The sequence below is a fragment of the Corylus avellana genome, chromosome 4 (genome assembly GCF_965113065.1).
Source record: "Corylus avellana chromosome 4, dhCorAvel1.hap1.2, whole genome shotgun sequence".
NCBI lineage: Eukaryota > Viridiplantae > Streptophyta > Magnoliopsida > Fagales > Betulaceae > Corylus > Corylus avellana.
The window spans coordinates 26402752-26544652 of record NC_142493.1 but is presented as its reverse complement, the minus strand read 5'-3'; the positions used below and the strand labels follow the sequence as shown (position 1 = coordinate 26544652).

Below are 141901 nucleotides of genomic sequence, written 5' to 3'. Positions count from 1 at the left end.
TAGATGGATGTGAATCAATTAACGAATGTTGGTTTAGGCCCATTGTTGAGGTGCAACAGTGTCGCTCTGCTCACGTGGATGACTCTTAAAACATATCATGCAGGATACGATTTTGAATGTCATAAAAGGCTTTGGCTTCTCTCATTGGGCATCAATTGGTTTTTAGATGAGATGGTTAAATGCATGATCCAACAAATGGTATTAGAGCCATGGTCATGAGTTTGAGTCGCAGGAGCCTCACTATAATTGAGGGATTGTTACAATGCAACAATACCGCTCTGCCACTAATTGATTTTCTGGTGAGATAGTCAAAGGGGGCCCAATCTAACCCCCTTTAATATGATCAGGTAATTAACCTTGAAGTATTATAGTTAAGCCCACAGGCATGAAAAACCAATTTCAGATTTGGGGGGTTTGAGTTTACATGGAATTAATGTTTGTCAAACCAATTAAATCATCTTGTATGGACCTAAACTTTACACATTCTAGAACCCTATGCTCAATTTTCTTTGTCCTTTATTTTTCATCCTTTATTAATGATTTGACATCTTGATGCGTTATTCATACATAGGTTATGAACTTTAAATCATGATATATATCTTGATGCATTATTATTGATACAAAAGTTAAGAATTGTAAATCATGATGTATGAACCCCTAAACTTGATTTTATTATTTAATGCAGCCACAAGCCCGACCATTTGTGGAAAAACTAAGGGTAAGTTTCTTTGTCTTCCCTTCTTTTTTGTTCTTTAGTTTTCTTGCTTTATTAATAGGATGATGTATCTGATAAGCGCCGAATGTTGCACATTCAAGCTCTTTAATTTGCATATATTAATTCCTTAGCGTTGTTATTTGTTTGATTTTATTTTGTTTTTATTGTTTTCATGTTATAAATAAAGATGCAATTAATTCCATTGATTTTGGGCTTAAAAGTACACTTTGAGAAGACCTAGAAGATATGGTTAAACTTAACCAATCATGGTTAAGTTTAATCAAATAAAGAAAATGATTAATTCGGAATTTCTCAAATTGGAGTCAAAATCGGATTTGATTCAAATTTGGATTCTGCATATGTCTCGGTATTTTGGCCATAACTTTCAGCTCAAATATCTGATTGAGGTGATTCAAGTGGAATTGGAAAGCTAACTCAAATTTTTACAAATAATTGTGAAATATCATTTCCCTAATTCAGAGCACCGCAATGCCAAAATCACCTCGCAAGATAGGAACGCAATTCTGGGCGAATCCTATTTCGATTTGGTCTTAGGTTTTCTTTATCCTAATTGAACTTGGACTTAAATCTCCGAAATTTCTAGGATTACTAGGGCTTCTAGGACTCTCCTAAACCCTATAAATAGGCCTCTAAGCACTGAGAAAAATGACACACCGCTTCCTAGAGCTAAAAATCAAAAATTTATTTTTGGAGCTTAGAAGATTATGAGTGGCTAAACCCCTTCGTGGGGTGTTGATGTAACCCTATCCACGCACAATGGTTTGATTGTATTTAATTTCTAGATTTTCAATTTATGCTTGTTGATTGAATAAATATGAGAATTGCTACATTTTGATTCTGTTCTTAATTATTAAATGCAATTGTTCTTAAATTCCAAAATCAATATTTGTGAAATTCTTCTCTTGTCTTAGAAAGTATTTTACTTTTATTGATCTCAAATCATTCTTGTTTTCTGTGATTATGAGGATGATGGTTATACAATGGGTTTAATTGACATATGATTACTAGGATTTGATAGGTCATGCCTAGGGAAGACGGATTGCACTACACCCTAATTTAGTGTAATTTAGGTAGACAATCCATGCCAACCGAAGATGGGTTACACTTATTCATTGATTGTATGTATCCTGTTAAAGAATTTAATAATTTATACTTAGGGAAAACGGGTCGTACTGCATCTTAGTGGTTAGGTGGACGATCCGTGCCAACCGAAGATAGATTATGCTTATTCTTTAATAATGTAGTTTCTTGTTTATTTATAACATGCATAGAATGAATTTCTTGGATTAAGTATGATTAGCCATTGTTGTGCGGATAGAGGTGAAGTCAAATACCCTACACTCTCTCTCTTATTTTAAATCTCTTTTATTTTTATGTACTTTAGTTCTAAAGAAAATCAAATCAATTCTCTTTTTAATTAAGTTAATTTTAATCTTTCAAATTTTGATAATAAAACCCTTGCAGTCCTTGAGGTTCGACACCCTCAATATAGCCCTATCCTACGGGATTCGTCCTATTGCAAGTAGTAATTTTATAATTGATATTTTTTGTTACAAAAATACCACATCAGTATGACGCCTTTTTGTCCTCCAAACTAGGTTGGATGAGTTTCCTTCAACTTAGAGCCTATTTAAAATTGTTTTAAGGAGTTTAAAAAATAGGAAAAATTACACTTTACCCCCCCCCCCCAAAAAAGTTTGGGGCCATTTTCAATTCGACCTCCAATGTTTCAATTTTTGCAATCCACCCCCTCAAACTTGCCAAACATTTGCAATTCGGTCATTCCATCAGTCAAAGCCACTTTGACTGATGGAACAGTGATCACGCGACGCACGTGATCACTTTTGTTTTTTTTTTTCCCTAAAATGCCCTCCTCCCTGTTTTTTCCTCATTTGCCGCCGGAGCTAAGGGGTTCATGAAGAAGAGCTTCTCAAGACCCTCCCTTCTAATCTCCGGCAAGAAATCAAATGCCATCTCTGCCTTTCTTTAGTCCGATGAGTAAGTTTGAATTATAAATTAATTGAATTAATATAGAAGCTCAGAAGCTCATTCAAAAGTCGGAATATTGGTTGTTCACGGCGGCAGAATATTGGCCCCAACTCACTGCGGAATATTGGTTGTTAAGATGTCGAAGTTTTTCAACCAAAAGTCGTCGGTGCCGGGGAAAATCCCGTCGGCCGAGACCCGCCGTGGGTCTGGCCAGACCCAGGCGAGTTGTGGCCAGACCCACGCCTGGACCAGGCTGCCCGTGACTGTGAGAGACCAAGCTCGCTCTCTCTCCTGCGTCTAGCAGAAATTGTTTTTTGAGCTCTAATGGCCCCAACTCAAAAGCTCATCCAGTAATGATCATCAGCATAAGTATTGAAAAGAAAATCAAGAATTAAAGTTAAGGGGGTGAAAGAAGATTACACAGAGGTTGAAATGAAGAAGAAAAGGGAGTTGGAGAAGGTGTCAGAAATAAGGTCTGGCATATATTGAAGAGCTCTCTATGATGGCCAAACTTAAACCTGGTGACAATCATGATGCTGCTCACATCCCCACAAAGCCATTTCTTCATGTCTGCAACTTGGTTATTCAAATTCTTCGTTGGTTTAGGAAAAAAACAGGGATAGAGGCATTTTAGGGAAAAAAAAAAAAAAAACAAAAGTGATCACATCCATCGCCCGTGATCACTGTTCCGTCAGTCAAAGCAGCTTTGACTGACGGAATGGCCGAATTGCAAATGTTTGGCAAGTTTGGGAGGGTGGATTGCAAAAATTAAAACATTAGAGATCGAATTGAAAATGGCCCCAAACTTTAGGAGGGTAAAGTATAATTTTTCCTAAAAAATATTTGTAGTACCTAAAAGGCTACGCCAAACAAAAAGCTGATATATTTGGTAAAAAATTTCAAAGCACTTCTTAAAAAAAATTTCACTTTAAAAAAGGGCCCAAACACACTCTTGAGAAAAGCTTAAAATTTAAGTTTTTTTCTTCTTTTTTTTTAATAAAAAACTATTTTTGACTTTAAAATCTATATTTCCCAACGTAATCACAAACATACTCTGAGTCTATAAAAATGACACATGCCCCTTGAGCATGTAAAAATTAAAGCATATATTTTTTTTAATAGCAGAGATAAAATTGAAATAAATTTAATTAAAAAATTATGTGTATTTTTCACACCCCGTTAAAAAAAAAAGACACATATCATTTTGTTAGATTGGTTGGATTAAGGAAGTTCCTCTGACCGAATTTGGAGGAAAAGTCTGTCCCTTTGGTGAAACATTCTTCTCAATGTTCTCATTTCTCTAAAAAAAAGTTAACATTCTTTATTCACATCAACAAACAACTTTTTTCAAAACTTATTTCTACTTTATATCATATCAATCAATTCTTTCTTTCTCCTCTCAAAACTTTTTTGCCAAACATACACATCTTCATGCACTATATATTGATATATAGGTTAAGAACTGTAAATCATGATGAATAATATGTACCCTGAACTTGATTTTATTATTTAATACAGGCAAACGTTCAGCAACCCAATGCTCAAAATGAACGTGTAATGGTAAGTGTCTTTGTCTTTCCTTCTTCTTTGTACTCTAATCTTTTTCATTTTATTGATAATTCATGCACTTTCGATCCAGATTAAAAATTGTAATCTTTCGTCCTTATATGCACCCACTAGAATCAAGTTAATTTTGGAGAAAAATAACATGCAGTAAACTAACGATGATAGAAAAGTTCCAAAAATTGAGAAGTATGCCTTTAAATTTCTAATTAGAAGCGTTTGATTTCGCTTTCAGAGACTAGCTAAAACATTACTAGAATTTGTGGCGGCGGGGATTGAAATTGGGGCTACGGTCTATGGTTGCACCATGTAATGTGATCTATTTCAAGGGAATTCATGAACTGATGAAGAAGGACAAGAATTTCCTTTTCTTAGCTTTCTTATCTTCGATCTGTTTAACAACTCAAGAGGATACTATTTGTTTATAGCTTGGTTTTCATGCGACTGTTAAACAAGAAAATGACATCTCAAGGTACAATAGTACCAAACTTATAGCTTGTGATCATCATGATCGACTTTCTTGTTGGTAGCTTTTTATTCGGTGTTGTGCAACTTATGGGCTTTTATTTTTCTATCTCTATGGTCGTAAGATTTTTGTGATCCGAAAACTTTTGGGCTCTTGACAATAAGATTTATTTACGGTCTTCTTCGTTTGTGGACGTAGACATGCTAAGCCGAACCATGTAAATTCTGGTATTATATGTGATTGGCTTATTTTTACTCTCTCTCTCTCTCTTGCTTTTTTTGTGATCCTAAATCCCCTACTCTTTTATTTTATGGTTCATGGATTGAAATTGATGGACTTACTAGCTAAGTCTAATTTGACTGAAGAACAGTACCACTCATAGAAACATATATAAATTAAAGTCATGAATTCAAAGATGAATGCTAAACACACTCTCACTTTCTCATTTTTTGATGTGACTTTTAAAGTGATAATCGAATTCAAAATCTAATAGTGATTTAATGTTAATTTTAAAAGTTACGTCAAAGAATGTAAAAAAATTTCTCTCTCTCTCTTTGCGTGTTTTTTTTTTTTTTTTTTTTTTTACTTTCTCTTCATTTAATTGGCTATAAGACTATATAGGTCAAAAATAACCCTAACCCTAACTCTGCCCATTTAATTAAATGGGTTAGACTTCTCAACTCCAACCCTTTAATTTCGTATCAACTACTCATGTTGGATTCGCACGTCGTATTAAAAATTGTCAACCCCAAACTTTTCACTCCTATTTCTTACATATCCTGACTCGGCAACGACCACGCCCGTTAGATTTGTACTATCATATTTTTTCATCTATCACGTTAGATTAGTGAGAGAAAAGTAAAAGTAAAAGTAAAAGTCAAAAAAAAAAAAAAAGGACGTTTATTTTTATTGGGAGAAGTGAAAAATAAGGAAAGGAAACCGGAACAAGGTTGCCAATTAACTGGCGAGTAACAAGGGGATGGGGCTTTTAAAATTACTATTAAATTTGAGATGATTATTATTAAATTTTGATCTATTAGTGATTTTAAAAATCACATCACATTTAAAAAGACTTTAAGGAGATTCTAGTCTTCCTTTATATTATTACTTTTAACTAGCTCAATCGAAACTTTTTGTTTTTTTTTTGGGGGGGGGGGGGGGGGGGGTACGTGGCTAAATTATTATGTAAGTTAAATTTGCCTCATCCATTGTTTTCTTTTTCTCGTGGCTATATATATTTATATATATGATCCATTATCCATGATCCATGATCCATCCATTGCTAGTAGCCTAAATTAAAGAACAGGACGCACTGAGAGGTTCATACCAATATTGTTGAGAATGATGCAGATTGCAGTGAAATGATTGTTTCATTTGTGTTAAAGTCAACATTTCACATTATATTAATCAAAAACTAGGGAAATGGTCTAAAACCCGCTTGCATGTCTTTTGACACTCTCTGCGTGTTGGCCAATCAGAGATAGAGAAAGAGAGAGAGAAATCGCAATGCCACGGCCCACCACTACAAAAAAAAAACAATTTTTTTCTTACCGGAGTTTTCTGACGTGTCAGGGTGTCTGACACGTTAGAAAATTTTTCTGACGTGGCGTTTCTGACGCGGGTCGATTGTCAGAAACATAGATGTCAGGAAAAAAAATTTCCTGACGTGTGAGTAGGTAAAACGTCAGAAAATTCTGACGTGTGAAGTTTTGCAACGTCAAAAAATTTCCTAACGTTGCAGTTCTCCCACGTCAAAAAATTTTCTGACGTGGGAGAACTACCACGTCAGAAATTTTCTGACGTGGGAGAACTACCACGTCAGGAAATTTTCTGACGTGGTAGTTCTGACACGTCAGAAAATTAAAAAATTAAAAATAATTAAATAATTTTTTTTTTTATAAATTTTTTTTGGAATTTTTAATTATTAATTTTTTTTCTGAATTCCTCTGCACGCACGGCAGCTCCCTCACGCTGCCGTACGTGCAGATCTGTGTTTCTCAAGAAACACAGATCGATCTGCATGATCTGCAGATCAGAAAATTTTTATAAAATTTTCTGAAATTTTGTTTTTGAATTAAAAATTCATTAATTTAAATTTTTTTTTTTTTTTTTGAGAATTCCTGCCGTGCAGGTGATGCACACCATAAACACCTACATGTGTTTATGGTGTGCAGAGATCACCATCTCTGCACCATGGGGTGCAGAGATGGTGATCTCTGCCATCTCTGCAGAGATGGTGCACTTCTTCTTCCTTGAGCTTCTTCTTCCTCGATCTTCCTCTTCTTCTCTACTCTTTTTTTTTTCTTTTTTTTTTCTCTTCTTCTTCTCTTCGATCTCCCTTTCTTTTTCTTCTGCACCTGCTCTTCTTCTTCTTTTCTCCCTTTCTTTTTCTTCTTCTCCTCTCCTTTTTTTGGTTCTCCTTCTTCTTCCTAATTTCTTGCATCTGCCGTGGAGAGAAGGGAGAGGAGACAGACTGACTGGGGAAAAAATAAATGAGAAGGAAAGAATAAAAAGAGAAAAAAAGTGGAGGGAAAATAAGTAGAGGGAAAAATTTCAAAATTTTGGCCTTTTTAAAAAAATTTTTCTTTTCCTGACGTGCAATATTTAGCACGTCAGAAAATTTCTGACGCGCCACACTTGGGGCGTCAGAAATTTTCTGACGACCCAAACTCACACGTCAAAAATTTTCTCCATATATATATTAGTTTTTTTTTTTTTAAGTAGTTTTCTGAGTGCCACGTGTCACACGTCAGAAATTTTTCTGACGTGTGACACGTGGCACGTCAGAAAAATAATATATATATATATATATATATATATATATATATTAGTTTATATTTATAATATATATTAGTTTATTTTTATAAATATACATATCTGATTTTATATATATATATATATATATTAGTTTATATTTATAAATATACATATCTGATTATATATATATATATATATATATATATATATATATACATATATATAGCATTCTGACGTGGTGGTCTGCCACGTCAGAAATTTTCTGACGTGGCAAATTTTGCAACGTCAGAAATTATATTATTTTTAAATTTTTCAAATTTGTAATATTTTTCTGACGCTCCAACATCTAAAACGTCAGAATTTTCTGACGTGTCTGAACAGACACGTCAGAATTTGTCACTATTTACACGTCAGAAAAAAAATTTCTGACGTTTTAAAATTTGCACGTCAGAAATTTTCTGACGTGGCAACAAAGTAGGTACTGTAACCACGTCAGAAAATGTCCTTTTTTTTGTAGTGCACGCGCGTATACACGTTGCCCAATCCTAATTTTCCTTTTCTTTCACAAAATCAACATTTTATTTCTTATTTATATCACATCAATTATTTTTTATAAATATTCATGTTAGATAATATTATTTTATTGTTATTTACTTTCTTATCCTATGTCACCTTATTTGCAGCTGACTTTGAGACAATAGTCAACTAGGTCGTCCTATCTCGTTCTAGTAATGCATCTTCCCATGTCCTCTTAGTTTTGCCAGGTACCACTTCCCCTTGGCTCTTTAACTCTGCTTATTGCAATCACATGATACATCACTCTACTTCCTCTACCACATCTATACCTTCACCTCATTCCTCATTGATTCGCACAGCTAATGGCTTCATTATGACTATTAAAAATATAGGCACTATCAATACACATTCTCTTTCTGTTCCTGAAGTTTTTCATGTGTATGAATTGTCCTTCAATCTTATTTCTGTTGGCCAACTGTGTGAACTTGGATATAGACTTGTTTTTGACTTTTTTGGTGTGCATGTACAGGATCCTCGTACGAGTTAGACCATTGGGATCGAGTGTAGAATTGGGCGTATGTTCGAACTCTCATCCTTACATCTCCCCGCCACAGGCGCCTTTGCTGCTGCCTCTTCATCATCACCATCTCTTGCACTTTGGCATTCGCGTCTTAGTCATGCATCTGCCTCTCGCGTTCAATTTTTAGCTTCAAAGGGTTTGTTAGGTTCAGTTTCCAATAATTCTTTTGATTGTAGTTCATGTCAACTTGGTAAACAACCGGCTTTGCCATTTAATAACAGTGAGTCTCATGCTACTGTTTCTTTTGATTTAATTCATTCTAATGTTTGAGGACCTTCTCCTGTTGCTAGTATGAGTGGCTCATGTTATTTTGTTATTTTTGTTGATGATTTCTCTCGTTACACTTGGGTGTTTTTAATGAAATCTCGTTCTAAATTATTGGACATTTATCGTATTTTTGCCAAAATGGTTGAAACCCAATTTTCAAAACCTATCAAAACTTTTCGTTATGATAATGCTTTAGAATATACTCGACATGATTTTCAAGCTATTCTCAAACATTATAGCACTGTTCCTCACTTGCCGTGTCCAGGCACCTCACAACAAAATGGTTGAGCTGAACGTAAACTTAGGCACATTTTAGACACTGTCCGTGCTCTTCTCATTTCCACATCTGTTCCTACCCCGTTTTGGGGTGAAGCCACTCTCACGGCTGTCTACACGATCAATAGGTTGCCTACCCCTATCCTTGATAATTGCACTCCTCATGAGCGGTTGTTTGGCTCTATCCCTTCATATTACCATCTCCGTGTCTTTGGTTCTGTCTGTTTTGTTTTACTCCAGCCTCATGAGCGCACCAAACTCGAGCTTCGTTCTCGGTTGTGTTGTTTTCTTGGATATGGAGTGGAAGAAAATGGCTACCGGTGTTATGATCCTGTGTCTCGTCGTCTTCGCATTTCTCGTCATGTAGTTTTTTGGGAGCATCGACTATTTCACGAAGTCGGAAAATTCAGCATGCCATCATTCCCTCCCTTTACTACCCTTTTTGAATTTCCTCTTTCTCCTACTCCCACCACCAATGTCTTGCCAGAGTCTCTCTCGCTCAAACTGCAGTCATCTGATGCCCTCGACGCTGCTTCGCCTGCGTCACCAGGTTCTGATGCCCTCGACGCCGCTTCGACTGCGTCCCCAAGTTCTTCGCCTGCCTCCCCAGGTTCTGTTCCATTTGAGGATCCAGTCTGCACTCCACCACCTGACCTTCATCGATCTACCCGAGTAAGATCTCTCCCATCCCATTTACAGGATTTTCATTGCTTTCATGTCTTAGCTACCTTGCATGAGCCTCATTCCTTTCGTGAGGCCTCCACTAACCCTCTTTGGCAGGCTGCGATGAAAGATGAACTTGATGCTTTACACAAGAACAATACATGGGATCTGGTTGACTTACCTCTTGAAAAATCTGTGGTTGGGTGTAAATGGGTTTACAAAATCAAGACTTGTTTCGATGGTACTGTTGACAGATACAAGGCTCGACTTGTGGCTAGAGGTTTTACTTAGGAATATGGTGTGGACTATGAGGAGACTTTTGCTCCAGTTGCTTGCCTCTCTTCTATGTGTGCTCTGTTGGCTGTTGCAGCCTTTCGACATTGGTCACTTTGTCAAATGGATGTCAAAAATGCATTTCTTAATGGTGATTTAAGAGAAGAAGTCTATATGCAGCCACCTCCTATATTATCTCATCCTACAAACAAGGTTTGTCGTCTTCGTCGAGCTCTATATGGACTTAAGTAAGCACCTCGAGCATGGTTTGCTAAGTTTAGCACCACTATCCCTTGCCTTGGCTACTCCATCAGTTCTTATGATTCAGCCTTGTTTATTTGCCGCACAAACCGGGGTACCATACTTCTTCTACTATATGTTGATGACATGATTATCACTGGTATTCAGGAACTTAAACAGTTTTTTAGTCAGCACTTTGAGATGAAAGATCTTGGCCCTCTCAGCTATTTTCTTGGTCTTGAGATCTCATCTTCTTCTGATGGCTATTATTTAACACAAGCCAAGTATATATTTGATCTACTTTTTCGGGCCAATCTCACAGACAGTAAGATTGTCGACACACCGACTGAGCTTAATACTCGTCTTACTCCTCATGATGGCAAGCTTCTTCACGATTTTACCTTATATCGGCATTTAGTTGGCAATCTTGTCTATCTTATTGTCATTCGACCTAATATCTTGTATGTTGTCCATCAGGTGAGTCAATTTATGACTGCTTCTCGCTCCACTCATTGCTCAACTGTTCTACGCATTTTTTGGTACCTGAATGGGACATTATTTCAACAATTCAAAAATAATTACTTCATATATTTATATCACATAGAAAAATAGTTACTTGTCACTCTTTGTTTTTGTTTTTTTTTTTTTTAGAAAAAAAAAAAAAGAAAAAAAGAATTTATGAATGTTACTAAATTCTATATATTGTTTTACAGCACTAGTAATTGATCAGTGTCGGCAGACGAGCATGCACGCTCAGCATTCAAACTCGCTGACAACTTTAAAAGCCTCCGACAGTACTGTCTGACTAGTACAGGAGCCTCCGACGACTTCAGGTTAAAAAAACAGCCTGCATCATTTGCATCCACAAGAATCAAATGAATTTTGTGTCTGGCTTTTTCCTTCATGGATCTCATCCGCATCGCCAAGGTGGTAACCCTGCGTAGCCAACGCGGTAAGACGGGTAAGTACCTGGTGGCCAATGATAACAAGAAGTCAGTGAGTAGAGCCGGAAACGGATCCTCCGGGAACGAGCGGTGGAGCGTGGAGTTGGTGCCAAACTCGCAGTCGCTCATCCGCCTCAAGAGCTGCTACAATAATTACCTCACCGCCTCCAACAAGAAGCGTAAGCTCGGCGGTTTCAAGGTGCGCCAGACGCAGCCCCAGGGGCTTGACAACTCGATCGAGTGGGAGCCCATCAGAGAAGGGACCCACTCCAACGAGATCAAGCTCAAGACCCATGACGGGACCTACCTGAGAGCCTGTGAAAAACGGTGGAACACGGTGACCCATGAAAACAACGCCAATATTCAAGATGGGATTCTCTGGGATGTTGAGATCCTTGAGGTTTGAGATTTTTCACAATATATAAAAGCCTGCAACTTTTTCTTTCGGAGTTGACTTTGCTTAATTACAAAGGAAATATTTACTAATCTGAGTTTTAGTATAGTGGCCTTTTTTTTTTTTTTTTTTTTTTTCAAAAAAGTATAGTGGCTTTTGATTTGGTACAATTGTTCCATCTTTTCAATTTTAATTATATATATATATATATATATATATATATGTGTGTGTGTGTTTGTTTGTTTTGATAGAAATTAAAATGATAGATTTACAAGTAATAATCTTCTCTCTACAATTGTTAGGTTGAGAGAGGTAAAACAAAGTTAATAAAATAAAAACTAAAATATCACATATGTAATTAGAAGAGATATTGCCGATAAAACTGATTTAAATAGACTACAAACGAAACACTCACTTCTAAAAACAGTGACACACTGTAGGAGCATATCTTAGCACCCTTTTGGAAGCACCATAATGAAGGACTCTACATGAATCTTGACAAGAGACTTGTAGCTTTCATTATATATGGCTTGCTATTTGTTATTATATACAACAAACTTCCAACCAAATTTCGATAAATCCCAACATCAACCTTTACTTCTCCATCATCCAAACTGAATCATGCATTCCAAGCCTTTTAAAAAGATCACTTGCAGACTTCCTTTGAGACGAATAAATTCGTTCATCACATTGCTGAATTGAAAGCAAATTATCCACCAAATTATTTTCACCCAAAAAGTTTCAAGTTTCTAAAATTCAAATGTTCATATCTATGATGTCACAACCAATTATCATCGGTGAAAAGAAACCTTAAGTGCTTGCTTTTCCTAAGCAAGATTGAGATGAAATATTTTGCTTTTAGTCATAGGGACATTGACTAATAAATGATGCTTGGTTTTGTCTTTATACACATAACACACGATAAATTTTTCAAAAACAAGATAATAACATTCTTCTAAAAATTGCCCCACACTTAACAAATTTATATCCAAATTAGAAACATATAAAACATTGTATATGTTGTCCATTCCACATAAGTTCGATCAGCTTTACATTACCTTTGCCATGTGCTTTACGTATGGTTCCATCACACATCTTTACTTTGCTTGTCACATATTTATCCAAGCTTGTAAAGGCTTCCAAATTGGTTGTGATGTGATTACTGCACCCACTATCAATATACCAAACATCTAGAGCACATTCTTTAGTAGAATAACGCGCAAGAAAGAAATTTTCTATTTCGTCTTTCTCTTTCTTTCTTTTTTTTTTTTTTTCAGCAAATTAAAGTTTGCTAGTCTTTCTCTTTTTTTTTTTTTTTTATTTATTTTTTATTTCGGCAAAGTTTGCTAGTCTTTCTTTGAGTCTACAATACTACAACGCTATATGACCATACTTCTTACAATAATAACACTGGAGCTTTTAGTAAGAATTTCCACCTTTATCATCAGCTTCAACTTCTCTTCCATTATGATATTGGTAGTTGTTACTTGAATGTCTACCACCTCAACCACCACTTTTTCCACACAAAAATGGCATCCACGCCCTCTTGTAGTTGAACCCTCATTGGTAGACTCACTAGTCCCACCACTTCTTTTGCCTTTAGAAAAAGAACCAAATAATTCATCAACTCTTAGCACACTTAAATCCTTAGAGTCTTCTATGGTAGCCACTACATGGTTATACTTCATAGGCATACTTCTCATAATTTTTTCAACAACTTTCTAATTGGATAAATTTTCTCCAAATTTTCTGATTTTATTTACAACTTCAAGCATATTAAAGAAATAATCACGCATAGACTCACCTCTTTCATCATCAAACTTTCAAAATTTATACAAAGAATTTGAAGCTTGATTGTCAATACCTTGGCATTACCTTGATACCATTTTTGTAATGCATCCCAAGCATCCTACAACTTCGTTGCAGCAGCAATTTGGGGAAAGATAGAGTCATCCACAGCTTATTGAATGAAAAAAAAAAAAAAAAAAAAAAAAAAAAAGGCCTTGGCATCTTTCTTTCAAAGATCTTGGAGAGTGTCTACAGAAACACCAATTTCAGAATAGTCTTTCTCTACTAAATCTCATAGGTTTGAGAAATAAAGAAAGTCTTCATCTTTATGCTCCAAATGTCATACACAGCTCCTTGAAAGAGTGAGAGTGATGGTTGTGAGGGGTTAACACGGTTGCTTGCCATGAACCGGGTTCTGATACCCAATGTTAGAAATTAAAATGATAAACGCACAAGCAATAGTATTCTCTCTACAACTATTAGGTTGAAAGAGGTAAAACAAAATGAATAAAATATAAACTAAAATATCTCATATGTAATCAGAAAAGGTATTGTTATAAAACTGAATAATTCATTGAGTAAAACATTTAAATAGATTACAACTGAAACACTCATTCCTAAAAACAAGGATCCACTTAACCACTATTAAAATAACATGGACCATTAAGTAACTAAAAGACTCAACGTGCAGTAGGATAAACTAACAAATAGATAATGCTTAACATATGGACTCACGTTACAAGCTAAGAAATAGGAACTCATTTTGCATTATTTCTAACATGTTTTATAGTAATTGATAGAATATCATCTATATATAGTTTGTTTATCTTCTCTCTTTGTTCTATAGTTTTTCCTCCTTTATAAATAACTAGTCTATCAATGGTGGAATAGATCACACTGGAAGCTGCTTCAACTTGCTATAACCGGGCCACCCCGACTGAGAAAGAGCTAGCACGTGACTATTTCAAGTCAATGGATACGGATGGGGATGGCAAAGTAAGCATTGATGAGTTCGTCAACTTCTTCAAGGAAATCGACAGCAGTATGGACCGCAGCTTTTTCGCTGCATTGGATGAGAACGGGGATGGCAGTTTGGAATTCCTGGAAGTCTTCAGGTTGCACTACATGCTAAACCGGGTAACGATCGGAAGTGGTGCATGTTGTTCTTATTTTTGTTTTTTCATAAGTACAATTTCATTGAAAGCTTTCACTCGGTATTTATGGATGCTTGCTGAGGATATTTTACTGAGTTGCAGTGACTTTGGTTTAATCCAATTCCCTCTTTTCAATTTAATTGAATTAAAAAATGTATATGAAAACTGCATCTTCAATACGTTATATATACCAGATCGACCTTCGATATATATATATATATATATATATATATATATATATATATATATATATATAGGACGGCTGACAGAAGAGAAAGAAAAGGAGAAGGATCTCGTTAAGTTGGTTAAGAAATTAGTTTTGATTCCTTCGACTTTTGTAAGAGTACTGGGACATCAAATGACCTTAGAAGTTCTAAAAGTCTACCTCTCTTGTCCTTGTTGAATAATAAACTTAACTTTAATAATATTTATTTGAGTTTATTTATATTCTTGTATTGCTATTAAGTAACTTGAAAATGTTGTGTCTTTAAAGCTAGTTATAATGTAAATAAGTTAGAAGGGTCTTTGTATCCTATAAATACCCATATAAGCAAGTTATTTTATCAAGTTGAATAAAAAAACACAAATCCTCTATTAATTAAGTGATTCTATTCTTTTTTTCGTGTCCTCTATTAATTCAGTGTGTAGTTTCCAATTTTCAAACACTCTTACCATTCTGCACATTCCCAATCACTAGCATGCACCAGCCAAGCACATCTCTAACACATATTTCATCAAACATAGCCGGTGGCATGCACCAAGTTCCAAGAGCTCCCACTTGTGATCTCACGTACACAAATATTCATCAATTTTTACTGATCTTGTCTAGATTTAAAGGGCAAATAAATTGTGCACCTGTTTTTTTTTTTTTTTTTTAATCTTCACATCTTGTGATGGAATAAAAGTTTTCCAACCTCTCTCTCCAAATGACTAGAATCTTCCACATTGGTTCTTGTACGAACATCAATTTCAGTGGGGATCCAGTAAATATATGTACATTCTGCATCCACTCAATCCCTATCGCCTGCCATCCTTAATTTATGTGTTTACTCTTTACAGTACTTTGGATTATTTACTGTTAAATCTTAGGACATTACATAAAAACTTCAACATAAACAGTTAATTAATTTTGCGGTAGTACAGTACTACTGTCGAAACTCTTATTTAAGCCCATGAATATGATCAAGTAATTAAGCTTAGCTTAAAGTATTATAGTTAAGCACACGGGCATGAAGAACCAATTTCTGATTTGTGGGGCCTGAGTTTACTTGGAATAATTAACCATAATATTGTAACCATACTCTTTTGTAAATGTTGCTGATTATTATTATTATTATTTATTTATTTGAATAAAAAAAAGAGTTACATGGGATAAATATAGCTGATTTATTTGTCAAACCAATTAAATCATCTTATATGGACCTAAACTTTACACATATTCCAGAACCCGATGCTCAAGTTTCTTTGTCCTTTAGTTTTCCTCATTTATTAATAATTTGACATCTTGATGCATTATTCATACAATGGTTAAGAATTGTAAATCATGATATATATCTTGATGCACTGTTGATACACATTTTAGGAATTGTAAATCATGATCTATGGACCTCCTAAATTAATTGTCATTGTCTTTTAATACTGCAGCCACAAGCCCAACCATTTATGAAAAGTCTTGAGGTAAGTTTCTTTGTCGTTTTTTTTCTTCTTTGTCCTTTAATTAGCTTTCTTCGTTTATTAATAAGATGACGTGTCAAGCTTGTTTGTCATCCAAATTGGGTTTCCATTTGGTAAATTAAGCATTCTTCTCATTTTCTCCAAAAAAAAAAAAAAAAAAGAGTCGATCGGATAATTTTCTTCACTTCGCCCTCACAAAAAATTCAATACGTTTTTCTACTTTATATCACATCTTCATGCACTATTGATCATATATAGGTTAAGAACTGTAAATCATGATGTATATATATATATATATATATATATAGGGAAAACTGAAATTTTCCCCCTCAAACTTTCGCGCTTTTTGCGAACACCTTCTCATTGTTCAAAAGTTCTCACTTTGATGTATTCAACTTTTGTTTCTTTCCACTTTGCCCATTCCGTTAGGATTTTCTGTGAAATCCTAACTGGGGGATGTGAAATTCCAATCTTGCCCTTATTTTTTATTAAAAAATATTATTATTATTATTTTTTAAATCTTGACCCGTGGGTTTACCGGTGGATCTAACCCACCCGTATTGTGACCCACGGGTCATATTATTATTATTATTATTATATATTAAAAAAATAAATAAATTAAAAAAAAATAAATAAATAAATAAATAGTGACTGTGTTTTTTATCCTTTTTTTTTTAATATAATAATTTTTTATTTATAAATAAGGATAAATTTGGAATTTAAAAAAAAATTTAGGGGTATAAAGGACTTTTACTCATTTGACCATTTGATTTAATTACAAAATCCTAACAGAAGGGGCAAAGTGAAAGAAAATAAAAATTTGATACATCAAAGTGAGAGTTTTTGAACAATTGGAGGTGCCTGCAAAAACCGCAAAAGTTTAGGATGGGTCAGTAAAGTTTCCCCATATATATATATATATATATATATATATATATCCCTGAACTTGATTTTATTATTTAATGCATGCAGAAATGCGTTGATCAACCTGGTGCTCAAAATGAACGTGGAAAGGTCAGTTTATATGTCTGTCCTTCTTTGTACTCTAATCTTTTTCATTTTATTGATAATTCATGCACTTTCTATCCAGATTAAAAATTGTAGTCTTTCGTCCTTATATGCATCCACTAACTAATCAATTAAGTTGATTTTGAAGAAATAACATGTAGTAAACGATGGTAGAAAAGTTCAAAAAATTGAGAGGTTTGCCTTTAAATTTCTAATTAAAAGCTTTTGATTTCAGTTTCAGAGCCGAGCTAAAACATTACTAGCGTTTCTGACGATGGGGATTCAAATTGTGGCTTTGGCTATTGGTGGTTGTGCCTTTTGAACCTATGGATATATAATATATATATTGCTAAACAGAACCACTCAAATATATATATCCTCCATAATCTGACCAACATCATTAATAGTTCTATTAATGATGTTGAGAGTGAAATTTACGGGTATTGAGACTTTGAATTTTAAGTAGTATTTTGTGTGAGAGTAAAATTATGGCTTGTTGCAGATCCTATATATATATCACGGACTGTGCCGCAGTCCTTGGAAATTGTCTGAGGGTGAAATTTACTGGTATTGAGACTTTGAATTTTAAGTAGTTTTTTTCTTTACCACTATTTTTTACTTCATGTTTTGATGGTGAGATTTCTTTACTGTCTTCTTAATTTGTATGTGGATGTAGGTAAAAATTGTGTGATGGTAAAAATTGTTTCGGTTTATGACGTATCGATATGTGTGCTTTGTTGCAACAACAAGACTTGAATAGTTCTAGATAATTATTTCACTACTTATATTTTTTATATTTTTTTATTCAATTTTTATTTTTAATCTTGACCCATGAACTAAAATTTTGTCTGCGCCACTGAATGCGACGAATGTGAGCCATTTTTCGTTAAAAAATAAAAAATAAAAAAAATAAACAAACAAACAAACAAAGTGACTAATGGAGTTGCTAGAATATTGAAAATTCTAGAAATTTAATTGAGGTACAATATTGCTAATTTTTAAACATTATAGACAAGATTAAAATGAATGTGAAACTTCATGATGGCAAAATGTATTTTTTTCCTATAAAATATATAATTTATTAGGGGCGTTACAACCACTATATTTGTCATTACTGTTTCCAGCAAATCGTTTCGAAGATTGGGCATGTAGCCATACTATGATCTCTATGCAATCGTTTTGAGGACGCCATCGTGCAGCCTCCTTCCCATGTTTGATAACTCCACATTGAAAGCAATACTTTGGTAGCTTTTTGTACTCTCGTACACTGGCTTTCCATTGATGTTTACCACCCTCACCCTGGATTTCCTTTGATGTTTCCTTTGATCTATTATATCACAATCTTGGTGCTTATAAGGTATTTGCCTCAACCCACCTCTTCTGTATTTACATCAACTCCCACCACTTCCCCCACTGTAAAACCTATGCTATGATCCGAACTTCTCTACTCATAAAGATTAAGGGCATATTTTGAAACTGAACCCAAAAAGCAAATTTGACAAATTACATGCTGGTTGGTGCAGTAGTGTGACAACTGACAAGGCATGTCTATCAAACAGTCTCTATATCTCCGTTTGAGAGTTTATATTCATAATATATTAATACACATATTTGAACACCACTCTAACTTAAAAGTTTAAGTTGATGGACTTGTGTCCATTTAGATATATTAAGCACTCATTTTCTTTATAATGACATGTCTAACAAATGCACTAACAACAAAAACAACTTTCCCATTTGGTCTCCGAATCTTCAACATTGTTACCCTAAGCGCTTCATTTTTCTTTTCCTATTTTTATAAATAAAGATCAGTTTCATTAAACTCAAAATCTGAAAACAAAATTTTTTTAAAAAAATCTAAAAACAAACTCACTCTAGCTTCTAAAAAATCTGGATACTATAGCTACAAAAGCTAGAACTACACACCCTCATATCAACATGACTTAATTTACTGCATAAATGAACTGCGCGCAGAAGTCACAATTAACAATTAAGCGAGGAACAAAAGACTAAACAACTTACAACAATCCTTTTCTTTTCTCTTTTCTCCCTCAACAGTACTCTTCAATCCAAAGAGTATAGGAGACTATCTTGCCCTAATTAAGGCAAGACCCAACCTTCACCTAGAGTTTCTCCCAAGAGTCGTGTCTCTATATATTCACATTACAGCACCAGCTGATAATTGGGGGAGGTTCAGTCAAAAAAGTCAGCTGAAGTTTCAAAAAAAATTCTACTTAGTTCCCAACCGATAATTCCAACTTTTTCTTTTATTTTTTTAAATTTTAAAAGAAAATGAAAAATATTATTAAAAAAAAAAATCGGAGAACCATCGGGGTGGCTCCTTGGCCAAAATGGGGTGGCCGAACCACCCCATTTTTGGCCAACGGGGTGGCTAGAGCCACCCCCATGGCCAAGGGGGTGGTCAAAAAAAAAAAAAAAAAAAGGGGACCGGGTGCATTTGGAGGTGGCCGGACCACCCCCAAGGGGCTGTGGTGGTCCGGCCACCCCCAAGGGCACCCGGTCCCCTTTTTTTTTGGGCCAAGGGGGTGGTCCGACCACCCCCTTGGCATGGGGGTGGTTCGACCACCCCCAGATCGGCCAAGGGGTGGCTCCAGCCACCCCCTTGGCCAAAAATGGGGTGGTCCGGCCACCCCATTTTGGCCAAGGGGTGGCTGGAACCACCCCGATGTTTCTCATCTTAATTTTTATTTTTTATTTTTTATTTTTTATATTTTGCTTTAAAAAAAATAAAAATAAAAAAATAATAATTTTAATGTGCAGCGTGCAGCAAAAAGTCTAACCAATGTGCAGAGTGTAGTGCCTCACTAACTCTATTGTCTTTCAACAAAAAAGGAAAAAAAATTAAAATTATCCTACAAACAATATGCGTGATATCAAACGTCGTATACAAATCCACTACATTTCAAATGTAATAAATGAAAGTGTCACTTTCACACATACTACCAGTTATCCAAAATACGGATTACCAAAATGCACCATCGGTTACGTTACAAAACAATTACCAAATCTAACAAGTTAAAAATAGCCTAAATAACCGTTATAGCAGAAAATACGGCCCCATACAAACCACCAAAATGGCATCAATTTCATTGTCCATGCCCACTACTATTCGAAAGTGCCATGTTCCCACATATGACGGGCCAGTACATCTCGGATTTTTCCCATATATCTCGTGCTGTCGCTTGATTGATTTGACCGTAACCCACTTGATATATATGGGACTACTGCCCCTGGCTGCAGCACGGTAACATCAACCCATGGGTTCAAACCCTTTAGAGCTTCCTTAAATAATTTGTCTTCCACTCCAGAATACTTTCGAATAAAGTTGTGGATTGTACAACAAGCGATTACAAACAATCGCTGATACCGGATTGGGTATAGAGGCATTTTCCTCATGATAGGAAAACGGTTCTTCCACACTCTGAATGCGCGTTCCACAACTGACCTCAGCGACGCGTGTCTACGATTAAATCCCTCCCTTTGATTAATTGGTAAACCCCCGTCTTGCCACTCTTGAAGATGGTAGCGTTCCCTTCTAAAAGGTGTTAGGTCTCGGTATAAACCGTAACCCGAGTCCATCAAGTAGTAGGCATCTACAAATGAAGTATAATATGTAATTAATCATTAGTTAATTTATTCAAATTGTTGCCCATGAGAACAAATTTCTTTGTAATTTTTGGGAAGCTAGTATGGTACGATACCTCCTACTGGAGTCGAAAATTTTAACCTCGAATCGTTAACGCACATTGTGAAAATACGTGCGTCATGCGTGCTCCCTTCCCATCCAGCATAAACATATGTGAAGCAAAGATCCAGATCCACAACACACATGACATTTTTGAGTTGTGGTGCACTTCCTACCTCGGTAGTGAATATGCTTTTTACTTGATACACACGCATCTATTTGTGTTCCATCAATTGCTCCAATACAATCCTGCTAGTAAGAGTGGTGTTAACAGTAATAACATAGTTGAAACATACAAAACATAATTTCGCCTTTAAACAGTAATATCATGAAAGCATCTATTTATCATTTTGGTAAAATGTAAAATACAGTATTTTGATATCTTACTGCAAACCATAGGTAGTACATAGCGTTATTGGCGACATTGGGATGTGGTAGCGGAACAGGATTGGGTTGTAAAATTGATTTCCCCAATTGACAAAGTGCTCTTGCCGATTTTCTAACATAAACGCTTACGAAGTATGTTGATCGTTGTAACCTGTCAGCCACGGATCGGCAAGACCAACCTTGTGACATGACCAAACAAAATGCAGTCAGTTGCTCTGTTACCTGAACAGCTCGGGTGTGGCGTAAAAGCCCATTTTGTTTTAATGTGTTACAAAGAGCAATGTAAGTGGCTGGCCACATTCTAAATCGCTCATAGCATGTATTCTGGTTTGGATTGTGCAACACCCAATGTACCCACATCGCTCCTGTGAGACCAGAAGTCCTTTGAGGTACACCTCTCCTTCGCTTACCTTTTAACCTAGATTTCAATTCATGCAGTTCTAGTTGCAATCCCATGATTTTTAGCTCCATCTCATAAAGGGCCAAATCATTCATTACATAATCCATGCCATCATCATCGCTTACGTCACCCACATCGGCATCTGGATTGATGGTTGGAACATAAGACTGTTCCAGTGTATCGTACCAATGTTGATAAATGTAATCTGAATTGTCAGGTCCCCACTCACCCATGTCTATGTCATCCTCGTCTATGTCATACATGTCTATGTCATTCATGGAATCCTCACTCATGTCTACGTTTCCTACGACATTCAAATCAAGTGAATTAGTTTTATTTGGTCATATTACAAATTGGTTTCCGTTCAAATCACACATTAAGTGAAGTATCATGAAGAGAATATACAAATAATTAAGGTTAATTTGAATAACATCTAAAAGACGAGCTAATAAAGAGTAGACTTAATTGCATGTATACATAACATAGGAGTGCATATAGGTCAAATTAAACATAAGAGTACATACATGTCAAATTAAACATAGGTGTGCATACATGTCAAATTAAAAGCACACGTCAACTTACACATAGATGTGCATACATGTCAAATTAAAAGCTAACAAATTGTCTCAAATATAGTTAAAAGCTAACTAGTCCTACACCCCCTACCAAACTATCCAATACTTAACTATCAAATATGGTTAAGTAGCCACTTCTTCCTAAATGCATCATTCATTTTAATAACTGCCTTTGCTTTGTTTGGGTCAGTTATATAGTCTGTAGCACGGAAATATTTTTCATCAGATACGTCAATCTCTGTGCACATCCTGTTAAGTATGTCCATTGCAGCCTTAATAGGGTCCTCCTCCTTTGCGTTAGATGCACATGACCTTCTCGATACGCCTTCCCTGATACTATGAACCTCGTCCAACATATCATCCAGCCGGAGTTTGAAACCCTCAACTTGTTTGTCCTCTATGGACGCACGCTTACTAGCACGTGAGTCACGTGACCCACTATGTGATACTTTTCGCTTTCCTTTGGACTTAGACGGACCCTTTGGTGCCGATGCACCGCCACCATCTGACAGGTCAATGACTGGCGCTGGGGTATTAAGGTCGAACCCGGTATCCTCCTCTTCTGAACCAGGTGGGGTGACTGTACTTGCATGACCATACTCCCCAGTAGCAGTTGTTTTAACAAATATACTGCAAAGGAGATCATAGTATGGTGGTCCACCACCTCTGAAATGCCAGTACTTTTCATGGTGTTCCTGCAAAATAATAATTCGATGGTCAGCTGCAAATAAGTTGTTGAGATTTTTAAAATTTGTAATGGAATGTGAGAAAGGAGATGATAGGCATACATATTTCAGCCGTTCCCACTGTGCATCCGATGCAGATACCACGTTGGTCACTGGATCCCAGCCAAAACCCGTGATAAAATCCCCTTTCAATAGTGTTGAGAAATCCGTGTAATTAGCTTTAAACTTTTTAATTTTATTCTTCACCTGCTCGGATGTGAATTCGTGTGGATGAATAAGGCCATTCAGCATGTTTGTGATCTCATTGACCAATGTTGAGGGGTATGGGGATTTTACGCCCATGTTTGTCTTGTCCAGCAGAATATATAGCAATTGATGTTCGTGGGCAGGAAACCATTTGGCAACCTCTTTTGGTGCGTGCTTATTGCATGGGGCTGGGTGCTTACAGGGTGATTTGCGAGGCGTCCCATGCATGGACATCTATGAGATAGTGTGATAGGTGTAAATATATTGTAGACAGTACATGAAATGACACTATACGTTACTGTAGTGATACTAATTATTCATAACAGAATACGGTAACATGTACCTCAGCAAATGCAAGAAGTGTCATGATAATGCAATGTATAAGTAATGTATCTAATGGACTATTAAAAATCATACCTTTGATATTGCTTTTTGTTGTCGTAACACAGTCAATTCAGTTGGTATAGAGGTAGCCGATTTGTCCTTCACCAATGATCGAAGGAAATACCCTACATGCTACAACATAACAAAAACCAAGACGATACCGTACATTAACAAACAAAAAACTTCAAAATACCAATTCACATTAACGAACAATAAACTAAAAAAATGCCAATTAACATTAATGTATGAGAAACTAAGAATACCAATGCTAATCAATGGAGCTCCACCCCTTAACATATAGATGCATATATATTACAGGACTTCCATGAGAATCAAGACCAAAGTGTTTTTATGGATGTAATTCAATTCAATTAAGCTCTAACCTTGGTTGATAATCTGATCCGCGGGGGTGGTCTGCCCGGTTCTGTCGAGCCCCCTAGTCGCATACTACAAAAAATGAGGTAGTGCTATTGAGATGGTATGTGAGGAAGAATAAATTTTAATCGTGGATGGACTTACTGTAAGCAGGAAGAATACACACAATGTTTTGTAAGATGAAAACTCACCGACGGTACAAAGGTTCTTAAATGAAACCCAGGGACCACGACGATGCAGGAGGGCGTTGCAGATAATTGGATCTTGACATTGATGACAAAAAATATATAATATGAAGTTACGGTAAATCTTAGATTTAATTCATTCAATCAAATAATAGACGTATAGAGATTCAAGGGCTTAAGTAGCACTAATATGATTTTTTTTTTTAATAAAAAAAAAATATTCGGAGTAGTATAATTTATACCACAATATGTATATAATAATGAACTATATATATATATATATTTCATTATTAATAAAACAATTAACAATATATAATTAATAAGTCAGTTACTAATTAATTAAAATTTTTACTTAATTGTTTTATTAATTATACTTCAGTAGTTATAGTTGTAAAAAGAGCTTTCTTTTGTAGAAATGATAGCACGCCAAACAATACTAATTACACTATTATGAATAAGGCTTAAATAAGATTGTTTCAGAATTGTTTAAATTGGCAAATTCAAGAACAAAAATAGCCAAATACAGTATAATGAATGAACAATAACAGAGTTTGATGAGAGAAATGGGCATTGACTGACCTTGAAAACGGTGGATGGGAAAATTTGCACTGCACTGCACTGCACTGATACCCACTCGCAGAGGAGAATAGAGAAATGTTTTGTGGGTGTGTGACAAACTGGAAAATGGAAGAGGTTTGGGAAAGAAAATATGATTTGAGATGGACTGTCGGCGTATAGAGGAGATGAAGAAGAAATTTTGGTGAAGAATGTGGGAGAAGAGTGCTTTGTAGCAGAAAAGTTAATTTTTTTCCTTTTTTGTTGAAAGACAATAGAGCCAGTGAGGCACTGCACTCTGCACATTGGTTAGACTTTTTGCTGCACGCTGCACATTAAAATTATTATTTTTTTAAAGCAAAAAATAAAAAAAATAAAATAAAATAAAATTAAGATGAGAAACATTGGGGTGGTTCCAGCCACCCCTTGGCCAAAATGGGGTGGCCGGACCACCCCATTTTTGGCCAAGGGGGTGGCTGGAGCCACCCCCTGGCCGATTTGGGGGTGGTCGAACCACCCCCATGGCCAAGGGGGTGGGCCACCCCCTTGGCCAAAAAAAGAAAAAAAGAAAAAAGGGGACCGGGTGCATTTGGGGGTGGCTGGACCACCCCCAAGGGGCTGGGGTGGTTTCGGCTATCCCACACCGGCCGTATGGGGTGGCCGAAACCACCCCAAGCGGGCCACCCCCAAATGCACCTGGTCCCCTTTTTTTTTTTTTTTTTTTTTGGCCGTGGGGGTGGTCGAACCACCCCCATACCGGCCATGAGCCACCCCCTTGGCCAAAAATGGGGTGGTTCGGCCACCCCATTTTGGCCAAGGAGCCACCCCGATGGTTCTCTGAATTTTAACTTTTTTTTAAATAATATTTTTCATTTTCTTTTTTTTAAAAAAAAATTGGAATTATCTGTTGGGAACTGAGTAAAAAAAGATTTTTTTTGGAAACTTCAGCTGACTGAACCTCCCCCGATTATCAGCTGGCACTGTTGGGGGCAAACACAGCCTAGGTAAATGGTCCAAAAGCCGCTGGCATGTCTTTTGTCTTTCTCTGCGTGTTGGCCAATCAGAGAGAGAGAGAGAGAGAGAGAGAAATCGCAATGCCACGGCCCACGTGCGTATACACGTTTCACATCCTAATTTTCCTTTTCTTTCACAAAATCAACATTTTATTTCATATTTATACCATATCAATTATTTTTTATAAGTATTCAAAAATAATTACTTCATATATATATATATATATAACATGGAAGAATAGTTACTTGTCACTCTTTATTTTTGTTTTTGTTTTTTTTTTTTTAAAAAAAAAGAATTTATGAATGTCACGAAATTCTATATATTGTTTTAAAGCACTGGTGTTTGATCAGTGTCGGAAGAAGGGCAAACGAGCATGCACGCTCAGCGTCCAAACTCGCTGACTACTATAAAAGCCTCCGACGACTTCAGATTAAAAAAACAGCCTGCATCATTTGCATCCACAAGATTCAAGTAAATTTTGTGTCTGGCTTTTTTCTTCATGGATCTCTTCAGCATAGCCAAGGTGGTGACCTTGCATAGCCAACGCGGTAAGTGCCTGGTGGCCAAAGATAACAACAAGTCGGTGAGTAGAGGTCTAAACGGACGGAACGCGCGGTGGAGCGTGGAGTTGGTGCCAGACTCGCAGTCCCTCATCCGCCTCAAGAGCTGCGACGAGAATTACCTCACCGCCTCCAACCAGATCCGTAAGTTTGGCGGTTTCAAGGTGCGCCAGACGCAGCCCCAGAGGCTTGACAACTCGATCGAGTGGGAGCCCATCAGAGAAGAAGGGACCCACTCCAACCAGGTGATCAAGCTTATGACCCATGAAGGGACCTACCTGAGAGCTTGTGGAATACGGTGGAACAGGGTGACCCATGAAAGGAACGCCAATATTAAAGATGGGATTCTCTGGGATGTTGAGATCCTTGAGGTTTGAGATTTTTCACAATATATAAAAACCTGCATCTTTTTCTTTAAAGGAAATATTTACTAATCTGAGTTATAGAATAGTCGCTTTTGATTTGGTACAATTGCTCCCTCTTTTAAATTTTATATATATATATATAATCTTCGATCTCTCTACAATTGTTAGGTTGAGAGAGGTAAAACGAAGTTAATAAAATAAAAACTAAAATATCACATATGTAATTAGAAGAGATATTGTGGATAAAACTGATTTAAATAGACTACAACCGAAACACTTACTTCTAAAAACCATGACGCACTGTAGGAGCATATCTTAGCACCCTTTTAGGAGCACCATAATGAAGTACTCTACATGAATCTTGACAAGATCGAGACTTGTAGCTTTCATTATATATGGCTTGCTATTTGTTATTAAATACAACAAACTTCCAACCAAATTTCGATAAATCCCAACATCAACCTTTACTTCTCCATCATCCAAACTGAATCATGCATTCTAAGCCTTGTAAAAAGATCACTTGCAGACTTCCTTTGAGACGAATAAATTCCTTCATCACATTGCTGAATTGAAAGCAAATCATCCACCAAATTATTTTCACCCAAAAAGTTTCAAGTTTCTAAAATTTAAATGTTCTTATCTATGATGTCACAATCAATTATCATCTTGAAAAGAACCCTGAAGTGCTTGCTTTTCCCAAGCAAGATTGAGAGGAAATATTTTGCTTTTAGCCATAGGGATATTGACTAACAAATGATGCTTGGTTTTGTCTTTATACACATAACACACGATAAATTTTTCAAAAATAAGACAATAACATTCTTCTAAAAATTGCCCCACACCTAACAAATTTATACCCAAATTAGGAACATATAAAACATTGTATATGTTGTTCATTTCACATAAGTTCGATAAGCTTTACATTACCTTCGCCATGTGCTTTACGTATGGTTCGATCACCCATCTTCACTTTGCTTGTCACATATTTATCCAAGCTTGTAAAGGCTTCCAAATTGGTTGTGATGTGATTACTGCACCCACTATCAATGTACCAAACATCTGGAGCACATTCTTTAGTAGAATAACGTGCAAGAAAGAAATTTTCTATTTCGTCTTTCTATTTTATTTTTTTTTTCAGCAAAGTTTGCTAGTCTTTCTTTGAGTCTACAATACTACGACCCTGTACGGCCATACTTCTTACAATAATAACACTGGAGCTTTTAGTAAGAATTTTCACCTTTATCATCAGCTTCAACTTCTCTTCCATTATGATACTGGTAGTTGTTAATTGAATGTCCACCACCTCAACCGCCTCTTTTTCCACACAAAAATGGCATCCACGCCCTCTTGTAGTTGAACCCTCATTGGTAGACTCACTAGTCCCACCACTTCTTTTGCCTTTAGAAAAAGAACCAAATAATTCATCAACTGTTAGCACACTTAAATCCTTAGATTCTTCTATGGTTGCCACTACATGGTTATACTTCATAGGCATATTTCTCATAATTTTTTCAACAACTTTCTTATCCGATAAATTTTCACCAAATTTTATGATTTTATTCACAACTTCAAGCATATTAAAGAAATAATCATGCATAGACTCACCTCTTTCATCATCAAACTTTCAAAATTTATGCAAAGAGTTTGAAATTTGATTGTCAATACCTTGGCATTACCTTGATACCCTTTCTGTAATGCATCCCAAGCATCCTACAACTTCGTTGCAGCAGCAATTTGGGGAAAGATAGATTCATCCCCAACTTATTGAATGAAAATGAAAAAAAAAAAAAAAAAAAAAAAAAAAGGCCTTGGCATCTTTCTTTCAAAGATCTTGGAGAGTGTCTACAGAAACACCAATTTCAGAATAGTCTTTCTCCACTAAATCTCATAGGTTTTGGGAAATAAAGAGAGTCATCATCTTTATGCTCCAAATGTCATACACAGCTCCTTGAAAGAGTGAGAGTGATGGTTGTGAGGGGTTAACACGGTTGCTTGCCATGAACCGGGCTCTGATACCCAATGTTAGAAATTAAAATGATAAACACACAAGTAATAGTATTCTCTCTACAACTGTTAGGTTGAAAGAGGTAAAACAAAATGAATAAAATATAAACTAAAATATCACATATGTAATCAGAAAATATATTGGTATAAAACTGAATAATTCATTGAGTAAAACATTTAAATAGATTACAACTGAAACACTCATTCCTAAAAAGGACCCACTTAACCACCATTAAAAGAACATAGACCATTAAGTAACTAAAAGACTCAGCGTGCAGTAGGATAAACTAACAAATAGATAATGCTTAACATATGGACTCACGTAACTGGCTAAGAAATAGTAACACATTTTGCATTATTTCTAACATGTTTTATAGTAATTGATAGAATATCATCTATAGTTTGTTTATCTTCTCTCTTTGTTCAATAGTTTTTCCTCCTTTATAAATAACTAGTCAATAAATGGTGGAATAGATCACACTGGAAGCTGCTTCAACTTGCTATAACCTGGCCCCCCCGGCTGTGAAGAAGCTAGCACGTGACTATTTCGAGTCAATGGATGAGGATGGGGATGGCAAAGTAAGCATTCATGAGTTCGACAAGTTCTTCAAAAAAATCGACAGCAGTATGGACACCAGCATTTTCGCTGCATTGGATGAGAACGGGGACGGCAGTTTGGAATTCCTGGAAGTCTTCAAGTTGCACTACATGCTAAACCGGGTAAGGATCGGAAGTGGTGCATGTTGTTCTTATTTTTGTTTTTTCATAAGTACAATTTCATTGAAAGGTTTCACTTAGTATTTATGGATGCTTGCTGAGGATATTTTACTGAGTTGTAGTGACTTTGGTTTAATCCAATTCCCTCTTTTCAATTTTAATTGAATTAAAAAATGTATATGAAAACTGCATCTACAATACGTTATATATACCATCGACCTTCGATCTCCCTAGGCTAGCTCCCTGTCCCTGGATATGTGAATATGGTCTTTGGATTCTCTTTAAATCATATATATATATATAGGACGGTTGACAGAAGAGAAAGAAAAGGAGAAGGATCTCGTTAAGTTGGTTAAGAAATTAGTTTTGATTCCTTAGATTTTTGTAAGAGTACTGGAACATCAAATGACCCTAGAAGTTCTAAAAGTCTACCTCTCTTGTTGAATAATAAACTTAATTTTCATAATATTTATATGAATTTTTTTTATATTCTCGTATGTTATTAAGTGACTTGAAAATGTTGTGTCTTTAAAGCTAATTATAATGTAAATAAGTTAGAAGGGTCTTTATATTTTATAAATACTTTTGTAAGCAAGTTATTTTATCAAGTTGAATAAAAAAACACAAAGTCCTCTATTAATTAGGTGTTTCTATTCTTTTTTTCGTGTCCTCTATTAATTCAGTGTGTAGTTTCCAATTTTCAAACACTCTTACCATTCTGCACATTCCCAATCACTAGCATGCACCAGCCAAGCACATCTCTAACACATATTTCATCAAACATAGCCGGTGGCATGCACCAAGTTCCAAGAGCTCCCACTTGTGATCTCACGTACACAAATATTCATCAATTTTTACTGATCTTGTCTAGATTTAAAGGGCAAATAAATTGTGCACCTGTTTTTTTTTTTTTTTTTAATCTTCACATCTTGTGATGGAATAAAAGTTTTCCAACCTCTCTCTCCAAATGACTAGAATCTTCCACATTGGTTCTTGTACGAACATCAATTTCAGTGGGGATCCAGTATATATATGTACATTCTGCATCCACTCAATCCCTATCGCCTGCCATCCTTAATTTATGTGTTTACTCTTTACAGTACTTTGGATTATTTACTGTTAAATAATCTTAGGACATTACATAAAAACTTCAACATAAACAGTTAATTAATTTTGCGGTAGTACAGTACTACTGTCGAAACTCTTATTTAAGCCCATGAATATGATCAAGTAATTAAGCTTAAAGTATTATAGTTAAGCACACGAGCATGAAGAACCAATTTCTGATTTGTGGGGCCTGAGTTTACTTGGAATAATTAACCATAATATTGTAACCATACTCTTTTGTAAATGTTGCTGATTATTTTTATTATTATTTATTTATTTGAATAAAAAAAAGAGTTACATGGGATAAATATAGCTGATTTATTTGTCAAACCAATTAAATCATCTTATATGAACCTAAACTTTACACATATTCCAGAACCCGATGCTCAAGTTTCTTTGTCCTTTAGTTTTCCTCCTTTATTAATAATTTGACATCTTGATGCATTATTCATACAATGGTTAAGAATTGTAAATCATGATATATATCTTGATGCACTGTTGATACACGTTTTAGGAATTGTAAATCATGATCTATGGACCTCCTTGTCATTGTATTTTAATATTGCAGCCACAAGCCCGACCATTTGTGGAAAGTCTTCAGGTAAGTTTCTTTGTCTTTTTTTTTCTTCTTTGTCCTTTAGCTTTCTTCGTTTATTAATAAGATGACGTGTCAAGCTTGTTTGTCATCCAAATTGGGTTTCCATTTGGTAAATTAAGGATTCTTTTCATTTTCTCTAAAAAAAAAGTCAAAATTCTTTCTTCACATCAACAGATAATTTTCTTCACTTTGCTCTCACAAAAAATTCAAAACTATTTTCTACTTTATATCACATCTTCATGCACTATTGATATACAACAGGTTAAGAACTGTAAATCAGGGATATATATATATATATATATATATATATATATATATATATATATATATATATATATATATATCCCTGAACTTGATTTTATTATTTAATGCATGCAGGCAAACGTTCAGCAACCTGGTGCTCAAGATGAACGTGTAAAGGTCAGTTTATTTGTCTGTCCTTCATTTTTGTATTCTAATCTTCTTCCTTTTATTTATAATTTTACATCTTCATGCACTTTCAATCCAGATTAAAAATTGTAGTCTTTCGTCCTTATATGCATCCACTAGCTAATCAAGTTGATTTTGAAGAAATAACATGCAGTAAACGATGGTAGAAAAGTTCAAAAAATTGAGAGGTTTGCCTTTAAATTTCTAATTAAAAGATTTTGATTTCGGTTTCAGAGACGAGCTAAAACATTACTAGCGTTTCTGACAGTGGGGATTCAAATTGCGGCTTTGGCCGCTGGTTGCGCCTGTTGAACCTATGGATATGTGGCGGCGGGGATTCAAATTGGGGCTACGGTCTATGGTTGCACCATGTAATGTGGTCTATTTCAAGGGAACTGATGAAGAAGAAGGAAAAGAGTTGCCTTTTCTTAGTTTTCTTATCTTCTGTTAACAACTCATGAGGATATTTGTTTATTGCTTGGTTTTCATGCGACTGTTAAACAAGAAAATGACATCTCAAGGTACAATAGTACCAAACTTATAGCTTGTGATCATCGTGATCGACTTTCTTGTTGGTAGCTTTTTATTCGGTGTTGTTCAACTTTTGGGCTCTTATTTTTCTATCTCTATATATGTTTTGATAGTAAGATTTATTTGTGGTCTAGGTCTTCTTAATTTGTCTATGGACGTTAAGGCGAACCATGTAAATTTAGGTGTTATATGTGATTGGCTTATTTTTACTCTCTCTCTCTTCTTTGTGATCCGGAAACTAAACTTGTTACAACAAATTGGTATTTGGTCTCCAGAACTTCAACATTGTTACCCTTTTGCTAACAGGTTTTTCCGCAATAATACCACCCACTAAACATTTTTCTCCTTTTATCTCTAAATCTACACACACACACACACACATATATATATATATATATATATGAACCTTGATATATAATGGCCTTTAATTTCTCTTAGAGATATACAGCTTCCCCCACATTATAGACTAGTCAAGTCCTCTTCCACTGCTTCCTATACCTTTTCTTTTTTCTCTCTCAACAGTACTCTTCAATCCAAAGACTAGGAGACTATCTTGCCCTAAGGCAAGACCCAACCTGCACCTAGAGTTTCTCTCGAGATCGAGGAACTAAAACTTTGGTGAAGTTATTCGAGGCAAGCGTCGTAAGTGTCTCTACGTATTCTAATTAACAATTGGAATTAGTAGGTTGTCTTTGTAAATCTGAAACAATTTGTAATGATGTAACTCAGTGATCGATGTTATATTAATTAGCTAGGGTTAAATACCTAATACTCCTAGGGTTTCATTTTTATCATAAGAGGTACCTGTAATTTTGATAAAGACCAAATTGGTCATTCTGTCCATTGACTGTTAGTTAACTTAACGGAAGTCCACGTCACTGACACGTGGACTAATTAAAATTCAACACGTGGTATAAGTGACCACATCATCAGTGATGACATGGCCTCCTAATTAAATGTTTTATTTAAAAAAATTAAAAATATTTATATTTTTTCAAAAATAAAAAAAAAATTGGGTGGCTACAGTCACCTCCATCTGTCCGGATGGGGGTGGCCAAGGAGCCAAGGGGGTGGCTGAAACCACCCCCAAGACCCACTGGGGGTGGTTTCGGCCACCCCCTTGGCACCAAGGAGGTGGCTCGGCCATCCCCATGAAGCAAGGGAGCCACCCCCATGGAGCCAAGGGGATGGCCGAAACTACCACCAAGAAGTGGCCGAGCCACACCCAGTATCCACTGGGGTTGGTTTCAGCCACCCCCTTGGTACCTTAGGATGACTCGGCAGCCTCCATCCGGCCAGATGGGGGTGGCCTTGGCACCCTACCCCCATTAGGCCACCCCTAATTGGCCAAGGGGCCACCCCAATTTTTTTTTTTTTTTTGGTGAAAAAATATTTTTTATTATTTTTTTAAATAAAAAATTTAATTAGGTGGCCACGTCATCACTAATGACATGGCCACTTATGCCAAATGTCTAATTTTAATTGATCCGCGTGTCAGTGACGTAGACTTCTGTTAAGTCAATTAACGGTCAATGGACGGAATGACCAATTTAGTCTTTATCAAAACCACATGTACCTTCTATTATAAAAATCAAACCCTAAGGGGAAAAAAATAAAGAAATGAAACCTTAGGGGTATTAGGTATTTAACCCTATTAATTATTATCTTTAAAGATTTTGGTTTTTATTTGTATAAGAGATGTTATTAATTAAGATATTAGCTAGTTATATGTCGGATCATATTTTTCTGCAATCTACTATTCTATTCACTCTAATCATGATTATAGGGTTAGAATTCTTAATTAGTTATCTTAATTAATTGATTATGGGGGCATTACATAAGTTGTTGCTAATTAATTAGTAACGAGATAATTAATTGGGACGACCCTCACAATGACAAAAACAATCTCTGATACTCATTAGCAAAAATGTAAAGACCTTTAGCGATAGAGGTTTAATTTGCTACAATTCATTCCCCTACCCATCTCCCCACCATCTTCTCTCTTTAACATCTTGATTTAAAATAAATAAAAAAATTAAAAAAAAAAATCAAAGAGAGAAGAGATGGTGGGGAGATGGGCGGGAGAATGCAAAAAAAGCATTTGCCTTAGCGATAACTAAAGGCTGAAATTCTTGTAGCAGGTTGGTATGGTTAGACCCCTACGTACCATGATAACTTGATTTGATGGTAAGTTATTTTAATCCTATTATCATTTAGCAGTAAGGAAACTACTGTGAAAAGTAGGCGTGCATGGCCTATGAGTGAATAGAATTTGGGAGTGTTTGTCATGATTATGTCTATACTTTTTTTTTTTTTAGCGCGGTTCAAAGTATTTATTTATTTCTCCAGCAAAATATTTATTTCTTTTTCCAATTTGATGCTGATAATTTTTTATTTCCTATTCTTTTAATTTGTTAATCTCTTATTGAAGGGCATAAAATGATGAGTTTGTACCTCAATTCTATAAAAGTCATTCTCTTCATGATTAAAAACGTATATAAAGGCCGATAAAGCTATCAAACATATAAATGATCGATATTGAAAACTTCAAATCTCACCAAGTTACATTCTATAATACAAGCTTATTGTAATTCAAAGCTGGCCGAGAAATTACAACATAATTTGTCAATATATATGTGGTCGATGTACGCAAATGACTATAGACTCAAAAAGTAGGTCAAGGTCTTCTGCCGTTAACTCTTGCTTGCCAAATTTGCCCTCAACTAATAACCACAGGTTACATGGGAAAACATTGAATTATCTTCAACTAATCTATTCTTATTTTGGACAATTCAATCATTATCTCAAGTCATTAATTATATCCTCAAAAGGTATTTCTAGCTAGTCGCATAGCAAGAGAAATTGTTTACATGGAAAAACCATTATACATACAATATATACAATATATGCAGAATTGAAAATAGAGAAACACACACACACATAGGGCTGTTAAGTGAGCGAAGCGTCTCGCGAGCAAGCTCGGGCTCGGCTCGCATAAGCTCGGCTCGTGCTCGACTCGAATATTAAATGAAGCACTTCATGAACACAAATCCTAACTCGAATATTAAACGAAGCAAGCTCGGCTCGACTCGGCTAAGCTCGTGAACAGCTCGTATAAGCTCGAGTGTGTGTGTATATATATATATATATAAACTAAGTAATACATAATTAATTATAAATCTCATAATTATTAAAACCTTAAAATTACATTTATATTTAACCATTAGAGAATAAAAAATTCTAGACCCTTCGTGATCAAAGAGAGAGAGAGAGAGAGAGAGAGCAATCATTAAAAAGACCTCGATTTAATTAGAGCATATCCAAACGAAAGGAAGAAGAATCAAGCAGAAACTATTGAGGAAGATTGCGAAAGGCATAAATTATTGAAGAATCAAACAGACCCAAACACTATCACTACCTGTCTGGTGAGTGAGAGTGAGAGAGTGGGAAACGAGAGTTTAGGTGGAAGATCCGTTGTGACTGGTGAGGGGAATTGAGAGAGAAACGTTAAAAAAATATTTTTTTGTAGGGGGCGTTGTCCCAATGCAGTTTGAATGCAACATGTTAACTTGTCCCACATTGTTAAGAAAACATCAATCTCCAAGTTTGCTTATCTATAAAATAATGCATATCCTCTCTCTTTGAAGCCAAATGTCTTGCTGTATTGACTCAGGCTCCATACTCGACTAGTCAGGCTAAACAAATGCTCATATGCAAACTAACTTCTTAAGCCGTTTAAGAGTACTTGAAGTTAAAAAAAAATTTTAAAACAAAAATATTAAATATAAGAGCCAGCTCGCGAGCTGGCTCGGCTCGACTTATTATTAGCTCGAGCTCAATTTTTTTGGCTCGCCCTTAAGCTCGAGCTCGAATAAAATTTAAACGAGCCAAGCTTGAACAAGGGAAGCTCGCTCAAGCTCGGCTCGTTTACACCCCTACACACACATATATATATATATATATATATATATATACACGAAAAATGCACATACAACTAAAGGGAGAAAAAAAAAAAAGGGTTTAAGAACAAAGCTTAATTAATTAAGTAAAAAGCCACAGTGCTACTTGAGGAAAATCTAAAGATGCGTACGTACGTATATATATATATATATACACGTTAATTATAGAATATAGTGCATCGATCGATCAGAGAGAGATTCCCATAAGTCCAAGTCAACTATGATTTATGATACAGGAAGGTGATGAGAAGATTCAAAAAGAAATATACGTACATTAATTTGTTTCTTCTCTTTCCCACTTGGCCAGTTGCAGACCCAGTCAATTATCATTTATGATATATATATAGGAGATTGAAAGGGATGCATGGACGGACACGTACGCCAATATTTGTAATTTCCCTGAAGAACACCAATTAATTTTCCAACTAATAAATAAATAAAATGTAAGGCCAGCTGGAAGATTCAACAAGTTTTATTTATAATTCAACTAATAAATAAATAAATAAAACGAAAGGTTCCTTAATTTCCATTGGAAATAGTTTTACGTACACTTGTGAGACGAATTCCAACAAGTTGGGGTCGGGCATGGATCTCTTCCTCTACGCCCAGGTGGTGAAACTTCGTAGCCACCACGGTAAGTACCTTGTGGCCAAGGAGGACAAGGAGACAGTGACTCAAGACGGAAACGGATCCTCCCGGAACGCGCAGTGGACCGTGGAGTTGGTGCCGGACTCCAACTCCACCATCCGCCTCAAGAGCTGCTACAATAACTACCTCACCGCTTCCGACCAGCCCTTCTTGCGGTGGATCAGGAACGGTCTAAAGGTGCTCCAGTCGTTGCCCCAGAGCCTTGACTCCTCACTCGAGTGGCACCCCATTAAAGCAGGGACCAAGCTCAAGCTCAAGACCCACAACGGCAACTTCCTGAGAGCCCATCGTGTATTGAACTCGGTGACCCATGATAGTACCACCCCTCGAGATGTGATTCTCTGGGATCTTGAGATTGTTGAGGTTTGAGATTTTTCACTATATATAAAAGTTATAAAACCCTGCAGCTTTTTCTTTGGAGTTAATTTGTTGTTTTTTTTTTTTGGAAAATTCACTTTTTCACATTTTTCAATTGGAATTCCAATGTTTAAAAATTTGTAATATACTTTCCTAATGTTTATAAAAAATTTCAATTTAGACCTTTCGTTACTAATTTTCATCTAATTTGACGGAAATCATATGTCTCACATGCGTCTCGCGTGAAATTTCAATGCATTTTATTCTAATTTTGTCATCATTAAAACCTATGAAATTACGTAATTACCCTCATTAAAATCCAATAAATTGAAGGTAATTACGTGATTTCATGTGGGATGATTTCCGTCTAATTAGACGAGAATTAATAACAGAAGGTCTTAATTGAAATTTTTTGAAACATTATGGGGTACATTGCTAATTTTTAAACATTGAGATTCGAATTGAAAAACTCTTGAAACTTTAAAGAGTAAAGTGAATTTAGCCCTTGGTTTTTTTGCAAATAATAACCAGTATATATATATATATATATGGTGGAATATTTAATATTAGATGACAATACCGGAAAGTTTACACGAGGCTGCTTCAACTTTCTACTATGAACGTGCCTCCGCGGCAGTTAGGAAGAATGCACAGGGTTTTCTCAACTTAATGGATACGAATGAGAATGGCGAAGTGAGCATTAATGAGTTCCTCGACTTCTTCAACCAATTCGACAACAAAATGGGCACGGACCGCAAGTTCTTCGATTTATTTGACAGGAACGGGGACGGCAGCTTGCAGTTGGATGAAATCATCACGATGCACTACGTCATGTTTACCCGGGTAAGGCCTAAGGACTAATTAAGGAGGTGGTGGGGTTCTTCTTATTTTTGTTTTTCATTAGTATAATTAATGTTATTGATAAAAAGAAAAAGAAAGCACAGTAAGAATTAGAGTAAGAATTCTTTTATTTTTTTTTATTTTTTATTATTGAAAGGTTTCACTTAGCGAAAGAATTGGACCTTGTTTGGTTTGTGAAATACTTATTCTATTAGGAAATGAAATAGTACTTATTACTGGGAATACAGATAATAGAATGGAATAGCTATTCATATTCTTTGATTTGATAACAACAAAGTTAGTCTAATTGAAATTTAATCAAAATAAGTAAAACTCCCCACATTATTATTTTCAATTCATATTAGAAAATAAAAAATAGTGAAACGGTTAATTAATTTTGCGGTGGTATGGGACTAGTGTTGATCTTAGATGGATGCGAATCAAATAATGAATGTTCGTTGAGGCCCATGAATATAATCAAGTAATTAAGCTTGAATTCTTATAGTTAAGTCCACGATCATGAAGAACCAATTTCAGATTTGGGAGTGTGAGTTTACATGGAGTTAAGCATCATAACCTTACTCTTATGTAAATGTAGCTGATTTATTGTCAAACAAATTAAATCATCTTGTATGGACCTAAACTTGCACATATTCCACAACCTTATGCTCAAAATCAACGTCCAAGGGTAAGTTTCTTTGTTCTTTAGTTTTCCTCCTTTATTAATAATTTGACATATTGATGCATTATTGATACATAGGTTAAGAATTGAATTGTAAATCAAGATATATGGACCACCTTAAACTTGATTTTATCATTTACTACAGGCACAATTCGCACAAATTCAACAATTTGAGGAAAGTCTAAAGGTAAGTTACTTTGTCTTCACTTCTTCTTTGTTCTTTACTTTTTCTCCTTTATTAATAAGTTGCATCTTCATGCACTACTGATATACACGTTAAGAATTGTAAATCATGATGTATATATGGACCCTAAACTTGATTTTATTATTTAATGCAGGCACGAATTCAACCTGTTGTACAACATGATGCTCAAAATGAAAGTAGAAAGGTAAGTTTATTTGTCTTTCCTTCTTTGTCCTATAACCTTCCTCCTTTTATTGATAATATTACATCTTCGTGGACTTTTGATCCAAATTAAAAATTGTAGTATTTCGTCCTTATATGCATCCACTAGAATTGCTGGTGCAATTTTTGGTATGCGGTTATAACGCCCCAATGAAATCAATTAACTGGTAATTGACTTCATGCTTCGTCGTTTAGTCTTATTCCACGATAAACAAATCTCAAGAATCTCATCCGATCCTCTCCGAATAGAGTCCGTAGAAGAAGACTTTTCACTTATAAACAGAAGCGAAAAATATAAAAAAGCCCCATAAACTACCAGCCGTTTTCGATTTAGCCCCATAATATTCCAAAAGTGATAAAGTAGCCCCCCAAACTACCAAACTATTGCATTTTGGCCACTCCGTTAGTCAAAACCGTCAGTTTGGACGGAAATTGCAAAATGACGTCGTTTTGTTACTGGTAAGTTACTACAATGCCCTTTTATGAAAAAAAAAAAATTTTGGAAAAAATATAAAACAGCCCCCCAAACTACCAGCAGTTTTCATTTTAGCCCCCTAATGTTCAGAAAATGATAAAGTAGCCTCTAAACTACCAAACAGTTGCAATTTGGCCACTCCGTTAGTCATTTTCGTTAAATATGATGAAAATTTTAAAATTACGTCGTTTTGGCAAGGGTAAGCTACCAAAATGCCCTTTTTGGAAAAAAAAAAATCATATTAAAACAAGCAAGCAAAACTGCGCCGTTTTGCTTGAAATTAGGGTTTCCTTACACTTACCAAAATGGCGCCACTTTGGTAAGTCTTAGGAATTAGAAGAAAAAACCCTAGACTCCACGCAGGTGACCCACAAAAAACCCCTAACCCCAGTTTATCTCTCACCCCAAAACCGTCGGCCACCAAGTCGTTCTATCTCCGGCAGCCTATAAATCTTACCCATAACTCAATCTTTTTATTGTATTTCATGGTATAGCTGTCGGATCAGTGTTGTTTATTTACGAACGTGGTTTTTTGTTTGATTTCTACAATGGGTAAGAATTTTTTTGTGGCGCTTTGTAGCCACTAGATGGTGTGGCTGGCGGTGATGGATGGTGGTGGTAGGGGCAACCGGTTTTGAGAGAGAGAGAGAGAGAGGGGCGTTGCGCTTTTTTCACTTGAGGGAAAAGGTTGTCGGAGATAGAACGACGTGGTAGCCGGCGGTTTGGGGAAGATAGATAAACAGGGGTTGGGGGTTTTTTCTGCATGGAGTCTAAGGTTTTTTCTTTTAATTCATAACACTTACCAAAACAGCGCCGTTTTGGTAAGTGTAAGGAAACCCTAATTTCAAGCAAAACGGCGCCGTTTTGCGTGCTTGTTTTAATATGATTTTTTTTTTCTAAAAGGACATTTTAGTAACTTACCATTGTCAAAACGATGTAGTTTTGAATTTTCTATCATATTTGACAGTACTGACTAATGGAGTAGCTAAATTGCAACTGTTTGGTAGTTGGGGGGTTACTTTATTACTTTCTGAACATTAGGGGGCTAAAATGAAAATGGTTGGTAGTTTGGGGGGCTTTTTTTTATATTTTTCCCAAATTTTTTTTTTCATAAAAGGGCATTGTAGTAACTTACTCGTAACAAAACGACGTCGTTTTGCAGTTTCCGTCCAAACTGACGGTTTTGACTAATAGAGTGGCCAAAATGCAATAGTTTGGTAGTTTGGGAGGCTACTTTATCACTTTTGGAACATTATGGGGCTAAATCGAAAACAACTGGTAGTTTGGAGGGCTTTTTTATATTTTGCCCTAAACAGAAATATCTATAATTTAAACCCACAATTAACAAATAACAGAGTGAATCTAAAGCATCATAACATAGATAAACCTCCAAATGTCGTAGTCAACTATCATTCATCAAATAGGTTACATACAAAATCTAAATGTTCTGAAAACATAATCAAAGCCTACACTTAATTACAAAATAAAGCATAAAGATAATCTAAATCATGTCCTGGCGGGTGGCTTCATCGACATCCCACATAAACTTGAGCCACACGGGGTCTAAGTCTTCAAAAATGATATGGATCAAGTCCTTCACAATAACCAGATGCTTCATAGGATTCATTTTCAACTAAATTATCTATAACAACACAGTTACATTTATATGTGGAAAAAATAGAAGAGTAAGTCCAATAACTTAGTGAGTATAAATGCATATGACATACACATCATTATATGGTGAATTCAGTTGTTTATAAATCACACGCAATAGTATGGGATCACTGTTTATCATATGATCATAAATGCAATATAGATATGGTACATGTTGGAATATGGAAATCATGTCATAATTCAATTTCATATGGTCTACCCAAGATATTAACCCCTTCCTAGTAGGGTTGGTGTTATTCCGAATGACCTATAATACAATACCAATGCCCTGGATATTGTACACTACAGTCCAACACTAGCAATCCGACCAAGTCCGGTCACGAACAACCATTGGATCCACGACCCATTATAAACATTAACATCTTTTGACCATGGGACTAACATGTATAATTTGTAAGCTCCATGGTCGTTATCCCACATGTATCTGTGTACTGCGTCATACGATGCAGTTTCATTCTTTCCATCTTTTACATGCATATATTTACAAATCTCATCATTTTCATTATCTTGCTTAGTCATCACACATTTTCACAGTATAGAGTTTACAATAGTCCAAAATATATTTCATGAGAGTTCTAAAAATGCATGTTTGATAAATAAAAAATAATCATGTTATGTGGAAAAAATAACAAGTATGCATGTGAGTTTTTACTCACTTAAGTCGTATGGCTCCTTTACACAATCCTCCAAAAGTTCCACACCCTCGAAATCTAAGAAAATACCTATTATTAATTATAAACTCGAGCTAAAGCAAGTCCTAGACCTAAACATTCTAAAAACAGACTTTCTGTTTGACCATCAAACGTTTGAACAGGGGGGTTCAAATGTTCGTCCACGACATTGAATGTTTGGACATAGAGGGTCGAACATTTGGTACTGAGCATAAAACTTATTTCGAACCAAAAAGCCACCAAATCACTTCTACGTAAGTCCTAAAGTCTTAACATGATCCATAACAGAGTCATAACCCAAATAACCCATTCATGCAAAAGAAATCACGTCTATCATCATGAAAACGCTAACCCATCATCAAACTAAGATTTAGGCCAACAATACAATTACAAGCTTAAAAACCTACAAACTAAGTAATGAAAACACCTAAACAACATAACAACAACATAAGAGACGACTTAGGCTAAGAATAATGCTTCATTGAGTGCAAAACAACCAAGAACACATCATTCTCCTTCAAAACACTTTCACACACTCATACAAGAGTTTCATTGAGCAAGAGGGGTGAAATATGCATTGAAGAACGAAGGGGGTAGAGTATTTATAAGTGGGAAAAAGATGAGGATAAGATTGTGCTACTTTTTCAGGTTTGCAAGCAGTCGAACGTTCGATGTACTATGCTTTGAACATTCGGTGTACTATTACTAACGGTTTTAGGGTTGTAGGTCGAACGTTCAGGTGGTCCATGGTCGAATGTTCGGGAATAGGGTTAAGGTCTAACATTCTTCACTACAGTTTTGTTCGAGCGTTCGGTGTACTAGGCTTCATTATATACATCCCCGTTTTAACGTGCCATCCAATGGGGCAGGCAATAGCTTCCTGTTACATCCCCGTCTTAACGTGCCATCCAACGGAACTTCTAGAAAAAGCGTAAACCATCATCGTTACTTGCTCGTCTTAACATAACATTTAACAGGACTTTCAGAGAGCACCAAAGTCAACCTCGTCACTCACTCGTCTCAATGACACATCCAATGTGCGCGCTTCTAGAGAGCACTTAAAACAACCCTATCACTTGCCCGTCTTAACGTCTTATCTAACGATACTGCTTTTTGCACTTAACACTTGCAATCAAGTACTAAGGCTTTAATAGGATTACAACCCAAAACATTTTCAAGATATTTTGCATTGAATAAGGCCAAACTAAAACTTAACAAATTTTATTTTCTTTAAAATTTAGTGTAGAACCTGCATAATCATTTTCAAGTAGGATTAATTGATGTTTACCAACAATATTGCATTACTTTGCCAAAAAATTGCGAGGCATGCCATTAAATTTCTGATTAATAGCGTGCCAATTCCTTGTTTGATTTTGCTTTCAGAAACAAAATGCAGCATTTCTAGATTTGATGGTGGTGCTTCAAGCTGCGGGTTCAGTCGGTTTGCTCACGACGCTCGGTGGTTGCTGCATCATGTGATCGATCTATTTCAAGGGAAAAAAAAGAAGGACAAGGACAAGGACACACTTGCCTGCAATTTTATTTTGTTGATGCAAGTTGCTGCCGGTTCTGGTGCTTCTGGACCTTGCCTGCAATTTACTTTGTTGGTGCAAGTTGCCGGCATTCTTACTTTTTCTGGTCTTGTTGTTTTTGCTTCTGTTTTGAGGCCTTTGTTTAGTCCTCTGAAAGGGCTTGGTTTTAGTCTGGTTCTGGGTTGCTGTTGAGGTTTATGCAGCTTGTGTTTTTTGTTTAGTGTGTTTGGTTCTTTGGCCTCTGTGTAGGCTGTTTTCAGCCTGTTTAGACAGGCTTGTTTTAGGTGTTGATGTGTGATTGGTTTTGTTGGTTCAATGAAGTTGCTTATTCATAAAATAAAAAAAAAAAAAAAAAGGAGGACAAGGATTGCCATTGGCTGCCCATTAATTTCATGCATTCTCTGTTTCTTTTCTTGGCTTTGTTAATTTTTTTTTTTTTTTTTTTTAACAACTCATGAGGATATTTGTTCATGGTTTGGTTTTCATGCAACTGTTAAACAAGAAAATGGCGTATCACGATGATTATCATGTCATCGTGAAATTAAGCTTCCTTTAATTCTTGCCTAATTGCTAATCCCTGGCAGGATTAGGCTAACTTCCACATAAAGATTGCATAGATGGACGCTTCACAGAGATAGTTCATTTGACTAAGGGTCTGTTTGAGATTGTTTTTGAGAGGCCTAAAAATTTGTTTAACACTCAAAAGTCAATTTGAAGAAAAAAATACTCATTTGGTAAAAAAATTAAAAAGTCTAACAATAGCCAAAACTCACTTTTAGCAAAAGCTTAAAAATAAAATTTTTGTCAAAAAATACTTTTTAACTTAAAAACTCTATTTTTCAAACACAATCCAAACAGACTCTAAGTCACACCTTCCAAAATTGACACTCTCATGGCTGACCATGAATTTACGGAGGAGGGAAAACTCTTACATATAAATCTTATTCCTTTTCTTAAATATAGTGAAAACTTCTAAACCGTCACATGCAATAGACTTTTTTGGTGTTCCTTAAACCAAGAAAAACCCAAAGAGTAAATCTAAAAATAGTTATTGCTAGTTGTCTTATAACTTGGCACGTTTAGTCTATCCGTGGGGATATTCTAATTTCTAATGCTTGAATAATGAATATAGTTATAAGATAAATCCCTTCAATAATAGAATTGTTCGTATTTCTTTTTTCTTTTTCTTTGTTTTTTGAGCTCATTTTTGGGTAGCCCAGGCCCCAGATCAGATGTGCGTGTACAATTCTCACCCTTCAACAAACAGAAACTCAAGCCCAAAATCCCCTGCTCACCCATAATCCAAGTCTTCGGCCGCCGCATCCATCACTCTCAGGAAAGTAACTGCACTCGACATTTTCATAAGAAAATAGAGAAAACAGCACCACAATCCACCCATGGCTTCCTCTACCATTGCTCCAACCCCCACATCTTTCATCCTCAACAAGGTCAATACGTCACCCCAGCTCCCACTTTCCCAAATTTTTTACTGTAACTTTTATTTCCCATTCTCTCTCTCTCTGACAAAAATTTCAATTGTCGATGTCCTTCCATTTTTTTGCAGAAAGATTTGGGGTTCTCTGCTTTCTCGGCACCGTCACTATTTTCCATTCCGAAATGCAGGAGAACGGTTTCCAAGAAAATTTGTTCCGTCATGGCACCGCAGCAATCGGAACGCAGGCCTTCCACCACTGGCTCAGTTCGGTCCCTATCATTTTTTTTTTCTCTCGTCGATTTTTGTGTTTTTGGTTAATAGGTTTGATAGATTTGTGGATTTTAATGGTGGGATTGTGGCTAATTTCAGGTCAAGACTGCGATGACGATGACCGAGAAGATATTGGCCAGGGCTTCCGAGAAAACCCAGTTGAGTCCCGGTGAGAATGTGTGGGTGAATGTTGACATTTTGATGACCCATGATGTTTGTGGCCCTGGTTCGATCGGAATCTTCAAAAAAGAATTCGGAGAGAACGCCAAGGTATTTGGCTTGTCTGTTGTGTTGCAAAGTGTTTTTAATTGTTTTGATGATTGTGTGCTTCATTAAGATTTTAGTGATTGCTGATTGTGAAGCTGATATGTTAAATTGATTGCGAGTGCTTTATATGTTAAGTAGCAAGCCCATTTTGGCGATGTTATGAAAATATGTGAGATGAATTGCATGTTTATTGAAGTTTGAAGTTCCATTAAAAACACTTAGGGTTGTGTTTGTGCTCATGAAGGTTAGGGGTGTGCATCTGTTGCTGGTCGTTGGCCAGTTCGTTGTTGGTCAAGTATTCCACGGTAGACTGATTATATCTAGGCTCATATGAGCATGTAATTCACATTCTAGAGAGATGTGTTTGATTGTTTCACACAGTCTTCATTATCTTGGTTGCTGAGTTTTGAGCTTAAATGTTGATGTAGTTTGATGCTAGGTGAACTCTCTCTCTGTGTCTCTGTTTGTGTGGTGTGTATTGTGTGTGTTTTGGATTGTGTATTTCCTGTGTCTGAGATTGTGTAAGTGCACTTTTGTTTTGGAATTAAGGTTTGGGACCGGGAAAAGATTGTAATAATACCTGACCATTACATATTCACGAGCGATGAACGTGCAAACCGTAACGTGGATATATTGAGGGATTTCTGCATGGAGCAAAATATCAAGTACTTTTATGATATTAAAGATCTTGGTAATTTTAAGGTATGGCTCTTCAGCTGTCTTTACTTTCCATTCGCGAATCTGTTCTCCCTAAGAGCTTCTATTTTATTCCCTGGTTATTGAAATTATTTGTAAAGTTTACTTCATAACTTTTCAGGCTAACCCAGATTACAAAGGTGTATGCCATATTGCTCTTGCGCAAGAAGGTCATTGCAGGCCTGGAGAGGTATAGTTCTTTCATCAAATTCAGTGAGAGATCTTAATAATTAATGTAAATTTTATGCCTTCATGTTCCACAACCTTTGTCAAACCCTTTTCATTGCCTCCAGGTCCTGCTGGGTACAGACTCTCACACTTGTACAGCTGGAGCGTTTGGCCAATTCGCTACTGGAATTGGCAATACTGATGCAGGTTTTGTGTTGGGCGCTGGGAAGCTGCTGCTCAAGGTCAATAGATGCTTTAGTTTGGTTTCTGACAGTTTATTATGCCGTGTATCTGATTTTTCTATGCTATTTGATGTTATTTGTCCACACTTGTACAACTATGGATATATTAGCTTACATTAACACAATTTTAGTGAATGCAAACCCCCCCCCCCCCCCCCCCCCCCTCCCCCCCCAACCCCCACCAAGGGGCCTAGCTATAATACTATGTTGTGTAGCATTTATACGCGTTCTCGCTTTAGCAACTTTTGCTATGCTAGGATGATTTAGATATTCATATTGAAGGTCTTCCAAAGATGGTTGTACTTCTCAAATTACAAATTAGAAGTTTCAGAAATTGTACAATGATGTTTGCTACTGTGGACAATGGACTCTTATCTGGATTTTCAGTGGGATTGAGGAATCATGAGGAGATGATAGTGTTGCATTTGTTGTTTGCAGATGATTTGATCTATTGTGAGCCTAATTGTGAGCAAATTGTAACCTGCTGGGGTTGAAGATCAACTTGTCCAAATCAGAGATAGTTCCTGTAGGCAATGTGGGTGATGTATAGGGTTTGGCTAGCATTTTTTGGGTGTAGAGTGGCTTCATTGCCAATGATGTATTTCGGTCTTCCTTTGGGAGCTCATTACAGGGCTTCTACCGTTTGAAATAGTATTATTGAGAAGATGGAATATTGGTTGGCGGGTTAGAAGAGACTTTATTTTCAAAGGGAGGCAGGTTGACTTTGATAAAAAGCACTCTTTCTAATTTACTGACGTATTATTTGTCCCTTTTCCTATTCGGGAGGAGTGGCTAATAGACTGAAATGACTTTAGAGGGACTTTCTTTGTTGGGGGGTGAAAAATATAATTTAGTTTAACCAAGCCCTTTTGGAAAAGTGGTTGTGGCTATATGCTACAAAGAGGGAGGCTTGTGGAGATCAGTGGTGGACAATAAATATGATATGGTTTGCAGGGTCTTATGGTGTGGGAGTATGGAAATGCATAAGGAGGGGGTTGAAAGGCTTTCTAAATTTGTGAGGTATGAGGTGGGAGATGGATCTTCAATGCGGCTTTGGCATGATTTATGGTTTGGGGAGTAGCCTTTTGTCAGAGTTCTCATAAGCAGAGGAGAGCAAATCTTAGAAAGTAACTCTCAAAACAGTAAGCTGTTACCCCTTTGAAGTTTTCATATCCTGAATTATTCAGTATTGATCGTTATTGTGGTGGATTGGTACTTTAGGGAAAATCTTAACTTTAGATAATTTATGAAAGATGAATATTATTGTGGTGGATTGGTATTGTATGGGTAAGAATAGTGGGGAGCCTATTGATCTCCTCCTTTTTCAGCCCGTTTCAGGTGTCCCCACATTTTTTTAATCCATTTCTTTAGTCTTTAGGGAGCCAAAGCCTGACTTTACTGAAAAAATAAGGCTTGCGCAGGGGAACAAGCAACGGTTGAGCATTTGCCTATTTATATAAAAAATCGTATGGTGGGCCATAAATTGGGAGAATTCGCACCTATTATAAATTTCAGAGGACACTCGAAAAATAATAATAGATCTTGTCGTTAAAAGTTCAAAAAAAAATAATAATAATAAATACAGATGCTTATTGTTCATTAGTAAGAGGTGAATTTTTTGATAAAGAAACAAAAGAGGAATCCATATAAAGAAGTATGCACTTGTGAGGTTGCAAGAGAATTATGGAGTTCACTTTTCCAGTTGTTTGGTATTGCATGGGTTATGCTTCGAAGGGTGAGGGAGTTCTTGGTAAGTTGGAACTTGGAAGGGAACAATTCGGACACTGTACTGCTTTGGAAGTGTGGAGGTTGGGTCCTTTGTGTTTAATGTGGTGTATTTGTTTAGAGCGGATTGTAAGAGGCTTTGAAGATTGTGAGACTGCAATGTTAGAGTTGAAGAAGACGTTCCAAATTTCCAATCACATGGATAGTAGCGTCCAATACCTTACCTGTTTCGAATTTCTCTAAGTTTTTGGAGTTTTGTTCTTCTTTTCTATACTTTTGAGGTTCTCTTGTATTCTTCATGTATGCTAAGGTTGTGCCCCTCTATCAAAAAAAAAATTTGTGCATGTGGATCCTATGAGCTGTTTGGAAGGTAGTTAAGAACATCATTGTCCAGTGTGTGTATTTGTTGTGTTCATTATATTTATAATTAGATATTTATGTGTGTGTTTTATGTATTAGCCTTTGGTGTAAGAACTTTGCATTCTATGTTACACTCTTTTACATCTTGCTAATTCTAGGTAATTATTGTAAAGCCCATAAAGATGTTTAAAAAACATTTCTTTTTCTCTTTTAACGCTTCCATGGAAAAGCACTACCATGATTGCGCCTTTTTTTTTTTCCTTCGCAATCTCTTAAATTACAGAACTAGTAGATCTCCAAGTCTCTTGCTATTGTAACAGATAAGAGAACTAGAATACAAAATGTAAAGGAAGACTATGCCTTTCAATTTCCTTCAAGCTATGTATGCTTGCCATTTTCTGCAATCTTTATGTGTGTTCTATCTTATAAATTGACAAAGTTTTTCTTGTCTTGTGTAGAATTGTATTTTTTGTATCCTTATATCTTATTTTTCATGCATCTTAAATTTGCAGGTGCCCCCAACTCTTAGATTTGTGATGGATGGTGAAATGCCAAGTTATTTGCTTGCAAAAGATTTGATTTTACAAGTAAGTTAAACTTGTTCTGTAATCTATTATTTCTTTTGAATGTTCATATGTAGCCTTATCCAGTATATCACTTTTAATTGGTTCATTAAGGATATATAGCTTCCATTCTCTGATTTGTTGATTTCCTTAACAATACCCGCCTTGCAGATTATTGGTGAAATATCTGTATCTGGTGCGACCTATAAATCTATGGAGTTTGTTGGCACAACTGTTGAAAGTTTAACTGTAAGTAAATCTTAAAATATATTTGTTCCAAGTCTATTATATCATTAAAGTTGATCGCACTTATTTGTTACTTATTTTTTCTGTTGGCTGTCTGCAAAGAATTCTACCACTTATCTAAAAAAAAAAAAATCTAGTGGATAGTAAATTTTAAGCTTTTTAATATTCTGTACTGGATAGATGGAAGAAAGGATGACGTTATGCAACATGGTTGTTGAAGCTGGGGGAAAGAATGGTGTTGTTCCTCCTGATAGCACTACATATAAGTACCTTGAGGTTCGTGCTATTGATCATTACATTCTTTGTTTGTGTTTACATGCATACAAATTTCTGTATTAGCTAAGCATGTATATCTGTACATTTATTCTAACACACTTGGACCATTCCACTCTGTGTGAGTCATATATCCCCCACATAGATATACAAAATTTTCTGCCTAGCTTTGATAAACTAAAATTTGAGGGTAATGGACTGGAAGCCTGGGTAATCATCTGTCTTAATGGGGTGAAAACACTTATTGCTTATCATGTGCTTTTTCAAAACAGAAAGTGTTTTTCCTTCATGTATTCTACTTTTATAATGTCTAACATTTGCTAATCTTATCTCTTGTTTTGCACAGGATAAGACCTCTTTGCCCTATGAACCAGTTTATAGCGATGAACAAGCAAGGTAGTAAATGAATAAATAATTGTTATAGATTAGTTTCTTATCTAATAGTCCTATGTCTAATCCTAGTTCTAATGTTGCTGCTTTTATGTATTTGAGTATTTAGTTTTAAACCTACATGGAATTGGAGATATGCTCAATTTATATGGAAATTGCAGAAGAGAGTGGCCAGTGTAGGGTTTTGTCATGAAATCATTTTTAGTGTATAAATTCAGTAAAATTTACTTAACATTATAGCTTTCTATTCTTTTATGGATTTCTTACAGTTTGTCAATAAGATATGACGAACAAAAATAGCATTAATGTACCAATTGTTACTCTTGCATTGTAAAATCATTTGCAGGTAAAATGTTTCTTTTGCTTAACAAATGAAACGCAAACCTCTGTTTTCTTTTTCTGCTTTATTCACCTAACATCTACGGGTGTTTTGGTAGTACTTTCTGAAGCACTACAAATTCCTTGGACATCATTTGCGCTTCTGCTTTTTGTTATGTACCATAAACTGGCATAAATTTCAATTTAGACCTTGAAATTTAAATATTTTCTGCATTCAAGTAGTGACCATATATATTGACCAAGAGCTGGCAGCTTAAAAAAAAAATTGGTTATTGTGACAAAGTTATAACTTTCTCATCTGGAAACTTTATCAGATGTTAAAGAAAGTAATTCAATGAGTTGTTTTGTTAGGTCAATTATCTTCTACATACTCTGATCAAGACGAGAATATATTATTTGATGACATGCTGAATTAACTTCTTTGACGAATTTTTTCCAATAATTTTTTTTTTTTCTTCTTGTTTCTATTGGATTTCATTTGTATTGATGAGTTTAGTTTTCTTGGCTTTTAGGTTTCTTTCTGAGTACAGATTTGATGTCTCAAAAATGGAACCGCTGGTAGCAAAGGTGGGTGATTTTGATAGCCGTCAAAAATAAGATTTTTTATTTTATTTTCCTGATGTAATGAAAAATGGGACGCTATAGATATTGTGGATCACATACTTTATCTACTGAAACTGCTTGTCTCTGTTTTAGTTCTTGACAGAATGCTAGATTTTCCTTTTAGTATGATTAATGATGTCTATATATCTTTGCAGCCTCATTCTCCTGATAATCGGGCTTTAGCAAGAGAATGCAAAGATGTGAAAATTGACAGAGTATATATCGGATCTTGTACAGGAGGAAAGACGGAGGACTTTATGGCTGCAGCCAAAGTTTTCCTAGCTTCAGTAAGAAACCATATATCTTTGTTGTATATGTTGGACAATTCTTTTGCTCCTTCTAAATATAATGTTTTTTTTAATCCATCTTTTTTTTGTTGCTCTCTGGGGCTGAGTTGTTGGAAATTTTGATTGCTAGTGGCTGACTTGGTTGGTCTTCATCCATTTGTTATGAATCATGAGAAAAATTACTAACCCTCTGTCTTAAATGAGTAGTATAATATAATTTATGAGTATCAGGGATGTATTTTGCTCATGAAACAAGTATCTTAATTTCTTCTTGATAGCAACATGCCTTATTTGCATATTTTGTTAGAGGATAACTTCTATAAGGAGGTGGTTTACACCACCTCCTTTTTGCCCACCAATGAGCATTTGACAACTAGGATTATTACACCAACTAAAATAGGATGCAAAACACTTGATTATAAACTCTTTTTCCCAAAATCACAAAAACCCTCATTTTTCCCTCTCCCTCCCTCCCTCTCTCTCTTTCTCTCTCTCTCTCTCTCTCTCTCTCTCTCTCTCTCTCTCTCCAGCGGCGCCCTCCCGCCTCCCCTCTCCCTCAGACCCTTACTCCCTCTCTCTCCCTCTGATCTCTCCCTCTCCTTCATCTATCAGCCCCACGCCGGAGAAGACGTCGGGGCCCATTCCGACGCCGGTTCCTCTAACCGGTGCTCCATCTCTCTCTCTCTTCAGTCCAACGCCGGTTCCTCTCTCTAGTGCTCCATTTCTCTCTCCTCACCGGCGGCAAAAAAGAAAAATGTGGTTTGGTCGAGATGTAAAATTTTGGTTTGGTCTAGATGTAAAAGGAACTGCCGATTTGTGTCAAATTTTCCTTCTCTGTTCGGCAAAAAAAAAAAAAAAAAAAAAAGAACCACAACAAAACCAGTTTTGGTACATATAAAAAACGGGGCAAAAGTTTCAGTTCTTTTGTGGATCTGGTTTTAGTGTCAAATTATTTAGTGGCCAAAAGAGACATTGAAGCTGTGATTGTTTTCAAATTTTTTGGTTGATCTTGCATATTCACTACCAACCATCATGCCACAACAGTTTTGGCCAAAACTTGGACCAGTTCAACCATACCAAAGTGAAAAATTGCTTGGAATTAACCCAAAATTTCTGAGTTATCATGAACTTTCATATTGCATTCAGCATCATCAAAATCTGCATAACATATAAATTCAGAATTCTTGTACTCTTGGCGGCAGAGAGATGCCATGCCACAATGAACCACATACAACCATATTACAACCCCACAAAAAATATCGTGTATTACAACCTCACAAAAAATACCATGCCACACAACACAAATCACAAAAAATATCTTGTGAATTACACCCTCGGAATGGGCTCCGGCGTATTCTCCGGTGTGGGGCTGATAGATGGAGGAGAGGGAAACATGGAGGAGAGGGAGAGATCAGAGAGAGATAAAGGGAGTAAGGGTTTGAGGGAGAGGGTAGGGCGCCGCTGGAGAGAGAGAGGGAGGGAGAGGGAAAAAGGAGGGTTTTTGTGATTTTGGGAGAAATAGTTTATAATCAAGTGTTTTGCATCTTATTTTAGTTGGTGTAATAATCCTAGTTGTCAAATGCTCATTGGTGGGCAGAAAGGAGGTGGTGTAAAACACCACCTCCTTATAGAAGTTATCCTCATTTTGTTATTGTATAGCATTTTATTTGACCTTCAGCATTATTTACTTTATAGAGCAATCAAATTGAGATTTAGGTATGCTATTGTGTTTTGTTCATTAAGGAGTTTTTGATACTCTGATGGTGTTATTAACTACGCTTCTTTTTGGAGCTAGTTATTTTATTGTAATTTATTTGGTTGCCAGCGCCATTGTTTGTTCTTGCTAATATTATTTACCCCTATTTGGGGGATTAAGCTCAACAGATGTAATTGCTTTTTCTGCAGGGCAAAAAGGTCAAAGTTCCCACATTCCTCGTCCCTGCGACCCAAAAGGTGTGTAAATCTAAATCACACTTTAGATAAATAGAAAAAAGGAAGAATTTAATGGTAAATGAAATGTTAAGCATCTATATGATTAACTTTGCAGGTTTGGATGGACGTATATGGTCTCGAAGTGCCAGGATCTGGTGGCAAGACTTGCTCCCAGATATTTGAAGAAGCTGGTTGTGACACACCGGCAAGTCCTAGTTGTGGTGCTTGTTTGGGTGGCCCTAAAGACACTTATGCACGCATGAATGAACCTATGGCAAGTTATTCTTTCCTTTCTTTGCACCTTCCAGACAGCATGATAGATGTTGAGCATAACTAGCTCTTTATTTATTTGTTTTCTGGAAGTAGATCTATATTTCTTGCTAAAATCTTAAGAACAAATCAATAGAAGTACTAAATTGGAATAAATGACTTGCCCATGGCCCAGTCCTAATGGCCATTGCGGATGCTGATAGGATGATTATCATGTTTGAATTGTTAGAACTGTGAGGGCGACTCTTTAACATTATTGTGCTGTGTAGTAATATTGGGGTACATGTTCTCCAAATGCTGGAGCTCATAGATCATTGCATTGCATATTTGCATGTCAACGTATTCAAATGGATGAGACTGATGCTTGACCCTTGGTCGGTCCCAGTCGAAGATTAATAAATATTTACACGAGATTGACAGTAATTGTTTGGTTGACATTTATATTCTGCCTCAAGAAGAGCAAAGGCTTATAGGAGTAATTGTTTAAAGCAAAGTGTTATAAGAGCAATGTTTTAGTAGTGACCCTTAAATTCTCTGTTAACGAAAGCAACCTCTCATCTAATTTACTTGTGTAGCACATAACATTTAAATTTATGAGAACAACCATCTGAGCCTTACATAGGAGGCTGCCTTTTGCACTATTTAGAAGGACCTGTAGAGTCAGGAGTAATGCAGCATGTTAATGCAAAGTTCCAATAGACATTATTGTTGAGTATGGATGCTCGATACCTTGCTGTCCACTTAACAAGTCACACTCTCCATGTCTGCATTCTGTTATGTAAGTGATTGGTTAGCAGTGGGATCATTATATTATGGGTCTATGATTTTTTGTGATGGCTGACATTGTAAGGTGTGAATGGTTTTTTAATTTATCTGGAACAAGAGTTGTTGGGAGTCTGTTATACAATTAAAAGATGTGGGTATCCTAACTTCGAATACTGATTTTGATTGGCATTGGGGTTATTTACACCCTAGTAATCCTAATTGATTTTGTTTATGCATGAGTTTATTTGTAATTATTGTGTATGGTGACTACCCCATTATGTTTTTTAACTTAGATTAGATTTCTTATAATGTCCGAGGCCGATGACTATAATTTCTATGAATTTCATGCAACTGTGAGGGATGGTATTTGCAGGTATGTGTGTCAACTACAAACAGAAACTTCCCTGGCCGAATGGGACACAAGGAAGGCCAGATATATCTTGCTTCCCCGTATACTGCAGCAGCATCTGCTTTGACAGGTTACGTTACCGATCCAAGGGAGTTTTTGCTGTAGGCTATAAATATCATATATCTCTCAGTTACTTTGTGCCCTCTCACCGGAGGTCAAATGGCAGAGCTGAAAAACATAATGGATCTTGCTGTATGGATGTTTGAAGCTGTTGTGTTTTATGATTATTAGGATCTTAGTGCTAATACGTAGCTTTCAAGTGAGTTGTAGTCTCGGCAATAAACTTTGTTTCTTAGGGCAGTCCTAAAACGATCGGTCAAAGAAACCAAGGAACAAGGGGAGATGAATGACAAGACTCATCGTTTTATATGATTTTTCTATATATTGGAACTTATTTGGTTTATATTTCTCGTGTTCTCTGACCAAATTATAGGAAAACCTTAAATTGCCCGCTTCAAGCTGTCTTAACTGTGGAACCTGTGTGATTCTTATTTTGATGCTTGGATACGGAGACAATTAGCAGGGCTTTCTACTAAATACTGAAGTGAAGCAGAATGTTCAGAATAAGGATAGAGGAACTGCTGGCCAAACTTTTCCTAGAGCTGGTATGTCATCCAATCTGCATGTTAGAGTATACACGTGTGATGCATGTTGAGCACACACGCTAGTATAAAATAATTGAGTCCCACTCTAGCAAGATGTCACAAATGTGAGTGGTTAGCGTAGTTGGGTTAATCTCTCTAACAAGTAATATTAGAGCCAATGATGATGTACGATATGGTGGAATGGAGCAGGCATAGACAAGGGTGAGTCTTTAGAGTAGGGGACAAAGGTGTAAGGTGTAAGCATAGGTGAAGGATCCATGAAATAAAAGTGCAAGATGCAGACAAAGACAAGGGATCCATGAAGTAAGAGGGCAAAGATCTATGGGGCAGGTACAAATGAATCCCTAGAATAAGGAACTAAGATGCATGGCACGGGCAAACTTATATAACACAAGTTGTAACCATACCTATCCTAAGCCAGAGTAATTCGTAGGCCTACCCCAAGTAGATGGGCTTAGAGATGTGTAAGTCCTTTAGTGTGATTGAATTATCTTAATTAAATGGATCATAAAATAGATATATTGATTTTAATTTTTATGTTGAATGATGTGATTGATTTAATGGATTGCTTAGCAGGATTAAAACTAAGTCATAGGATCAAATCTCCATAAAAACAAAATATTATTCTAAGCCAAGTTATTTATTTTCCTTGTAGTAAAGCCCTAGTGGCCCCTAATGTGGGAAGAGGAATGCCACATAATACATTTACATGTAAGAATTATTTGAGAATGTAGCATTACTCATGTAAGAATTGTATATGAGAATAACTTCTATCAAGCTTGGAACGCCAAATAGAAAATTGACACATCTGTTTGAAACACAAAATATCGTGAACATGAGAACACCAAATCTTTGAAACAAACCAACCCATTGACTAAAGGGGCACTTGCACAGTAACTCTCCCCACTGCTCTGCCAAAATGTGTTTTTCCCTAACTCATCTTACGATAACTTGATCTATCACTTACCTAAGACTCCAAGAGATTATAGGTCCACATGACATGTATAAACGTTTAAAAACAATCAGAATTATAACCCAACTTAAAAACTTTTAAAGGCTCTAACTTTCTTATCATGGTCACATTTTCCTTGTTATACAACCAAGGAAATGTTATAAGGTATGGCCAGGTAGGTGTTTAGACATTGTTTTAGGGTTAAAACGTAAGCTAGCCCTCAAGGTTCTAGCCCTCAAGGTTCACACCTTTCATGCAGGGTCAAGCTTAGCAGTGCGGTTCGATCATTTTAAAGCAACATCGTTGTGGCTGAAAACTCTAAAGGCAAGTGTTTTTCAAAACCCTAATATAAGGATGACCATGTTTTTTAAAACTGAATTGTATGAGTTTAGGACCTAATCAAAAGGAGTAATACTATAAGTAGGACTTTTGTCACTCTTTTATTTTCATACTTTTAAAATCACAATTTAATCTAAATTTAATAGTATTATATTCCAAATCTATAAACGATTTTAAAAATCACGTCACTTTTGGGGACAAAAAAGAACAAAAATCCTATTTATTGCATCACACAATCAAAAGTTCCAATGACACATATGGTGTGGTGTCTGATTTGAGTAAAATCACCAATCACTTTTGTGACTTTTTAAATCACCAATATATTAAAATTTCATAATAATCATCTTAAATTCAATAATAATTTTAAAAGGTACATCACATTTAAAATGACTAAATGATGATTTCTCTTTATAGTATTCGGAACCGGATATTTTGGACTAGAGGGTATCCAGTTCATGACTAGAATTTTTTTTTTAGAAATTCAATAGCCACAAATGGGACACGTGTCTCAATAATAAAAAATAATACAAAAATATTATTTAAGATTTTTTTTTTTTAAAAAAAAAAAAAGTGGCTAACCATCCCTTCTTGGCCATAAGGGGTGGCCGGCCACCCTCATTTTAGCTAGGTGGTGGCTTGCCACCCCCAATGGCCGGCCAGCATTGGGCGAACCACTTTCATGGCTTATGGGGGTGGTTCGGTCACCCCAATTTTGCAAAAGGTGGGTGGCCGAACCACCCCAGGAACCTTGGAGGTGGCTCAACCACCCCTGTTGGGCCTGGGGATGGCTTCGGCCACTCCAAATCGGCTGGTCTGGGGAAGCCGAAGCCACCCCCATGGCCCCTGGGGGTGGTTCGGCCACCACTAAGGGCCAACCCATTATTTATTTATTTCTTTTTGTTTAGCCATTGGGGGTGACCAGACCACCCCAAGGGCCATGGGGTGGTTCACTCTTAGGAGTGGTTCAGCCACCCCTGGCCGGATGAGCCACCCCTGGCCTGTTGAGCCATCCCTTAGCTAAATTGGAGGTCGCCGTCCACCCCCTATGGCCAATATGGGTGGTCAACCACCTCTTTTTTTTTTTTTTTATTAATTTGTCTTCTTTCTTTTTTTTAGTTTTAAATAATATTTTATTATTATTTTTTATTAGTGAGATACGTATCTCATTTGTAGTCCTATCAAAAATCATAGTCATGAACTGAATACTCTCTTATCCAAAATCAAACGGAGAGGATCCGGATCCATACTATTCAGCGGACATACTTAAGGCGCGGGTCATTCATACACCCAATAGCACTATGCCACGTCGCATACCAAATTAGCTTCAGACGAAAACACAGGATCACAGCAGCTTGTGTTGAGAACGCCAGTGTGACTATTCTGCCGCCCCGCGCAACGCCACCGCCTACTGCCGAAGCCCCGCTCAAGCAACGCAACACCAGTGAAGCAAGTTGTTTTATAGATCAGAATCTCTAGTTCTTAAGCAGCAGCAATCGAAGGAACCTTTGAGCATCAATGTGGCCATGTTTGAGCAGCCTCTTCTGAAATTAACCTTGGTTGATATTCTTGAAGCCACCAACAATTTCGGCAAGACAAACATAACTGGAGATGCAGGTTTTGGAACTGTATACTTTCCTAATGGAAAAACAGTTGCAGTTCAGACGCTAAGCGAAGCTAAAACACAGGGTCACCGAGAATTGATTGCTGAAATGGAAACTTTGGGAAAGGTAAAGCACCAAACTCTAGTCCCATGTCTTGGGTATTGCTCTTTCAACGACGAGACCGAGAACCTCCTTGTGTATGAATATATGGTCAATGGGAGCTTAAATCTTTGGCCGAAAAATCGGACAGGGGGCCGGGGCCCTTGAAGTCCTTGACTGAGAAAAACGGCTCAAGATTGCAACTGGTGCTGCACGTAGGCTTGCTTTTCTTCACCATGGATTCGTCCCCCACATAATCCACAGAGAAGAGCAAAGGAAAGAGCATATTTTGACACTTACTTCGCTGGTGTTGTGTCGCTTGAGCGGGGCTTCGGCAGTCAGCAATGGCATCGATTGGGCATGCATTTTTGTTTAACACAGTATCTGAAACGATATATGGTGCCATTACAAACAGTAACTCAAGCCGAAAATCCCCTACGCACTGGTCGAATCAGGAATAGGGACATCCTGTCTTTGGTCGTTGTGTTCCCCTCAAAATTCCTGGAGTATGGGCCCCGCCCGAGGTCTGCGGCCGCCGCCTCCTGTTCACTCAAGAAACAAACTGGACTCTGCATTTTACTAAGAAAGAGTAATAGAGAAAACCTCGCAAAAAACAGCACCACAATCCACCCATGGCTTCCTCTACCATTGCTCCAACCCCCACATCTTTCATGCTCAGTAAGGTCAACACGTCACCCCAGCTCCCACTTTCCCAAATTCGTTACTGTAACTTTTATTTCCCGTACTTTCTTTGACAAAAATTTCAATAATCAATGTCTTATATTTCTTTCTCTTTTTCGCAGAATGATTTGGGGTTCTCCGCTTTTTCGGCAACGTCACTGTTTTCGATTCCGGAAAGCAGGAGAACGGTTTCCAAGAAAATTTGTTCGCTAATGGCACCGCAGCAATCGGAACGCAAGCCTTCCACCACTGGCTCAGTTGTGTTCCTATCATTTTTTTTCTCAACGATTTTTGTGTTTTTGGTTAATGGGTTTGATAGTTTTGTGGATTTTAATGGTGGGTTTTTGGTTAATTTCAGGTCAAGACTGCGATGACGATGACCGAGAAGATATTGGCCAGGGCTTCCGAGAAAACCCAGTTGAGCCCCGGTGAGAATGTTTGGGCGAATGTTGACATTTTGATGACCCATGATGTTACTGGCCCAGGTTCGATCGGAATCTTCAAGAAAGAATTCGGAGAGAACGCCAAGGTATTGGCTTGTCTGTTGTGTTGCAAAGTGATTTTTTTTTTGCTTTGATGATTGTGTGCTTTACTAAGATTTTAATGATTGCTAACATGTTAAATTGATTGCAAGTGCTTTATATGTTAAGTAGCGTAAATCCAGTTTGGCGATGTGATGAAAATATGTGAGCAGAATTGCATATTTAAATTGAAGTTTGAAGTTCCATTAGAAACACTTAGGGTCGTGTTTGTGCTCATTAAGGTTAGGGGTGGGCACCGATCCCCTTTGGTTGGTAGTTGGTCAGTTTGTTGGTGGTCAAGTATTCTACGTTAGACTGATTATATCTAGGCTCATACGAGCATCTATTTTACACAAGGAATACTAGGTGTTCTCATAGTGTTCTTTTCATCCTATATGAATATTATTTTCTAAAAACAAAGTGAGAGAAATAAGAGAAGTTTCCTTTTTGTTTTTTTAAAAAATAATATCCACATAGGATGAGAAAAATACTAGAAGAACACCGGGAGAGTACCTAGCATTTTCCAATTTACACACTAGTGAGATGTGTTTGATTGTTTCACACAGAGTCTTCATTATTATGTTGGCTGCTGAGTTCTGAGCTTAAATGTTGATATAGTTCGATCCTAGGTAAACTCTCTCTCTCTCTCTCTCTCTCTGTTTGTGTGTGTTTTGGATTGTGTATTTCCTGTGTCTGAGATTGTGTAAGTGTACTGTTTTGGAATTGAGGTTTGGGACCGGGAAAAGATTGTAATAATACCTGACCATTACATATTCACGAGTGATGAACGTGCAAACCGTAATGTGGATATATTGAGGGATTTCTGCATGGAGCAAAATATCAAGTACTTCTATGATATTAAAGATCTTAGTAATTTTAAGGTATGTCTCTTCAGTCGTCTTTACTTTCCATTCGCTAATCTGGTCTCCCTATTGAGATTACTTGTAAAGTTTGCTTCATAACTTTTCAGGCAAACCCAGATTACAAAGGTGTATGCCATATTGCTCTTGCACAAGAAGGCCATTGCAGGCCTGGAGAGGTATAGTTCTTTCATCAAATTCAGTGAGAGATCTTAATAATTAATGTAAATTTTATGCCTTTCTTCCACAACTTTTGTCAAACCCTTTTAATTGCCTCCAGGTCCTGCTTGGTACAGACTCTCACACTTGTACAGCTGGAGCGTTTGGCCAATTCGCTACTGGAATTGGCAATACTGATGCAGGTTTTGTGTTGGGCGCTGGGAAGCTGCTGCTCAAGGTCAATTTGGTTTCTGACAGTTTATTAGGCTGTATTGCTGTGTATCTGATTTTTCTATGTTATTTGATATTAGATTACTTGTTTACACATGTAACTCTGGATATATTAGCTTATAATAATTCCCCTCCCCCCCCCCAGGAGTCTAGCTATAATACTTTGTTTCCTTGGTTGCTTTCCTCTGGAAACTATGCTGTCGTTCTGTTGTCTAGCATTTATACGAGTCCTCACTTTAGCAACTTTTGCTATGCTAGGATGATTTTAGTATTCATATTTAGGGTCTTCCAAAGATGGTTGTACTTCTCAAATTAGAAGTTTCAGAAACTGTAGAAACTGAGACATTTTTCACTGATTGGAAGGTAGTCAAGATAACGCATTGTCCAGTGTGTATATTTGGTGTGTTCATTAGATTCAGAAACATATATTTGTTTGTGTTTCCTATGAGCTGTTTGGAAGGTAGTTAAGATACCTCACTGTCCAAATGAACTATGCATTCCTATGTTACACTCTTTTGCATCTTGCTAACTGGAGTTAATTACTGAAAAGCCTGTTTAAATTTTATTTTCTCTTTATACATTTCCATGGAAAAGCACTACTATGATTGCACCTTTTATTTTATTTTATTTTATTTTTTATTTATTTATTTATTTTTAACTTTGGTATCTCCTAATTATAGAACTAGTAGATCTCCAAGTCTCAAAAAAGTTGCTATTTTTAACAGATTAGAGAACTAGAATCCAAAAGATAAGGGAAAATTATGCCTTTCAATTTCCTTCAAGGTGTGTGTTTGCGATTTTCTGCAGTCTGTATGTGTGTTCTATCTTATAAATTGACAAAGTTTTTATTGTCAGATGTAGAATTGTATTTGTTGTATGCTTATTTCTAATTTTTCATGCATATTCACAGGTGCCCCCAACTCTTAGATTTGTGATGGATGGTGAAATGCCAAGTTATTTGCTTGCAAAAGATTTGATTTTACAAGTAAGTTAAACTTGTTCTGCATTCTATTATTTTCCTTTGAATGCTCATATGTAGCCTTATCCAGTGTCACTTTTAATTGGTTCATTTAGGATATATAGCTTCCATTCTCTGGTTTGTTGTTTTCCTTAACAATACTCACCTTGCAGATTATTGGTGAAATATCTGTATCTGGTGCGACCTATAAATCTATGGAGTTTGTGGGCACAACTGTTGAAAGTTTAACTGTAAGTAAATCTTAAAACATATTTGTTCCAAGTCTATGATTTCATTACAATTTTATGTCTGCCGATGTTATTCACACTTATTTGTTACTTTTTTTTTAGTAGATAATAAATTTAAGTTTTTAATCTTGTGCACTGGATAGATGGAAGAAAGGATGACGTTATGCAGCATGGTTATTGAAGCTGGTGGAAAGAATGGTGTTGTTTCTCCTGATAGCACTACATATAAGTACCTTGAGGTTCGTGCAATTGATCATTACATGCATTTGGTTTGATAGTCCTCTCTCTCTCTCTCTCTCTCTCTCTCTCTCTCTATATATATATATATATATATATATATATATATATATATATATATATATATATATTTGTCTGTGTGTTTACATGCACACAGATTTATGTTTTAGCTATGCATGTATTTCTGTTCGGTTATACAAACATGCTTAGACCGTTCCACTCCATTTGAGCCACATGTCGCCCGCATAGATATACTAAAATTTCTGCCTAGCTTTGATAAACTAAAATTTGAGAGTAATGGACTGGAAGCCTTGGTAACCATCTCTGTCTTAATGGGGTTGGGTTTTCGCCTTGATGAAAAACTTATTGCTTCAAATCATGTGTTTTTTGAGAGCAGAAAATGTTTATGTATTCTACTTTTATCATGTCTAACATTTGCTTATAATCTTATCTCTTGTTTTGCACAGGATAAGACCTCTGTGGTCTATGAACCAGTTTATAGTGATGAACAAGCAAGGTAGTAAATGAATAAAATAATTGTTATGGATTAGTTTTTATTACAATAAAGCTCTATATCTAATCCTAGTTCTAATGGTATTGCTTTTATGCATTTGAGTATTTAGTTTTAAGACTACATCAACTGCTTTTTGCTTCTACTAGTTATGTGGCTCTCTTGTGTACTTCTTGTGTATATAAGGGTGCCTTACGCTTTTAATGAAAAAAAAAAAAAAAAAAAAAAAAAACCTATATGGACATATTCTCAATATATATGTAAATTGCATTAAAGAGTTTTCCTTTCATTTTTTCCTTTTTTTGGGTGGGGAGGCAGGGGGTTTTGGTATGATTTGAGTACGTAGTAGTTGAAACATCAAACAATTAGATTCTCAACTAACATTCAATGTCAGCTTTGAATGGGATTTTGAGGACCTTTCCAACCTTCAGTGCTCAAATAGCTATGGATCCTGTGGTGTCTCACTTTCAGATGCATTCGCCAGAACGGGCAAGAATGTATAGATAGTTATTTCCCCATCATAAAGCCCAGGTTCCAAATTATCATGTTCTGTTTGACTTAATTGATGAAAGATAATAATTCTAAGGCACTATGGAATAGAATCATCAAAGATAGGTTCCATATAAGCTTGCTCATTGGAGAAGGCTATATTTTGTTCATTATGTTGGAAAATAGAGAATAGTTTCTAGTTCTAGGTATAAAAAAAGTTTCTAGTTCTAGGTATAAAAGATGCACTCCAGTTGATTGGAATTGGGGTAGAGGGGGGAGGGCCAGTGTGGGGTTTTGTCATGAAATCATTTTTAGTGTACAAATACAGTAGAACTTAGTTCCCATCCTAGCTTTATATTCTTTTATGGATTTCTTACAGTTTGTCAATAAGATATGACAAACAAAAATAGCTTTGGTATACCGATTGTTACTCTTGCATTGTAAAATCATTTACAGATCACATGTTTCTTTTGATTAACAGATGAAACACAGACCTTCATTTTCATTTTCTGTTTTATTCCCCTAACATCTACGGGTGCTTTGGTAGTACTTTCTGAAGCACTACAAATTCTTCAGATATCATTTGCTCTTATCTATAAACTGGTTTAAATTTCAATTCAGACCTTGAATTGAAATTTACTCTTGCATTGTAAAATCATTTGCAGGTCAAATGTTTCTTTTGATTAACAAATGAAACACAGACCTTCGATTTCATTTTCTGATTTATTCCCCTAACATCTACGGGTGCTTTGGTAGTACTTTCTGAAGCGCTAATAATTCTTCAGATGCTATAAACTGGTTTAAATTTCAATTCAGACCTTGAAAATTATAGATTTTGTGCATTCATAGTAGTGAACATATATTGACCAAAAACTTGGAGCTTAAAAAATATTTGGTCATTGTCACTGAGTTATAACTTTCTTATCTGGAAACTTTATCAGATGTGAAAGAAAGTAATTCAATGAGTAGTTTAATTAGGTCAAATATCTTCTACATACTGTGATCAAGATGAGAATGTATAATTTGATGACATACTGAAGTAACTTCTCTTGTTTCTATTTTGGACTTTAATTATATTGATGAGATAAATTTTCTTGGCTTTTAGATTTCTTTCTGAGTACAGATTTGATATCTCAAAACTGGAACCGCTGGTAGCAAAGGTGGGTGATTTTGATAGCTGTCAAAAAGAAGATTTTTTATTTTATTTTCCTGATGTAATAAAAAATGGGACACTATAGATAGTGTGGATCACATACTTGATCTCGTGAAACTGTTTGTCTCTGTTTTAGTTCTTGACAGATTGCTAGATTTGCCTTTTCAATGATTAATGATGTCTATATATCTTTGCAGCCTTATTCTCCTGATAACGGGCTTTAGCAAGAGAATGCAAAGATGTGAAAATTGACAGAGTATATATCGGATCTTGTACAGGAGGAAAAACGGAGGACTTTATGGCTGCAGCCAAAGTTTTCCTAGCTTCAGTAAGAACCCATATATCTTTGTTGTATATGTTGGACAATTCTTTTCTACTTATACGCTGGCATGGATTAAAGTCTAAATATAATGTTCTTTTTTAATCTCTTCTTTCTTTCTTTTTTCCTTTTTTTTACTTCTTGGTTGAGTTGTTGGAAATTTTGATTGCTGGTGGCTGACTTGGTTGGTCTTTATCCATTTGTTATGAATCATGAGAAAAATCTCTAACCCTCTGCCTCATATGAGTAGTCATATATATCATATAAAAGCCGAGTTTTGACGTAGGGAATGCTTAGAATTGCGACACGTGTCCTCCTAACTCTATTTCCCACGTCTCTCTCTCTCTCTCTCTCCCTCTATCTCAACTTAAATGTCTTAAACTTTTTTGAGAAAAATGTCTTCAACTAATTCAATGGTTTAAGACATTTAATTAATTGTGCTAACTCTCACTCTCCCATAATTTGTGTTTCAACCGTTTTTGTCTCTCTCTCTCTCTCTCTCTCTCTCTCTCTCTCTCAGTTTATTTTTAAATTAATTGTGCTAACTCTCTCCCATAATTTGTGTTTCAACCGTTTTCTCTCTCTCTCTCTCTCTCTCTCTCTCTCCCTCTATCTCCATTTAATTGTCTTAAATCTCTTTCCCATAATTTGTGTTTCAATCGTTTTTTTTTTTAAATTAATTCTGCTAACTCTCTCCCATAATTTGTGTTTCAACCGTTTTTTGTCTCTCTCTCTTTCTCTCTCTCTCTCTCTCTCTCCCTCTATCTCCACTTAATTGTCTTAAATCTCTCTCTTTCTCCCTCTATCTCAATTTAAATGTCTTAAACTAATTCTATGGTTTAAGACAATTAATTGTGCTAACTTTCACTCTCCCATAATTTGTGTTTCAATCGTTTTTTTTTTTAATTAATTGTGCTAACTCTCTCCCATAATTTGTGTTTCAATCATTTTTTTGTCTCTCTCTCTCTCTCTCTCTCTCTCTTTCTCTATCCTCACTTAATTGTCTTAAATCTCTCTCCCATAATTTTATATCTGAATTCTTTTTTTTTTTTTTAATTAATTGTGATAATTCTTACTCTCCCATAATCTCTCTCTCTCTCTCTCATAATTTATGTTTCAACCGTTTTTTTTAATATAATTTTATATTTGAACCTTTTCTTCTCTCTCTAAACTAATTATATGGTTTAAGTGTCTTAACTATTTCTCTCTCCCATAATTTTCTCCACTTAAATGTCTTAAATCTCTCTCTCTCTCTCTCTCTCTCCCATAATTTATGTTTGAACCAATTTTTTGATTTTTTATTTGTAATGCATTGAGTTGTCTTAATGAAGAATACAAAAGGTTTTCAAATTCTCTATTTCTCTCTCTTTATTTAATTTTCTTTTTATCTTCTCTTGCTTTATGTTTATATCTTAATGTGAGATATATTATTATATATATATATATATTCATCATCATCATAATGCATTGAATTGTCTTAATGAAGAAAACAAAAGGTTTTCAAATTCTCTATTTCTCTCTCTTTATTTAATTTTCTTTTTATCTTCTCTTCCTTTATGTTTATATCTCAATATGAGACAATTAAAATATATGAGTTTTATTTGTAATATATTTAATTGTCTTAATGAAGAAAACAAAAGGTTCCCAAATTCTTTCTTTCTCTCTCTGTTTATTTTTCTTTTTCTCTTCTCTTGCTTTCTATTTATATCTCAATGTTCCTTTGTAAATTTTACAATCAATTTAGAAAAAAGACAAGAGAGAGAGAGAGAGAGAGAGAAAGAGATTTGCATTGCTGCTTCTCAATGAAAAATTATACTATAGTTATTTTTTTTATATATTTTTTTTTTATAGAACAGTTCTTTTCAATTTTTCAATCGTTGTTTCTTAATGAAAAATTATACTACAGTTTTTTTTTTTTTTTTTTTTAATCTAGAATAGTTATTTTCAAATAGTTTTTTTTTTTCTTTTTTTTTATCTTTATTTCCGGTGCTTATGTTCTTCCTTTTTTTTTTTTGTCCCTTATTTTTTTCTTCTAATTTATATATTATTTTTGATTCAAATGATTACTTTTCTTTGGTAAATTTTACATTGAACTCAAGAAATAATAATGAGAGAGAGTTTCTTATCGTTACTTTTGGTTGATAATTTTTTAGTTTGTACATGTTGTTGTTCATTGAGTGATTTAATTTTTTTTTTATCTGTTTACATGCTTAATTAATGGATGACATTGGTTTTTAAGGTTTCATTGGAATCGAGAAATGTATACAGTAGAAAAAGACAATTCTTTCAATTATATTAAAATTTTATTTTTAGTTTTTTATTTTATCGACAAGAATTACAAGCTCAAGAGACAATAGTTATCAGAGCTCAAAAGATAATGGTTATAAAAACTCAAGTGATAAGAGTTATAATTATGGTTGTTAATGTAGAAGTAAAAGAGACAGGTGACATTCATACTATTTTTTTATAAATAGAGTCATGTATACAATCAAATAGTCAAATGAAAAAAAAAATATATGTAGCCAAGAAAAGATTTTGATGTATTGATGTAGGTCATAGGCTAAACCACCTAAAATCTCTGTGTTTCATCTATTTTCTTTATCTATTTAGATTAATTATTAGTTCTAATATCAATGTGCACATATTGTCTTTCAATGGTTTATTTTTCCATTCCTTTACATCAAAAAGACACAAACCTACTACCTATCCCACTCAAAAGGAAGATTATGTGTATTCCACGTAACCATACCAGCCTTCCATAATCTTGCACTAAAACCATACTTAAAGAAGAGATGATCTCTGCTTTCTAGCTCTCTCTATGACAGAACTAGCATAATACAGCCCTTTGATAACCCCATTTCTGCAACCTATCATCAGTTGTTAATCAATTTTTCAACACTAGCCACAAAAACTTGCCATCCATAGATAACACTCACACTGGTTTATTAATACCACCTACTGTCACATCTACAAGCCTCCCTCTAATTTCCACTAGATCATCAGACCTAGCTAGCATGGTTCCAAAACCAATTCCCATCAGGTAAGACACTTGACAGCCGAGCCTCCAAGCTAAGCTACTACAGGTATCATACACCACACAGATTTTTTCGTCAATGTTCATTGTGTAGATTTTTTCGTCTTTGTTTTCCTGTATGTCTTAAAATTAGTTTCATTTACTTTATATATGTGAAGGATGGCTGTTAAACAAAAAAAAAATTGGTTATGTTCTTCCATTTTTTTCCCTTAAATTTTATGCTAATTTATATATTATTTTTTCAAATTGATTATTTTTCTTTTGTAAATTTCACGTTAAATTAAGGGAAATGATAGTGAAAAAATTTCCTATCATTATTTTTGGTACGATGTATAATTAGATTATGTCAAAATTTCTGCCAATGTTTTTTATCTCTTTCATTTTTAAAAAGAAAAATTAAACTACCAACATTCTTTTGTTTACAAAATTAGTAAACATAACTGTAATCAAATATCAATATGCTCATATATTTTAGAACACTTCTTTATTTTTGTTAGTGTAATAGAAAAATTTCTCAAAAAAATTGTTTATGAGGAGAAAGTTCAACTCCTGAAAGACAAAAGTTTACCATAATGGATTGTGTAGTGGAGGAGAAGTGGTGTCATTGTTGGAATATAATGATTAATCAATCATTTTGTATAATTGATTAATCTATGTTTTTATTTTGAATTTTTTTTTCCTTTATATTTCATTTTAAACTACATATATGGGAACAAATATTTAATATGTTTCAGTTTATAAGAACTAAAATTTATGAATTTTTAAATTTATTAGATATGTATTGAGTAAAACTATGGTTTAAAAGGATCTTATGAACATTTGTCATTTTTAGTAGCTAATTAGTTAATTAAGAGAAGAAAATAAAAATTGTTGTTGATAATCTTTTAAAGAATTTTTGAGTAAATTACAAAATTAAAAAAAAATCCGGCGCGTAGCACGGGCTCTAAGCTAGTATAATATAATTCATGAGCATTAGGGATGTATTTTGCTCACAAAACATGTATCTTAATTTCTTCTGTATGGCACAATGCCTTAATTGCATACTTTGTTCTTGTATTTTATTTGATCTTTCAGCATTATTTACTTTATTGAGCAATCAAACTGAGATTTAGGTATGCTGTTGTGTTTTGTTTATCAAGGAGTCTTTGACGTTCTGATAGTGTTAATAGAGTAACTATGCCCCTTTTTCTGAGTTACTTATTTTATTGTAATTCATTTGATTTCCCAGCGCCATTGTTTCTGCTTGCTAAGATTATTTTCCTCTCTTTGCAGTATTAAGCTAAAAAGATGTAATTGATTTTTCTGCAGGGCAAAAAGGTGAAAGTTCCCACATTCCTCGTCCCTGCAACCCAAAAGGTCTGTAAATCTAAATCATGGTTCAGATAAATAGAAAATAATCATAGGAAGAATGTAATGGTAAATGAAATGTTAAGCATCCATATGATTAACTTTACAGGTTTGGATGGATGTATATAGTCTTGAAGTACCAGGATCTGGTGGCAAGACTTGCTCCCAGATATTTGAAGAAGCTGGTTGTGACACACCGGCAAGTCCTGGTTGTGGTGCTTGTTTGGGTGGCCCTAGAGACACTTATGGACGCATGAATGAATCTATGGCAAGTTTTTCTTTTCCTTTCTTTGCACCTTCTAGACAGCATGATTGGATGTTGAGTATAACTAACTCTTTATTTATTTGTTTTCTGAAAGTAGATCCATATTTCCAGCTAAAATCTCAATAAAAAATCAATAGAAATACTAAATTGGAATAAAATGACTTGCCCATGGCCCAGTCCTAATGGTCATCGCCACAATGTGCAAAGAAACTCCAGAGCTTATCTGGGATGAGATTCTGAATGTAATACATGTTTCATGAGAACTGAAATGCTTTTGTTGTTCTTTCCAGTTCATAATGTTAACCCCAGTAATGTTTCCTGAGAAGTTTACATTATGCTTGTAATGATGCCAATAGGGTGATTACCATGTTTTGACTGGTTAGAACTGTGAGGGCGACTCTCAACATTATTGTGCTGTATAGTAATATTGTAGTACATGTTCTCCCTGTGCTGGAACTCATAGATCATTGCATTGCATGTCAACGTATTCAAATGGGTGAGAATGATGCCTGACCTTTGTGGGTCCCTGTAGAAGATTAATCTTTACATGAGATTGACAGTAATTGTTTGGTCGACATTTATTTTCTGTCTCAAGAAGAACAAAGGGTTTATCGGAGCAATTGCTCAGTAGTGACACTTCAATTTTTGAATTATTTAGAAGGGCTTGAGGGCGTTTCCTGTCATCAATATATATATATATATATATATATATATATATTTTGGTGTGATGGCTGACATTGGAAGGTGTAAATGGTTCTTTAATTTATCTGGAACGAGAGTTGTTGGGAATCCTAACTTCGAATGCTGATTTTGATTGGCATTGGGGTGAAATGACTGTTGGGGTTATTTACACCCATCAAAGATGAGGAGTGAAGGTGCAGAGAAACTATGTACATATTAATTGGTTTTGTTTATGCATGAGTTTATTTGTAATTATTGTGTATCTCGACTACCCCATTGTGTTTTTAATAGATTTCTCATAATGACTATAATTTCTATGAATTTCATATGACTGTGAGGGATGGTATTTGCAGGTCTGTGTGTCAACCACAAACAGAAACTTCCCAGGCCGAATGGGACATAAAGAAGGCCAGATATATCTTGCTTCTCCATATACTGCAGCAGCATCTGCTTTGACAGGCTATGTTACCGATCCAAGGGAGTTCTTGCTGTAGGCTATAAATATCATAAATATGTTGGTTACTTTGTACCCCATCACTGGAGGTCAAATAATGGATCTTGCTGTACGGATGCTTGAAGCTGTTGTGTTTTATGATTATTAGGATCTTTTAGTGCTAATAAATAGCTTTTAAGTGAGTTGTAGCCTCTGCAATAAACTTTGTTTCTTAGGGCAGTAGTGCTGGAACGACCCATCAAAGAAACCAAGGAATAAGGGGAGATGAATGTCATGACAATCGCTGTTGACAAGACTCATCATTGTATATGATTTTTCTATGTATTGGAACTTGTTTGGTTTATATTTCTCTTATTCTCTGGCCAAATTATAGGAAAACCTTAAATTGCTCGCCCCAAGCTGTCTTAACGGTGGAACCTGTGTGATTCTTATTTTGATGTGAGGATGTGCAGAAAAGTAGCAGGGCTTTCTTCTAAATACCAAACTTAGGGCCGGTAACTTTTGACACGACTCGCATATCTAACACAAATCATCGTGAAATTTGTTGGTTTGGAATGAAGGGTCTGACTTGCCTAATTAAATGGATTGAATTAGGGTCGACTTGTATAATTTTATATTCATGCATTGATACGATCCGAATTTGATACGTGACATTTAGGCTAGCAATTTTTGGCACAACCTGTAAATTTAAACACGAATCCAATATGAAATTAGTACATTAAAGTTAAGAGGTCTAACTCATTTAATTAAATGGATCAAGTTATGATTGACATTTATAGTCTTATATATATATATATATATATATATATGATCTGAATCTAACAAACATTCAAATTTGCCACCCCCAAGTTGAACGTCATCAGACATTTTCAAAGAGGCATATTTATGATCTAAATTGTACAATCCCCGAGTAGGGTTAAAGGGTATTTCAAAAGTTATACCCTATCTGCGTCCTTTGAATTAAGGATCTGAATAAGGTTGAAGGGTCTCAAAATGGTTATGCCCCTTCCTATCCCCTACTATTCTGTAGATTGTTTCGTTTACAGAACCCTGTCTACGCTTACCACCATTTATGGCAGCCCCAATTATTCCTTTGGGCTGAGTAATTTATTTGACCAATTTTCAGCTACTTTACAGGTGGCTATATTACCTTTGTTTTTTATTTTCTTGTAATTTTTCATTTTTCACATTTTCTCACTATGAAAAAAAAAAAAAAAAAAAAAAATACCACAATCTACCTTTTGCTGCTTGATTGTCCTCCAAGTGCACTTGACAGTGAAGGGCACAAACTAGCAAGTTTTCCTCATCCTTGGATGCTTGGCACAAACTGAAAATATTTAGTCAGTAGTTACTTTCTGGGTCATGTAACTATCCCTCTTTTTCGGCCTGAATAAATTTCCTCTCTCAAATAAGGGGTTCCTAGGATTTGTGTGGAACCATAAAAACAACATAAAAAGCTTTCCAGCTGTTGGGGTTCCATGTCCATCATTGGTGTTCCACTAGAGGGTACATTTGTAAGGTCTCCATTAAAGTTGTAATGGAGCTTTAAGTAGTGGGTCACTATATCCTAAGCCAAATTAAGGAAAAGTTAAAAAGGCATATAAAATAAATAAGCTTAACAACACAAGTCTTTTGCTTTCTCTTTGAAAGAAATCAAATGGAAACCAGCAAGAAAGTATAGGGAACAGATGAAAGAAAGCTGAACAGATCAGCCTCGCATGGGTCTTTTACTAATCACACAACTTTGGTACCCTGTAGAATACAGTTGTCCCCTAATCAATTAAAAATATGGTAATTATTTAAAGAAAAAAGCTATACTCTCAAGCCATCAATTGGTTTTCTATGCAGTCAAATTTAACATCATGGCATAATCTTAGTAACCAAGATTGTCTTCTTTTTTTTCTTTTTTTTCTTGTCTTTCTGTGTGTTTCATAATCGCCTATAGCATTGGAGCCTTTCTACCAAAAATAAAATAAATTGAATAAAACTTCATGAAAGATTTACTATCAAATTTCTAACATGATGGCATAATCTTTTAGATTGATGAAGGTTTGCATATGGGGGGTTTGGTGTTCTGCAATTGCAGAAACAAGACAAGTGAAATGTTGAGAATCATGTGAAGCAAAAGTTGCAGATAGCTTATTGTTGATTACATAAAACCAGGGATCAGTAATCTTTGATTAAGTGTAACTAGGGCAATGCCATTAAGCAAATGACTCTCATCCACTATTTCTCACTTACTATCAATCTCTTACATAATCAATTTAAAAACTGCAGGTACAAAATTTAAATCAGTTTGAAATAAATAAAAGTTTGAATTTGAAATTAGGATTAAACGGTAACAATTCATATTCACGTGTCGAATTTGAGTTGTGTCAAGTGATAAATATAAAATTATATAAATCAACTTTAACTCAACTCATTTAATTAAACGAGTTAGACCCTTCAACCCTAATCCGCTAATTTTGTATTGAATTTGTATTAGATTATTCATAAATCGTGTAGACAAAAGAAGTACAAAAACAGCTACTAGAATCATAATTACATACAGCTAAGTCGATGACCATTAATATTCTGGGAGAATGGTGCTAATCACATTTTTGTTGCAGTGATTTACATTAAAACCATGACATTTGTAATGCAAAGCTGTGCTGCATGGAAGCTTGGCATAATTTAAACAGGTTGATTTCAGCTATGAAGAAATAAACTAAGCAAATTATGTCAAAGCAGGAACAAAAGAATTTCAAAACACTCTTTGGAACATATAAAAAAACAAGGCCAACCAACACAACAACATATTTCAAAAATCAAAACCACACAAGTTTTTTCTGTTATCACCAAGTAAAAAACTGAGACCACTAGATTGCAGCAAGCTCAACACTCTAGATATCAAGTACTCCCATATTTACAATACTGTGAAGCAGCAATCGGCCAAGTAGGCAGGCCAGTATGGTAGTACTATATAAGAGACTGTAAAAACTAAAATCAAAATGGCCTACAAGAACAAAAAAGCAGCAAGAACCAGGGAGAATGGTCGAGTATAACCAAAAAAAAAAAAGGAAGCAGGATTAAAGCCATGGAAGAACAATCTTCGCAGAACACTCTGTCTCATCAACTTTTCTACTTTCCTTTAACTTGTGTTGTCAAACTGTGGGGTTTCATCTTTCCAAATATGAAAATGAACAGAGAGCTGAGATATTCATATGGGCTTGCATCTTTGTCTGTCATTCCTTTCTTGAAATCTTGGACCTGGAAATATATGTTATCTAGAATTAGAAAGCAGGGGAAAAGAAATAGACCCAAAAATTTGAATGCCAGAAGCAAGAATGAAAACTGTAAATTTAAATACCAAGTCCATTAGCCTCAGAGGTTCTCATGATTCGAAGCCGTTTCACAGAGGTAAGGAACATCCTGAATACAACAGAAAATAAGACATTCTGTAAACATCACATAAAATAAATTAACCAAAAAAAAAGGTTGAACTGGGAAAATTATTTCCTCTTTTTTTTTTTTTTTCTTTCAAAAAATGCTAATTACTACACCCCCGTCCCACTGTAATGATGAATACCACCACATGAGTCCTCCAGTGGGATGAAAGGTATAGTATGTAACATTGTTCTTTCCTTTCTTATTGGGATGGTGAGGCCAGGGAGCTAAATAATCAGCTGTATCTTCTTTTGGTCATCCAAGATTGTTACTAATCATTAATCAATGAGTCATGGGGCATGACACGCTCAAATAGGCCACCTAGTAATATGGTCCAATAATGGCTAGGACCATCAAGAGGGGCTAGGCTCACTTACACTTTATGTGTGTGCCCATTTCCCTTTTTCCTCACTCCCTTTTTAATTTTTATTTTTTTTGTGATTTAAAATTGTAACACTAAATTGCATACCCCCATGGAACATCTCCCACAAGCATCCAGTCTCCCTCTTTATCTTCATAAGTGAGCACAAATTCAGATGAACCATCCAAAAGCTTATAGCCAGAGGCCTTTTGTGATTGTTCCTTCTCTCCACTTGACCCTAATTACACAAGAAAACAAGTAAATAAATATATGGTATCCATCCATAATTAACCCCTTAATGATCATGTCATTTTCTATACATGCAGAAGAGAAAGAGAACTAACCAATTGAACTGACAGCTGTGGTGGACCTAAAGAACATGTCCTCCAGCATTTGGGCTAATGTCTCATAGCAAGAATGAGCATTCAAATCAACCTTCCTTCCGATTGGAACTCCATCCATATTCACTTTCACAAACCCAAGATGACATTTTTCTTTAGCAGCAGGATCAGTCTTGGAATAAATTTTCTTCTTTGAAGCATCCCTGGATTTATCTTCTTCAGCCCTCTGACTCTTTGCTTGATTAACTAAGCTGTTCATCCTATAAGCCCTTATGGGTGGCCATCCCACAACCTGACTGCTTTCATGAAGCAAACCATGACAAATGATTCATAACATCAGCGAATAGATTGAAGAAGAACACAAACAACGATCAGTTATAACTTGTTTCTCACAGCAGCAACCAAGCAATTACTTTGAACAGAGTAAAATAGCAGAAATTTGCAGACGAGTTGGCACTCATAAGGAAAATAAAATATTTAACAAAAAAACAAAAAGCTTATTGTTCGAAGCATTATCAGCTCAATTCAAATATCAATAACAGAGGAAAAAAAATCAATGTAAAAAGAGCATATACAAAAAAAAAAAAAAAAAAAAAGAAAAAGCACATAGTCCATTAAGTGATTATTAACTAAAATTACAAAACAGGCGTAGGAGATAAGCTATGCAGGAAAAACAAAGGCACGATGACTAAATAGTAAACAAAATAAACAAGGAAAAATATAAGTCAGTCTATCCAAAGGAGGAAGACTCCACATGAGAACCCAAAACCCCACTTTTATTTTTGCAAATTGAATTTTGATTTTATCGCAGTGCTTGGCACCATTACTTGGGACCAGAGAAACATCCACCTGGCTGACTGAATGTTACGGAAATCATTTTCTAGAATTGGAAAGCGAAAGGACAGAGGAACATAAAAGATAGAAGATTATCTAACCTGACACCGGTAGGAGATCCACCCTCCTGAGAAACAGAGTCAGCAGCTCTCTTGGTCCCAGAAACAGGACCAACAGAAGCAGCAGTAGCTCTGTCTGTGAACCGAGAAGGAACAGAGGAACCATGAGAGACCACAGAAGGAAAGTCCTTGGCAGTCAAGATACGCCCACGCTCACCCCACGTGCAAGGCTTAGCCTTCACACCACCACCACCTAGGCTCAGACCAAGACCCAGCTCCAGCTCAGCCTCGGCCGGGTACGAGGATGCCTCAGAGGACATGCCCACAAAATCTTGCTCCACTACCTCCACCTTTGACACGGTGGACTCATTCGTGGAGGCCCCAGAAGAACCGCCGCCACCTCCACCGCCGAGTAAACCAAGAGTACCATCCATTAGAGCAATAGAGAGAGAAAGAGAAGGAGGGCGTCAAGTTTTCAGCAGATGTAAAGAAAAAAAAAAAAAAGTTTAAGAAAGCTCAGTTTTTTTAGAGAACGGAATGCTAGGATTTGGAGTAATGAGGGGGTGAAAGCAGAGTATAGGGGCAGCAAAAGGCAAGCAAGAAGGAAAAGGGAATGAGGGTAGGTTGAAGGGGGAGGTGGTGGAGGGAGTGATGATGATGGGGCCCATGTGTCTGGTAGTGCGCCTTGCACTCTCACTCTCACCACCCCAACCTCAATTTTTCTTGACATGATTCATATCTCTTTGAGAATCTGATTTTCTCTGTTTCAACAGTGTAGAGAAAAAAGGATAATAAATTGCTCTGGAGAGATAGAGATGGGAACAGAGTATCAGCATCAGCAAATCCAATTTGGTTCTTGAAATTCTAACTAAAAATATATATTATCTTCACGGTTTTTGGCCATTTGAGTGGCACGATGCTTTGCAGAAAGAAGAAAACAACAAAGATGGTTAAAATGCCCTTGATTTGATATGATAAAGGTTGGAAGTGAAACAAAAGTCTTTCCATTATGATGTTCTCTATATTTTCATTTTTAAAGCCCTACTATGATGATTAATGATGCTAGGAGTTGGAACTTGTCTTTGGTCATTTCAGAAATAAGGTTGAAAATTCTTATTTGCGTTTTAGATTCATATCCCATTAAAACATAGGTATAATATTACATCTATCAATTATAACTTAATTTATTTAGTCAAGCCGATTATACATCTTAACCTTAAATAATTAATTTTATGTTAGATTCGTGTCGAATTTATATGTCAATCTTAACTCAATACATTTAATTAAATAGATTAGACTTTCAACTTTAATTTACTTAATTTGTGTTGAGTTCGTATCAAATTCGTAAATCGTGTAAAAAATTATCAATTCTGAGAGAAACTACTACTTACTTTGAGTACACTACAAAAGCAGGCAGTAGATAGTAAAGTTCTCTTGAGATGTCATATTGGTTGCTGGTTTGAAATTCTAGTCATAGGCCAAAACGTCAAAAAGAAAAATGGATACTACTTCTGTTATATTAAAAAAGAATAAGAATAAGGTAGACTGTCACAACCCATTTCTTTCTAGATTTTTGTTTTCTCTAAATGAAGCAAATTTCTCTTCTTTTTTTTTTTTTTAAAAAAAAAAATGGTACTTAAAGTAAGAAATTTAATCCAAAAAGAAAAACCAAAGAAGATAACAAAACTGTCTCACAAACTAACACCAATTAGAGGTGTGATTTTAATTTATTAGCTATATCTTGCTTAACAAGGTAAAGATTTAAACTTAAAAAGGCAAGATATGTAAGAACGAATCAAAATCTTTTCCAATTGAAAGGAACCGAAAATAAACCGAGTAGTTAAACGTATTATAACTAACCGATTCTTTTCCGATTTTTTTTCAACGGGAGAGAATCCTGGTCTAATGGAAGCATCAAGGAATTAATAAAATTTAATGTCAGCACCTAACAAAAAATTAATGTCAGCACCTACAAGCCACACTAATATGACAATTATATTACTCGAATGAAGAGTAGCACTACCTTTAATCCGAGCCTAGGTGGGTTTATAGGTTAAAGCCTTTTTAAAAAGAAGAAGAAAAAAAAAAACATTATTATAATATTTACTTGTCTTTGTTCCTATGTGCTGTCTACTATTTAGAAGACAAACGGCACCTTAACTTGTTTTAGAAAGTTGAGACCTTAAAGAGATGCATTGGCAGTGGGCGGTGGGGCTGCTAGAAAAGGTTAAATGTTTTTTTCTAGAGCAGGAAAACATATTCATTATTAATTATTCATAAAACCATGTTTATGATTACTAATTATCCCCCTGGGGACCACATCAGAACAAATTGTCTGGCACAGATGGTCTAATCAATTGATTGTTTAGGAAAGAAAGGAACAAAAATAAAGCAAAAGGAATAGTCCCATTTCACAGACCCTTCAATCCTGCCTTCCTATTCCTACACTTTTGTTCTCTAAAATCCTTGCATTGCTCAGGCTCTGTCTTCATAATCCTTTGCACTGTTCCCATATTTAATTGTTGCCATTACTCACTACTCTAAGTAGTCCGAGCATTTATATTGAACTCAATAAATTAAGGGAAAACTTTATTTATTTTATAAACTTACGTATTTTTTACAAACACTTTTTTAATGTTTAAAATTTCTCATTTTGGTCTATCGAACTTTTAATTTCTTTTCAGTTACCCCTCTTCTGTTAGGAATTACAGTTAAATCAAATGGTCAAATTTATAAAAGACCTTTATATTCCTAAAATTTTTAAAAATCCCAAATTTACCCCTAAAATTCCAAAATTCCAAATTTTTTTAAAATTATTTTTAATAAAAAAATAAGGGTATTTTAGTAATTTCATACTCATCCGTTAGGATTTAACAGAAAATCCTAACAGAATGAGCAAAGTGAAAGGAAATAAAAATTGGATACACCAAAGTGAGAGATTTTGAATAATGAGAAGTGTCTGCAAAAAGCGCGAAAATTTGTGAGGGATAAGTAAAGTTTTCCCATAAATTAATTTTTTTTATTTTAATTTTAAAAAAAAAAATTATGAAAGGAGAGTAATTAATGTAAAAGAAAATTTAATTTCCTTTTGTTTTTTTTTTCTTCCCCATTTAGTGAGTGAATGGTTAGCAACTCATCAAATGTTTCAGCATTTGAACCGGGTATAGTTCATTTGGGTGCCATTTTAGCATCTTGGTTAGCCAAAATAGCATTTGGGTTATTTTGGCTAGCTAGATGAGGATGCTTTCGTTATATCAAAACTTTTTGTTTTTCAAAATAAACCAAAAAAAATTAAAAATGTATTAATAAAGCCCGTACCCTTAATGGGTATCACAATACTGGAATTTGTATTATACACTTTATAATGGTGGTCCAAAATTATTTTACATTAAACTAATTAACATACGCTTGAATGGGTACAGGATACCCACTAATTACCCCAAAGGAAAAGGTATATGATACTCGTCTTTACAGTTTATACCAATATTTTATTTTTCATACCCAAAAGGTGCATCAGATTGGAGGAAATTCCAGTAGATATCTGATCTTCTGTTTGAACAATATCTTTGTAGTTCAACTCTCATTTTAATTGAATATTTTGCGTATTAAACCTCATTTACACATAAGTGGATGGATATTAGAATATTAATTAAATTATTAAATTCTTAATTGAATATTTTGCGTGTTAAACCTCATTTACACATAAGTGGATGGATATTAGAATATTAATTAAATTATTAAATTCATATTTTTTGTAAGTTTAATTTTTTTTTAAATAACTAGTGATTTAATAAATTTTTCGCTTTCATACAAATTAATGTGCCTTAACATAGCAACACATAACAAGAAGATCGAAGAAGTGGCTGAGAATTTTCTTGCTAATTATATTGCTACAAAAATTAAACAATCCCTACATATATTTCACAAATAGACATCATAGCTCATTCAGGTGCACACTCTGCACTCCCAAATCCCAATTTATGGATTTTGGTTGCAAGATGCAGCAGCATGATACTATTGCTGCTTGTATTTAAGCTTATAGATCACTAGAGATTTATTTTTAACATTTTATAACTAGGGTCGATTACGTTTTTAGTACCTAGGTTTTCACATTTTTATTTTTTTCACACTTAGGTTTTATTCGTATCATAGATGGTACCTGACTTTTTGGTAAATATCAGTTTAGTACCTCCATCATAATTCCATCAGCCAAACTATTGGACTGCAATAGGGGTGGTTTCGGCCACCCTCTGCAGCCAGTCTAGGGGTGGCTCGGTCACCCACAAGGCCTTTGGGAGTGGTTTCGGCCATTGGGGTGGCTGAAGCACCTCCAAGGGCCTTAGGAGTGGTTCAGCCACCTCCAGACGAGCTGTAGCGGGTGGCCAAAACCACCCCCATAGCAGTCAGTTAGTTTAGCTGGCTAAATTGTGACACAGGTACTAAATTAGTATTTACCCATAAGTCATGTATTATCTGTGATATGAATTAAAACCTAAGTGAAAAAAAAATAAAAAAATGAAAACCTAAGTACTAAAAATGTAATTAGTCCTTACAAGTATTAGCATATGAAAAGTGGAATGTTATTATACAATAGGATGTGTTTATCCTGATAAATGTTATTTTGCATTTTTCTAGTATTTTCTCAGCATACTTAGCTGACGTAGTATGTTCAATCCACCCAATGACCAATTTTAATTAAAAAAAAAAATGAAAATCAAAGCAAATTGAACGTGACCGTGAGCTGAGTATGTTGGAAGAATGGTGAGAGAATGCAAACTGGCATTTCTCGTTTATCTTTGTGAGTGCATAGACTGAGAAAAAGCATAAAAGAAGTAGATCCACAAACCATTTTGCTTGGTTGATTTCTTTTTTACTTTTTTGCCTCTTGAATCATAGACAAAAGAATGCCTATTAGAAAGAGGATAAAGTTAAAGATACCCTATAATCTTACCACTAGGGCTTTATTCGGCAAGATCTCATCCTCATTTTGCCGTTAAAAAGCTAAAAAAAAAATAATAATAATAATAATAAAGAAAATTTAAACTATTGATTTACTCATATGGAAACCTTGATTATGATAATAACAACATGTCAACATGTCCAAAAAAAAAACCGAAAAAAAGAAAGAAGTGAATAGTACCATATAAAAGTTACTTGCTTTTTGTGATTGTGACTTTCACTTATAGCTTTTTCCTTTTTTATTTTTGAGAAAATGGCCTGTGCTTAGCTTCCATTTTCTTTTTGGTGCAAAAGGAATTTCAGTCAAAGCAGGGAGATGTTACGGGCCTGTTTTGCTTTGGGCCCTTACACCATTAATTCTCCATTCAACATTCTCCACTTCATCGAAGCTTCGTTACTTTTTCCTTTTTTCTTTTTCTTTTTCTTTTTTAACGACAAAATTAACGTAAAATCCATATGTTAATTTAATAAACTCAATTAAAGAAAAAACACTTTGTCCGTATTTTATTTAAGGATAAATGCAAAATTAGTCTTTGTGATTTAAAAAATAATTTATAAGTCTCTAGGGTAGGCCAAAAATACATTTTACTCCTTAAACTAATTTTCCGTTAAATGACTTAACGGAAACCGTTACATTGTGACATCACACCCAATAAAAATAAGACACGTATTCTTTTTTATTTATACTTTTAAAAAATTACAAATAAGCTTTTCCACGTCATTTTGAAGCTCCAATACACACACCACGTCAAATTAAATAAACCAAATCCCTCTATATCTCATGTGCCACCGTCGTCTTCATCTTTCCCAATGATTCTTGCTGTCGTCTTCATCTTCTGATGGGTGTGATCTTCGATTTGTGAGTTACTTTGAAATTTTTGGATATCTGCGTTTTTGGATTAATTCATTTTTGGGTAGTCTTTCTTTGGAAATTTGGATTTGTTTTTTAGCATTGAAGCATCTTCTTTGTGTCATCTTTTTTGGGAAAGATGAAGACGACCACGACAAGAATCGACGGGGAAAATAAAAACGATGGCATGAAGACGAAGATGAATACGATGGCAAGAATCATTGGGAAGATGAAGACGACAGCAAGAATCGTAGGAGAAGATAAAGACGACGGCGGCACAGGAGATATAGAGGAATTAGGTTTATCTAATTTGACGTTGAGTCATGAGTGTGTGTTGGAGCATCAAAATTATGTGAAAAAACTTATTTGTCATTTTTTAAAAGCATAAATAAAAAAGAACACATATCTTATTTTTATTTTCGCCTACCTAAAAACCTATAAATTATTTTTCAAACTAAATAAAGTAATTTATAAATTAACTAAATAAAGTAATTTATAAATTAGGCGAAACACATGAGATATATATGAATATATATCCTCAGCTATTTGGAGTTTAGTTGTCATTTTAAAGTATTGCTACAAAAGGAAAGAAATATCTCGTTTCCAATTTGTTGCCTTTTTTAGTAGTTGTGTCAGGCAGTTGAAACTATCGCGAGAAGTGAAACGAGATAATGGGGCTTCCAACCAAAAACCAAAGGTGAAAAGGTTGTCGCTCCAGAGGACAAACCGACAAGGTGGAACCAGTCACGTGATCCCAACCTTTCTCTGAGCGCCACCTAGGCCGACAGGGTACGCGGCTGACTGGGTGACCTTTTCTTTTCTTTTCTTTTATTATTAGGGTTTTTAGTCGGAGACAGCTCGGCACTGATGGCCTTAACCTGCTCCTCCCAGTACCATTCCACGCGCCAATTCCTTTTCCTTCAACATACCAATTTTTGTTGGAGCTTGTGCTAAGTAAAAGGATTAAGTCAAAGGTACCCCTATATATATATATATATATATATATATATATATCTTTCTTAATATTTTCTTTTGATATTATGTCAATACAAATCAGAATGTCGGCTAGCTATATATATATATATATATATATCTTCAATCAATATTTAAGATATTATTCTGTGTGTGTGTATATATATATATATATATATATGTATAGACTATAATGGAAGAATTGTCATATTTTTGTAAGTAACTTTTATTTGAATCTTATTATTTAAGGTGAATCATTATCCAACTAAAATCCAAATATTCATAAATAGTAAGCAAAAATTGAGAGAGAAATAAGGAGGGGAAGAGGAGTAGGGGGTGGTTGTTGGGATCCTTATGGACCCAAAAGTAATTAAAAGACAGTGCGCAGCAGCCAGCAGCATATTATAGGGTTCCCATGATGCCTAGCCCTCTCCGATGAGATGGTACGGACGTGCCTCCACTTGAGCCCACAAAAGCTAGGGTGGCGGGATATTCCTCTATAATTAGATTAGATTTGTAGTACCGCCTTCCTCGTTCTTTCTTTTACCTCGTCCACAATCCACACCTCCAATATGCCTAAGAAATAGATAATATTTCTGTAAAAAAAATAATAATAATAATGCTTATATAAGAAATAAATACCATAATCATAAAAAATAATAATTACATCGATAATATTAATTATACTATACATAATATATTCGTTAGCTATATATATATATATATATATATATATATATATATGATCAATATCTATGTGAAAAGGAAGGAATATTATTCGGTCATATCATGGCTACTGTGGTGAAATAAATATATATATATAAGTTTTGCTTTATTATCATAGTGAATCTATACATATATATATATATATATATATATATATATATATTTATAAGTAGTGTTACCAAAAAGTCAATAAAGTGTGTGTGTCTCTCTCTGATCAGGAATGTAATCTGCAAAAGCAGTCTTTTGTAGATGCACCCAAGTTTGGGATAAGAGAGGATCAAAAGGAACTCAAACTTATTTAACCGAATATTAGATCCACCACCCAACCAATCTTCACACTTTGATGACTCAACTTAGAGTAAAGGATATGGGGCAATCTCGATTTGCTTTTCATATTTCTGATTAGAACATTCTTATCACAACCCATATATCATTTTTCCCTTTTTGGGTTGTCTCTATTAGGAAATCTATCATATATATATATATATATATATATATATACATACATCGGTGAGATTTAAAAAATAAGAAGAACGCAAATATAAACAATAACAAGTACAACAAGTCAACGACCCCTAAGTGGGTCAAAACACCAAAGCGGCCCAAAACTATTTTTCAACATCAAACCGGCTTGGATACAAACCAGGCTTTACATAGCCTAATAGTCACCCAATTCAGAATTAGTAAAATTTGCCAATAAATTGGCCTTTTTTTTTTTTCTTTTTTTTTTTTTTAACTTCTATCGAATTTCTGTGTCACACCAACATGCCAGTCCTTTTTGTTTTTATTTTTTATGCTCAGATTTTCCAAATTAATCTCCATATGTCTCTCAGAAAAAGAAAATTGAACTTTCATTTGTAAAAAGGCTGATCTTCATCTCCATCCCAAATTTAGAGATAATGTTATGCTCAATCAGAGAAGTTAAAACTCAGCAGCATTATTTAGAATATTGTTAATATGGGCCAAGTATGTACATATTAATGGAAGACATAGTGGCATGTAGGAAACCAAATGTATTACGTGGGCTTTTTAAGCCCAAACTCAAGCTACTCTCTAAAAAATTCAAAAAAAAAAAAGGTTAATTACTTTTTTTAGTACTTAGGCTTTTACGATTTTATTTTTTTCCACCTAGGTTTCAATTTGTATCACAGATGCCAAATCGTACCTGACTTATGGGTAAATACCAGTTTAGTATCTCCATCACCATTTCATCAATCAAACTAACGGACTGCCATAGGGGTGATTTCGGCCACCCCATGAGGCCGATTTGGGGGTGGTTCGACCACTCCCATGACCTCTAGTAGGTGGCCTCAAGGCCTTTGAGGGTGGTTTTGGCCACCCCTTTTTTGGCCTTTGGGGGTGGTTACCACCCCAAGTCCCCCGACCGGTCGTAAGGGGTGGCCGAAACCACACTCCCATGGCAATCCATTAGTTTGACTGATGGAATGGTGACGAAGGTATTAAACTGGTATTTACTCATAAATTAAATACCATCTATAATACAAATTGAAACCTATGTGGGAAAAAATAAAAACGTGAAAACCTAAATACTAGAAAGGTAATTAACCAAAAAATAATAATAATAAAGGTCTACCCCACTCCCCCTAACAAATTTATTTTAACTTTTTAATCTCAAACCCAAGTTACTCCAAGAAAAAAAAAAATGATCCATTTGGTGATTTATTAATTAATTATTAGGCTCTTTCAAGAAAATTATATAGAAAAGGTCTCTTAGAACATAATTTTTTTAATGAAAAAGGAAGAGTTTATGAATTTTTAAGCTCAAACCCAAAAGCTCCTAGCTAGGCTAGCCACTTTTTTTTTTTTTTTTTGTAAATAATCCCTATGGCTATGATGGTCCAACCCCCTAAAAATCATAAAATTATATAAAATGGCTTCTCAAAACATAACATAACATGTTTTCAAATTAATTTTTTTTCATCAATATAGCGTGTAACCCTTGCAATGCACGGGTTGTTTTTAAAAATGGTAGGAAAGAAAAAAAAATGTTTTTAAGTAGGAAGCAAGGGAAAAAATTATCTTCTATAACACTTTAATGTATAAATTTAAATATTGATGTAGCAAGAAAATTTAGTGAAAAAATATTAGATTTATAACATTAAGAAAGTAATGATACAAAACAAAGTAAAGAAACTTACTATAAATTAAATGAAAGCAGCTTCTCACGTATTGCTAACTATTTCCAAAGGGAATCGGATAAATTTCCTCTATTCAATAGAAATCTCATGTATTTAATTAAGAAAAAAAATTTAAAACATTAATTCAAAAGTCATTGTGCATAATAGATCTAGAGTATGTCACCCAAAAACCAAGAGCAGAGAGGATTAGGATTCGAGAAATGCTAGGGGTCAATATTTTTCTCATATTTGACCTATATCATCTTATAAATCAACCATTAGATTTATGCACTTATGTGAGCCCCACATAAGTCAATGATGAACCCCACAAATCTAATGGTTAATATATTGAATTTGAGAGAGAATATGAGCCAAATATGAGAAATTTATTGACCCCCAGCATTTCTCAATGGATCCCCTACAATTTTAAAGAAAAAAAAAATGATTGGTGTTAATATTTTTCTCATATTTTATTTATCTCATCTTATAAATCAACCATTAGTATATTTTCAAATTACGTGATTTTGGCTATTTTTAGGTATATATCTCATTTTGGTGTTTAATTTAAGTCAAATATATTTCATCATCAATTTATTCTTCTCTAGTTGATTACTTCTAGTAGCTTGACTCCTTTAACATTAGGTATACTCTATCTAAACCATATCCAAAACAACCAAAGCCTATCAAAGTTTTAGTAAAGGAGATCACATAGAAGAAATGTTCCAGAGGTTTTGGGATAACTATTGCAATAGCGGACAAGTGGGTCATTTGTCTAGTAAAGAGGGTTATCAGTTGCAAAAAGGCTTTGTAAGTTTTGACATTGTGCGATTTCTCGATATTCTGTTGTAAGTGATTTATTGGGTTTGGCTCTCTCAGGGAGGTTTTACTTTTAAAGAGTTGTCTAAAAGTTTTATCTTCGTAACCAAATATCTGTGTCGATTTGATTTACAGCTTTTATACATATTTGGTGAGTTGTTGCATGCTTAATATTTTTAACTTCCGTATATTTTTGGTGAACACCTATTCAACCCCTTTCTAGGTGTAGATTGGAGTCTATTAACATGAATTAAAATTTATCTGTTTTCACTAAGGGACATATTTAAAAAGAAATTTTAGTTTTTTATTTTTCATCCCAAGTGAGTTTGTTTAAAATATTTGAGTATGAAAAAACACAAAAGCACACAGTAAGATAAGTGAAAGCTAAACATTATGACGTGTATATATATATCATATGATCATGTATCATATATAAAAACCTGCTTATATTTATTTTTATTATTGTTTAAAAATTAAAAATACATAAGATCGTTTGACCTTAATTAATTAGGAACAAATTAGAGGCTTTAGGCTGTAAGAGTTTAATTCCTCTCAAAGTTCTTCAGTTGTCAAAGTCTTATAAGCTTTGTGATCATAAAACCAACATGATAAACCTATTTAACCTAGAAGACTTATTTCTATTGAAGCATTATTCGTACGAAGTTCTTATCAAGCACCATGTAGTCAAAACTTTAATTTGGAAGTTGTTCATGTAAATAAATTAAAATAAATTGTTACGTTGGAAGTGAAATAGATATATCTAAAATCATTTAATAATTTCTTAGTCTCATACCAAATATTTGGGAAACTATATAATATTTTGATCAAAGTCTTTTTTTTAAGAAAAAAAATAAAATTTTTTTTTTCCTTCATCATCTTTAATTTAGTCCTTAACCTTTGAAGAAAAGATTGAAATAAGATCAAGTATAGTTGGAAGTCAGTACTTTATGAATTTTGGAAAATCGTAGAAACGCATTCTTTCACTTTAATTTGTTTTTTGTGGTTTCTGTTAAATTATCAGTTATCTAAAAAACTTAAGCTTATAAGAAGAGGTGTGGGCTCGAACTTCCTTTCCTAACACGTGAAATCACTGAAATATTTAATTGAAATGGGGGGTGATGGAGTCAAGGTTTGATCCCAAGACTTTTGGCTCTGATATCATGTTAAATTACTATTTATCTTAAAAGCTTAAACTTATAAAAAGATGTGAATTTAATTATTTAATTAATATTTTAATAGTTTCTATAGATGGTGAACAAAATTCTGAGTAAATATTTTATGTGGGCAACATGATGAAAACAAAGGTCCAAGCACCATGCAAATATATTCTTCCAAAATACAAAAGGGTTCACTGCAAAAAAACAAAACCCACACACCACATTATTTAATTATTCGATTATGAAAATGTTCATCAAGATCAGTAAATTTCCATTTCACCTTTTTTTTTTTTGTATTTGTTTTTCCTGTGCTCCCATGGAATAAATGAGACAGAAATTGGTCACAAGGACAAAAAATATATTTTTTTAAAAAAAAAATTATAAAAAAGAGAGCGTAGAATGGCCTAACCAAATCCACCTCAATTCCCTCACAGTCACCCCCAATATGAACGGTCTTATCCTTCATAAGATGGAGTCGTCCCCACCGTGCATGTACATAGTCCTCACCGCACATTAACAAAATCCAAGCTGTTTCTTCACAACGAGACTGACCGAGATTTAAATGTAGCTGACATCATCGGCTGAAGAAGAGCGGCGGACCCGCCCACTATCACCTTTCTTGCTCCCCCCGCCGGGGCCTCCTCCACCGCAAACGATCTGGCACTCACACCCACATATGTTGCTGAAGCAGGAGAACAAGCCATTGCCACTATCGGAGTGGCGCCGCCCGCGCCGGTTCTCGCTTGACCGGATGCTCGAGAACTCGCCGCGGTCGTACACGGGAGGGAGCTCCGTCCGCCACCGCTCGAGCTTCGACTGCAGCCCCTCCACGCTCTCATCCAGGCTCCACCCGCCCACCACCGAACTCCCCTCCTCGTCCACCCGTGGTGCCTTCGCCATCTCCGCTGCCACCTCCGAAGGTGACGGCCCCAACTCCGACTCCGTCAATATCGCCGTCTTCCGCCCCGGTGTTGCTCCGTATTCCGCCGCCCCCGACCTTCTTGGTGTCCCATACTCCAACAGCCCGTTGAATTTGTGGAAGGACTTTGTGCGCATGGGCGTGGCTCGTGGATGAACCGGCGTGGAGCGATGGTGGACCGGCGTGGAGCGATGGTGGACCGGCGTGGAGCGAGGATGGACTGGCGTGGTGCGTGGGTGCATGGGTGTCGAACGTGAGTGATGTACGGGCGTGCTCTCCTTTCTCGGGGTCCCGAAATCCAAATTCAAACCCGCTTTCTCCAGCTTCACTTTCGGTTTCTCCACCTCGGACTCCGACCAGTTGTCGATTTCTATCACGGGTGTTTCATTCAACACCACCTTTTTCGGCGGCGCAACCTCCGAGCCGCTCAGTACCGAACTTGGCTTACCGTTACGACCGTTTTTTTGGCCCTTCCTTGGAGTGGGGTCGTCGGCAACTTCCGAGACGCTAATAGCGGAACTTGGTTTTCCAATTTTACCCTTCCTCGGTGGGTCCCGGGAGATTTCCGAGCCGCTGATTAACGAGCTGGCCTTCTTGTTCTTGCCATACCTTTTGGCCTTCCCGGCATCAGAACCGCTGATCATCGAGCTCGCTTTGGAGCGTCCCTTCTTCTTCCTGGGCCCCACTTCGGACGCGTTGACCAACGAGCTGGATTTTCCGTTTTTACCCTTGGTGCCCCCTCGGAGTTCTGAGGCGCGAAGCTCCGAGCCAATCATGGAGCTGTTGTCGCTCTTGGTGCGGCGGAGAGATGGCTTGGAGAGAGGTGTCTGATTGGAGCCAGTAGTGCCGTGTTGAATGCCGGAGTCCTCCTCGCCCATGAGGTGGCGATATCCAACGGCGTTGAGGTGCGAGTAGAGAGGCATGCTGCGCATGGAGCTGTCGAGCACCGCCACGCCGATGTTGAGAATCCCCTGTGGCCGCCCCGATGGCCTACGCACCTGGAGCGCCACGAACCGCATGCCTATCTGGGGTTGGTTGTTGCCGTGATGGTGCGATCGGAACCGCGGCGGGGCGGGGATGAGATTGCCCACGAGGACACGGACCGTGCCCACGTGGACGTCCCTAAACCAGTGGAGCGCGTAGATCTCGATCATCACGGCTGAGGTGTCGGAGTATAGAAATTCCTCGTCGACGCGGAACACGAACTTGTCGTTCCACGTGGGGTTGTTGTCGCCATGGGTGTCCACCCGGGTTGAGAGCTTCCGATCTGGGTGCACCCACGCCACCGCGTAGGTGCGCATGGAGCGCGACACATTGGCCAAGTCTTGCGCCGATATTATGTTAAGCTCCAATAACTGGAATGGGGCTAAAATATTTGACATGATTATGTCGTAGAAACACAGAATTAATGTAAAAAAAACAAGAAAAAAAAAAAACAAAAAAACAAAAAACAAAAAAAGAAGAAGGGGGAAACAGATTACACTATCGATCCAATAATAATACGAGGAAGATGTTTGTTTTGATGTGGGTTATTGCGGTGCAGAAGTGGGTCCTGCTCGCCGTCCAAGACGAGGACGACGAGAAGGCGAGTCATGAATGTGAAGGAAGAATAGAGAGGAAAAATAGGAGGGTGAGAGTGAATGTGGCATTCGTTGATGGGGGAATCATCGTTATAAGACAGCGAAAGGATTGGAAATTGGTTGGTGACTATTGACCAGGCTTTTTGCTAAGCTGTTGTTAGCTTTTCGAAAGGCCTAAATTTGGGTGGGCTTTCGTGCTTTTTGATTTTTCGATAGATATTTTCAGGCGGTGAAGGTTGTTCGCCAGATGTCTTAGGTTGACACGAAGGGAGGGCCAACTGTATTTTGAATATTTGGCGGGGTTTAAGGACGTTGAGGTTTTGAATATGGAGGGACACACCGTACGTAATCATTTTGGTTATATAAATTATTATTATTATTTTTATAGGAAAATTACAGTTTACCCACCTAAAGCTGACAGCATTTTTCAATTCAAACATTAAAGTTTCAATTTTTGTAATCAACCCCCACAAAGTTTCAATTTTTTTCAATTCGATCAATATTATCCCAAAATTCTAATATTACCTCTAATTTTTATTTTTGATAAAAAAAAAATAAATAAAAATTGGGGTGCAAAAATGGCCAGATGGCAGCCACCAGATTTTTTTTTTAATTTTTTATAAAAATAAAAAATAAAAAATTAGGGGCAATATGAGAAGTTTTGGATGCAATTGATTAAATTGCAAAAATTTGGAACTTTGGTGTTCAAATTGAAAAACACTGTCAACTTTGAGGGGGTAAACTATAATTTTTCCTATTTTTATTATTATTATCTTTATAGTTACATTGCAGTAACAAAAGTGTATCCATAGATGGTTTTTAGTTATTTTACCCCATAAAGTTTGAAGCGATTTGTAAGTCGATTTTTTAAAGTTTTAATTTTGACAATCCACGCCCCAAAAGTTTTAAAATTTTTCAATTCGACCAATATTATCCCAAAATTTTCATATTGCCCTTAATTTTTATTTTATTTATTTTATTAAAAAATAAATAAAATTGGGGGTGCAAAAATGGCCAAATGACCAAAGGATTGGCTACGGCCACCCCGAATTTTTTTTTTTTAAAATAATTTTATAAAAAATAAAAAATTAGGGGCAATATGAGAAGTTTTGGATACAATTGGTCAAATTGCAAAAAATTGGAACTTTGGGGGGTGAATTGCCAAAATTAAAACTTTGGAGGTCGAATTGCAAATCACCCCAAATTTTGGGGGGTGGGGGGTAAAATATAATTTTCCCTTATATTATTGTTCTTTCGGAACTATATTTTTATCTTATAAAGTGAATGCGATAATTTCAACCAAATTTTGAACTAATATTTGTTTAAGAAATTATATATATATATATATATATATATATATATATATATATATATATATATATATATATATATTCAAACGTTGATATATACTATATAGCATTACTAGGATGTGTGGATTATGAAGAACTAGCCAATAACTCATTATAATTTAATTTCAAGATTTAAACACATTTTCATCCACTTTTCTTTATAGGTTAAAAAAAAGGGCGTGTAAGAAATCTATTACACATTTTTCAATAAAAAAACATACTAAAGATTATATCCCAATTAAAAATGTAAGACCTTATTCTTCTAACTATCTCCATACATTTTTTTAAAAAAAATGAATAAAAAATCTTCCATTGAAAATGAAGGACCTATATGTAAACCTACAAATCCAACAGTGGATTTGAATTAATTTGATAAAAATAAAGATAGTTAAGAGAATGAGGCCTGGCATTTTTCATATCCCAATACATTACTGCATATAGTGATACAAAACATTGCATAAATGTATAAATCACCAAAAAAAAGAAATTACTATCATAAGATCCAATTTTAGTTTTAATCCATATAAATTAAAACATGTTAAAATATTTGTTCTCCTAGGTGTAATTTAAAACAAAAAGAAGTATAAAGAAAAAAATATATAGCAAGAAGAAAACTTAGATTTTAATTATAAAAGTATTAATAAAAAAAATTATAAAAATCCTTCTCTCAACTATTTCCATATAATGAATGTGTGAATCTACCATTAAATTTTTGTGTAATCCACATGAGTCCACAAATCAAGGAAAAGCTTTTGCTTAACAATGGGCCACACTTTTAGGGATTACTCAATCTATGGCCATTGTTCTTTATGAGGCTATCTTATGCCACATTAAGGACAATTTCCCACATTTTTCCTTATTCAATTAGAAAAAAAAGAAAAAAAGAAAAAGAAAAAGAAAAGGACAATTTCCCATTATCAGTGTTAGGATTGACAATTTTTAACACAACATGTGAAAATTTGATACAAATTTAACACAAAATTAGTGAAATATGATTGAAGGGTCTAACTCGTTAATTAAATGAGTCGAATATTAAGTTTATATTCGTACTTTGACGTAAGTTAAACCCGATATACTATATTTAGAAATAACAATTTTTGACACAACTTGTAAACCTACACAAATCTAACACAAAATTAGTAAGCTATGATTGAGAAGTTGGGATCAGTTTGAGCAACAATTAAAATCCATACATGGCCAACTGAAAGTTCCGAGATAGTTGGGGCATTATTAAAGTAAAGTACATCATCGCTCACAAGTCTCCCCGTAATTCCTGTGATCCGACAGCCACAGCCAACTTGTTTCATGTGATCAGAGTGTCTTTCACACTTCCTAAAAATGGATTGATTTTCACAACTTATCCCACCACCTCCGCCGACCAGCTTAATCTCAGTAGCCAAGTTGATATTTCTTTTTGTAGTGGGATATATGGGTACAATTTTTTCCCAAACCCAAAATAAGACAATTTTCATCAAACCTTACCTGCCCAAATAATTTGCTGACGTGTAATAAATTTGATAAGATCTTATACATCTCAAGATTCTAAGAAAGAGAAATTATAAAAATTATTCTTTTAATTATCTTTTAACCATTTTTGTATCGTGAATGGGTGAATCTTTGGTTGAATTTTTATAGAATTCATATGAGTTTACAAATTCAATGATTGGTCCATTAAATTTGTAAAAAAATTATGGTTGAGAGAATGGTGTATAGCATGTCTCGAATAAGAATGATATTTGGGGATATGGGTTAACTATTTCCAAACCCAAATCTGTTCAAAAAATATTCATCCAAACTGCCAAAAAATACCAAAATATGGTACTCCAATTTTCGTTTTCTAACCAAAAAAAAAAGAGAGGATAAATTTAGAATTTTATAAAAGTTTTAGGGCACAAAGGTCATTTTATTATTTTTACCGTTTGTTTTAACACTTGAGGGGAGAGATTGCATCAAATTAGAAATTGAGAATTTTTGAATTTTAAAAGGTCATGTCAAAACGCGTGGAAGTTTATAGAGGCTTTGTAAAGTTTCCCAAAATCTTTTTATCTGAAACCTTCTCAAGATCTTACCACAAACATCACTCATGAAATATGGACCCATTCTAATTTAAGGCTACATTTGTTTCGATATAAATTGTTTGTTGTAAAAAAATATTTTCAAATATATTATTTTTCAAAATATGAAGAAGATTTTATTGAAAATATTCTACAGTTGGCTAGTACAAAAAATGAGTGATGGTGGAAAACGACCGGTAACTTCTGACAATCTCTAGCAACACCGTGACAGATCCCAACAACCTATAGTGGTGGTGACTGACGATCAGTGGCGAATTCTTGTGAACTTTGGCAATTGGATTCCAACAAACTTCTATGATCAGCGAAGGTCCAGCATCTTCCAATAGTGGTCTAACGAACTCCGATGGTGGTTCGGTAAACTTCGGTGACTTCCAACGATGGTTCGATGAACTCCAACGATTTGGGAAAGATAAGTTCAAATTTAAAAAAATGATTTACGATTTTAGAAAAGTGAAACCATTTTACATAAACTAAATAGGGTTTTCCTAATCAACCGAAAAATGTTTTTGATTTAACCACGATTTTTGATCACACCAAACACTAAAAAAAAAAAAAAATTAAAAAAACATTTTACGTCAAAAACAAACGGAGTTTAAAATTAAAAGTATTGTTTTACCGCCACCAAATATTAATAAGCATGGGAAAACATCCAAATTATTTTATATCACCTAAGCATAGATGATAAAGAGAGAAATGGTAAATATTATACAAAACTTAAGATCTAATAAATATTATTTATGATTCAGTCAGCTTGGATTCGGATTTTTAGGATCTAAATTAAATCTAAATCCATTAAAATCTCTATCAAATGTGCTAATTATTTTTGGAAACCCATTTTTTGGAAACTCTTAATGTTCTTCAATAAATCATGTAAAGCTTCATAGATTTCTGTTTCTGTTTCTTTTTTTTCTTTTCTTTTCTTTTTTCTCTACTTAATTAACATTTGAAATTGATATTTTAAAGCTCAATATTCACAGGTCAGAGGCTGTGGAGCCTTGCAATCTCAAGCAGTCGTCAATAAATACGAATAAGATGCTTCTCAGAAGCTCTTCAACCCCACATGCCCACTCATCCTTCTCAGACACTCCCATCAGAGACGTGGACACCAACAACTACCCACCGTCCGATCACCATACCTCCAAGATTTCCTTCTCCCATGGTCTGACTCTGCACCATCCCAACTTGACATCTTCAGCCTCTCACTGCGCTTCCCAGTTCTCCGAACCCTCCACTTTTCGCTACAGAGCCTTTCGACGAGCCTTTTCCGATGGAAACTTGGAAGGCTTGGGATATACTTGTTCTACCATAGACGAGTTTCGCAATCCGATTACACCCAGAAATTCTTTTTGTAAACATAACAAATCCATGTTGCAATCATCGCCGTCTTTTTCGATATTTAATTCCGGTGACGAGTTTCAGGATGAAGAGAGCGCGCAGCAAGATCCGAGTGAAAAAACGTTGAATAGAACTGTTTCAATCGGAGAGAACATAGAAGGTGTAGGTAGTGGGGAATTCAGTTTTGGGAAGAAAAGTATGAACTCGATCGAGGAGGTGAAAGAGGAGGAGGAAGAAGGTACAAATGAGGTTCAGAATCGAAGTTTTGAAGAAGCAGAAAACCGACCAGTTAGTCCTCGCATGTATCTTGCTACAGGGCTGGGAATTGACATGTTTGGTGCTGGTGTTGGTATTGGGGGTTTCGATGGGGTCGATTTATCTGTGGCGAACTTTGATGGTGGCGGCGATGTTGAAGAGTATTATAAGAGGATGGTTGATGAATATCCCTGCCACCCCTTGTTTCTAAGAAACTATGCCCATGTTTTGCAGGTTAGTCTTCTTTTTCCAACAGACACGAATCCTAACTCAATTTCCATCCAAATTCCGCACCAATTTCACTATGTTTGCATCGACTTTTCCAACTTTAGGAGATTTTCCCATCTTTAGGTTGAGAAATAGCCATGTTTAGATCAATTCTTTTTGAAGCTTTGTAGTTACTATTATAAATATGAATTGGTAAAGTTATTGACCTTTTCTTTTCTTTCATGCTTTGGCTTGTGTTTCCTTCAAATAGGAGACTTTGCTACTTCTATTCTTTTCCTATCACGCTATCCACCAACATCAGAGGCCAACTGTAGTGTCCGTGTCATATGGAGGTTCTCAAAATGGATTACTTACATATATAACTGGTTGGGATTTGGTGCGAGGTGTCCAGATCAATGAATAGGTTTGGTGTTGGAGGATCAAATCTCAATCCACAGCAAAAGTTTTTAGCCTATGGGATCATTAGAGATATGAACATTGATTGAAATATCAGATTAATGAGTAGACCAGGATTGAGCATATAATGTGCTTCCTTAGCCAACACATATAAGCCCCACCCACTAAACTATTAAACCATAATTAGAGATACAATCAACTTCTGAGTAGAGGCTCGCGATTAGAACTTCTTTTACCAATTTATTGTTTGCTGGTCAAAGCTGGAATTAGTATGCATGGAAATGTAGTCGAGCTCTATTAAAAAGATCTACTCAATGGCAAAGGCACAAGAGTTATAATTATGTCAATTATGGATGAACAGAAAAATTAAAGAGGGAAAAAAAGTCTTATATGTAACTGGTAATGCTCATATCATGTTCAATTAAGGAAAGAGGAGCATTTGTACAGTGGAAATTTAGATCTTGATGTCTAGCATTATTCAACGTACTTCTTTTTTCTTTTTCCTTATTATTATTATTATTTTGGTGGTTGTTGTTAATTTTCCTTTTCATGATGACAGTCCAAGGGAGACCTTCCAGGAGCGGAGGAGTACTATTCTCGTGCTACACTAGCAGATCCTGAAGATGGTGAAATTTTGCTGCAGTATGCTAAATTCGTGTGGGAGCGTCATCGTGACCAAGATAAAGCCTTCATTTACTTTCAACGTGCAGCTCAAGTGTCTCCTCAGGATAGGTGAGTACTTCCTTTCTCCATCTGGCTTCTTAAAGAATCACAACTCTAAGTTTTGTGCTTGGAACAGCTGGAGATTCAACTTCATGGAGTTGAATTAAATTCTACTTGGTTGTCACAAACCTGTCATTGACCTGCAGCAACTGGGCAACCTTGTGTGAACTTGACAACCCGGCTTTGTTCATCATCTCTAAAAGTTACCCTTTAATGTCTTGTTTCCAGCCACATTCTTGCAGCATATGCTAGTTTTCTCTGGGAAATAGAGGATGGGAAGGAAGAAGATGAAGCACATCAAGATCACAACCAGGTGTTACATTTTGGCAGAGGAATTGATGGCTTCGAAATGTTTCACATTGCCGAAAAGGTTCTAATGCTTTGCGGATTAAGTGCAGATTGAAGAGGGAAAACTACTTAGTCCATCCCTACACGTTGCAGCAGGGCTTGGGACGGATGTGGCTTATATTACTGCAGATGAATCTGGCAAAGGTGGCAATGTTGAGGAGTATTATAAGAAGATGGTTGAGAAGAATCCTAACAACCCCTTGTTTCTAAGAAATTATGCTCAGTTCCTGTGCCAGGTAAGATAATTAGATTTTATTCACTGTTTTGTCTTCTACTCTTCATAGTCAGCTCGTTTTACTCAGAATATATTGACTAGAATGTGACGCTAATCTAATATATATATTAGATGAGAGTTTTAGACAAGTCTCTGAAATTTTGACAAGTGATTTTTCCTTGAAATAGAATATTCAAGCCACCCATCCTAAGCCAACAGTTTTATGTGTCCCATGAGCTTATTTATTTTTTAATAATGTTCCATATACATCTTGGCATAAAGAAATGCTGCTCGGTGATCTTGCCTCCTGCAGAAGCAGTGATGTAAATTCATATCAATGGTGGAAAGCAGGATGTAAACGTACATTATTATGATTAGTTAATTGGAATACTCATTTTACAGCAAAGGGGATATCTGTCATATCCATGACTGACGAATGGATTCAAGATGTTAAAATTTATTTAATGGATCAAGAATTTACATGATTGAGGTTGAACAAGAATTTACATGACTTAGTAGTAAACCAAAAGACTCGTTTAGAATGAAGGAATGAGACATTTTATGTGCATGCGACTTACATGTAACTCCCACAAAAGGTAAAGTCTATATGGTGGATCCAGTTAAGTTTTTCTCCCTATGTGTTAAGGATTAAGTATAATGGATATCAATGGTATTTATTTCATGGTTTTCAGTGGACAGCTTCAGATTAAGTCAGGATAAATGTATAAAACCTATTTAATGAAATCAAGATAAATGTTGGACCTAGGTTGCACATTAGAGGCGGCATAACAATACCTTTCTTAACATGTGCTACAAACATTTATCACTCACTATAAATCTCATGAACCTTGATTAGGATAAATGAAACACGTGTAAAGAAGATGATCCATCTCATTAGCTTGGTTCATGATTGACCCATTGGTGTTACACTAAATTGGTTTCTCTGCATGATCCAATGTCACTCGTGTAATTATCATGTTCAACCTACAGTCCAAGGGAGACCTCCGAACAGCAGAAGATTTTTTCATGCGTGCCATACTTGCTGATCCTGGAGATGGTGAAATCATGTCACTCTATGCTAAATTGGTGTGGGAACTTCATCATGACAAAGATAAAGCATTGTGCTACTTCGAGAGAGCAGTTGAGGCTGCTCCTGGAGATAGGTACAATTTCCATGCTGAATTCCTTATTTCTGTATTGAAACTTTGGAAGGTTTTCATCATGTTTAAAAGATTTTCCTTAAGCATTGAATCAACATGATTTACAAATAGCACATGCATTATGATTCTGCAGGACCTAACTCTTAACTAGCCCAAATCTAGGAGGTGGTTCTGTTCTTAAATAGGAATTGATAATCCCCAGGTGTCACTTCAAAGGCTTTTAAAGAAACTGAAAATAGGGATTTGGTGTACTTAAGTTTGGACACTGACAAATAGTTGTTGCAAGTTAGTTCTTTTCCCATGAGCAAATCCGTTTCTCCAGATATTGGTTGATCTGCTTCCATTAGTCTGCATGATAGAGGTTGTTTATAGAGTAGTAAATTTACAAATTTTCATTTTTACTCCAAAAGCAAAAGGAGAAGTCTCAAAAAGAGATCATATATATATGACACAATCCATTTTGGTCTATTGTTTTCTGTTTCCAGCGATGTTCTTGCAGCATATGCTTGTTTCCTCTGGGAAACAGAAGATGAGGAAGAAGGTGATTCTAGGCACGACTGCATTCAGATGCCTATTCTCCACGAACAAGCCATGAAAGCTGCAAATGCTTAACCCCAACACAGCTTGCGAGACCAGTAAAGAGTTAAACGTGCAAAAGCATAAAACCAGCTGCATTGCTGTCCGAAGGTTATGAAAATTGTTGGACCTATTTATGAAATTTGGGGTCCAAACCTGCTAAGGTAAAAATAAAGCGAAACTCAAACACAAACTGTAATATGCTGCTGTTATACGATTACCCAAAGAAGGGAATAAATAATAAAAGGCATACAGAAATGTTGAAAAAGGCATGGCACATATGCAATAGGCCATGAAGTTAATAAAACGTGGCTTTAGGGATCTAGTATGAGGGAAGCCATGAAGTTGCATTGCTATTGAATTTGTTTTGGAAAACTCGATCAAGCTGTTATTTTGTATGACAGATTACACTACAGTATGAGGAACGTGTTATAAATGCAGTTAAAGATCATTTAGTTTCCATCTCTTTGAATCCTTAATACATTACCCATGAAATTCCTTCTACATTGATATTCCATTCGTGTATCATTTTTTCATATTCCTTATCCTTCCAATATGATTCTATGCCTTAAAAGGAAGTCTTGAAGAGTGAAAAACACAACGAAAGAGATGAATAATATATAATTCTATGGTTTCACATATTGCAATCTCTCTATCTTGACTTGCCATTTTTCTTTGATTTCACAACCGAAGGCACTTTCTTTTTCCTAATTCTATTACCAACCATAAGCGAAAAACATAATCGAAGCCAATTTCGGAGGTTGGCATGCTATAATGTGTGTGTGTGTGTATATATATATATATATATATACACACACACATAAGTAAATTAACTGAGAGAAGACTGAAAAGGGTCAAGACATTACACAAATGAATAAATAAATCAATTCAACAGCCTTCACCAATAGGACATACAACGCTAGATTTCACCGGATTATGAGCTCAAAATTGCAAACACATTGCTGTTAAAATTATAATAATTTTCCTGCTAGAAAAAAAATTATTTAAAAAAAAAAGAAAAAAAAAAAGGGAACATATGTGATTCATATTCCAAAACATCTAAAATAAAGCCGACTTCTGAAAATATCAATATCATAATCTTTGAACTGACAAACGTAAATGTGCTGAGCTGCAGGGCTTGACTCAAAACTTCATTCTCCCTGGTTAAAAAATTCTAATTAAAGAGCTCCGAAGGATTTTGTCCACTTCTTGATACTTGGTGGCCTGTGAACCCTCTGTCTTGCCGGGGACCTGGTCGATAGAAACCATTTCCTCTCGCTCTGTTATAGTCGCGATCACCCCCGTCATAGCCAATTCCCCTGCCAAAAACCCGAGAGCCAAAACGGCCCCTTGTTGCCTCTGTTTGGTAGCTGCCCCTGCCTCTACCCCGTCCTGTTCATAACAGTTGACAATTAATTGAATTTATCATCCTGCTATGATATATTTAATAAAAACAAAGCTCAAATATTTCCAGCGTCATTGTTGCACTAGTTCAGCTCCAGGCAAGATACCATCATCATCAGATGATTATGAATAAAGTAAAACTTGTATGGAAAAGAATATCACATATGGCATCAAATGTGATGCAATCCTTGTATTTGATATGGCATGGGGTAGTTTGAACCCCTCCCAGTGACGCTGACCAGCCACTTCAGGTACCATCACATAAAATTTACAGCTTACTATTGAAGAAGAATGTAGTATTGATGCACTAATTACATGAATGTGAGGATTTAGGCCAATTCAAGAAAATTTTTTTTTTGATAAATAATGTTTATATATCAAAAGCGCAGAGGAACGCAATTCTAGTACACAGGGGGTATACAAGGGAAACGACTAGTTAGAAGAAGAGAAAAGAACAAGGAAATCAAGATAGAATTGAATGTTGAAAAAATAGTAGTATTGAATGTAGAAAAATAATAGTATTGGAAGACAAAAATTACGTACTTGCTCCCCGAGATGGAATGTTGCTGTTCGGTCTCCGCTCTTCAATGTATACTTGACGTCCAGCAATCTGAACAGAACCCGCCTACAGACGCATAAATCAAAGATTTTAATACACAAATCCAACAAAAACACAGAAATTCTTTTTCTTCTTCATAAGTAATGAGATGCATAAAAAAAATAAAATTGCACAAAAAAGGGCATTCCCAAAGAACCAAATTCTACTGTATAAATATCTGAAATTTAAGAAAGCTCAAGAAAAACTTAATGGCACCAGAAAAAAGCTATATGAACTTGGGAAATTGGAATGATGTCAACCAATGTGAGAAAGGGTCAGCAAGAAGGTTCGTGTCAGAAAACAAGTTAAATGCTTTTTTTCTTTTTTCTTTTTTTTTTTTCAGTAATATACTTGGGTAGGTGGGAAGATCCATAATAATTAAAAGATATTGTATACCAGGGATTCACAAAGCATATTCAGACCTTAATTGCGTTCTGAACACCGGTCATATCTTCAAATTCAACAAATGCATAGCAAACGCCAACATCCTGCACATAAGTAAAAATGTATCTTCATATAATTTGATGATACAGTGCAATAATACAGCTAATAAAGATGTCAAGGGTATGAACCTTGCGGCTTCTAATGACCACACCCTCGTCGCTGAGTCTACCGAAATTCTTGAATTCCTCCTCTATTTCAGAAGCAGATACCGTCGGTGGCAAGTTTCTCACATAAACAGACCTAATTTCATCTACAAGTATCGATGCATAAAGTAAAATAAATGCTCCAAAATTTTTAACTTACCATAAACCAAAGTTTTGAAGGCAATAGCAAACAGATGATATCTTATCTTCAAAGGAAAAACATAAAAAATTCCCCAGAAAGAAAATCCAAAATCCTATTGAGATTTTAGAAATTTTATTGCTCTTATACCATAATGGAAATGCACATTAGGACTACTAGAAATCAAACCTTCATACTCCATTGTGGGAACCTCCTCTGCCATCTCTGCTACAGACCTTTCAAATGTATTATATGGCATAATTGATTGCTGAGTGGTGGGCTGTGAAATATGATCCCACTCTGAAGTAAGAGGCGCATTTTTGTTAGAAGGCTGTGAAACTACTGCCTGTGTAGGTTGACCTTTAGCTACCCGTAACTTCCAAAAAAAAAAAAATCAAGCAGACAAAAATATCAGTCCCAGGTATAAATGGATCCCTCAAATATGGATAATTAGTAGATTTAGTACATACAATAGAAGCATAAGTGTGTTTTTGGGGCTCTCCAACAGGTTCCTCAACAGTAGGAGGCAGGTGGTCTTGTACAGCATTCACTGTATTCTGAAGTAAGCCATTTGACTCTTCTGAAGCATTGTTCTCGAGCATGTGTTCAGACTCGGGGACTTGCTGCAATCGTTGCTCTGAAAAACTATAATTGTCAGCTAGACCATTTTCTTTGACCTCAGTAGGAGCCACAAACTCTCTTGCCTGGATTTCCCCACCAAGCAAATAATTGGACACTGCAAAAACAATCATTTTCATTTACTAAATTATTTGGCGAAGGAATAATTTTCTCAGTAGAAATGGAGTTACCAAATCTGTCACAAAGATCAAAAAGAAAAGTTAAGAAAAGCGGTTCCTTATCAGCACACATGAATATAATTTCATATCGAACTCCAGGCACAAATTTTACAATTTCTGAACACCATCATTTTCATTTACTAAATTATTGGGTGAAGGAAAATTTTCCTGTATCTGTACAAATGAACAGTTACCAAATCTGTCATAAAGATTTTAAAAGGGAAATATTAAGAAAGCTGTTCCTTATCACCATGCATGAACACAATTTTATATCGAACTCTGGTTGCAAATTTTACAATTTCTAACCAAAGTAAAAACCACATCAAATGGTACTTGTCATTGCTAAACATAGATCTTACCTCATCAAGAACAACAAAATTCAAATTGTTTGATTATCAAAATTCTTATAAATGAACTCAATACATATAATTACACATATTCCATTAATTTATTCCACCAATATAATCAAAAGCTTCTTTCCCTTTTCAGTTGAACAACAAGATTGTGATTATTACACCCTGAGAGAATGAGAACTCATCATACTTTAATTTAGGTTGAATGAGCGATACCTGGATCTGGAATAGTACTAGGCACATTTAATTTGGAATCGAGATTGCTATGGGCTAATAAGACCGCTGGATGGTGGCGAACTGGCTCATCCTCAATGAAGTGAAAAATATCATTAAGCACAAAGTAGCCTTTTTCCTGAGGTGCAAGGAAAAAAGTCTGCACAAATTTCCTCTTTCCACTGAAATCCTTAATTTGCACCAAGCCTGAAACCATCACAATAACACCTCCATTCCAAGATTCCAGAGAATGTGCTGTTTTGATTTCAATTCCTGTATAACTGAGCGACATAACAAGGGAGTGGATTTGCTGCCAAAATAAAAAATAAAGTTGGATGAAGTTTATCAAGAGATCGATTAATTGGACATACATAAATGATAAAAACTGAATATTAGAACAGAGAAGATAGAAGCATAAAAGGATAGCCCCTTAAGATGGAACCATTACTAAATCAGCCCAACAATATTAGAAAACAAACCTATCAGCTAAAAAGTTATGTTAAACATACAACAGAATATATATATATATATAACCTGATTTACAGCAAACTCAGTTACAAAACTGGCATCATTTAATCCCAAAGCTTTCACAAAAAGTTAGTACTAATTACTCATACTGATGAATCTATGATTTCAGTAACAAATGTCCCAAAACAATATGGGGAGACATTAGCCGGAAGCCTGGACCTAATGAAACAGAAACAGGTAATGCTGAAATGTGGTATTGGCATTTTATTCCATCTTTCATTGCTTAAAAAGGCTTATTGCTATTTTATGTGCAGAAGTTTCTTGTAATCTATACAAAAAATACATGCACTATCATTAAATAAATAAAGAATTGTTTGATCAAAATTTTAGACAGTTCATCTCCATTATACCAACTCCAGACACCTAAACTGACTAAACCAATTAGGATCCTTAAAAATAAAAGCACTGCGTATCTTTACAGGAACAATCATTGGCACCTATTTCCAATGAACATCAAGAAAGAGTTCAGGTAGAAACTTGAAAACACACAACAAACAAAAAGCAAGAGAAGATTATAACCAAAAAGTTGAAAGTTAAAAGGGTAATCACCAAATGCTGGTCTAAGTAGGGTCTTAAGATGGGTGGCTTGAATATTCTATTTCACGAAATTATCAAGAAATAAATAAGCTCATGGAACAGATAAAACTGTCGTTATAATAGGCATTAAGTCATATAATCAATTACAGGAACATGTTTCAAAATATGATATCAATGTTAACTTTGTATCATTGGTTTTTTCTCATATAAAGAATAGTGGAAGAGGAAGCACGACATTCTTATACCATGTTAGTAGTGTATACACCTCTTCAAGTTATTAACTAATTCCCATAAAACAAGGAAGCCCAACTACAACATTTATCTTGCATTCTAATAAATTGAAAATGCCACGTCAAATCAATTTTGTCTTAGTGCGATACCAAATAGTGCACATGAAAAAAAAAATGCAACAAATTAGTCAAATGTGTCAAGTAGATACATTGAGTAAACATAACAATGTTATTATTGTGCTCCCTGAAAAGTTAACAGATAGGTTGCTTCATATAATTGGTAAACCATCATTCCTACCAACATTCTCATAGTTCAAAGAAACAAATTTCTTGCTTCCAGCACTTTGGGATACTCAACATTCTTGCAAGAAATAGCAATTACTGAATGACTAAAAACTATTATCCATATTTCCAAAAAAAAAAAAAAAAAATAGTTCACCCTATGGCACCATATGTCATCAATTTAGATCCTTCGATTTTTCCATTTCCACAAATACATAGAGTATAAACTTGGGGTTGATACATTTCACCTCAAAATTTCCAATGTACCAAAAAGATCAACTAAACCCACAACAACTCCTCTGGCAAAACGTATCACAATGTAGCAAAAAACCCAAGCAGATAAACAAAATTCCCACATATATTTCACATGGCAGGGAAAAAAAACACAAAAACAATCATAACAACTATAAAAAAAAAAAAAAAAAAAAAAAAAAAAAAAAAAGACAATGTAACAGACTTGGTTGTCGCTTTCTTCATTTTTTCTTGGAACCCATTAAATCAATCCCAATTCCAACGGCTTTTATTCTAAAAAAGAGCAGGAAAAAAGAGAACCCAAAACGCAAAACAAGATTAAAAAAATAAATAAATAATAAGAGAGAGAATAGAAGGATCTACGAGCATTGAAGCGGCGGTCTCGCCGGTGTTGCCGTCGATACGAAGCATGGTGCTGGCATCGGAGTAGAACTGGTGCACAAATTCCGGCTGCTGCTGCAGAACCTGGTAGTAGTGCCCCACAAAGTACGTCCCGACCTGTACCCATTCACCGCCATCACCATTAGAAACACACAGAAATAAAAAAAAATAAAAAAAGAGTAAAACCCAGAGAGAGAGAGTAGGGACCTGAGCAGCTGTAACCGGAGCGGGAAAGGGCGTGGCCATTTTCCGAGACCCCCTAAAACCCTACGAAGCGAGAGAAATGAAGAAATCAAAACCCGGCACGAAGATGCGCAATGCCTCCTCTTGCCCCCCAAGATCTGAAACACACATCACCACAACCACCAAACAAAACCTTATACTCATTCATTAAGATTCACAAGCAAAGCACGTAAACATATGCAATATATGCCAGTATACCCAGAGAGATCTGAGAAATGGTAAGGCTTTACAGATAGCAAGTGCTGGTTCGTGGGTTCTAGAGAGAGAGAGAGAGAGAGGATTACCTTGAGAGAGAGAGAGAGATCAGATTTTGGGGAAGATTTTTCTCCACTGGTTGTGCCCCCTTGGGGTTTTGTTGTATGTGTTAATGTATCCTACTGTACACCCTTTTTTTTTTTTTTTCTCTTTTTTCTTTCCTTTGGGGTTTTGGGTATTTTTTGTCCGGAAAGTTTTTGGGTTTTTTTTCTTAAGCCTTCTTCATCTTTTAAGTTTTATCTTTATGGAAACTTTTCTAATTTGACATTCTCCTATGAACTTAAAAAAAAAAATTAAAAATTAAAAAGATTGGGTTTTTGTCTAGGTGGGTAGTATTTTTATAATTGTGTAATGACTAATGTTACATGTTCATCATCATTTCGCTTCATTTAGTAATGTTAAAAGTCGTTTTCATTTCTCTTTTGTCCATATCTTTTCAAAACTGATAAGGGTTTAAAAATCGTCATTTGATCAAAATCTAATAGTACCACAAATTTAATGGTACTTTTATAGTCACACTAATTTTGGAAGGACAAAAAAAAAAGGGAAGAACTTCTAACATTATTCAATTTCTTTTGTCAATGTGGACTATGCAGTAACCATCATCCCTTATTAAACAAATAAAATAAAAAATTAAGAGATGATGAACACGGTCACATCAATCAAGTGGGACCGAGTGAGATCTAGTATAGCATATAGCAAGAATTAACACCCTCTAATTATATGTTAAAGTGAATATCTACAAATTAGGTAATAGTGTCACATTAACATGTAAAATAATTGTGAAATAAAAATATGGTATATAGCATTTCTCTTTACTAAATGCTCATTGTTTGTGCGGAAGATTTATGCAGTTGCGCTGAAATGTTTTATTACCATTGTGCATGATGTCATATTAGCGTATCACTATCATCTAGGGCAGTGGTTTTATGATCCAATGAAATTTCCAAAGTCGTTAGGTACACACTAGGGCATAAGTTCTATGCCTGATTAGCGTAAACTACTTTAATTTTCATTGATAACTTGATGATGTTGGGTCAGGCAATAACTCAGTCAGACTTGAGGGAGTATCTGCAGTTCCCATCATTTATGCATCTCTTGTGCGGTTTCTGGTGAGTAGGTGTTACTATAGTCATGCTCAAATAGCATAATTATTAACAATTTCAAATATTTAGGAAAATAACCGAGGAGATATCATGAATCTTACTGTAAGAATCTTACAATCTGATATGATAACCTAAAAATGAATAGAACATACATGAACTACTCAACAGTAATTAGATTCTTAAAAGAGATTGGTTGTCAACTGCTTTTGGGCTTAACAGGCTATGTCTCTCTGTTTTACAAAGAAATGATTATTATTAATATTTTTTTTTTTAAACTAAGAAAGAAAATGATTTATTGATTAGCTATGATTAGGCTTATAAACGTTATAGGCGCTTAGATCTACAAGGATTTGAATGTAGGCAGTCTCTTATTAATAATATAATTTAAAGCATAATCATTATTTTTATGAAAAGATTTATGCAGTTGAGCCCCATTTTCCCAACAATTGTGCACAGCTCATATTAACGTATGACTTTTGTACGACATTTGAAAACTTTCAAGATCATGAAGTGTTTGTATGGTGTCTGCTTCATAAAAAACAGCACTAAACATCCATAATAAATTAATAATCACTGCTAAATGCCCTTTCTTCTTGGCTCTTCTTCTTACTTGTTTTAAGATCGATGAGTTTTATGTTTTTACTAATCAGAAATGCTCACCCAATAATCCATTGGCTGATAAATACCTAAAATTTATAATTACTTCTTGTGATAAGTGAAATTTTAAGCTGGGAAAAAATAGTTTAGGAAAATGGTTTGTTTTAGAAAGATATCCCAATTAGGAAAGTAATCAAGATTGGAAACAACTAGACAAGACATGTCCAAAGAAGATATGGGTTAAGAAGGAAACTAGTCAACTAGACAAATGATGTCTTAAAAGAAAATCAGACAAACATATTGTCTTAAAAAAGAAAAAAAAAACAAAAAAGAAAAAAAAAAAAAAAAAAAAGATTTTTGGAATCTTTATCATTTTACATGTTGTCGGTTGGTATAGCTGACAAGCATACGTGCAACTTTTAAAGATAAGAAACAGACACGAGTAATTCTACCAGTAAAGAACACTCGTTACCCAAGTTAGTAGGATATTTATTAAGAAAATTAAGAGACAAAAAGAGTGTGGAGGAAATATTTGCATACCTCAAACTAGAGTTTATACTAGTACTTATAGGAATGCCGTCATTAAGACAAGTTGATTTAATATAGCAAAGATCGGAAGTCAAGGGTTTGCTATAAAAGGTGGTATATCCTCATAAATGACCTTAGGATCTGATTGGAAACTAGAGAGAGAGAGAGAGAGAAAGAGAGATTAAAAGTTGTTAATCAGTTTATGCATGCTCCTCATCGTCCTCATTGGGAGGCTTTTTGTCATATTATTCGATGCCTAAAAGTAGCATCAGGCATGGCCATCATCTCTCTTTATTGTTACTGGGTTTTTTTGATGTTGATTGGGCAAACAACTACATTTGTAAACATGGGCGGAACTAGTACTTTTGGTTTGGGAGGTGCAAAAACTAATTTTTAAAGGTCTATTTTATAAAAAAATATATATATATTTTTTAAATTTTACTTTTTTGGGGACCATCTTATGGTTTGGTTCTGCCCCTGTTTGTAGACAATCTACATCTAGTTATTATACATTTGTTGCTCGTAATTTTGCTTATTCCAATGTGGAAGCTGAATACCCCGCCATGACCCATATTGCGCATGGGATGTTATAGGTTCGCTATCTGCTTCGTGATATTGGTGTTGATGTACCTTCTCTTATGCATATGAATTGTGATAATCATGCAACTATTTTTCTTGCTAGTAATCCTGTGTTTCACGAGCGTCCCAAATACATTGAGATTGATTGTCATTTTATTTATGATCTCTTAACGCAAAAAGCATAGTGTCACTCTTTATGTGAAGTCGGAGGATCAATTGGGTGATATTCTTACTAAACCACCGACTATTGGAGGATCAATTGGGTGATATTCTTACTAAACCACTGACTTGTTCTTCCTCCAGTAGTCTTTGTTCCAAGATGGGCATGCTTGATCTCTATATATGCTCCAGCTTGTGCTAGAGTTCTTGAGTTATCACTTATTGTTGGTATTCTGTTTTTTTATCTTTACTGTGGACTCTCTTCTCAAATATTACAGTAAGGGCATGCAGCAGCTACTTGGTAAGGCAAAGAGCTCCTTTTTGCCCTCTGTTCAAGCTAACATATGCTTATATATATATATTTGTATGGCTAGCATTGAATGCTTACAGCATAAGCTACTTTAAGACTATGACAAATTAGGATTCCCTCCATTTCATTTAAACTGAATAATATCTAATTAATTATAGTGGACGAGTATTTTTGTCCTTTTAAATAGTAAAAAAGACAAAAATACCCCTCCACTATAACAAATTAGATATTATTCAGTTTGTTTGAAATGGAGAGATCATGTTCTGACTATGACAATGTGATTTATTTGGTATTTATTAGCTAATCAAAACCAAAATTATTATTAGAATTAGCAAAGACAGTCGATTAATTTCACAGTGACAGTTGTACTCGGAAGAAACAAAGGTGGAACATGAATTATAGACAAAAAGAAATGAAAAGGATTTGTCAATGACACAAGTCATTGCACTGTGATAGCCAAATAGCATATCATTTTCATTTCTTAAGAGCCACTGACTTGGAAGTTTGATCTTTAACCTGCTTTATATTTATCCCAGCTGTTCATCCTATGATCGCTTTCCTTGAGCCAGGCTCACACGCATTGCTCGTCCCTCTAGTTCCTATGAGGCCAAGGAATAACAAGCAGCAATTAGTAACTCCAAACTAGTATATGATCATATTTTCTAACACCTGATTACATATCATATCATATATTGTAAAATGTAAAGAGATTCAAGAAAGAGACTTATAATACCACTCCATTAAGAGATTCAAGGGCAGCTTCCATCTCTGATCTGGTGGAATAGCACACAAAACCATAACCACGTGACCTGCCTGTCTCCCCATCATACAGAACCCTTGCTCCAACCACATTCCCATACTCCTGAAATGCTTGGGTCAAACTCTCAGCTGTGGCTGACCAGGATAAATTCCCAACAAAAAGCTTGTGTTCAGTCTCTGGATATAGAGGATCTTTAGGTTTAGGTTTGTCTGAGAAATTCACCCTCATGGTTCGCCCCATATATTCCTGAAACATCCAAATTCACTAGTATTGGGGCAAAAGGAAAGAAAGGAAGGAAGAACATAAATAATCAATTATTTCCAAATTGTAGACTATATATTGTCTGGGAGTGCGTTTTTGAAAAATAACCATAGCTATTTTTAAATTGCACGTTTTGAAATTGCAAACCCACAACGACGTGGAGAGAGAGAGAGCGAGAGCTTCTTACTTTTCCATCCAGATTTTCAATAACCGCATTACAATCTTCAATGCTACTCATTGTCACAAATGCAAATCCTCTACTTCTGCCAGTATCCCTATCATAGAGAACCTGTGACCATTTGCATTAATGTAAGGACATACTGAAATTAGTAAATAAATATCCCAATGATGATGTTATCAAATTGTATGTCAAACGAACAACAAATACGAGAAGAAACAGAGCTTTAGGTGTGAATTGAGAGTCTCAGAAGGTGTTTGATAAGGACTTGCTGCACTAAATTTCCATCTTGAAATGGTTGCAGTTGAAAATATCAAGTAATAATATGTAATTGATAGATTGATTGATTGATTGATTGATTGATTGGGAGCTATCCTTCTCCAATCCTTACTGCATTTTCAAGAAAATTCCACTCGTTCAACTTTTGCAACCTGAAAATTGTAAATGTTGGGGCTTGGGAATGAACGCTTCAGTGAAAATAAGGCAAACCCATCACCCTTATTAATATAATGATTAACATTATCATGTTTAACTTCTGTAAACCAAATCAACATCTCTGGTTATGGAAAAGATAGAAAACCCATGGCAGACAAGCTCTCAAGGAGTTCTGTTCTGTGATTAATAGCACTTGTTAAATTTCTCTTGAATTTGTGCTTTTTGGGTACATTTGCTAAGAAATTACTACAGCAGCAGCACATCTATTTCACATATTTGTAGGTCTGATCAAGCATGGCTTATCAAGCAATCAACTAAATGTTCAAACTGGGTCATAGTCTGATTAGGTAAGTGAATGAGATAGAACAAGCTTGTTGGTTTATCAACCCTGCCATGTTCAAGTACTTTACCATGCTGACGTGCTTGTACCAGATTTGAGAAACACACACCCTTTCCATGCATATGCAAACAACTAAAGCTAGCCCATCATTACAAACAACATAATCAACACAAAAGAAACAACTAAAGAAGAAAATATTGGAGGGTAAATACCTCAATCAGCTCTGGGCTTCCAAAGTCCTGAATGATGCCAGCAAGCTGGGCACTGTCAACACTGTAAGGCAGATTCCCAAAGTAAAGCTTAGTGCCCACAGGGCCCTGATCAGCCTCTCCATCCAATATTCCTTCCTCTCCTTCCTTATTTTCCTCCTCAACCAACCCCGCGTCCACGTCAGCAGTCACCGCCACCTCTTCTTGGGCAACAGCAGCTGATATCCTCAGGAGCCGCCACTTGCTCGGGATGGCGCTGATTGAAAGCTGTTCGATCCTGTAAGAATGAGATATTGATGCTGACACGCGTGTGGATGAGATTCTAAGGAGAGGGTCACATGGAAAGTGCTTAGAGCGAATGCATTTGAGGGTGTTCATGGATGAAGAGAAAGATGAGCCTACAGCCGCTGCTGCAGTGGCTGCCATGGTTCGCCGGGAACTTGGTTCTCGTAGTGGTGGTGGTGGTGGTGGTGGTTTATTCTGTTGAACTGAAAAGTTGATGCGAGGAAAGAGTGAAGGATGTGGGTGCGCAAGGGAATGTATGCTATCTAAGCTGATGTGGGCAGATTCTGTCCAGTGAGTATTGGAAGGGATATATGGGGGAGGATAAGGTGAGTCCAAAGTGGATCAGACCTGTTCCTCACTGGTGGGTCTATTTATGGTTTATCCCCCGTTGCTTTTGTGCCATTTGATCTTTTTTCTACATCATTTTTATCATTAATTTCGTTTCCTATCCGAATAATTCCGAATAGTCAACTCTCATCCTACTATGGTATGGCATTGTCCATCTATCCTTACTTTCTATTTTTAATTAAAACTAATTCAATGGTACAGAGACGCTCTCACATTAACTAGTCTACACTTTTGACATTGTGTTTTAAGCGTTTTTTTTTTTTTTTAAGAAGAAGAAATGTGTTTTTTAAGTATTTTAAGAACTAAAAAGGTCACTTAAAATATATCACATCAATCAATATAAAATAAATATGATAAATGAGTGTGAAGAGTAAGATTATTCTTACTCTTCAATATATTTCAATTTTCACCAAATAAAATAAAATAAAAATAAGGGTGATGATTAACAAAGAAAAACAAGCTCATATGTTTTGTTTATAGAGTAATGTTATATGTTACACCATCGTTTTACTAAATTAGGATCCTCTTTATTTAATTTGAAATGAATAATATTCAATTAGTTATATTAGAATGATATCTTTGTTTCTTCAAAAAAAAATAAAAATACAAAAATACCCTTTTAACATAATTGACAGGATATTATCTGATTCATTTGAACGATCCGGTTCATTTAAACCGAAATTGATCTTGTTCCCGTTTCACCCTATTTTGTTGAGCATTTGGCAATATCAATGTGTTGGATGGAAGTATGGGGTGATTGGTTTGACCAGCAGCAAGTCTAGCGGAGACACCAACAATGAACTCATGAACCCACGGGAGTACAAACGCACCGCATCACGTCTCCGACGACGCTCATAACCAACCCTACCCTCTCAACCATTTTTTCCTTCCCTTTACTTTCCCTCCCATTTGGTCGTTAAAACTAATGGAGTATGTTCTTCTTCAACTATCGCCCCACTCAGGCCCTCAAACTCACCCAAAGGCTCTCTCCAAAGCTAACCATAACATTCTCTCTCGCAAACCCAAAATTCTTTACACAAAACCACACCACCACAGCGCTTCCCAATCTAAAGCCCCTCAACTCCAGGATCTCCACCTACATCAGAAACGGCCTCATCGAGGAAGCTCAGAAACTGTTCGATAAAATGCCTCAGAGAAACACGGTCACGTGGAATGCGATGATTCGTGGGTACTTTTTAAATGGGAGATTTGATAAAGCGGTTGATATGTTCGAACGAATGCCTGAGAGGGATGCCTTTTCTTATAACACGGTAATTGGTGGGTTGATGCAGTGTGGGGATGTTGATGGTGCGAGGGGCGTTTTTGATGGGATGCCATTCAGAGATGTTGTGACATGGAATTCGATGGTTGCAGGGTATATTCGTAACCAGATGGTGTACAAAGCGGTACAAGTATTTGATGGGATGCCATTGAAAGATGTGATTTCGTGGAACTTGGTCATAGGGGGGCTCGTGAATTGTGGAGATTTGGATTTAGCAGAAGAGTATTTCAGACGAATGAGTGCTCGGAATGTTGTGTCTTGGACTATAATGATTTCGGGGCTTGCTAGTGCAGGACGGATTGTTGAAGCTCATGAGCTCTTTGAAAACATGCCCTCGAGGGATGTTCGACCTTGGAATGCAATGCTAGTTGGTTATATTGAAAATGGCCATATTGAAATTGCAGAAGATCTGTTTCGAAAAATGCCTGAACGAGATTTTCAGTCCTGGAGTGAATTGATAATTGGGTTGGTGAGAGGCGAAAGAGTTAATGATGCTATAAGGCTTTTCATGGAGATGCCACAGAAATGTCAAAAAACATGGAACTCTGTCCTTTTGGAACTAATAAGAAATGGGCTCATCAAAGAAGCTCATGCATTTCTTGAGAAATTTCCATACAGTGATGTTGTGTCATGGACAAATTTAATTGTTGGATATTTCAAATTAGGTGAGGTTAGGAGTGCAATTAAGATTTTTGAATGGATGCCAACCCGAGATGCAACCCTGTGGAATGCCACAATATTTGGATTAGGAGAAAATGGTCAATGTGAGGAAGGTTTAAAGCTTTTTATTAGAATGAAAGAAGCAGGTCCATCCCTGGACAAAGCTACTTTCACTAGTGTTTTGACAATATGTTCAGATTTGCCAACCTTACTCTTTGGAAAACAAGCTCATGCCGAGATAATAAAAGCTGGGTTTGATAGTTTCATTGCAGTTTCCAATGCACTACTCACCATGTATGCAAGATGTGGAAGCATGCATTCTGCTATGATGGAATTTTCTTCCATGTCAAGCCATGATATCATTTCTTGGAATTCTATAATCTGTGGTTTTGCACACCATGGAAATGGTGAAAAGGCCATACAGATGTTTGAAAGAATGAGATTAAGTGATGTTATGCCCAATCATATAACCTTTGTTGGTGTTCTGTCTGCATGTAGCCATGCGGGGTTGGTAGGCCAAGGTAGATACTACTTCAATCTCATGAAATCCAAATGTTGTCTTCAGCCTACAAGTGAGCATTTTACATGTGTTGTTGATTTGTTGGGGAGATCTGGACTCATAGATGAGGCAATGACTTTTTTAGATCAAATGAGAGCAGATGGAGTTGAAGTTCCTGCAAGTGTTTGGGGAGCTTTGCTAGGAGCCTGTAGAATCTACAAGAACATTGAGGTGGGAAAGATTGCTGGCGAGAGGATTTTGGAAGTAGAACCTTGTAACTCTGGTGTGTATTTGATCTTGGTTGAATTGTTTCTGAGTGGTGGAAGGAGACATGATGCTGAAAAAATTTGGGCTCAGATGAAAGAGAAGGGAGTCAAGAAGCAACCAGGTTGTAGTTGGATTGAGGTAAACAACTGTGTGCATATATTTCTTTCAGGAGATGGTTCGCACCCAGAGTTAGGTAGAATGTGTTGTGTTTTAGACTTGATACACATGGAGATGGAGATTAAATCATAAAATCAAATGCTGCTTCATTTCAGCAGATACAAGTTCCATTTGATGGACATTACAGGTGAGATTTTTTTCGCTCACGATTTATGTACTAAATTGTTTGGATCCACGGGTTACAAATGAGGAACATACTCCGACCCCAGTAGAGGTGGCAAATTTGGGTCGATCTACTCATCTTGAATCTTGATAGGTTGAAATACAGATGGCTATGCTGTTTTTCAACCAGTCAAAGATCTACACAAAACGCTCTTAGGTGTAGGTCTACAAAGCAGAAATGGAAGTCTGTCTAGTCATGTTCAAGGAGACGTGGATTCTTAGAATTCTAGGATATAGTAAGAAGGATGGGTAGCAAGAGGAGGAGTGATACATGATTGCCTACAATTCAACAGAAGAGATTGGTGAAAAAAGATTTTTCGTTGTCCTTGTATATTTGGATATGATTTAATTAAGGTGGCGTTCAATTCTATAGTGTTTGCTTCCAAGTTTGTAGGAATCACTCCTCAAATAATTAAGAAAATGCATAGTCCACTAATTCACAAGGTTTACGTGTCAGTTCCAACCAACCTTTGAAACAGCCATTATTAAAAATAACGTAATAATAGTTCAAATTGTCAAGTCAATATTGTAATATATTTGTGAGATAAAAACATAGGTTCTAGCATTTCTCGTCTGTAAACCCTAATATTATCCTGCTGAAGAGCACTTCTGCATTTGCATTGCTTAGAATAATTTATATGTGCAATATTGTTTCATATTGGAAGGTAGATGATACATACTCCTATATATTTCATGTCAATGCTCTTGAATTCCAATCCCCAGAAAATTAATCAAGAGCAGTTTCACATGGACAGTAGATCACATTTTCAAGACCTATAAGAACAGATTTATCGGTATTAATCCCAACTTCGTGTGAAATTTAACACAGTTTATGACCATCTAGAATAATATTAATTTGGTAAGAATAACAACTTCTTGGCTCCTTAAAATAAAAATGTAAAGACACGGTTATATGTCAGTAATAGTAAGGGCATGTTTGGGTGTGCGTTTGAGAGAATTCAAAGTGCGTTTAATACTCAAAGTCTATTTGAAAAAAAAAAAAAAAGTTATGTGTTTAGTTAAAAAAATTGAAAGCACTTTTAAAGGTTCAAAAAGCAAAAAAATAGTCAAAATACACTTTTGATAAAAGCTTAAAAATGAAGTTTTTGCCAAAAAACGGTTTTTGACTTAAAAACTCTATTTCTCAAACACAATCTCAAACATGCTCTAACACTAGAATGAAAGATAGAGTAAAAAAGGAAAAGAAAAAGAAAGGAAGAAAGATAGGTGTATTATGTACATGTTGTAAAACTTTGCCTCCTTATGTGGTTCCATTATGTGAAGGGTGAATATGGCAAAGCATGCGGTATTTCAAGAAAAAGAGGAAAACCCCTCTAAATCAGTACAATCCACTAAAGTATGAGTACGGAGCCACTGGCAAATAATCTCCAACACTTAAGTTCTCACAGAGCTGGATTTCTTAGTTCTAAGGTATCTTTTCTGACTTGGAGTTGCAGTTGCCAACCCTTTGTCTCCTCTAAGATCGCTCTTACTATCAACAGCATCCTTGGAATACCTTGTGTTGATAGGACTTTCAGTGATGTTGCTTGAGATAACCTTACACCGCACATGCCTGCTTTGAGCCAAGTTATGATTCTTCAAAGCTGAAGGTTGTTTCACCTTCTTCCTATTCTTATTCCCAATCATCGCATCATTATCTGAGTACAAAATGACCAAATGCCAAGAATCAAAAGGCCTTTCTAATAAGTGAATGGATCATAGATGAAGTTGATTTGTGTTTGTGTGTGTGTGTGTGTGTGTGTGTGTGTGTGGATGTTAATGGTGATGCTGCAGTTTCAACTAGTACATTTTAGACTCAAAGTTTATTTGAAGAAAAAAATATATGTTTAGTAAAAAAAATTGAAAGCACTTTTAAATGTCTAAAAAGCCCAAAAATAGTCAAAATATACTCTTGACAAAAGCTTAAAAATGAAGTTCTTGCCAAAAAGCGGTTTTTGACTTAAAAGCTCTATTTCTCAAACACAATCACAAACATGCTCTAACACTAGAATGAAAGATAGAGTAAAAAAGGAAAAGAAAAAGAAAGGAAGAAAGATAGTGTATTATATACATGTTGTAAAACTTTGCCTCCTTATGTGGTTCCATTATGTGAAGGGTGATTATGGCAAAGCATGCGGTATTTCAAGAAAAAGAGGAAAACCCCTCTAAATCAGTACAATCCACTGAAGTATGAGTACTGAGCCACTGTCAAATAATCTCTAACACTCAAGTTCTCACAGAGCTGGATTTCTTAGTTCTAAGGTATCTTTTCTGACTTGGAGTTGCTGTTGCCAACCCTTTGTTTCCTCTAAGATCGCTCTTACTATCATCAGCATCCTTGGAATACCTTGTGTTGATAGGACTTTCAGTGATGTTGCTTGAGATAACCTTACACCACACATGCCTGCTTTGAGCCATGTTATGATTCTTCAAAGCTGAAGGTTGTTTCACCTTCATCCTATTCTTATTCCCAATCATCGCATCATTATCTGAATACAAAATGACCAAATGCCAAGAATCAAAAGGCCTTTCTAATAAGTGAATGGATCATAGATGAAGTTGATTTGTGTTTGTGTGTGTGTGTGTGTGTGTGTGTGTGTGGATGTTAATGGTGATGCTGCAGTTTCAACTAGTACATTTTAGACTCGGTTTCTTTAAGGTAATTCCCTCTCTACCTTATACATATTGATTTCATTTTATCCCCCACAAAAGTAAAATGGTTTGATTCTCACTTCCATCTAAAAGAGAAACACCTTTTTATTTCAGTCTTCTCTATCTAGCCAAAGATTCTTCGCATGATCATGAGTCAATCACTGCGTGGAATTCATTGGTGATGAAACAAACCAATTGGCCTGTACCAGTGAAGTCTCCTTCAAAGGCCTCTATCTTTGCAGTTAAAATGAGAAAACTTTAAGATTGTGAGGCGTCACTATGCTATATCTATTCAAGTAGCAGTTGAATAAGTTTCGAAGCCATGCTATACCAATTAACTGAAACATACAGAAATTTTCTAAATTTGATTCAGGATAATTTTAAAAGTTAATATGAAGATAATAACAATCTTCTTGTGCTGCAAACACAAAGTTGTTTAGAATTTGTTAAAAGCATTACCCTAAGATACCAACTCTAAAAGTTGTATGAATAATATGCAAACGCCAGAGACAATAATTTCTCCCTGTCTTATATTTTATTTCTTAACCATTCTCTAGAATTCATTTGGGAATAGTTATTCCTATACGGCTTAGATGAAGTTCTTGAGCACAAACATCAGGTAATTAATCTTTAGCTGTAACCTAATTGCAAGAACTACATTGAGATAGATGAATAAGGAAAAGGAAAAACATAAAATTATAATGAAATAGTTAAGTGAGATTACCAGGACTAGATAAGACGGCACGTGGACGCAGGATTGAGCTGACTCGATTATTTATTTTACCATCCTCTTCAAAAGTTTTGTCATTCTTCTCTGCATCTGTTGATCAAGCAGAGTAGGATGTCATAACTGCAAGATATCTCTATACAGAAATCTATAAGGAGCAATTTGTTTTTTTTTTTGGGGAATCCATGAGGATAAAACCAAACCTTCAGATACAGAAATTGTTGGCATTATCAAACCTTCAGATACAGAAGTTTTCGACATAAGTACATTTGGTACATAAGACGCTGGAATTTTTGCAACATATGGTGGAGAAATGTCTTCATGCTCCTTCACTGCAGAAAAAGAGGAAAGGGGGGAATGGAAGAAGAGGTTAAGGATTATACAAATATATAACCAATCAATTTGTTTTCTGGATTACATATTTATGTTTCTTCTCTCTCTCTCTCTGGATTCACCAGTCTTTCTTTTGGCTGGTGCTTGATTCACCAGGCATAATAACACATCCGGTCTTGCTTTTGACGAAAAAAGTCAATCAGTACTACTGCGACTGAGCAGACAGTGATTTCATCATTGAAAGCTGTTGAATAGATTAATTGAACAAAAAATGAAAAATTCAAGACAGTAAAAACTAGAGCAACAGGCCTGACAGGCCCAATCAATTTATCAGGAAAAAGAAAAGGTAAACAAGATCATTCAAATTTCACCCAAATAACCAATTCTCACATAAATGGTCTAAAATTTAAGACACCCATAAATCTCAAGCACCGGTAGTTTCACAAGGACCAAAAACAAAACCAAAACCAAGAACTAAAATAGGATTAGTAATCCAATCTCCCGGAGAAAGAAATACCAGGAAAACAAGAATCATCATTCATTGGAAGCAAAGAAATTCCCTTGAGATCCTCTTGGTCGTCTTGCTCCCTCACCTTCACCTTTGGATACTCTTCAAAACAAAACGACAATACCCATTTCAGTATACAACAAAAGGAGTGCAACAACAAAAGATCAAAGCTAAATAAATAAAAACCTACTGGTTTTTTCCATTTCTGCTGTTGCTGAGACTCGTAACCTTCTCGGCTGTTAAGAAAACTGTATGTTATGGAGGGAGAGCTGTGGCTGTTGGGCTATGAAATGAAAAGCCAAAAACACGGGAAACATGTGATGTGGTGCGGCTGTTGCAAAGAACAGAAAAATGGCTGTGATTTTTGAAAACTTTTTTCAATTCTGATTGTTTGACGACGGAGGGAAGTTGAGACGTTTGTTTGGCACGTGGGGTTTGGTGGGGTCCACTTAGCACACTTTTTGGCACCTCGTGATTTTGGAATTGGATACGCCTCTGTCATTGTCAACGCTTGTGCAATCGGCGCACTCTTCTTTCAGTTGTGCGAATGCGACTCCCACTTTAACGGCCCAAACAGTCTATTGGTCCAAAGTCGTGGTAAGAAAAACCTCCAACGGTTGAGATTCACTGATGTTTTACTTACTTGTGTGTTTTCTTTCTACTTGTAAAAAATGATTTGTTTTACAAATTGGTTGGCGATAGCATTCAAAGAGAGCCAAAGGTAGTTACAAGATTTGGAAGTTACATAGTGATGTTGAATAGATGTAAAGTTAATAGTTTATTAAATATAATAGTTTTGTATTTCTTTTTTTTAATTGAAGTGGGGAACATATTACATGAGAAAGTGTTTTCAACTCTTGATCTAAAAGGAAGAGAGTGTTAGAACTTAAAAAAAACATGGTGGGATCCCTAATAATAGATCAAAAGCATAAATTACAATAAAATAAAAAGGATTAAAAAATGACCCTAGTCCTATCAATAATGGCCGCATAAAACGGTGCTAACACTACCAAAATAGAGAACGCAATCAGGGGTATGAATGTTGTGAGACCCTTCAACTATATTCGAACCCTTAATGCAAGGGACTCGCAATACCCTTCAAACTTACTTAAATCCCTATTAGATAACAATAACAATCACCGTAAAAAAGTTGGAGCGAAAGAGGTATTGCCCAACAAAGATAAGAGGAAGTACAAAAAAAAACAAAGAAAATAACTAAAAAATTAAAAAAATTAAAATAAAATAAAAAATAAAAAAACCATAATAGTAGCAATAACGGAGGAGCACAACATTAGGAAGGCACAAGAAAGACACGTGGAGGTCAAGTGGTGGCACAGAGAGGAGCAACTAATGAAGAGGGTGATGAGGTTCGTTGGTGGTTAGGACTAGCAGGGAAAGACAATCTAACTTTGAAAAAACTAGGTCTGAACAAAATGCTAATATCAAGGTTACAGGCGGTAGGAGGAGACGCAAAGAGGAGGTGGAGACCGATGGATATGTGATTGAGAGGAGGTGAGACGGATCAGCTGAGGTTGAGGAGACATTGACACTATTGCAAAGGGGGAAAAGAGGCCGAAAAAGCACAAAGAAAAAGGAGAAAACAAGAAAGAAAAAAAAAATGGAAAGAAAAAGGTTGGTAGGGAGGAGGATTAGAGAAAACACTATTTCTCTTTCCTGAAGTGGTGAAAAGCCTCACGGGGAGGCGGAGAAAACCTTACTCTTTAGAGCATTCTCAGCAGACTCCTTATAAAGGATTTTGTTTCTTAAGTTTAGGGAATATGTTTAAAAAATCGCAAAAAACGTTCCACAACACTCTCTAAATAAACCCTAAACATTATGATTGCTATTGTATATTGGGTACTACTATTGCAATCCTTATGATTATTAAAATATAAAAAAAAATAATTGTCTCTCTTCTCTCCTTTTTCCTCTTACAATTCTCTCATCTCTCCTCTCATATATATAATATAATTAAAAAAATAAATATTTTAATGATATATGAAATGATTAATGAAAGCTATTAGAATGTATTTTGACATAGAGAAGTAAAAAGTAATTTAAATCCTTAAATATAGAAAAAAAAAATAATAACAAAAAAACTGCTGAGAATACTCTTAAAGAAAAGGTGGAGCACCTCTCTTTCTCTAAAAAAGAGAGTGACATGGTAGTCACATCCTTTTGTATATTTGAGTTGTGTTTAGAAGCTTGGGTGTCGTAGTAGTGAAGTTAGTGACACAGAACCAAAAAAAAAAAAAAGGGCAAGATCAGACATTCTAAACATTTCGCATAATAGTAGCAAGTTAGCAACACCTCATATTATTTCACATTTAATAATTTGGGGGCATTACAGTCCAGTTTGGCCGTGTGAAAATCTGATTCAACGAAGATAAAGAAGAAGAAAAATTATTTTAATGATGAAATTCGTTGTTTTAGGCCTTCTCTCGTATGATTCTCTCACTCTTTTTGCAAGTATAGTATAGCTTAGACTTAATTTAGATGGCAAAGAATAAAGTTGTTGAAGAGCAGAAGCAACTAGATGCCCTCCAAGTAGCCAACACAAGCTATTAGCTAATTAATCTATGAAGACAGAATTTCCACATTACTATCTAAGAAGCGTTTGTCATTACAGTAAACTAAATAATCTCTTAATTTCCTTTTTCATTTATCTTGATTTTGCTTGATTACTAAGCATACTTGCTTGCTACTTTCATTTGATTTTGTTTTCGTATTGGGCTTGTTCTGTCCCTATAAATAAGACGTAGACGTCGTGTGGCAAATTCATCGAAGAGTAATTTCATTCAATTGTTATGAACAATTTGTAAATGCCTGTCCCTCTCGAAAGGTTTGATTATCTCGAAGCAATCGATTTATCTTTTATATTTTAGTTTATGATTTTCAATCCTTACGTAAACAAATGCAGCAGAATGGAGCCATGAATTGGCGAGGCGTAGGCAACCCACTCCAATCGCTCTCTTCTCACTCAATGTCGCCCTGCATCAATTGGCCGCCAACATGCAACATCTTTTGTTGTAATTTTCTTTTTCTTTTTTCTTTGTTCATAACACAAAAATAATAATTAAATAACATTAATCTAATCTAATAATAATAATAATAATAATAATAATGTTTAAATGCAGTAACATCTTAGAAAATGATCTCTTAATTTTAATCTTATTTTATATATCAATTTTTTGTAAAAATTTTATATATCTAAACAATTCCGTAGAACTATTGATTAGGTGCACCTAAATTTGTATTAGAGCATTTACACTTGGCTAGCATTCACGTGATTAGCGTTATTTTGGCTAGTCAGGACGTAAATTTAGGAGAAAATCATTCACATCGAGCTAGTTAATTTAGAAAAAAATTGGCGAGCGTTGTTTACTCATCAAATGTAAAGAAAAATGTATATATATATATATATATATATATATATATATATATAATAAAGAAATTATTGCAAAATAAAGAATTTTGGAAATTTTTTTTTACAAATAATTATATATGAATGCTCTTGCTTTGTCAAAAATAGCAATAATTGTTTTTACAACAGTAAGGTGTCAAAATCTCTGTACCAAATGGAAACAACAGTGTTTTCAAAAACCTTTAGCTTGTCCAAATTTGAGAGGACTAGGGTTTTGTAGTGATGTGGCGCAGGTTAAGGTCGGCATGGAACGTCCGGCGAGGTTTCTCCACGGCAGTACGGCGCCGTATTGAGGACGAGGGGGACTGGTATTACTCATCCGAGTGGTGGGGAACGGACTCCGATAGTCAAACTGTTCTCCGTTCAACTTCCGACAAGGGAAACGGCGTCGTCTCCGTCGCCGCTTATCCTTCCTCTCAACCTGTAAGCCACTCTCCCACTCTCTATTGAACCATTTTTTTTTTTTTTTTTTCAATATATGAATTTGTTTGTGATAATGGCAGAAATGTAAATATTTGCAATGGTGCTGTTGTAAATAATGTGCAGAGTGAAGTATACTGGCCTGAAACGGAGAGATGGTTACAGCGAAGGCACGCAGAGGTACGTCCGGGACGTGAAGATGAGGGGCGTTTTAGGATACTTGGGTACCAATGGCGGGCGCTTAGGTTCAACGACGACACTCGCCAGAGCACTGTCAAAGTAATGGCCGCTTACCGGGAATCAGAACCCGGCTCGGTGTTCCTGATGCAGCAGCCACATTGTCTGGCTGTACCATGTAATCCCTTAACCTTATTTTTGCCATTTTGTAATGTTCTGTTGTAGTCTTGCGAAAGAAAGAGCGGTGTGAATTGGATCAAGTTGTGTCTGAGTGTTTCCAATGATTCTTCTTGTATATTATCGGTTGTCCAAAATGCTTAATGTGATAGAAAAAGGTCCATTTAATTGATTATTTAATAAGTGCCATTCAATACGTGGATTTTTTTGCCGAAGTGAAGATAAATTATGGAATGGAGTTAGAGTTTGAACTTAAGACCATATTAATTTGTAACTTGTAATATTCCAACATGGTATAATGAATGTTAGTATATCAGATAGTTCACATCATGGCATTTGTTGGGTCTGGAAAATATGGGGCTGAGAATTGGAGCCAATGTGAACTTGAACAAACATGAATTAGAAATGGCTTTGTGGTTTTCAACACATTTTGGTATTGCTGAAGTTGTTAGAGCAGACTTTGAGAGGTTTTCAGATGGGCATAGGGGTAGTCAGAATGCTGAATAGCTTGGTAAGTCAATGTTGTAGGAGAAGTGGAGAGAGTATCAAAATGCGGTTGTGGAGTGTGTTGGAGGTTATGTCGCCATCTATAGATAATTATGGGTGTATTTACCTCTAGATGCCAGCTGTTTTAAGTACTATTTTTTACAAAATGCAGGAGCACTTTAGATTTTTTAGTTACTGAGTGAGAAGAACCCTCACTGATAGAAAGTAGTATATGACAGATCATATTAGTTTCTGAATTTTAGCAAGTTGGAACTCTGGGCAGTGTATTAGTGGGATGCACACTTATTTGTGCTTTGATTTTTATTTATTTATTTATTTTCTGAGTGTGTCTGTCAAGGACTATAGATCCCAGTTTCTTCTCATGTTAATCAATAGATGTGCTATTTGATGTTTGTGTATGGTATCTTATACCTCAGCATGTTATGTTAATGGGTCCTGTTTCAATTGCTCTATTCTTTGTTGTTGTTCTTGTAGTTTTTTTTTGTTCTTGAAGTAAGCCTGTGATCTCTGCTGAAACTGAAAAAGAAGTAACCAGTTGATTATCTGGATGTCATTTTGCAGATCTGAAGAGTATGGTATCAACTGGGTTGGCCACTATAGCATCTTGTGGTTATGATATCAAAAATGCGGTGCGTGGGAAGAAAACTATGAATATCTTATGCATTGGTCATGGTGGAGGAAGCTTACCATTATTTCTGGCTAGTAAAATTAAAGGTGAGGGAAAATCTCTTAGCCATTCTGCATGTGCTTTTCTTCTATCGGTATTAAAGCTAGTTTGTAATACAATGAACAAAACATTGCTTTGAGATAAAGACTGTCCACCGATTTGGAGAATTAAGCAGAGTTAAGACAGCTGCAAATTGTTGTGATAATGAACAAGGAACACAAATGTTTTCAATGAGTGCTCCTATAGTTGTTGTAACTAGGTCATGATATTCATATTCTTAGGGGACATGATGAAAGGGGAAGACAGACTGTCCATATAAATGTTAGCTTGAGGTTGTTTACCTTCTATAACAGGTACGAATGTTAGTGTAATTGCTCTACTCTTACATCTGAACCAGCATTTTCAAGAGCTATGTTGCATATGTATAGATATAGGTTGTTCAAAGCACTAAAATTCTGGAGGGTGAGGTCCTTCATCTCGAATGAGGAAAACTGATATGGGCTATAACATTAATTCTTTGATAAATTAGAAGATGGATTTTTAAGGGTTGTGCTATTGTGATAATAGTTGTTCTGATTTTTTTTATTATTCGTTTTTCCTTCCTGAACAAAGGTAGCATCCTGATTAGTCTTGGCAAATTGTAAGTTTATCAGCATTGGTTGGGTAGCCATTTTATGGGCCCTATATAAATGGTCAACACAAGCTCTCTCATTTGGGAATGGGTTGTTTTCGAGGCAAAGTTTATGCTACTGGTCAAATGTTGGGCTACTGTCACATTAAGACGTTAAGCCCAATTGAGACGGGTCGAGTCATCTACATTCAATACAATTAGAAATGGCTGCGTGGATGGCTCTCTGTCAAACATCCCAGGATTTGGACATTTAGTGTGTTGGCTAAAGTGCATTGACATTAATCTTGTTCAACGGACAAGGATCCTTTTCATTTCATTGAAATAGATAGTATCTATTTCATGGTCATGATTTAAAGTTGGTGTATCTAATGGTGGGTATGAAGTCAATGTTGACACTTGATACGTCTTTTAAAAAATTTAAATAATGTACAATCATGTACATTGTTAAATACAAATCTTGATCATGAAGTTGATGCTATCAATTTCATATGAAATGAAGAGGATCATATTCAACATGCCTCTTTTTACTGCATCATCGGTGTGTATGGCTAGGAGAGGCTCGCAGTTCAAATCCAATCCTGAACATGACCAAAAAATTGGGTTGGGGGTGTTTCAACCACCACTAGATTTGACCAGAGTGATGGACTTTGCCAATCAAGCCAATCTCTCCATTGCTAGAATTATTTGATTGATGTATTCTTTTAAGTGCATTTTAAAACCTATCTTCAGTTGCTTTATAATTCTATAGTTGAATAGCATTCAGGAGAAGAAAGGGTGGAGGAAAATAAAAAACGAAAGAACAGGAAATGTTTATTACGAAATTAGTTGAATAGGGATTAAATCTGACATAAGCTGACTAAATGTTGCATAAGGTCATACGTTGTGATTTACTTGGAATGCCTACCTAAATATGTCTTCCATCTTTCTATTGTTGGTTTTTGGGCAACAATCTCAATCTTCTTGCCCAAGTGAAGCAAATATTTTTGTAATGTAGCAATTTCTTGTTTCCCAATGTCCATTAGATTTTGGATTGAATGATTTCCACATATACCTGACTCTAAATTCTTGTGCTCGATCCCTTCAGGTGCTGCAGTTCACATAGTTGAAATTGACCCCCTTGTTATCTCAGCCTCGATCAAAGCTATGGGTTTTCCTGCTTTCTCAGTTATGAACCCATCAGGTGAACGTGCCTTGTCAAAACCTAATACCATTGATGAAGTACTGTGGAAAGGCATCCATGAGAAGCTATACCTCTATGAATCAGACGCTGAGGATTTTGTCCTGGACAATACGAATCTATATGATATGATCTTCATTGATGCTTACGACAGTGAAGACATCTTCCCTCGCAAGCTATGGGACCCTAATTCCCCATTTCTTAAAGCTCTCAATAATCAACTTCACCCTGAACATGGCACTGTTGTGGTGAACCTTCATTCAGATTCTGAACTTTTGAATTCCGCTGGGTCTGCTCCATCTGTTCTTGAGCAAGTTTTGCCAATGGGAAAGTATGTTTCCAGAATTGGCAGAGCATACAAGGATATGCTGGTGGGAAATGGAAGTTGTGGCAGGAAAGAAGGTTCTGGTTTGGGTTTTACTGTTTCAGTTCCTTGGGTGTGTAATACATCTCTGGTTGTGTGCAGAGGTTTGCAAATGAGTGGTGCGTGTTTAAACAGGGATTTGGTGATGAGTGCTATCATATCAAAATCCATTGAAGTGGAACATCTCCTAAACTTGCCATTTTCATGCTTGCAGTATATAAAGAGAGGTTTTATACTGGTTGATTGATCATTTAAGAGTCTAAAGTTGGTTACTTCTCATTCTTGGCAAACTTAAAGAGATTATCTTCTCTCTCTCTCTTTCTTAAGTTGGCTCGTTCAATTGATGTCCCCATTCTTGGACGCTGCATGGTTCTTCTTTAGTTGCCATGTTCTGTAAGCCCCATCTGAACATACCTCAACTCCAGTTTGATCTTAGCTAATGGTTCCTTTTCCCAAGGCCTTCGGTTCACGCTTGTGTCCCATGGTTCTTCACTTTTTGCTATTTCTGACTCCTCTACCCTCGGGTACACCGAATTACAATTTCTCATTTGGGGAGTTAAGGTATAAATGAGTGGCAAAACCTAATTTTGATAGGACTAAACTCAATTTGTGTGTATATATATATATATATATATATATATATATATAACTTGATAAAAAGATTTTAAGAAAAAAAATTAAAAATCATGGGATCCTTAAAGATGATAATTTGTGTTCACATGTTAGGTTCGAATTGTGTTGTGGTATAAGATTATAGATTAATTTTAATTCGACTCATTTGATTAAATGGTCCGACCTCTCAATTTTAATATTTTGCTTTCAATTTTTACTATTTCAGACTCCTCCTTTTTTAAAAAAAAATTAAAATTAAAATTAAAATCAATGGCCCATGGCCCGGCCTCGTAGGTTTGGAGAGAAAGAACCTGCAAAACCCTTAAAGACCACTAAACGTGTAGAAGCCGAAAGAAACCCCCCAAAACCCTTGGCTCACATTCTCTACAGAAAATAATAAGAAGACCGAAATGGCATCTTCTCAGGGCAAAAAGCGAATCTCTGCAACGAGCAACGAGCAGTCCCTAATCACGAGAGTCTCGCGCAGCGTGTCTCAGTCGCCGATCGTCCACCAGTCGAAGCGCGCGGCCTCGGACGCGGCCTTCGTGTCAAAGAAGCTGATCCGCAGCACCGGCAAGGCCGCGTGGATCGTCGGCACCACCTTCCTCATCCTGGTGGTGCCCCTCATCATCGAGATGGACCGCGAGCAGCAGCTCAATGACCTTGAGCTCCAGCAGGCCAGCCTCCTCGGCACCCCCAAGTGAGTCAGCTCCGCTCATCGGAGATTGGGTTTTGGATTGGATGTGATATGCGACTTTGGCTTTGGTGTTTTGAGAATTAGGGTTTGCAGCGTTAGAGTATTTTTAATTGGATTCTCTTTATTTACTTGGGATTTTCAAATTAAATGGATGCCTCAGTTATTTAGGGTCCTTTCGTTCGTTTTTGTTTGGTTAATTTGATATGTTTTGGTGTCCTTCTATGATGTGCCGTTTGGTTGGTGAGAAAACAGAGAAAAGGAAAATCTTTCAAAGAATTTGGGTTATTTAAGAATAATATGAATGGACAGAATTTAACTCAATAATGTCTCGTTGACATTGAACTTGGGCTATGGTTATCTATAGTGTTAACTCAATACATGTGGAGTTGCAGTATGATGGACCTCAAATAGTGTTCTCCATATGATGCTTCTGAGATTTTCTCATGCACATAGACTGTAGATTGGGTTCATCATAAAAAAAAATTCTGCAGTTATACATAAAATTCTGTTAAAAATGTGTTCTTTATGATTTAAAGATCATAATATTGTTTGTAATTTGTTCATTTGCTCTTTAATTATTATGTCTAAGTCCTTTGCTTAGTGGTCAGAAACTGATAACATGGGTACACTTGTAATAGAGTTATCATTCTAACAACATACTTTTATATGCGCACCAGCAACTAGGGTTGTTAAGTGAGTGAAGCGTCTCGCGAGCAAGCTCGGGCTCGGCTCGCATAAGCTCGGCTCGTGCTCGACTCGAATATTAAATAAAGCACTTCATGAACACAAATCCTAGCTCGAATATTAAACGAAGCAAAATCGGCTCGACTCGGCTAGGCTTGTGAGCAAGCTCGTATAAGCTCGTGTGTATATATATATAAACTAAGTAATACATAATTAATTATAAATCTTATAATTATTAAAATCTTAAAATTGCATTTATATTTAAGCGTTAGAGAATGAAAAATTCTAAACCCTTCGTGATCAAAGAGAGAGAGAGCAATCATTAAAAAGACTTCAGATCAATTAGAGCAGATCCAAACAAAGGAAGAAGAATCAAACAGAAACTATTGAGGGAGATTGCAAAAGGCATAAACTATTGAAGAATCATACAGACCCAAACACTATCAGTACCTGTTTGATGAGCGAGAGTGAGAGAGTGGGAAATGAGAGTTCAGGTGGAAGATGTGCTGCGACTGGTGAGGGGGATTGAGAGAGAGACGTTGAAAAAATAGTTTTTTGTAGGGGGCGTTGTCCCAATGCAGTCTAAATGCAACCTGTTAATTTGTCCCACATTATTAAGAAAACATTAATCTCCAAGTTTGCTTATCTATAAAAGGATGCATATCCTCTCTCTTTGAAACCAAATGCCTTGCTGTATTGACTCAGGCTCCATACTCGACTAGCTAGGTTAAGCAAATACTCATATGCAAACTAACTTCTTAAGTCGTTTAAGAGTACTTGAAGTTAAATTTTTTAAAAAAAAAACAAAAACATTAAATATAAGAGCCAGCTCGCGAGCTGGCTCAGCTCGATTTTTTTTGCTTACCCTCGAGCTCGAGTAAAATTTAAACGAGCCAAGCCTAAACAAGGGAAGCTCGCTCAAGCTCGGCTCGTTTACACTCCTACCAGCAAGGCACACACACCATTCCATTTGAATCCATTGAGGATTTCATATAATTGCTTTAAGTAATTAAGTTGGAACCCCAGGAATTGCAGTAGCATGGAGTTGCTGCAAACCTGCAAACTGGATTGGGATCCAGAGCAATTAGCTGCCACGTGAGAAAGTTCATATGGGATCTATTAGGTAGGTGGCTGGACATGGGACAACCCAAAATTTATTTGGACGGATAGGTCTCATATGAACTCTCTCGTGATAACTATCCAAATCTAGCAATTTGGACAGTTAATTGCTCTGAATCTTCATCCGCGAAGAAGTGCTATGTTTATTCTTGTTTGTTATTTATTTGTTCGGTTGAGACATTCATCTTTTTATGTTGGAGACTGGAATGTACACTATTTAGCTGAAGCATTAGATGGGACAACTCCAATACTAAAGCAAACCTAACTATTGTTTCTCCTAGTATACTATATTTCACAACGTCTCTCCCTACATGAACATCTTTCCTTCCAAAGAAAACAAAGTTAGCCATCAACAACACCACAATTTGCAAAATCATAACTAGAACTGCTTGAGAACCCATTTACCCAAAACTGACCCTCTGAATCAACAGTCAAATGGAAGAAAAGAAAACCACAGTCCATGAATCAATAGTCATTAATAGAGCTAGTTGAACCTGTTTAGATTTAATGATCCTTCATTATTAAGCCAGACCTTAACTCCAATCCACATATAAATCAAGAATATATGCTATTTGACTTTTATAACTGTGAATGAACAAAAAATGGTTTGGTAGAAAGTGAAGTGCTGCCATCAGTACACAAAATTTAATACGTGATTTCTCAACTCCGGAGACCATAAATTATTAAAATTTCCTTGCTCATTGCTACACTGAAAAACTATATCGTGAAAGGAATTGGAAGCACTTCAAATTCTAATTTATTGTAATTTTTAGTGCAAATACAATCATATAAAGAGTGAAGATAGAAAAGCGAAAGAAAAGTTTGAAACAAACGTCATTGGAGTAAGAATTGTGACATCCTACGTCAATGTTTCCAATGGTAAGAAACAGAAGCAATTTTTAGTTATAAGAACCATTAATTTAGTTGAGTATATATGTTTAGCAGTGGCTGCGAGATCAGAAGAAGGCATTGTCTCTTCAGTCAGGATTTCCAATTCCTTTCACCATCAGCATCATTCATGTACAGATTGAGAATCAAAGCAATAGTTTCAAGGGTGAAGAAGATTACTGTAACAAAAACTGGAAAGGAAACCTATCAGAGTCGAAACATTATCACTTCCATCTGCTGGATCCGATATTATTCAACAAATATGTTGTTTTTTTTATAGCAACAAAGTGGCTGTTGGGGTTTTCCTGGTGTGTATTTGATAGCCGAACCACCCTCATCTCATCCAAATGGATCTGGGGTGGCCGAACCACCCCACGGGCCATGGCTGTGGGGGTGGTTCAGCCACCTTAGGCCAGCCCTTTTGGATCGACGAACCACCCAAGTAGATGGCTACCACCATACACCCACCTCAGAAAATATCCCAATCACTTTTTAAGTTTTGGAACCACCCAAGTAGATGGCTACCACCATACACCCACCTCAGAAAATATCCCAATCACTTTTTAAGTTATGGTTTTGAGGGTTGTAGCGCACCTTGTGAGTTTTAAGGGCTGTTAGGTGATTATGTGGGGGCTTTTTGTGGGTTAGCTTGGCTTCTTTGGGTGTTTGTTTTTGAGGGATTTTGGGTGGATTTGTGGGGTTTCTTTTGTTGGATTTTGGGTAGATTTTTCTTTTTCTAGTTAGGTGTTTTCGCTTGTATACTTCCAGTGTACGTAGGGGCGCCGTACGCTTTTAATAAAACTTGATTATTACTTATCAAAAAAAACTTTTTTTAGTTTTGGTTTTGTCACTCACGAAGACCAAAAAAATTTATTGCATCTCATGCACTACCCTAGGAATTGCTCATTGCTACACTGAAAAACTATACCAGCACTTCAAATTCTAATTTATTGTAATTTTTATTGCAAAATCAAATATATACAATCATATAAAGAGTGAAGAAAGAAAAGCGGAAGAAAAGTTTGAAACAAACCTCATTGGAGTAAGAATTGTGACATCCTACGTCAATGTTTCCAATGGTAAGAAACAGAAGCAATTTTTAGTTATAAGAACCTTTTAGTTTAGTATAAATGTTTAGCAGTGGCTGCGAGATCAGAAGAAGGCGTTGTCTCTTCAGTCAGGATTTCCAATTCCTTTCACCATCAGCATCATTCATGTACAGAATGTCTGAGAATCAAAGCAATAGTTTCAAGGATGAAGCAGATTACTGTAACAAAAACTGGAAAGGAAACCTACCAGAGTCGAAACATTATCACTTCCATCTTTTGGATCCGATATTATTCAACAAATATGTTGTAGTTTTTTTTATAGCAACAAAGTGGCTGTTGGGGTTTTTCTGCTGTGTATTTGATTGCTGAACCACCCTCATCTCATCCAAATGGATCTGGGGTGGCCGAAACACCCCATGGGCCATGGCTGTGGGGGTTGTTCAGCCACCTCAGGCCAGCCCTTTTGGATCGACGAACCACCCAAGTAGATGGCTACCACCATACACCCACCTCAAAAAATATCCCAGTCACTTTTTTAAGTTTTGGTTTTGAGGGTTGTAGCACACCGTTTAGGTTTTAAGGGCTGTTGGGTGATTATGTGGGGCTTTTTGTGGGTTAGCTTGGTTTCTTTGGGTGTTTGTTTTTTAGGGATTTTGGGTGGTTTTGTTGGGTTACTTTTGTTGGATTTTGGGTGGATTTTTTCTTTTTCTAGTTAGGTGTTTTTGCTTGTATACTTCCAGTGTATGTAAGGGCACCTTACCCATTTAATAAAACTTGAATATTACTTATCAAAAAAACTTTTTAAGTTTTGGTTTTGTTGTCACGAAGACCACAAAAAATGTATTGCATCTCATGCACTACACTAGGAATTGGAAGGAATCTCAATCCTCTATTTTCCCCCTTCTGTTCTTTAGTTCTTAAAAACTGTTTGTTGATGACGGGTTTCTGGGTTTGGAACAGAAAACTGCGTTTTAGATCAGTTCTCCCAATGTTGCAAAATATTTAGCAAAACGAAGACTTATTAGTCGCCATGCAATAGCAATGTATATTAAAATATTATTATACCATGACCATAACATCTTTATCAGTGAGCGTTGGATTTAAATAAAATGTGCAAGGAAAAATTTGAAGGGTCTGCATTCTTTCTCCCTTGGAGAGCAGAATTATAGTGCCTCATGATTTCCTACATGTTACCAGATATCTCCACAAGAACAGCTACCGTTTAAAAATCTATGGTATCTGTTTACATCCCTCACGATGATATCCCTCTCCAACACTCTACTAAAATACTTAAAAGCCTCATGACAATCTTTACAAATCCTAAGATTCTTCACAATCCTTAGCGCCTTCCCCGGTGGTGCAGCTCCACTCACCACCCCAAATGCCACTGCCAGCTTCTCACTATGATACCAAAGCGCTTCCTTTTTCTCTTCTTCCCCTACGTCCTCATGCAACATCATCTCTTTCCAAACCGGCACGTAACCTAATTTCTCAATCTCTTTCATTAGCTCAGCCAACTTCTCATATATTTCCTCTGTGCTTTCATGCCTTGTATCCCTAGCCAAAAACACATGCACTTTCCCTCGCACTTCAATCCAACTCCTGCCACCTTCCTTCTTCACCCTCCTATCTTTCATCATCTTCCGCACTTCCGCAACCTCATCCCACCTACTGGCAACCGAAAACACATTGGCAGTAATCACATAAGCTGAGTCATCATGCGGGTTGATTTCCAATAACCGTTTAGCCATAGCCAAAGCCATGTCTGCTGCACCATGATATGCAGAACTGGATAGCAGAGCTCGCCACACTGCAGCATCTGGCACAAAAGGCATTGTCATCGCAACTCTCTCAGCTTCTTGTAATCGACCACCTCTTCCCAATGCACCCACCAAACATGTATAATGCTCTAACCCCGGTTCCAAACCATAATCTACTTCCATGCGTGTCAGCCACTGTTCCGCCTCGGCAGCCAAACCCGCATTGCTAAACGATGTTAGGACTGCTAGAAAGCTATATTCATCCGGTACAAGCCCTCGAGCTTCCATTAAATTGAAAAGCTCGAGGGCCGAGTTCTTGTCCCCTTGCTGTGCATAGCCAGCCATCAATGCATTCCACCCAACTATATTCATACACGGCAAGTTCTCATCAAAAACCCGCCTTGCATCCGAGACAAAACCTGTTTTTCCATATCCATCAACCAGAGCGCTACCCACAATCACATTTGTATCTAACCCAGTTGCCACCGCATGGGCATGTATTATCCTACATTGCTCCAATGCAGCAACCTCTGCAGCTGCACGAAGCGCACCCGAGACACTATACATCGTGGATGCCACACCGCAAGCTCTCATATCAGCAAACATCGATAACGCATCGATGGACCGTGAATTTTGCGCGAGTCCCACAACAATGGCGGAATAACAAACCTCATCTCTGTGAGGAATTTCATCGAGCACCTTACGAGCTTCATCGGGTAAGCGATACTTGGAGTAGAAGTGGATAAGCGCAGACCCAGAAAAGGGTTCGCCGGAGAGTGAGAGCTTCAGGGACATACAGTGGAGGCTAAGGCCGAAAGAGAAGCAAGGGAGCGCGGTGCAGGTTTTGAAGAGAGAGGCAAAGGTCCGCTGGTTGGGGAAGGTTGGGTGGCGGAGCATAGAGATGAAGTGGTGGAGGGAGTGGAGGGTGTTGGCGTGGGCGGAGATGAGGGCGGTCCATGAGACAACGTTGGGCGATGGGATTTGGTGGAAGAGGCGGAGGGAGTAGGAGAAGAGGTTGGATTTGGAGTAGCGGGTGACGAGCTTGTTGTACGTCGAGCGGTCGGTGTTGCCGGCTTTGATGGCTTGCGCATGGGCTACGCGTGGTTCGGTGTTGCTTGGGATCGACTCCAATACGTCGTCGTTCATGCTTAGTATTGGTGCCTTTGACATGCACTTGCGAAGAAATGGTACTAGGCAATGCCATATTTTATAAAACGTGGCTTTGCTTCCTTATTTTTTATTTATATCTTAAATTTGCATAGAATCTATTAAAATTTACTTGCATTTGCTTTAATTATTTATTTATTTTTCTCTTTCTTGAATAATTTTTTTTTTCTTTGAATATAAAAAGATTAATGATGGATAGTTGGAACAGAACACGAGTTTTTTTTTTTTTTTTTTTGGTGGTTTTGAGCTATAAACCCACTTCTCAAAAAAAAAAAAAAAAAAAATCTGGGTAGTTAGGAGCTGGCCTCCAATTTCAAGCAATAAATAAATATAAAAAAAAAATGTAAAATCAATTTATATGATCATAATAATTTGCAATAAATTTCCAGTGATACAAAAATGTTTCGAGAATTTCATGTGATATACAAAAATAACAAATAAGTCTTTACCATCAATTTCCGTTCAATTTCCTGTGAGTAAAAGAACTATATAACGAATTGTTATTTTAAACACCACAAAAGGTTTTTAAAATAATTTTATACCAAAAAAAAAAGAAAAAAAAAAAGAAAGAAGTGTATACAAATTTTCTCAATAAAATAAAGAGGAAAAAATGCAAAATTAGTCCTTGTGGTTTACCTTATTTGCAATTAACTCACTGTAGTATTAAAATGAACTCAAAGGTCCCTGACGTATGCCAAAAAAACAATATAGTCCCTACAATCAAATTTCATTCATTAATTTAACAAATTCCGTTAGTGTAACACTAACTTAAATCGGATAAGCATCACAATTTTATTGGCACTAACATTTCACACCATCAGAATTTGTTAAATCAATTAACGAAATTTGACTATAAAGACTATATTGTTTTTTTGGCATACATTAAAAACTTTTGAGTTCATTTTGATACCACGGGGAGTTAATTATAACTCAGGGAAACTTCATGGACTGATTTTGCATTTTTCCCGAATAAAGATAGCCAGGTATGAGCTGTCATGAGGTGATTCAGCATGGACTGTATAGAGCTTAAAATGTGCAGCGATTATTGGACATACGTATATTTATTACCAGGTTTTCTGAAATGAATGGTAGGTGCATTACACTTGTGACAAATCATTGGTAGCTCTTATCAATAAGCTCTACAACTGTCATTTTGCTTTCCCACGTTAAATTTCTCATCCTCATCATGTTAGGATGGGCACCATTCATCATCATCATCATCTACAAGACTACAAGGACCGACTCCAACCTCCCACAATGTCATATCATATCATATCATACATCTTGAGGTCCCTGGCCGTATAAATGTACTTTAAAAAGATGGAAGATTAAGAACTGTTCATTTAATTTGTTACAAAGCGTTTCTTAACTCATGGATTTGGATTGCATTTCTTAAACTCAATTAAACAAAGGCAGTGCATGTGTAGGCAAAGCCAATTAAAGTAATTTTTGTTTTTTTTTAATATAGCAAAATGGCAGAGAGAATGACCAATTGTAATTAATTATTTTAAGACCTTACCCGCTAAAAAACATTTAGGAGGGGCCTAATTACGTTCTCTTAAGATCAATTGAGTCATAATCTAACTCAGCCTTACCGTGACAGGCTTGTGTGAGTAATTTTTTCATTGTAAATTCGAACCCACGTCACGTCCTATTACGGGCATATAATTTTCTTCCAGCCACTTAAAACCACCTCCACCGGTTAAAATGGTTGATTAGGGAGTGAAATTGCTCCAAAGAAAAAATAAAATATAGTCGGTGTCATTGTCAGCGCGAATTAAATAGACAACGCGTGTGGGGGAGCGCGAGCGCGTGAACGACAGAGAGAGAGGGGGAGCGAGTGGGGGAGAGAGGATTTTGCAACTTTCTAAAAAGCATAAAGTGTGTAAGAAAATAGAGATGCATTAATCTAGAGAAGAGGGAAAACAAAGAAACACCCACATGGACCCATGCCTAAATCCCCATTCATCCTCCACACTCCCACTGAATTTTTTGTTCTTTCCACCCATAATGACAAACATTCATTCCAACCCATTTCACTTTTTGTGAAAAAAATTTTCTTACTTTTCATGCCCTAATTGCTTCCCCTTCTTCAAAAAAATTCTTACCTAACTGTAAGAACTAAGAATATTAATCCCCAACATATAAACCTTCTTTATCTTTCTCTCTCTCACTCTCTCTTTCTCTCTCTCTCTTTGCCACTCATATTCACCACAAAAACCCATCTCCTTTTTACCTAAAAACAAAAAATAATATTTGTAGAAAAAACTCTACCTCAGAAAAACGTTTGCCTCTTTTTAGAACAACCCCATCTCTTATCAAAAATCTGCATTAAAAAAAAAAAACAAAACAAAAAACAAATTCCAACCATATCAGCATTAGGGACCAGAAAAAAGCAGAAAAAGAGGATCCATCATCCATCTCATATATATCTGTACTTACCATCATGTTTCTTCAGCAAACTTCTAGCAAACAGTAGGCAAATTACTAGAAACCCCACTCCAGCTGCCCCTCCTAGTATTATAGCCACTGTCTTTCCCGTAGTACCCCCTGTACTTGACATTATTTCAAAACACATCCCACGTTATTATACTCATGAACTAAACTAATAAAACAAATGATCAAAAGGCACAAACCACTAATCTGAACATTGTGGAGCCACCGAGAGAGAGAGAGAGATTGATTACTCTAATTAATATTGTAGATTAAAGGAAATTAGAGAGAGGGGAAAAAAAAACAGTGACTTAACCTGATGAAGATGAAGAAGATGAAGAGGAGGAGGAGGAGGATGAAGTTGATCTGGTGGGAACCCCATTGGGATAGTAACTGTAACTAATGAAGCATTTATGCAGATAGATTTGGCCGGAAATAGCGTTTCCACATTCAACCTGAGCCTTCTGCACGGCGGTTTTCGTACACTCTCCACAATCGGAGTCACCCAAATCCCCCTCACACTGGCCCAACACATACATGGCTTGATAGCTCGTGGTGTAGAACCCGTGGCCGCTAACGACGCCGTTTTCCAGCACCGAAAGCGCAGTGTCCCTCCTCTCCTCAAACCCACTTCCGGCCACGTTTGTTGCCCCACAGGTCTTGTAGAGCAACTCCATGCCTGAAATCTGAGCAAACCCAGAAACCTCATAGAGAATGTAGCAGCCAAGGAGCTGGACTCTCGCGGCTATGGTTTTCCCACACAGGCTTTCAGCCAGTTGGGGCAGTTTGCTCACACAGGTGTAGCACTCAGAATTGGTGAGGTCCCCTCTGCATTGGAAGAGACCAGAAATGGTGGTTTGGCCACTCCCGGAGGTGGTCTTGGAAAACCTGGCCTTGGTGGACTGCGAAACCAGGGAGCCATAGAGAGCTGAGATGGCCTGGGAGTAAGCACCAGTTGGATCTGTGAAGGACTGCTTTGCACAGCCCTTGTAGACCAAGGCTGTGTAGTCGGAGGCAGATTCAGCAAGTGGGATGAGCTCAAGATTTGTGCAGAAAATCAGCGAGAAAAGGAAAAAGGAAAAGGGTTTTGAGGCATAACCCATTTGGGGTGGTGTTGATAAATCAAATCATGGCAGATTTTTGTGGGTTTTGGGTTAAACTGAGGGAAAGAATCAAATGGGTTGTGTTTGGCTCTTTGAATTCTGCTGCTTTTTGCTGCAAGGATTGGGATTTACTCGCCTTTTACCTCTTTAGATGAGCAGAGATGCTGAGAATGGGGGGTAGGGTGAGGGGTGGTATCAGCCTATCAGGGTATGGCTTTTCCTACTCTCCACAAGCAGTACAATGTACACAAATCGTAGATATAAAATAATAGTTTTTATGGAATACTGAACTATTTGTTGGGATTTAATTATGTAAATATTCTATTATTTGATGAGAATGAGAACAAAATGGTTTGAATAATAAACATATGTTCAAAGTTACCAGAGATATTCTCTCTATTGTAAGGAAGGTGAGGAGCGTGTGAAATTGTGAATGGAAGGGAATCTGACTTTGTGGGAGAGAAGTGTATGAAGTTTGACTCAAGTACATCATGCCTTAATTGAATAATAATAATAATGGATTATAATTTCTTGAATGAGAGTTGGTGAGGCTTGTTGTCCAAGACAAGAAACAGGTGATTCTATTGAGATTTGCCATTTGCACAAGAATTTATGAACTTGGAGGAAAAACCCCCCCTCACTCACGACATGCACATGAAATCATTTATAATAGCTGGCTCATTCATTAGAGTTAACTTAGCCATTAAACAAACAAAGCTCATATGAAGATTGATTTTTGGACAAATCAAACTTCTATTGCTCATTACCCACATAAAAAAAAAAAAAGAAAGGGTTTTAAGTGTATTCTGGAAATGGGAATAGGACAACAAAGGTGAACAGTTTTAGGTGTATTCACTATTATAAACAGAGAGTGAGATTCTTTTTGTTTTTTTCTGTTTGGTCATTCCTCTAATCAATATTGTAGGATTGAAATAATGTGGAGAAGGAAATGGTTGTGTTGGCTTTGCTTTTTTGCTTTTTCTGTGGCGCTGGCGCAGGCCAGGGCTGACTAAAAGCTTTGTTTATCAATTATTTCATCAAAGCCTGGCTCTCACATGCTTTTAAGAGCTTTGGATATCCAATTACCATATCTTTTCTTTGTATATGTAAATTAATTCATAAAAACCTCCATTTTTTTGCATGTAATAAACCAACAAACCTACACGTATAAGCAAACAAATGCTAATATTTGATTCTAATGTGTAATCAAGTTCTTACAAGTTTATTCAATAGTGACACTAAAAACAAGGATAGTCAACATTAGATGAATCAACTTGCCAAAACAAAATGATAGATCTTTGACTTTTTTGAAATTGTTAGTCGTCTACGTAGCTCAAATCAATAAAAATCTTTATGTTTTGGCATATTAAGCTCATAAAGTTGCAATTGACATCTTAAATGGAATTTATCTTGTACAGTAAAATCTTGACAATAAAACTTCTCGATTAAGTCGCACACATCATCAATCTTAAATTATTTCTATCCATCTTTAGGACTTAAAGTGGCGGTACGAATAAAAAGTTCCATTACATGCTTACTAAGTCTATTATTCAGTTCTTGCAACTAGAAGTTTCTTGTATAATTAGTAAATATATTGATTTTAAAATAATGCCTTATTGTTGTCGAAAATTCTTCATCATCTACCACGAGCTCTAGTACATTAAGTATTCATCTCTGGAATATCTGGAATATCAAATTCATCCATTTGATGTTGTTCGTAAAATGATTTAACGATAGTAAGTAGAGGGCTCCCATCCGTCATTTCTCTACTTTTGAACGAATGATTTTGTAGTTGAAACTAGATTCGTGACATTTAAAATGTTTTGAGAAATTTGTTGCAAATCTTGGCAAAGCATATCGGTGATTCTCATAATGTTTTCATGAAATGCAATATAAGAATAAATTCAAATGATGTTAATACTATAACGTCTTTCCCACATGTCTTATTAAAAAATAATTCATTCCATGTTTACCTTTTTACCAATTGTCAAAACTTTTCGTTGTAATTGACAAATTGTTGATTTCTCAGTAAATACATAGCATGGAAAAACTTGGTTTAATATGGATCGACTTTAATATAAGCACTTCAGATTTCATCTTGTAAATTAATATGAAATCCATATATTTATGGAATGTAATCTTGGATCATGTTTGAAAGAGGTAGCGTCAATTTCTTCAAGTTTGATTATTGGATATTTAAAAGAATGCTCAATAGTCACTGAAGCATCAAAATTCGGTGCTAATTAAAGGCCTATCTAAATGTGTATTAACCTTTGAATCACTCGCATGTTATTTTCTTAAATAATAAATCAATTGTTCTTTTCCTGCTCACATTTGTCTAAACTTTAACATATAGATTAAGAATTAACCTAAAAAATATCTAGAAGTATAAGATTTTTGTTAGAGTTTAAGTATAGTTCTTACTACCACTAACAAGTGAAAAGAATACCAAATAAATTAATAAATTCAAACCTATCAAATTAATTAAAAAATATCCAACAAAGAAAGCTAAAAACAGAAATTTGTATAATTTTTCTACATCAAAGTACCCATTCAAAATCATAAACACGCAATAACATTAAACTAGTAGCAAAATAAATTAAGCACAATATTTGGTCCAAGAAAAATGGGTACCGTTTAAGCCTAGAGACATATTGTTTTAATATTTATATAAGGGATCGGGATCCACAATAATAGCTGGGAAATTGCTCATAAAAAATGGCTGAAATCTTAGTCATTGAATTTCATCTAAGGGTATATACGATGCCACGTGTCCCACTAATTAAAAAATAATAAAATATTAGTTAAATTTTTTTAAAAATATAAAACAAAATAATATATATATATGGGGTGGCCGGCCACCCCATCTGAGACATGGGGGGGTGGCTTCGGTTGGGGGTGGCCGAACCACTCCCTAGGGCATAGGGAGTGGTTCGGCCAACCCCTAGGGCCAAACCCCCTTTTTTTTTTTTTTTTTTTTTTTTGGGTTTGGCCTTAGGGGGTGGCCGAACCACCCCCAACTAGCCCTTGGGGGTGGCCACCCCCTATGGCAAACGTGGGGTAGCTGGCCACCCCATATATTTTTTTTATTTTGTTTTTTATTTTAAAATTAAATAATATTTTATTATTTTTTATTTAATGGAATACGTGGCGGCGTATATATCCTTGTATGAGATTTAATCGCTAGGATTTCAGCCATTTTTTATGGGCAATTGTTGGGTATTCCGATCCTTATATAAGTGATACAAATTTCAAACATTCTACACATTACCGAATTGTGAATAAAAGTGATAAATTGGTGGCAGAGCTTTGGTGTGGCATGATACCAAAAAGGGTTGGGCTCTGAAACTGCTTTTAAACTCTCCCTTGTGACCCAGAAGAATGAAAGCAAATTCTTTCCTTTACCAACTTTTAGCTTTTTTCACTTTATTAAGAACCCGATCACATCTAATAAGATCTATTCTAAAAGGGAATTCAAGTTATATATATATTAATTACATTTTGCAGTGGAAGGAAGGAAGGCACAATTTATACTTTTTAGAGGGCATTTTTTTTTACCTTTTTTTTTTTTAAAAAAAAAAAGTGAAAGCAGTTTTGTGTGTTTTGTGTATTTGGTTATTTGTTTGTATTTTTGTTTTGAAAACAAAAAACAAACGGGAAAAGAAAAAAAAGTTTTATGAAACAATTGTGTTCTCCCGTCTTTTGTTTTCTCTTCTCAAAACAAAAATATTAACAAACAACTCAAACATAAAACACTGTTACAATTTTCAAATATATGTTACCTCAAAACATTGACAAACATAGCCACAATTTACTTGGTACGTCTCATTCAATCTTGTGCAAAAGATTGAAAATTACTTTAAAATGAAACTCACACCATAAATGATTTACCCCATAACACATATCTACCGATAAGGAACACATTTAATTTACCAGGAAATAATTGCCCAAGAATGGGTAATGTTAGGAACAAAAATTAAATACCCACCCTTTTCTCTTATTAAATACACAAATAAATGGATGCCACCACCAAACAAATAAGATTGCCATTACTGTGGGCTGCCCAAAACCACCTAACCCCACTCAAATTTCCAAGGTAATGCTCGTCACCTCCAAATCTTTGACCAAGTTTCGGCAACTTCTATTCGTCACTAACTTCCAAAGCCAGAAAGGAGGTGGATAATTATTTACAATTGGACTGTTGGAATTGCAGCAGTATTCTCACAAATACTTCGAATAGTTCGAGATACATAACCTACCTACATGCAATTTGTTATAAGGGATACTCATCCACTCAATATGAAATAATAAAAGATGTTGGTGCGTTTTCAGGCCAAGAATTTGCTACCCAGCGATTTTTTTGATGGCTGAGCTGTGAAGGACCACATATACAACAATGAGGTTCTTGCAAAACAAAAATAAGGCCAGAGAGTCTTCGGTTGAGGCCGAAAACTCTCTAATACTTAAATTAGCATCTTTATTTTTGGATAAGAAAGATAATGAAAATTCGTTTATATTATCCATGAAGTAGTGTGTGTTGAGTGATG

The 141901-nt window shown here is 35.8% G+C and overlaps 15 protein-coding genes and 1 pseudogene across 17 annotated transcripts; 9 read left to right on the top strand and 7 right to left on the bottom strand.

Annotated features, from left to right (window-relative positions):
- The first annotated feature begins 11220 nt into the window (after window positions 1–11220).
- Window positions 11221–32234, top strand: LOC132176947 (uncharacterized). Its single transcript, XM_059589109.2, has 5 exons — window positions 11221–11670; window positions 14344–14589; window positions 31123–31155; window positions 31531–31572; window positions 31816–32234. Exons 1-5 carry the CDS (start codon window positions 11230–11232, stop codon window positions 31891–31893), a joined length of 840 nt encoding a protein of 279 aa, XP_059445092.2. The 5' UTR covers window positions 11221–11229; the 3' UTR covers window positions 31894–32234.
- Window positions 32235–36656: 4422 nt separating this feature from the next.
- On the top strand, window positions 36657–37088 carry LOC132180067 (uncharacterized). The gene has a single exon (XM_088515678.1). It carries the CDS (start codon window positions 36657–36659, stop codon window positions 37086–37088), a length of 432 nt encoding a protein of 143 aa, XP_088371804.1.
- Window positions 37089–44560: 7472 nt separating this feature from the next.
- LOC132177413 (3-isopropylmalate dehydratase large subunit, chloroplastic) lies at window positions 44561–54999 on the top strand. Its single transcript, XM_059589718.2, has 15 exons — window positions 44561–44804; window positions 44921–45055; window positions 45161–45331; window positions 45878–46030; window positions 46146–46214; window positions 46318–46434; window positions 49032–49106; window positions 49254–49331; window positions 49509–49604; window positions 49948–49997; window positions 50843–50897; window positions 51089–51220; window positions 53126–53173; window positions 53268–53426; window positions 54561–54999. Exons 1-15 carry the CDS (start codon window positions 44754–44756, stop codon window positions 54699–54701), a joined length of 1530 nt encoding a protein of 509 aa, XP_059445701.1. The 5' UTR covers window positions 44561–44753; the 3' UTR covers window positions 54702–54999.
- A 2873-nt stretch (window positions 55000–57872) lies between these two features.
- LOC132178313 (3-isopropylmalate dehydratase large subunit, chloroplastic) lies at window positions 57873–64523 on the top strand. The gene is made up of 12 exons (XM_088515981.1): window positions 57873–58870; window positions 58996–59130; window positions 59232–59402; window positions 60123–60275; window positions 60365–60433; window positions 60535–60651; window positions 61555–61629; window positions 61776–61853; window positions 61994–62089; window positions 62555–62604; window positions 64193–64247; window positions 64438–64523. The coding sequence occupies exons 1-12, from the start codon at window positions 58553–58555 to the stop codon at window positions 64462–64464; spliced, it is 1344 nt and encodes a 447-aa protein (XP_088372107.1). The 5' UTR covers window positions 57873–58552; the 3' UTR covers window positions 64465–64523.
- LOC132178312 (3-isopropylmalate dehydratase large subunit, chloroplastic) lies at window positions 64487–70683 on the top strand. The gene is made up of 4 exons (XM_088515980.1): window positions 64487–64568; window positions 68902–68949; window positions 69050–69208; window positions 70240–70683. The coding sequence occupies exons 1-4, from the start codon at window positions 64539–64541 to the stop codon at window positions 70378–70380; spliced, it is 378 nt and encodes a 125-aa protein (XP_088372106.1). The 5' UTR covers window positions 64487–64538; the 3' UTR covers window positions 70381–70683.
- A 2499-nt stretch (window positions 70684–73182) lies between these two features.
- LOC132177743 (auxin-responsive protein IAA13) lies at window positions 73183–76219 on the bottom strand. Its single transcript, XM_059590184.2, has 5 exons — window positions 75404–76219; window positions 74472–74764; window positions 74236–74365; window positions 73690–73751; window positions 73183–73589 (listed from the first exon to the last, which is right to left on the bottom strand). Exons 1-5 carry the CDS (start codon window positions 75793–75795, stop codon window positions 73540–73542), a joined length of 927 nt encoding a protein of 308 aa, XP_059446167.1. The 5' UTR covers window positions 75796–76219; the 3' UTR covers window positions 73183–73539.
- Window positions 76220–87462: 11243 nt separating this feature from the next.
- LOC132179955 (Calcium-dependent lipid-binding (CaLB domain) family protein) lies at window positions 87463–89280 on the bottom strand. The gene has a single exon (XM_059592775.2). The coding sequence runs from the start codon at window positions 89278–89280 to the stop codon at window positions 87538–87540; it is 1743 nt and encodes a 580-aa protein (XP_059448758.1). The 3' UTR covers window positions 87463–87537.
- Window positions 89281–93904: 4624 nt separating this feature from the next.
- On the top strand, window positions 93905–98588 carry TPR4 (Tetratricopeptide repeat (TPR)-like superfamily protein). Its single transcript, XM_059592665.2, has 6 exons — window positions 93905–94726; window positions 95676–95848; window positions 96068–96152; window positions 96238–96423; window positions 97392–97564; window positions 98047–98588. Exons 1-6 carry the CDS (start codon window positions 93935–93937, stop codon window positions 98171–98173), a joined length of 1536 nt encoding a protein of 511 aa, XP_059448648.2. The 5' UTR covers window positions 93905–93934; the 3' UTR covers window positions 98174–98588.
- A 394-nt stretch (window positions 98589–98982) lies between these two features.
- Window positions 98983–105050, bottom strand: LOC132179128 (nuclear transport factor 2). Its single transcript, XM_059591771.2, has 10 exons — window positions 104966–105050; window positions 104646–104779; window positions 104421–104555; window positions 102232–102538; window positions 101336–101601; window positions 101055–101241; window positions 100712–100833; window positions 100562–100627; window positions 100085–100166; window positions 98983–99529 (listed from the first exon to the last, which is right to left on the bottom strand). The coding sequence occupies exons 2-10, from the start codon at window positions 104682–104684 to the stop codon at window positions 99312–99314; spliced, it is 1422 nt and encodes a 473-aa protein (XP_059447754.1). The 5' UTR covers window positions 104685–104779; window positions 104966–105050; the 3' UTR covers window positions 98983–99311.
- A 3466-nt stretch (window positions 105051–108516) lies between these two features.
- Window positions 108517–110973, bottom strand: LOC132178760 (RNA-binding (RRM/RBD/RNP motifs) family protein). The gene is made up of 4 exons (XM_059591293.2): window positions 110402–110973; window positions 109424–109525; window positions 108949–109221; window positions 108517–108814 (listed from the first exon to the last, which is right to left on the bottom strand). Exons 1-4 carry the CDS (start codon window positions 110822–110824, stop codon window positions 108761–108763), a joined length of 852 nt encoding a protein of 283 aa, XP_059447276.1. The 5' UTR covers window positions 110825–110973; the 3' UTR covers window positions 108517–108760.
- Window positions 110974–111780: 807 nt separating this feature from the next.
- Window positions 111781–114073, top strand: LOC132178797 (uncharacterized). The gene has a single exon (XM_059591350.2). It carries the CDS (start codon window positions 111964–111966, stop codon window positions 113986–113988), a length of 2025 nt encoding a protein of 674 aa, XP_059447333.2. The 5' UTR covers window positions 111781–111963; the 3' UTR covers window positions 113989–114073.
- Window positions 114074–115282: 1209 nt separating this feature from the next.
- LOC132179705 (uncharacterized) lies at window positions 115283–118667 on the bottom strand. Of its 2 annotated transcripts, none has more exons than XM_088516001.1 (5): window positions 118489–118667; window positions 118308–118400; window positions 117661–117789; window positions 117455–117550; window positions 115283–115736 (listed from the first exon to the last, which is right to left on the bottom strand). In XM_088516001.1, exons 1-5 carry the CDS (start codon window positions 118499–118501, stop codon window positions 115474–115476), a joined length of 594 nt encoding a protein of 197 aa, XP_088372127.1. In that variant the 5' UTR covers window positions 118502–118667; the 3' UTR covers window positions 115283–115473. The 2 variants fall into 2 exon arrangements, with proteins under 2 accessions (XP_088372127.1, XP_059448448.2); XM_059592465.2 differs by lacking the exon at window positions 115283–115736 and adding an exon at window positions 116153–116567.
- A 3179-nt stretch (window positions 118668–121846) lies between these two features.
- Window positions 121847–126090, top strand: LOC132178750 (S-adenosyl-L-methionine-dependent methyltransferases superfamily protein). Its single transcript, XM_059591276.2, has 4 exons — window positions 121847–122145; window positions 122269–122497; window positions 123565–123717; window positions 125386–126090. The coding sequence occupies exons 1-4, from the start codon at window positions 121945–121947 to the stop codon at window positions 126087–126089; spliced, it is 1287 nt and encodes a 428-aa protein (XP_059447259.2). The 5' UTR covers window positions 121847–121944; the 3' UTR covers window position 126090.
- Window positions 126091–126769: 679 nt separating this feature from the next.
- Window positions 126770–127368, top strand: LOC132179251 (mitochondrial import receptor subunit TOM9-2). The gene has a single exon (XM_059591932.2). The coding sequence runs from the start codon at window positions 126865–126867 to the stop codon at window positions 127156–127158; it is 294 nt and encodes a 97-aa protein (XP_059447915.2). The 5' UTR covers window positions 126770–126864; the 3' UTR covers window positions 127159–127368.
- Window positions 127369–131969: 4601 nt separating this feature from the next.
- LOC132179020 (pentatricopeptide repeat-containing protein At4g33170 pseudogene) lies at window positions 131970–133818 on the bottom strand (annotated as a pseudogene).
- A 1873-nt stretch (window positions 133819–135691) lies between these two features.
- On the bottom strand, window positions 135692–137948 carry PDLP2 (plasmodesmata-located protein 2). 2 transcript variants are annotated; one of them, XM_059592760.2, is made up of 3 exons: window positions 136568–137946; window positions 136261–136368; window positions 135692–136144 (listed from the first exon to the last, which is right to left on the bottom strand). In XM_059592760.2, exons 1-3 carry the CDS (start codon window positions 137352–137354, stop codon window positions 136137–136139), a joined length of 903 nt encoding a protein of 300 aa, XP_059448743.1. In that variant the 5' UTR covers window positions 137355–137946; the 3' UTR covers window positions 135692–136136. The 2 variants fall into 2 exon arrangements, with proteins under 2 accessions (XP_059448743.1, XP_059448742.2); XM_059592759.2 differs by having other exon boundaries at window positions 136064–136368; window positions 136568–137948.
- Between the last annotated feature and the right edge of the window lie 3953 nt (window positions 137949–141901).

Bases quoted from the DNA above. Each gene is read 5' to 3' on its own strand.
- LOC132176947 (XM_059589109.2), top strand. From the start codon at position 11,230: ATGGATCTCATCCGCATCGCCAAGGTGGTAACCCTGCGTAGCCAACGC. The intron at 14,590-31,122 runs GTAACGATCGGA...TTAATATTGCAG, and splicing joins TGCACTACATGCTAAACCGG to CCACAAGCCCGACCATTTGT. The intron at 31,573-31,815 runs GTCAGTTTATTT...TTTCGGTTTCAG, and splicing joins CTCAAGATGAACGTGTAAAG to AGACGAGCTAAAACATTACT.
- LOC132180067 (XM_088515678.1), top strand. From the start codon at position 36,657: ATGGATCTCTTCCTCTACGCCCAGGTGGTGAAACTTCGTAGCCACCAC.
- LOC132177413 (XM_059589718.2), top strand. From the start codon at position 44,754: ATGGCTTCCTCTACCATTGCTCCAACCCCCACATCTTTCATCCTCAAC. The intron at 49,332-49,508 runs GTAAGTAAATCT...TGTACTGGATAG, and splicing joins CAACTGTTGAAAGTTTAACT to ATGGAAGAAAGGATGACGTT. The intron at 50,898-51,088 runs GTGGGTGATTTT...ATATCTTTGCAG, and splicing joins TGGAACCGCTGGTAGCAAAG to CCTCATTCTCCTGATAATCG.
- LOC132178313 (XM_088515981.1), top strand. From the start codon at position 58,553: ATGCATTTTTGTTTAACACAGTATCTGAAACGATATATGGTGCCATTA. The intron at 60,276-60,364 runs GTATGTCTCTTC...ATAACTTTTCAG, and splicing joins AAGATCTTAGTAATTTTAAG to GCAAACCCAGATTACAAAGG. The intron at 61,630-61,775 runs GTAAGTTAAACT...CTCACCTTGCAG, and splicing joins CAAAAGATTTGATTTTACAA to ATTATTGGTGAAATATCTGT.
- LOC132178312 (XM_088515980.1), top strand. From the start codon at position 64,539: ATGGCTGCAGCCAAAGTTTTCCTAGCTTCA. The intron at 64,569-68,901 runs GTAAGAACCCAT...ATTTTTCTGCAG, and splicing joins CCAAAGTTTTCCTAGCTTCA to GGCAAAAAGGTGAAAGTTCC. The intron at 68,950-69,049 runs GTCTGTAAATCT...TTAACTTTACAG, and splicing joins TCGTCCCTGCAACCCAAAAG to GTTTGGATGGATGTATATAG.
- LOC132177743 (XM_059590184.2), bottom strand. From the start codon at position 75,795: ATGGATGGTACTCTTGGTTTACTCGGCGGTGGAGGTGGCGGCGGTTCT. The intron at 74,366-74,471 runs GTTAGTTCTCTT...TTGTGTAATTAG, and splicing joins CACAGCTGTCAGTTCAATTG to GGTCAAGTGGAGAGAAGGAA. The intron at 73,590-73,689 runs GTATTTAAATTT...ATATATTTCCAG, and splicing joins CTCTGAGGCTAATGGACTTG to GTCCAAGATTTCAAGAAAGG.
- LOC132179955 (XM_059592775.2), bottom strand. From the start codon at position 89,280: ATGTCAAATATTTTAGCCCCATTCCAGTTATTGGAGCTTAACATAATA.
- TPR4 (XM_059592665.2), top strand. From the start codon at position 93,935: ATGCTTCTCAGAAGCTCTTCAACCCCACATGCCCACTCATCCTTCTCA. The intron at 96,153-96,237 runs GTGTTACATTTT...GATTAAGTGCAG, and splicing joins CACATCAAGATCACAACCAG to ATTGAAGAGGGAAAACTACT. The intron at 97,565-98,046 runs GTACAATTTCCA...TTCTGTTTCCAG, and splicing joins GAGGCTGCTCCTGGAGATAG to CGATGTTCTTGCAGCATATG.
- LOC132179128 (XM_059591771.2), bottom strand. From the start codon at position 104,684: ATGGCCACGCCCTTTCCCGCTCCGGTTACAGCTGCTCAG. The intron at 101,602-102,231 runs GTATCGCTCATT...TTGTTTTTGCAG, and splicing joins TAGTACTATTCCAGATCCAG to TGTCCAATTATTTGCTTGGT. The intron at 100,167-100,561 runs GTCTGAATATGC...ATGCGTCTGTAG, and splicing joins GTGTTCAGAACGCAATTAAG to GCGGGTTCTGTTCAGATTGC.
- LOC132178760 (XM_059591293.2), bottom strand. From the start codon at position 110,824: ATGGCAGCCACTGCAGCAGCGGCTGTAGGCTCATCTTTCTCTTCATCC. The intron at 109,222-109,423 runs GTAAGAAGCTCT...TGGATGTTTCAG, and splicing joins TTGAAAATCTGGATGGAAAA to GAATATATGGGGCGAACCAT. The intron at 108,815-108,948 runs GTATTATAAGTC...TTGGCCTCATAG, and splicing joins TTGAATCTCTTAATGGAGTG to GAACTAGAGGGACGAGCAAT.
- LOC132178797 (XM_059591350.2), top strand. From the start codon at position 111,964: ATGTTCTTCTTCAACTATCGCCCCACTCAGGCCCTCAAACTCACCCAA.
- LOC132179705 (XM_088516001.1), bottom strand. The intron at 117,790-118,307 runs GTATTTCTTTCT...CTTTTTCTGCAG, and splicing joins TGATGATTCTTGTTTTCCTG to TGAAGGAGCATGAAGACATT. The intron at 115,737-117,454 runs GTAATCTCACTT...TTTTGTACTCAG, and splicing joins TGCCGTCTTATCTAGTCCTG to ATAATGATGCGATGATTGGG.
- LOC132178750 (XM_059591276.2), top strand. From the start codon at position 121,945: ATGTGGCGCAGGTTAAGGTCGGCATGGAACGTCCGGCGAGGTTTCTCC. The intron at 122,498-123,564 runs GTAATCCCTTAA...GTCATTTTGCAG, and splicing joins ACATTGTCTGGCTGTACCAT to ATCTGAAGAGTATGGTATCA. The intron at 123,718-125,385 runs GTGAGGGAAAAT...CGATCCCTTCAG, and splicing joins TCTGGCTAGTAAAATTAAAG to GTGCTGCAGTTCACATAGTT.
- LOC132179251 (XM_059591932.2), top strand. From the start codon at position 126,865: ATGGCATCTTCTCAGGGCAAAAAGCGAATCTCTGCAACGAGCAACGAG.
- PDLP2 (XM_059592759.2), bottom strand. From the start codon at position 137,354: ATGGGTTATGCCTCAAAACCCTTTTCCTTTTTCCTTTTCTCGCTGATT. The intron at 136,369-136,567 runs GTTAAGTCACTG...TGTCAAGTACAG, and splicing joins ATCTTCTTCATCTTCATCAG to GGGGTACTACGGGAAAGACA.